Here is a 144,179-nt window from a genome sequence, read left to right on the forward strand (position 1 = left end):
TTTAGACCTACTTTGCCGTCAACTGTCTTCAAAGGATCACCTTGCACATCAAGGTTACAAATTTTCTTGCCCATTATCCTCCTATTTAGGGGTTTCCTCAATACGTTTTATATTATCTCTATCTCCCTCTTTAGCCTTTTGACCTCTTGTAATTACTCCTAAATGTCCATTAATACACACTGCTTCTATTAAATTTATAACACTGCCACTAAATAGTTCTTCTGCTACATCCTTTCCTCTCTATAAAATTTGCTTCAATCCCTCATCTTGCCAAAGATTGTTTTCTCTACTTCCTTGCTAAAGGGAACTGATCTTGCTCCAACAAGTGCTAGCTAAGTGGCCAAACTTCTCTAATATGTCGTATTTAACATTGGGATAGTTTTGAGGGAAGTGTTGACCACCACACCATTTACAACTAAACCTCAACGAACCACTCTCTTCGGGGCGTCAACTTCCCATTAAGTTTTGTTGCTTTTTCAAGAAGTTTACATATACAGCTCTTTGTCTATATTGTTCAAATGTCATGTTAGTGTAATGCTTCATCGTGTCCTTGAATTCCCCAATAACATTTGATGAACTAGACTCATAACTATAATCATCCACCCGGCATCCCAATGGCTTAACCACCTAGTTAGGTATTGGTGGCTAATTAGTTGGCATTACATTGGGATTTGTCATTTGGCTTTTGTTATTTAACGGGCCCATTTGGCTAGCCATTGGCATAGTAGCATTAGGAGGAGCTAGCAGCATAGGTATATTTTGCATGATGCATCCTCTTGCATTAGGGTTTGTTATGGGTGGGCTTATCGCACCTTGACCTCCACTAGCTGTAGTTAATGCCTAATTATTGTTAGGACCTAGACTTGAATAGAGATTTTCTCTAGATGCATAGGCCGCTTTAATCGCGACTCTCTCTCCTCCACTCTTGCAATGGCAATATCTATATTAGCAACAAGAACACTACTCAACTACACTTGGATGTTGAAATCCAATCCATGTAGGAAGTACTACATTTGGCCAGCAAAGGTGGAATGGAAATAGAGACTTACAATTTGCAAAACACCTCCTTTAATTTCTTGGTATAAGCTCAAGCATTCTCATGAGGCTCTTGATGTGTTACATTCAAAACACATAGCCAATATTGACCACCTCTCTCAGGGGCAAACTCTCTTCAAAAGGCTACATAAAATAGATTTATCATAGTTATGATTCCAGCTTCTAAGCCATGATACCACACTATAGCTCTTCCTTTCAAAGTCATATTAAAGAATATCATATGTCCTTCATCCTAAATCTAACAATTAATCATTAACTTTTGAAACTTACTAATATAAATTTTAACATCCTCTTCTACTAACCCACTAAAAATAGGTAGGGAAAACCAAGCGCTAGCAAATCTGCCATTCTTACAAGTATCACAATTGGTTGTGTCTTAATAACAACTGAGTTTGCTTTAAGGGTTTGTGTTTTTGGGGGGGGGGGGGGGGGGGCGGGGGGGGTGTTGTTACACTCCCACTTGAACTAGACTAACTTTTTGGGGAAAGGGGGATGCTAGAGCTTCCTCCTCCCCCTAATGGACCAACTAGGATATCTAGGCCAATAAGACCTCTCACTCTTAGCAATATTAAACTGCTACACTCAGGAAAATACCTCCTATGGATCTCTACTCTTCTTCTATTCCTTTTGACTCTTTCTTTACACTGAATCTCGACTTGGCGATTTCTATCATGATATTTTGGATCTATCTCAACACTCTTTCACACACACTAACTAACTAGGTCCCTACTAGCCAAGTTTGTAAAATGTCACTTATTAGCAACTCCTAGAAAATGCACCGCCTATGGGGACAAAAAATTGGCTCAACACTAGCTTTATCAGCTCTAGCCAAGCTCTTATATCTTCACGACCTCACAAGCCAAGAGCCTCTAGATAATACAAAACGCTTTATCTAATAAATGCATTTGTAGATATAAGTTCCAAACTATAGTCCAACGGTTTACCCATCTTGACTCCAAGCACAGGAAGCTTCCCATACATAGGTAATTACTTCACCTCAATTTACACATATAAAGAGCACCCCCAGCTGAATGATGTGGCCTCTACGGTCGTCCTACACCCAGGGATTGGATGCCATCTTAACATATAAAGAATAATGCAACATAGTCCTCTTTGTTTATTTTTTCGATCTAGGATGTTTACTATTTCCTCACATAAACTTTTGCCAAAAATAGCCGCTCTAACCTACGACAAAGGAACCTCTTTCGCTCAACATAGGTCAATAATTTGGCAGACAAGTGCTATGCATCTAGGAGTTCTTCTTTGATACCATGCTTCATGCATATGTAATGTGCCATGCCCTAGTGTGCTCAAATAGTCTTAACTAAAAACTAGCCATTTGATGTGCAAAGACATTCTTTCCATGCTTTTCCCTAATGTAGTGTGGCATTGAGAAGACAGAACTGGGCTAATCCATGGATCTGTTCCTTTAGATATTCAACGAAACTTAAATACTACACTTCAGTGCACAATCCTTCATTTTTTCATGAAAGAAAACTTGGCATTTCAGTGTTTGTTCATTGCATATTGACTCATTATATGGACCATTCTTTACGTTATATGATATTTTTTCATTGAAATAACCCCTAAATAGGCACTTTAATATGCAAATGGATGTAGATTGAGGCTAAACCTCGTGCCCTATAGCCCACCATACATTTGAATATGTTCTATTATTTTCTCCTTTTTAAATCTAAACTTTATTTTTTCTAATTTTCTACTATTTACAGTAGCAAAGACCAACCATAGCAACCAACATACATTATTTCATCCATATACAATATTACTTTTACCCATTTTACCAATTATCATCATATTTCTCAATTTTATATATTTTGTGTGTGCTAGATAATTACTTTCTACATTATGACAACTACACATTCTGAAATTCCCGGATTATAGCCTTAAACACAACACATATCACTTACATATTGAATTTCAGCCCATATGTATCTCAAATTCATGACAAAAACAATAATAGAATTGAATTTTCTTTAAAATGGTGACTTACTGTAAGAAAACCGATTAATTTTTCATGATTTCAGTGATGCGTAGACTCCCTGTTTGACACTCCGCATAGCTGCTACCAACTATCTTCACGCTCCCTCGCTCCATTTCTTTCATCCTATCGCGATGCGATACCCCTTACCCCTCATCTCTTAGCCCACATGAACAACAATTATGGCGAGAAGAGAGAGAGGAGAGAGAAATACTGATTTTTTAACTTTCAGCATAGCACATCATTTCTTGCGCTTGTTGTGCCGATTTGAGGTAACAAATTGTTGCATCTCATGCCCAAGGGTGCTCCTTCTAATTCAATCAGTTGCAAAATCCATTTTTTAGGCCATGAGGGGGTGCACCAAAAAATGTTCCCCCCCCCCCCCCCCCCCAACCCCCCATGAAGATTTGTGGCATTTTAATCCCCTTAAGCTTAATTGAGAATATAGGGCAGCTTAGAGGCTATGAGGAAGAAGAGAGATGCTTTTCCTAGGACTTGGGATTCTTGCACCTTTTTCCTCTTCTAGACCCACATCATTGGGAATTATAAACATCCCAACTAGCTATTCACTCAAACTTTGTAATAGACTTCCCCTTGATATATAATTCTTGATATGGGAGTCCCTTATAGGGCTACTTTGTACTAGTTCTTAGCCTTGAGACACTTTGTTTTGAGGTGTGTTCATAGAAATTTTGACTTTTCTCTGAAAAAAGATAGTAGTGAAGCTTGACCCATTAAAAAAATTCATGTCACATTAAATGCATGTTTGGCTGATGACAAGGAAGAACCATAAGGTGTCTCGAATAAGTAGAATAAGATGAACGAGGTGGTAGAGATGGAGGAGGCGGGTAGGCAAAAATAGGCTAAAAATGTCCAATGGGTATCAACTAATGTGGAGGCACTGGAACATGAATGTTTCCATAAAGTTCCAATGGAGGTGGAGGCACCAAGACATGTAAGCTATGTCCAACCATTGATTGGGGCACATCAAAATGACTAGAAGGCCACTAGGTAATGCCATATTAGGAAAACATCGGAACCAACAAAAAATGATCCACACTTGGTAATTGCTAGGTGGAATTCCCAAGCCATGAAAATCTTGAAAGTGTGTGAATGAAAGGATGAGAATCCATCATGGAGACACCACCCAGCTAAGGAAAAGAAGAGGTCCTAAAGGCAGTTCCTAAGGGTGAAGGACCCCCCAATGTGATATGTGATGACATTTAAGGTACACTTAATGGAGGTTGAAAGGAAGGTGCTTCAAAACTAGTGGATGGGATGGGTGGGAGATTAAATGGATTTGTTATTGGTGTAGTAGTGGGCAATGACTTAGGTTCCTTTTTTCCATTAAATGCAAATGATGATTAATCGAAATCAAATTAACCATGAGACATAAGAGCTAAGGAAAAGATGGAGTACTCATCAATGAATCTTGCAAGTTTTTCTTACCTTTTTTTTGAGTTCAAATGGAAAAATATATCTTCATTAGGCGCTAATGAATCAATACTTGGTATGAAGAGTTCCTTCATCCTAAGAATCACCAATATCTTGCAAAAAAGAGGAAGTAAAGAAAAAAGATTGAGAAGTATTGATTTGCATACATGACATAGGAGTGAATGAAGGTGTATGGAAAATATGAAAGAGTCAGAGATGGAGATGATGGTGGAAGAGGGAAATGTTTGTACTCCATGCCAATTTCCACATCAAAATGGCCAGTTCTTTGTGGATCTTTTGTCCTTCCTACAAAATCATTAGACTAGTGCACCAAATCTAAAGTGAAAAACTCAAATTTACCTTCAGTTTATTATTGAGCTCAATACATGAGGATGAGATTGTATCCAGCTTGTGAGATCTCATATGGTTTGTCACGAGGACATGAAATTTTTGAGATGCTTTGCTCTTGTGATTTAATAATCAAATAAATGTGCAAGGTTGTAAGGCACGTGTGATGCACATGGTAGTTATTTTCATGGTAACAGGCCAAGGACCTTGAGAAAGTAGTGCATGTCAAAGGCAAAAGTTATGACATGTTATGCCAACTGGGTTTTTGGATATCAGTTGGTGTCAATTTGACCCTAGGACAAATATTTGGCCAATAAGTGTCAATGGGTGATATTATGGACTAGACACTAATTAATTTGTGCATGTCCAAGGGTCAATTAAGCTTGGGGACCACTTGGGGTTGCAAATGGCCTAGTCAATTAAATTGTGGATGGGCATACATAATTTTGGGCAGGATCAAAAGGGATAAATTTGTTTTTTAGAACTAATTAATTCTAAAAAGTAATTAATTGGTTAAAAAATTACTAGAAAATGGGATTAGAAGGTTTCCAATTTGGGAAAAATACCCATGTAATGGGGGATAAGGATAGTTGGAGGGATGTAGAGGTCCATTCAATTGGTTCCAGCCTGTGCAAGAGAGAGAGAGAGAGAAGTTGTTGTTGAGAGCAAAAGACGGCCATTTGCTATAGGAGGTAAAAGCAACGAGGAGCTATCAGCAATAAAGCAATAGTAGATGGAGGCTCATCTCAATACAGGGTTTGTAGGCAAGTGACAACATCTTCAAGGCTTCAAGCAACAATGATAGTATTTAATGTTGATCATAGCAGGCAATAGGTAGATCTACAAAATTTCCTACTTGGAAACTCTGAAATTTCTCTCTTCTTAGCATTCTCTCACCTTCTCTAGTCCATTCTCTCAGTATCTCAACATTTCCCAGCCATTTAAAGAGTTTCTTAGCCATGTTTGGTAGACGTCAATGACATTTCCCCTAACTCTTAGTAGAAATTAGGGTTTAATACCCACCTTAGGACCCATGCGAGTAATTAGAGGCATCTACACTAATATGAGCAATTAGAATTCAAGGAGTTGCCAAGAATTTCAACCCACCTCATCTGATTTGGGGTAGCATATGGTCGGGGGCCAATTTGTACAAGTCCTAGGTGAAGATCAAGGGAAAAATTGCCGGAAAGATTTGCTGATCAATTGTGACAACAAGGGGCTTTTGGACTAGTGGAGGAGATTAAAAAACTCAATCATACTCCATCCAATAGCAATACAAGTCAAAGAAATACTGCAAGGGGCACCAATTTTGGGGCCGATAGGGTGTCAAATGTTGAACGTTATGGTAAAGCATGCATTTCAATTTATGTTCATTTTTAAATTATTTTAATTAAGTGCTCGATCAGGTTGGACCACCCTAGCCAAGAAGAAATGCTAGTTTCACAGTTAAATTGCCAAGATATCACTCAATCGTTTGATTTCGTAGGCCTAAGGCACCTGATTACAAGCCAAAGCTTTGTACTAGTGCTAATTTTGTGCTTAGCTAGGTAATTATAGCAAGAGATCATCATACAAGAAGATGGAATCAAACAATGATAATTCCCTTCAATATGGACACTCCATGGGGAAGAAGGAAATGCAATGCGTGATCTTAGACAAGGCTCACATGATGGACAACAAGCTAAAAATGTTGCTATTGGTCATGATAGAGGGCCTTCAAGGCAAAATAAGGCTGATTTTCTAGCAAGGAAAGAGGAATTCAATTGACCAGTTCAAGAATCGGATGAGAACAACAACAAATCTCTTTTCTAAAATGGCAAAGGATCCTAATTTTGTGGAGGAAAATCGGAGAACATAAGACTAAAATGAGAAAATCAAATGGACCAAAAGCCTATGCTCTAATACCACTTATCAAGGAGAGAATCAAGAGGTGAGAAAAAGAAGAGGATAGGAGAGAGAAAGAAGTGATGATGAGATAGAAATACTAGAAATGGAGAGAGAAAGACAGAATAGAAGAGAGAGAAGCCATTGAAGCTGTGAACAAGAAGGTAAGGTAACAGACAATAATATATTAATATTCCAAAAGATATGAAAAATTACATGTCCCTCCCTTTTATACATATGTCTGTGGGACAAGGTATTATTATTAATTCTACACTAAGCACATCTTCTTCCCAGCTTCTTATATTGGTGGAGGAGGAAGGAGTGATGCATTCGACCTCTCTCCCCCTACTTGGGGTGATCCCCCTCCATCCTACCCATTCGAGCATGCCGCCGCCTTGATAAACCTTTTTCCCCTCCCCACACATAGGGGTGGCACAAGGAACTTAAGAGGCCGTCTTTGAGAAGGTTGTGTGGTTTCAGAAGACTTGAAAAAGTATATGGCTAAGCCTAAAGGAAACTAGCCTAAGGTTTCTAAGAATCACCTAGGACTCCTAAGAGACTAACCTAGGGGAAGGTAATGATCAAACCAATCACAGATTCTATTTGGCACTGACTAAGGGGAATCCACCACACCAATGGCTAGCCTCTGGTGACCATAGATATACTAGGGGGTGGAGAAATTGCACTACCTTTCTAGGAAAGGCCCCCTCTCAATCTCCTTGGTGTGGCACTCATTCACTACTACTGAAAAGAGCTAAGATTGATTAAGAAATGGGAATCCTAGTGGTTGCAGCTTTGAGGTTAACATTGTCTTGAAGAGAGGTGTGTCACTTGGCTAGACTAGCCATGCTTGCTCATAGTCCATCACACCTAAGTGATCTAGCCAAGTGCAATTGCATTTAGTTCTGAAGATTCCTCTTTCGATTCTAAATGCATTGGCTCTCTATGGCTTGGAGTCAACTTTTATTTGTTCGATCACTCATCCGTCAATGTCGTACTCTATCGTCTCATTCGATCTCTTCTTCACTACTTCCATTCGAGGGATAGCAGTCCTCCCAGTCATTGTTTGAATTGCTATCTTTGACTGCTCATTGTCATCTAGATCTTTGTCCATCACCTTCAACACTAGGAAATGCATATGAAGATATGGTGCTACTTTTTAGTCTAGCTTTGGATTTGCTACCAGATGATGTCCTTGGTCCATTACGAATGCACAATTCCTACTTTCTTTGTTTACACGTGACTATCATTATCATCATCGTCGTCTAATGTATCACCACTACATACATATCTATAACTCATCTCATAAAAAGAGATGTCTCTACTCACTTTAACTCACTAATGATAGAGTTATAACATTGATATCCTTTTGAACCAGTAGAGGAGCTGATGAAGATGCATTTTTTAGCCTTTTGATCAAGTTTCTTTCTTAGCTCATCATGCACATGAATGTAGGCAATACAACCAAAGACTTCAAATTTGATATATCAAGCTTTTTGCTATAAAGCATTTCTCAATGTGATATCATGAACTACAACTATGGAGCTTTATTCATAGTTTATGTAGTAGTATGGATAACCTCCAACTAGAAATATTTTGGCATATTCTTTTAAGCCATCAAGGCTGATGCAGTTATTGCAACACTCATATTTTTTCTTTTTGCAACCCCATTTTGTTGTGGGATATAGCTACAAGTACAATAACGTTTTATGCCATGAAACCTCCAAAAGTCACTAAACTCATTAGAGAGATGTTCTCCCCCTCCATTTGACCTCAAGTGTTTTATTTTTAGACTTGCTTTTTGTTTCGATAGTAGCCTTAAAAGTTTTGAAGTGCTCGAATACTTTATTCTTTTCTTTCATGAAATACACCCACATATTTCTAAAATGATCATCAATAAATCTAACAATGTACTGATATCACTAAGAAATTAATTTTTGCATAATTCTCCAAATATCTATATGAATAACATTAAGCATTCTCTTATGTATAGTTTGGTCATATAGAAAAGGATGTATTTAATTGCTTTCCAAAATGACATGCTTCACAAGCTTTCTACAATTTTGTAACATTAAATTCATGAAAATCAAAAACCGACCCTTTTGATCGGGTTTATTTTAGTCTTTGCACAGTTTCATGATCAATACATTTGTGTTGAATTTTCAATATCTATAACTACACCTTAAACTTTAGTACATACTAGCATTAATGATAGGAATACTAGTGTCAAGGAGAGGACTGAGAGGTGAGAGAAAGAAAAGAAAAAGAGAGAGAAAGAGTGATGAGGAGAGAGAAAGACTAGAAAGATAGAAAAGAAGAGAGAGAAACCATGAAAGCTATGAACAAGGAGGTGAGATGAGAGATGGTAATTGTATTATGATCAAAGATGCCAAAAATTACATGTCTCACATCTTTTATACCTATGTCAGTGTGATAAGGTATTATTAATAACTCTCTCTCACTTACACATATATTCCGAGCTTCTTACAATCCATCCCTACCCAAAGGTTTTTTCCCACAAAAACAAAGTTAGAATGGCAAAGAAAGATGGATGAAACATAGTACTACTCTAATTTTAGCTATACAAAAGATGTGATGGGAATCAAATAGTGTAGAGTTAGTTATTGAAATGAAGGCATTAAAGGAAATCCTTTGCCATATACATAATTTGGATGTCTTCAAAAGAAAAATGGAGCCTTTAAATCTTCAAGAAATAATCTCTGTAAAGAGTAGATAGCTTGTTGTATAAAACAAGACATGCAGAAGAAAACTGCCATAACTTCTGATAAAAGTATCCAAATAGAGCATGCCACATATCAAAACATAGCTACTAAAGAGTACGTTGACTCTATGTAGGTAGCTAAATTTGTAAAATTAGGAAAAATAAAATATGTTCCAAAATAGATTGCTATCCATATCTTGTTTAGAGAGCAACCGGCTCCCATATGACTATGTCTCAATCACCACCACCAACGCGTCCCGTAGGTAGGAAAACTCATCCAAGATTGAGTCTAGCCTCTAAGAAGCTTCCTCAAGTGGTAAACCCTTCCACTTAATCAAATACTTGATGATGGAGCGAGAATGAAGCTTTTTTTCACACTAACTTATGACCTCCTCAAGATTGTATTGAATAAGTCCTTCTTCATCCATAAGAGGCAACTCATAAACTATTTCCACCAAAGTTCCATAAAAGGGTTTGAGATGACTAACATGGAAGACATTATGAATCTTAGTGGAAGAGGGAAGTTCCAATCGATATGCCAAGTCTCCAATACACTTCAAGTTCTCATAGGGCCCATAGAACCTATGAGCAAGTTTATTGCTAGAGTCGTCCTTTAGAGTAGAATATTGAGACTTGGGTACTTTCAAAAGAACTAACTCCCCCTCCTGGAACTCCAAAGGTGGCCTCTTCTCATCAACATACACCTTCATCTGATCTTGATATTTTCTAAGATTCATCTTACATTATTGAAGAAGAGCTTGCATTCTTTCCAATTTATCCTTTCCATGACGATTAATCTTCTAGTACCTTGTAACCATACATAGCCTCAAAGGATGAAACTCCAATGCTAGCATGAGTGGAGTTATTATAGAAAAACTTAGTCAAATATAACCATAAATCCCATGCATATTGTACATCATGAAAAAAATGGCGAAGGTAAGTCTCCAACTGCTTATTAACCTTTTTTGCCTGACCATCAGTCTGCAAATGATACGCTGTAGAAGGAGGCAATTTAGTTCCCATGGAGCTAAATACCACCTACCAAAAGTTACTCATGAACTTGGTATCCCTAAATGTTCAATCACATGTGGTAATCTATGTAATCTAAAGATATGCTCCATGATGGAACTGACTAGCCACTTGTGAAGCAGTGAATTGAGTCTTAGTAGGAATGAAATGGGCTACCTTAGTGAGTCTATCCACTGCCACATAAATGCTATTCCAACCCTTTTTGGTAAAAGGTAGACCACTAATGAAGTCTATGGAAATATATGTCCACTTGCCTTCTAGAATAGGCAATGGTTGGCTGTAACAAACCACCTAGCTTACAAGTACTATCGTTATTCTACTAACAAGGCATACATTTCATAACATAATCCTTAACATCTTTCCACAATCCTTTCTAGTCAAAATTCTTGCTGATTTTATCATAGGTCTTAAACACTCCAAAGTGTCTAGCTGTGGGTGAAGAATGTTACTCCTCAATAATTTTCAGCCTAAAAGAAGAAGCAGAGGGAATAAAAATCTTGCCATTCAACCAATAAGACCATTTTTAAACTCATAATGGGAGTTTTCCCCCATAAGACCTTGCTGTAATTTCTAAAGTACATGGCTGAGCTCATCATCTAAAAGATAGGCATCCCATAAAGCATCAATCCAGTCACACCATGTAATTCAATCATAGCTGAAACCATACATGCCCACATTCTAGAGAGAGAATTAGCTACCACATTGTCTTTTCCCCTTCTATGAGAGCGTTGTCAAAATCATAATTTTGTAATGTAGGTACCCACCTATACTGCTTAGGGGTAAGATTTGATTGAGTAAGGAAGTAGTCTAGGACCATGTGATCACTTTGAACTCTAAATCGGCTGCCATACAAATAATGGTGCCATTTAGTTATTGCATGTAGAATAGCCAACATCTCTTGGTCATAGACATTCATGGCCATTTCTTTATCTATAAGCTTACGACTTTCAAAGAAAATAACTCCATGCTCCTATAGCAAAACAGCCCCTATGCCACAGCCACTGGTATCACACTATATGGTAAACTCTCTATAGAAATCCGAGTATACTAGAATAGGATAAAAATTAAGTAATTATTTTAACTGGTTGAAGCTACTATCTATAAGTGCATCCCAAAAGAAAGCTTTCTTCTTCAACCTGTCAGTCACATCAAAGGAGCTTTTATAGCCATATATAATGCTTAACAGTAGAATGACGATAGACCAAGAAATCCTCAAAGAGAGGTAGTGGTGGTAGGTATTGGTCAATCTCTAACACACTACATCTTCATAGGATCATCCCATATCCCTAGTTCAGTGACAATATGATCCAAGTACTCCACTTGAGTTTGCATGAAAGAGCATTTCTTCTTCTTAGCGAAGAGTTTATGATGTCTCAACACATCAAAAACCTTCCTCATATGGGATAAATCGTCCTATAGATTCTTTCTATAAATCAATATGTCATTAAAGAAGGCTAAGACAAAACGAAAGAGGAAAGGCTACAAAATCTTATTCATCAAACTTTGGAACATAGCAAGTGTTAGATATGATCAATGCCCCACCCTCATAAGGTGCTACCAATGATCCATGGTGCTCAAAGTTGTAAGGCCCCCATTATGAGAAGAAGCCAAGTGTGAGCCCAGACATTGGTGGAGTCCTAACTTGTATATCAGATGAGGTCTATGTGACCGGATGGCAAAAAGGTGACCATTCTGGGTCTAATATTTGGGTTAGATGGGAGGTTAAGTTGGTAGCAACTCAAGGCACATTGCATTGAGTTGTGTGGTAAGGGAGTTAAAAGGGGCCCCTATTGTGGAAGTTCAAAATTACAACTATCCTTGATTCTTATGAGCTTCTGGAGACTGTGCTGGGGACCGACGCAGAACCACAGCCTACCCCCGACACATCAAATCCTAGTGTGATGATTCCTCCGAATGCAGATCTTCTACGAGCTTGGAAACGAAGGAATGCAGATGCATTGTGTGCCTTGGTTACAAGCTGTTCTGACAGTGTTTTGACTCTGATTCAGCATACAACCAAAGCGTCAGAGGCTTGGAATGTACTAAGGAGTCAGTATAAAACACGAAACCAAACAAGGATTCAAAACTTGGAGAACCAACTAGCAGCGAAGAAGTTTGATGAAGGAGAGACAGTTGAAGCATTCATCACTCGGATTAAGAATCTGCACGACCAAATGGCTGGCGCTGGGATACAAAAGACTAGCAAAGAGCTAGCTCGGAGGTGTCTTCGGATTTGTCCACAAAAGTTTGATGGACTAGTAACTGCCCTTAATACTCAGGTGAGACCTCAAGCTTTGACTTTTGAGGAGTTTTGTGCATTATTAATGGAGGAGGAGTTGAGGCTGAAAGCCCGAGAAGGAAGCAACAATGGAGATGCTGCGTTCTCTGCCAATGCAAAAGGCAAAGGTGTTTCCTCCACCAAAAATGATGGTGACAAAAAGAAAAAGGGCGGCAAGAAGAAGTTTCAAGGAGAGTGCTTCTACTGCAAGAAGAAAGGACATGCAATTGCGGATTGTCGTGTCAAGAAGGCAGATGAAAAGAATGGTACCCTTAAAAGTAAAGGGAAAGAGACAGCCAATACGGCTGAAGCGGAGTTGGAATTATTCATGGTGACCATTGAGGAAGTGTGCTCCTCGGTGCAAGAAGAATCTACCACTGACTCATGGGTGTTGGATAGTGGGGCCTCCCGTCACATGACCAACAAGAAAGGTCTATACAGTTCTATGCAGCCTCTACAAGAATCCATCAGTGTGACGGTTGGAAATGATGCTAAATGCCCTGCTGCAGGCACAGGTACTATTTCTTTTGTTGCTGCAAATGGTGAAGTCAAAAAGCTTTCAAATGTGTTGTATGTTCCCGAAATCAGGAGAAATCTCTTATCAGTCTGCCATAACTGATCTTGGTCATGAAGTGAGATTCAAGAAGACAGGTGCAGAAATTATTGATAGTGCTGGCACAATTGTTGGCAAAGGAGAAAGAAGGAACAACCTGTATGAGCTAAGTGCTCTTATAGCCACCGCTGGAGTGGGCACAAGTAAGCTTTGGCATGAAAGGTTTGGACACATCGGATTTGCAGTATTGAAGGAGATGCAAAAGCAAGGTATGGTTAACCGCTCACCTACCTACAATAATTGAATTGAAGGAACCATGTGAAGCTTGTATGATGGGCAAGCAACAGAGAAAGGCATTTCCACAAGAAAGCACGAATAGAGCACAGGCTCCTCTAGAGTTGGTGCATGCTGACTTGTGTGGTAAGATGCCTACACAGGCCTTGGGGGGATCTTCTTATTTTATGTTGATTGTCGACGACTACAGTAGGAAGATGTGGGTGTACTTCCTTCGTGATAAGGCTCAAGCTTTTGGTAAGTTTAAAGAATGGCTAATACTTGTTGAGAATGAAACAGGGGAAAGTGTGAAGAAATTTAGAACATATGGTGGTGGTGAGTTCAACTCAAAGGAGTTTGAAGGCTTTTGCAAGAGCAAAGGGATCAAGCATCAATTGACGACGCCTCACACACCTCAGCAGAACGGTGTTGTGGAATGCAGGAATCGCACCATTGTGGAGATGGCAAGATGCATCCTAAAGGGCAAGGGATTGCCTAACCATTTTTGGGCTGAAGCTGTTAATACTGCAGTCTACATTCTAAATCGGAGCTATACAAAGGCTCTCAAGGGAAAAACACCTCATGAGGCTTACACTGGTAAGAAACCATCTGTCTCACATTTCAGAATTTTTGGATGTGAATGTTATGCACATGTTCCAGATGAGAAGAGAAACAAGTTACAACCAAAAAGCAGAAAATGTATCTTCTTGGGTTATAGTAATGAGCAGAAGGCTTACAAATTATATGACCAAGAGGCAAAGAAGATCATCGCGAGCCATGATGTGGTGTTCAAGGAGGAGCCGCATAGAGTGGAGGAGGAGAAGGCAAGTTCTTTCACTTTATCATCAAGCAAAGAAGTAGTCCACTATGAACTTGTCCCGAGAGCTATCCCTATCCTTAAGGAGGAGGAAGCATCATCTTCAGATGATGAGGAAAAAGTTCACCAACCTGACATCACCCCATCGGAAAAGCCATTGCCGCGCTGGGTGAAGCAGCTCTATGACCACAATAATCCTATGCCTACACCTGTTGAGGAGAAGGCAGACGGACCAAGGAGGTCTCAGAGAATAGAGGAGCAAAGGAGGGCTTCTGCTCACATAGTCAATATGGCCTTGATGGTTGAGATTATGAGAGAAGTAAAGGAGCCAACTCACTTAGAAGAAGCACTTGCAGATCCATCATGGAAGGCTGCTATGCAGGCGGAGTATGACAGCATAATGAAGAATGACACTTGGGAGCTAGTGGATCGACCAGCAAAGCGGAAGGTTATTGGCACCAAATGGATCTGGAAGGTAAAGTACAAGGCTGATGGTACCTTAGAAAAGTACAAAGCTAGACTAGTTTCCGAAGGATTTTCACAAGTTGAAGGGTTTGATTTTCAAGAGTCATTTTTCCCAACTGCCAAAATGACCACTATTCGCACGGTACTTGCAGTGGCTGCCACACGAAGTGGTCAGTGTACCAAATGGATGTTAAGTCAGCGTTCTTAAATGGTGACCTCAAGGAGGAGGTGTACGTGGCTCAGCCACCAGGGTTTGAGGCCCCCCATTCTGAGAACAAAGTATGTAAGCTGAAGAAGGCATTGTATGGGTTGAAACAAGCCCCCAGAGCATGGTACCAGCGGATAGATAGGTTCTTTTTAAACCTAAACTTCAAAAGATGTGCCTCAGATGCTAACTTATATGTTTACAGGGATTGTAAAAAGTCTGTAGTGATTGTCCTATATGTGGACGACCTTCTTATTACAGGTAGTTGAAGATATGATCAAGCAAACTCGAAAGGCTTTGAGTTCTGAGTTTGAAATGACAGACTTGGGCTTGCTGCACTATTTTTGGGGATTGAAGTCTGGCAAGAGCCAGGAAATATCTTCATCCTCAAAAGAAGTATGCATGGGAGATCTTGAAGGCATTTGGCATGACCGAGTGCAAGGAGATAGCTACACCTATGGAGGTGAATGCAAAGTTATCCGTCGAGGATACATCAGCACTAGCAGACATTGGGAGATATAGGAGGTTGGTCGGCAGTCTGATCTACTTGTGTAACACCAGATCATATATCAGTTTTGATGTTGGTGTTTTGAGCAGGTTCTCAAACAAACCTCATGAGAGTCATTGGAAGGCTGGGATGCGGGTGCTCAGATACTTGAAGAAAAATCTTGACTATGGTATCACATACAATTTCGGAACTTCTCTTGTGGGGAACTGTGACTCAGACTGGGCAGGAGACATTGATTCCAGGAAGTCAGTTTCTGGTTATTGTTTCTCTTTGGGTTCAGGAATTTTCTCTTGGATTAGTAAGAAGCAACCAACAGTGGCATTGTCTTCTACCGAAGCAAAGTACAAGGCAGCTTGTTTTGCTGCATGTGAGGCCGTATGGTTGAGAAGGATTCTATGGCATATGGGAGTGCAGGATGAAGAACCAACTATGCTGAGATGTGACAATCAGAGTTGCATCGCCATTGCCAAAAATCCAGTGTTTCATGCACGCACCAAACATATAGAGATCGAGTATCACTATGTGCGTGATTTGATGGAGGATGGGATAGTGGAATTGGTCTACTATCCAACAGAGGAGAATGGAGCAGATATCTTCACCAAAGCACTTATGAAGGATCTGCTTCAAGTTCATCTTCAGAGACTCAGCATTGGGCCGAGGAGATAGTTCACCTATGGGTGGACATTGAGGGGGGGTGTTAGATATGATCAATGCCCCACCCTCATAAGGTGCTACCAATGATCCATGGTGCTCAAAGTTGTAAGGCCCCCATTATGAGGAGAAGCCAAGTGTGAGCCCGGACATTGGTGGAGTCCTGACTTGTATATCAAATGAGGTCTATGTGACCGAATGGCAAAAAGGTGACCATTGTGGGTCTAATCTTTGGGTTAGATGGAGAGGTTAAGTTGGTAGCAACTCGAGACACATTGCATTGAGTTGTGTGGTAAGGGAGTTAAAAGGGGCCCCTATTGTGGGGTCCGGGGACCGCGGAAGCGGCCCCTGGCTGGGGGGGTCCCAGGGGGGCCAGCGGCCCCCCTGGCAGGGATCCGGGGGCAGCGTCCCCGACCCAATGGTAAAGGGAATATTCCCTGGCCGACTAGTGGAGGCTCATATGGTAGGTCGGGATCAGCAGGCCGACCTAACGACCTTCGCGGTCTATAAAAGCTAAACCCCTTCGTAGCCATCTCTTACTCATCTCTCACCTAGTCAGAGTTGTTGTTCTAGCTAGCCTTAAGCTCTTCACCTATCTTCTGTCTAGATCGCCATCTAAGCTTCACACAATGGAAGCGCACGGGTGGACAGAGCCATCTTTGTATCAGTTGTTTGAACTTAAAGAATTTACTGATTCTCCTCTTATATGTTGTGTACTCTCTATCTCTTTCTCAGATTCTGTTCGCTGCGCCGTGTAATATTTTACAGCAAGAGCCTTAGTAAGCCCAAATGGCATCACTAGGAAATGGTATAGGCCACAATCAGTCATAAAAATAATCTTCATGTCATCACCCTCTCGCATACGAATATGATGATATCCAGACCTCAAATCAATCCTGGTAAAGAATCTAGCCCCCTTGAGCTCATCAAGCAAATCATCAACTCTAGGTATTGGATACATGTTCTTCACTATGATCTTGTTTAGATCCATGTAGTCAATACACGTCCTAAAAGATCCATCTTTCTTCTTTGCTAACAAGATCAAACATGCATAAGGTGAAGAACTAGCCTCAATAAATCCCATTTGTAAAAGCTCCTTGATTTTCTTGGCTAATTCCTCATGCTCACATTTTGATAACCTATAGATGGCTTATTGATTGTCTTTGAATAAGGCTCTAAATCAATAGGGTGATCCATTGCTCTCTTAAAAGGTAATGAAGTAACTACTTCAAATAATTCATTGTACTCCTCAAGTATAGCTTTTAAAGTCGGATGCTCTACTGAATTCTTGGACTTATCCTCTACTTCTTTATTCAGGAGCAATACAAAAATCTATAAGTGCTTCTTGTACTCCTTAATTTACTCCATGTACAACTACAATAAATCCATAGTAATCTAATTTTCTAAAGTCATCAACCAATCACAACCAAGTACAAGTACTACCACTTTCTATCAAGATAAACACATCCTTTCCATGAATGGTACCCTTCATACAAAGTGTAGTAGGGCTCTTTGAACATGTCCAAGCATCCATGGAAAGCAAACAAAGAATAGTGGCAATAAGTGGTAAATATATCCCACCAGGGTCAAAAGGAATATGCACACCTGGGTCAAATGGAAATCATTCCACAATCTCATAAGACTTTTTGGGATCAGGATCCTCATCATGCTCTTCAAATTCAGCTTGCACACTCACTATTGGTTCATCAATAACCTCATCATCCCCATCCTCAAGTACTATCATGTTATAATTCTAAGTGCATACACTCCCTTTTTCTTGGGAAGAATCGGAATTTATATTCATTAAGTCTTTCGAAGCAACTGAGGAGCTAATTGCCACTAAGATCCCCAAGAACAAGCATGAAATTGAGGCCTCATCACGTCCTATCACAATAGCATTGTCCTTGCCACACAGACAAAGAAATCGAGGAGTTAAAATAGCTCGCTACCACCGACTCCTCTTTCTTGAGGAAATGGTATGCTTTTCGACTTCAATGGGAGCTAAAGGGCTACCAAATCATGACTAACGTTGAGCAACAATGTGCCATCAAAACCCCTCTTATGTAGCTCCAATCTCCTATGGGGTGTTGACCACCATCCAAAATTGACCCCTAGAAGAGCACCTCCTGACCCACCTATATCTAGATCAAATTTTGGCCGAGGAGTTACACATTGTCAGCTATCGAGTGAACACTAGTGAATTCCTCACACAGATGTTCTCACCTACATCACTCAATCAGGCATCCTTCCTTTTGACATGGACCACTATGCTCATTTAGAATACAATCCAAAATTCTATACTTGGCTCATGCAGAAGTAAAGCCCCAAGAACACGCATTGAAGGCCCTTGACCTCTCAACCTCTAATCCTAGGAAGGATTCTTCTCATTCCCAAGGGGGGAGGGGGTAAGGTGAAGTAAGGTGAAATCAATTGGTGGAATCAATAGGTGAAGTCAAACATGTAAGGGGTAATGAAAACACAAGGAAAAAATAAAGTCTCAATCAACATCCAAAATAGATGAAAATCAACTTGTGATTAAGGAAAAGTGTTGTAAAATTTTGAAAATGAATAGAACTGCTTGAAGGAAAATTCTCTTCTTTATGCTTAAGCATGTTCTTCTTTCCATAAAAGCATGATCAACTCTTATTTATCTTCCAGCAAAAAAGTTTCTTAAAAATGCTAATGGTGAACCATGGTTTTATGACAAGAGCTGAAGATGGTAGCACAATAGGATCGTGCCCATCATCTTCCATTCACGGACGAGGAAAGAGTAAAGTATGTCCTCTTTCTCGAAAATCACGACTACAACCAGCTAAAATTCCAAAGCATCCATAACATTGCAGAGGTGATGGCTAAGAGGAGGCTGCAAAAAGGGTCATGGAGCAGTGCAACCTAGCCAAGTACCTTGAGAAGTTTGGCCACACGAAGTGTGTGGAATTTTTGAGGACCTACAACCCTGACAGGGAATGTGGGACGGTGACTGTGGGGAGGGGAGAAAGAGCTAAGCAAGTTCAAATTCAGCTCAGTAAGGCCTTGGTGGAGAAGGAACTGGGTCTGGAATCCAAGGTGGAAAGGAGACAGAAGCGGGATGTATATGCCGTCCTGAACATGAGGAGGGAGCAAGTCCTGACAAATGACGACATAAGCATTCAGGACATCCCTAATCCAAAAATCAAAATGTAGGTGAAAGTCGTATATTCCATCTTCTCCAACCAACAATACAACTCCCTCATGCACAGAATCAGTGTGCCCATGCTAGAGAGCTTGGCAACTCATGCATTGGATGAAATAGACTAGAACGGCTATGTGTGGAAAACCATTAATCAATCTACTAGGGCACTAGACCTGGGAAGCAAGCTGTGTGGCTAGTCGAGAATCCCCAGTGTCAAAGGGCACTAAGAGGAAGAAACCATCATTGAAAGCCTCATTCATTGGGTATGGGGGAATCTTGATTGCTCTCATCCATGAAACTGTAAAGGAGGTGCAAGGAAGGAGCTGATGAAACACTTGGAAGGTCACCTCCCCATCATAAAATCAATCAAGTGAGAGAACGGTTAGCAAGGAGGGGGAGCCAAAAGCCCGATCTAGCAAAAGGAAACCAAAACAACCCAAGAAAAAGATGATGCAAGAGAAGGCAAAACTGCAAAAGGCGAAGAAGGAGTCAAAGAAAAAGGAAGAGCAAAGGAAGAGGAAAGAGAAAGAAGAGTCTAAGAGACTTGAAGAAGAATCAAGGAAACCCGAAGAGGAGAGAAAATGAAAGGCTGCTGAAAAGGAGGAGGAATTGAAGAGGAAGGAAGAGGAGGACATCGCGCTTTGTCCATCAAACAGCAAGGCAGCAAATACAAGCTGAGTGCCTTGAGCCCGCAAAGAAATGAAGGCCCAAACTCAAATGCGCATGTGCCAAAAATGACGCCACCAATAGTGGTTGAAGGCAAGGGCAAAGCCCCTATCGACCCCTTCCCACCCCACTTGATACCCACCACCACAGTAGCAACGCCTACTCAAGGCACCCCAACCACAATAGATGCCAGCAATCTCATGGCTTGGGTGCAATACTTCATCAATAATAAACTCACATAGGGGAGGAGTGTGGAAACCACAACCATTGGGTAGAAGAGACCGGCAACAATAGCAGCACACACCGAATCAAGACAGGACTCGAAATGACCAAGAATGGAAACCTCCACGACTCAAAGAATGGAAACCTCCACGACTCCCATCTCTATAAAAATGATGCCAACTGTTGACTACGATGAATATGTCAAAGAGCTACTCTTGTAGTTAAAAAAAAGTTGCGGAGAAGAGAATAGCAGTGGCTGAGTTGAAAGCTAAGAAGGAGTCGGTGGCTGTCTACCAGCTAGAAAAGACTAGACAGGTGGCCATGTGCCAAAAAGAAATATACGAGTTGAAGGAAGTGCTCAAAACAAAGGAAGGAGAAGATGGACGGTGGGAGGCAAGGTTGACCAAAGAAAAGCAAAGCTTCATGAGGATGCAGCAAAATGCTGCAGATCTGGGAGAGCTATGCAAAGAACTACAAATAGAAATGGAAAATCTCAGGGATGCTACTGCAACATTGGAAGCATAAAGACAAAATCAGACTCTCAGATTGCACAAAGAAATAGAAATTTTGAAATAGGAAAGGCAACCTTGGAACAAGAGGAACAACAGAGACTCAAAAGAAAAATTGAAGTTCAAGAGCAGAGGCTTATGGTATTGGCTCGAAGGTAAGGGGAAGGCCGTGAAGAATTGAAGAAGTGAGATGAGGGCTGGGCAAAACTCAATAAGACGAGAGTTAAAACCTTGGCGCGCCGTCTGGCTCAGGCGATAGAGAGCAATAAAGTGCTAGATGAGAGCAAAGCAGAGGCTACCCAAATGGCCTTTAAAACGTAGCAACACGCCTTCGTCAACTCCTTGTTGACGTCACTCGGATAGAGGAAGGAGAGGCTATGGATGCCATTAAAAAGAAGCTAGGAATTGCACGTAGAGCCATATGAGCAGGCCTGTTACAGGTACCACCGCAACCTGTGGGAGTCAACCTAACCCTTCAAGAGAAACGAATATATCTATTGCAAGAAAGCTTGACACCACAAGAAATAAATGCAATAGGCTTCACAGAGGAAGCAACCCAGGGAGACCATCAAGGAGAAGGGGCTCTTGGGTTGGGTCCTCAAGAAGAAGAATTAGTCCCACATCCTCCTTCCCCTCCAAGGCCAAAAGATCAACAACAATCAGATGCCTCCGTAGAAAGAAAAGCTACAATCAAATAAAAGAGGAAGCAGATGGTGGAGGATGCACAAAGAAGAATAGGTGTTAAATCGGCTATGGGGCCATTTGCAAAAGAAATTTAGAAAAAATGGTGATGGTGAGTTCAACTCAAAGGAGTTTGAAGACTTTTGCAAGAGAAAAGGAATCAAGCATCAATTGACAATGCCTCACACACCTCAGCAGAATGGTGTTCTGGAATGCAAGAATTGCACCATTGTGGAGATGGCAAGATGCATGCTAAAGGGCAAGGGATTGCCTAACCATTTTTGGGCTGAAGTTGTTAATACTGCAGTCTACATTTTAAATCGGAGCTACACAAAGGCTCTCAAGGGAAAAACACTTCATGAGGCTTACACTGGTAAGAAACCATCTATCTCACAGTTCTGAATTTTTGGATGTGAATGTTATGCACATATTCCAGATGAGAAGAGAAACAAGTTACAACCAAAAAGTTAAAAAATGTATCTTCTTGGGTTATAGTGATGAGAAGAAGGCTTACAGTTTATATAACCAAGAGGCAAAGAAGATCATTGTGGGAGCTTTCACTCGACCGCCAAGACCCACTAACCGCTTATTGTTTCAAGCGTTCCAAGCCGAGCACTAATGGCTACCTCTCACATAGCCGACGCGCCATCCATATCTATGGGTGTAGTGAGCTTACCTCCATGCCGATCGAGTTACCTCCTCTCCTGCGCACTCCGGTAGCTCCACGATCCAAGTGCAAGCTTCAAGCAAGCTCCATCCTCAAGCTCCACGCTCCAAGCTCCACTGTCGCGAGCAAGACAAGAGAAAAGAAGAGAAGAGAAGAAGAGGAGAAGATGGAGAGCTTCTCCTCCTCGGTCCCTCACCCTCACACACTCACTCCCTCACACTCTCACACTCCCTCTCTCAAGCACAAGCTCAAGCAAGCAAGAACAAGAAGAAGAAGAAGAAGAAGAGGAGAGCTACTTTTGGCCGCACACACAAATGAGCTTTTCATTCACTTTTCAACTTTATATACAAAACCCTAAATTTCTTTTGGGCGGTCATCCCCTTTTTTACATGGTCGGCCGTAGCCTAGGCCCCTTTTTCTCATTGTCCTTCTATCTTCCTAGCTTCTTTTCCACCGCCTATCTACATTTACAAATTGCACGGGTGAGAGCCCGGTGCTCCTTGAATTAAACCATGATGCGCCTGTGCTCTTTTACAAAAGTTTTGACTTTTCGCTTTTCCTTGTGCACCTTTCTCCCTTATTTAGGACTCTTCTCCTTGTGCGTCTTTTCTTCCGTTTCTCTTTGCCTTGGCCTTTGTCTTTGTCTTCTGCTTTAGCTTTTCCGGATTTTCCACCTTCGTTCGTTTGAGGGTTAACATTACCCCCTCCTAGACGAGTGCCAGTCCCATGGCACTCACCATCGTAGGGAGTAAGCATTTAGCATGCACCGAAGACGTGGGTGGCAATGACGTCTGTGGTTGCCATGGCGGAGTGTTGATAGTGGTATGGAGAAAGGTCATTGGGGGCACATTGGTGGGTTGAGTGGTAGGTGGTAGGGTAATGGGAGTTGGTGGTAGGGTTGTTCTTTGGGGGGGTTGCACTGATGGAGTACAAGTGGCGGTTTGTTGGGGATTCTGTACATGCTGATTCTTGGCAGGCTTACAGGGTGATAAGGATAGGAATTCAGAGTTGATTGTTGATGAAGAGTGAACGATACCTTCGTTGGAGTCTTCAATACCTGCAATTGAAAACCTCTCATGTGGTCTCTCCCTAATGGGTAGTACTAGTCTTTTTATCGTGCACAAGACATATTTTGATTAGTTTGGGAGACAGGTCGAACTCTAAGCAAGCTGAGAGTATTGTCCTACACTTGAGGACCCAAATTGTGTTTAAACTTCGGTGCAAATATTATGTAAGTGCTCGTACATACTTAGATATTGCGTAGTTAGAAGACCGTGTGCTAGTTTCTCGTAACAATGTGTTGATGAAGCAAAGTTGTCCATGTTGAGAAGAAGTACACGTGAAGGTATATGAGACATCCTTTGCATTGTGACTGCACGACGTAGCATAATTGAATACAAGGACACCGCACTTTCGGTAGAGCTAGAAGCTATTTGACTTGCTTGATGAGGACGGTATACATTTCATGGCCAATCGTGCAGTGCTTACCACAATTGATTGCAATGGTATTAAGGCAGAGTGCAAGAGGGAATTGTGCGAGTGGGTCAGAGTGACAGGTCTAACCACTTGTTTTCGTGTGTGTGTGTGTGTGTGTGTGTGTGTGTGTGTGTGTGTGTGTGTGTGTGTGTGTGTGTGTGTGTGATTTGACTTGATTTGCCTCTTGTACCTAGAAAGATAGAGTAGATGAATAAATATAACAAGGAAAAAGTTTGTTGCATGCATGAAAAGACCATCACCAATGTAATGTTAAAGAAAGTCGGAGTGTCGAAAATAGGCATAGATCCAGAGATAGGGCACCGGCGATTAAAAGAAGTGTTGCCTTGCCTCTGGACGATCTAGAAAGAGAGTTATTTCAGAATATTCCGATCCTACTTTTGTTAGAAATAATACTAGTATCCAGTAATTGAAGATTGAAAGTTATGGGGGATAACTCATCGAAATTTGTCCGTCCCAATTTTTTTTGAAACTTTGCAAATCAGTCGCGGGAGTTCTTGGCGCCGCTCTTCTATGTGCAATTCACGGTGCTACGGTCTCTCCGAGAACCTCTTTTCTTAAAAATAGAGTTTTCTTTGTATCCAAGTTTTGATCCCTACTTACAGAATCAATTTTTACTAGCTTTTACAAGAGAAAGTATTGAAAAGATAAACCATATGATGGTATGCAAAAGAACATAACTTGATGAGAGTAATTATTAATAAACAAAATGAGAGAGGGAGATAATAGTTTTAACGTGGTAGGAGTAATCCCAAGGTGTACACATATCCAAGACTTGAAACACTGATGGTTAAGGTTGAAAATTCAACAACTATTCCACAAACTATTATATCCCCAAAGAGAGTGTGAGAGAAAGAGAGATAATATATATATAAGCATAAAAATCAAAAATAATAAAAAATAGACAACTAATATACAACAAAATTGATAAAAACTAAACCTAAAAGTGTTTTATTATTGAGATTAAAGAGAGGTGAAGACTTTTAAAAATGTCGATAAATAAATATTTGAAAATTATTAAGATATAATCAATTTATGTTAAACATAGATATGAGTATTGCAACAAATGTATTTGAAAAGCTAAGCATATAGCTATGTTTCGTTAGAGAGTAAATATTAGAAAATAATAATATAACTAAATTACTATATATCTTAATATGTTATACATAAATATAGCTATGTTTCTAAACATATATAAAGCAAACCATCAAAAAATAAATATTTTATGTTAGAGAGTAAATATTAGAAAATAATAATATAACTAAACAACTACATATCTTGATATATTATATATAAATATAGCTATGTTTCAAAAATATTATTAAATTCTTTTAAAGTCATCACCAATTTAATTTTAAAGAAAGTATTGAAAAGATTAAATATCAAATATTAAGAAAGTATTTAAAAAGTAGAATAAAATTAGAGATATAACATAAAAGTGAAAAATATATGCAAAAAACATAACTTAATGAGGGTAACTATTAATAAACACACACACACACACACACACACACACACACACATAGATAGATAGATAGAGAGAGAGAGAGAGAGAGAGAGAGAGAGAGAGAGAGAGAGAGAGAGAGAGAGAGAGAGAGAGAGAGAGAGAGAGAGAGAGAGAGAGAGAGAGAGAGAGCTAATATGAATATGAGAGAGAAAACATTGACATAAAAATCAAGATTGTTTCAAAACAAAAAAAAACTATATTATACAATAAATTGATAAAATCCTAACCTAAAAATATTTTTTATTGTATTAAAGAGAGAATTTCAAAAACCAAAAAATAAGTGCTTAAAAACTATTAACAAATAATTAGTTTTATGTTATACATAGATATAAGAATTGCATGAATTTATTTTAAAAACTAAGTATATATTTAAAAACATTGACAAATAAACATGTTACATTAGATAACAATATTAGAAAATAATAATACAGCTAAAACAAAGACATTGATATGTTATACACAAATGTAGGTATAATTCAAAGAAACTATTATTAAATTCAAATAAAACCATTATCAATGTAATGTTAAAGAAAGTATTGAAAAGATAAAATATCAAATGCAAAAAATCATTCGAAAAGTAAAATGAAATTAAAAATAGAATAAAACTAAGTAAAAGTTATTTAAAAGAAAACTATTATTAGACATGGAGAGAGAGAGAGAGAGAGAGAGAGAGAGAGAGAGCGTGTGTGTGTGTGTGCGTGTGTGTGTGTGTGTGTGTGTGTGTGTGTGTGTGTGTGTGTGTGTGTGTGTGTGTGTGTGTGTGTGTGTGTGTGTGTGTGTGTGTGTGTGTGTGTGTGTGAATGAGTGAGCTATGAAAATAAACTATAAGACACAAAATTAAGAATAATATGAAACTATAAGAATCAATTTTTCAAAAAAAAAAGAAATGAGAATCTAATGTGTGAGTGAACGAGCTATGAAAATAAACTATAAGACACAAAATTAAGAATAATATGAAACAATAAGAATCAATTTTTCAAAAGAAAAGAAAACAAGTAACACACAAACCAAAAGTATGAAACCAAATTATTTAAATACAAAAATTTATTGCATAAGATAATTGATAAAAACTAACTTTAAATTAATTATTATTTATTAATGACATTAAAGAGAGACCAACATTTATCAAAAAATATTTAAAAATCAACAATTCATCATCAAAAGAAAAGAAATATAAGTAAAACCCATTTTACAACATATATATGGAAAGATAAGAGTCAATAGGCAAAAGTGCACTAAATGCATGAAAAAACCATCTCCAAAACCAATGCTATATTAAAGAAAGTATTGAAAAGATAAAACAAAATATTAAAATTTATTTTAAAAGCTATTAAATAATTCTTAAATGAGAGAATATTTCTATTCTAATAAGGTATATAAAACAAAACATAAAACATAGTAGATAATAAATATTAAGTACTTATTAAGCATAAAACATAAGATACATTAAACAATAGACATAATAAGGATTTTATAATGGAGAGATGTGGTTTTTTTTTTTTTTTTGGCACAAGGGGGTGAGTAGATTGGGATGGGGAGGGAGGTTTCTTTAAAGAATCCCTTTTGCAAGCAAGCCATCTAAGATAGTTTTAGTAATGAAACTACCTCAAATTAACAAACTCAAAAGTGCAATAACCTTCTTATCCAATGTCCAAATATAGTCATTTGACCACTTTAATCATGCAGTCACCATTTGACCACTCAAAAGTGCAATAACCTAAGATTGCCGATGCTTTATCAATCTTCCAAGGGATGTTTAGTTTTACTAATGGTGAGCATATGGAAAGGCTTTAAACATGGTAGGTGTCCAACTACATTGGATGCAATGTTAAACCTTCTCTCTTTCATCCATGCATAAGACTAATTTTTACAATTTAAATTAGGTATATTCAACTTCTACATTGTAATTTGATTAATCATGGTTGACTTTTACCAAATAGCTCAAATGTATGTTTTGATCAAATTATTGATTTTATGGAAAGTAAAATAGAATGTAATGATTTTATTGTGGCCACATCTTTACAAGACGTGACTATTTGTGGAACAATTTAACGCAATAAAAAATGTAATACTTCAAGATGCATTGTTGAGTACTTGTGTAGATGCTATATTATTCCAAATTATGACAAAATGCACCTTGACACTTACCTCTAGTATTAAAAGAATTTCATTCCAATGTATGATTACACTTGAATTATATATTGATGGCTCAACTTTAAAAATGCATCTCATCAAAGTAATAGATCCTTTAAGAGTCTATGCTTGCAAAAGCTTTAGACATACCACTCGAAACAAATTTCTTTCAAGTGTTCTATCATATCTAGTACATGAATTTCCTTACAAAAGACACCTCCATTGAGACTCCAACTTCTTCCATTGCTAATCAAAACAACATTCTACTAGAGAAGAATCAATGAATGATTTTAATTCCAAAATGACTTGTTAACTATGCATTTAAAGGAAAGAACAAAACCAAAAATGCAAATATTTACGTAAATTATTTAGTTCATTGCTAATCAAAACAACATTGTACTATGGTTTTAAATCCAAAGTGCATTTTTAACTATGCATTTAAAGGAAAGAACAAAACCAAAAATGCAAAGATTTAGGTAAATTATTTAGTTCATCAATCACATTTTCTTTTATGCTTGTGTTATGTACTAATATCTTTCTTGTTTTACATTTAACAAGATGCAAATTAGCCATACTTGCCTATATGCAAGGCAAGATTACATGTAGACATGCACATATACAAAGCAATTCAAGTTTAGGCATGCATCCAACTCTATAGCCATGTGATTTGTTTAAGAATTCTGGTTGGCTTCAAAATGAGCCATTCTTCAATAGTTGTGTGTTCGGATTTTATCAGTACATTACTAAAGCTATGCATATTAAGCTATATGTACAACCATTGATGTCATTATTGCTTTGGTATGTACATCATTATTACATTGTATGCACATAGCTAAGTACAAGTTGTTATTGTGACAGGCCCATAGTAACTAGAGATAGCCCCTGCCTTGTCATCACCCTCTTCAAAAAGAACCTAAATAGTCCACACATTACCCATTAGCCCGATAACTCTCTTATGAGATACCTTGGCCTTAATCATGATGACAAGGTGGAATGACTTTAGGTCTATTGATAGTAATCCTACAAAGTGTGAGAATACACAAAGTAGAAGTAAGACCCAAGCATGGACAAGGATCAGAATGAACAAGATACAGACAAGATATTGCAAGAAAAAGATACATCGCCCCATAACTCTCTTATGAGATACCTTGGTTTTAATCATGGTGACAATGTGGAATGACTTTACGTCTATTGATAGTAATCCTACAAAGTGTGAGAATACACAAAGTAGAAGTAAGACCCAAGTATGAACAAGGATCAGAATGAACAAGATACAGACAAGATATCGCAAGGAAAAGATGCATCATAAGAATAGGCACACAGCATACCAGTATGATACCAAAGGTTGTCATAACCCTCCAAGGCCAGAAAATGTTATAAGTTACATGTATGAATTGGGTAAATTGTAGGAGCATTTCCCTCATGCATTGTAAAGCATCTCATGTTAACATCTTTGAAACCAAGCAGCTCTGTTGAACGAAACAAGCAACCTGGAAATCAGGGGAGAATGGAAAGACGTGGGTCTCCAACAAACAAGTCACTTCCACAGGAACATAATTAAGGTTTAATTTTTCCTGTTAATATTTAAAAAACTAGATGCTGCTCAATTTTTGTCCTTTGGCAAAATATCAGGGCTGTCTTTAATGGTTCACAGATTTATTTTATTTCATAATTACAAAGAAATTTCAATGGTTCAAAGATGCAAGCTTCTCGACAGGCATCATGGCAACAAAAATGACGATCTTGTCAAATACAACAGGTCTTCATACATTCCCAAGCCTCCAAATGCATTCTCCAATTCATTCTAGCTAGAGTATATACTACAATATCTGAAAATCAGCTCTGTATGGAGAGATTATGAGAGGGATTAGACAGGTTGGAAAAACCTGTTATCTAGGCAGTTGCATGTGACAATCTTGCTGTGATATCATTTTACAAGTCCGGAGTTCGTGTAATTTGTTTTAGATAATCAATGCCAAGTGTGGCAAAACCAAAGATGAACCAACATGCTTCTGGGAGCTCATGCTCAGGGAGGCCAGGCCAGTGACCGAAAATTTGCAACTAATAGAGGTATAACGTTGCTCAAGTGTCACAACTTCACTCAATTTTCTTCTTTTCTGACCTATTTTGACTAGAAAGGGTAGGTTGGACACGGATTTCCGGTGACTTCTATGGCACAATGGGATAAAAGAATGTGGCCAACGTTCCCTTGTCTGCTATCAGACATCATCAGAGCCCATATATCCGAGCACTGAAATGTAAGTTATCCTGTTAAGATCCAGCAGACTATTGATCAACCATCTAGTTCCCGTTTTGAAAACTTGTCCTCTGAGTAGTACACAGCACAAACAGTATTGGTGTCAAACTTCCTCCCATTCAAGGAAGCCCTGGCCTTACTGGAACCTTCCAAAGTACTGAACTCAACAAAGGCCTGAATTTTTTTGAAACAAAAAAGCACATAAGGAAATTAAAATCACAGTAACAGAAGCAAGCCCCATGTTAGCTGAATGAACTGCAGAACAACTGTGGCAAACCCAAGCCATGGAACTGCACGTACTAATGCATAGAGAATAAGCAATCATGCACAGATCTGCCTGCAGTCATCTGACTCTTTAGAAAACACTATCAATAACGAGCTCTCATTTAGCAACCACTAACGCACACATCTCTACAGATATTGATTGTGTTTAATATCACAAATATATAATATCTCACCTTGCCAAGCCCAGGAACCTCTTCTGTTGGTTCAGGACGTGGAATAATAAGGCTTGTGACAGTTCCTGCAGAGTAAAACCATTGAAAATTTAATGCAAAGAGGCAAACATGCAACATTAAGAGACTGTTGAGTCTGCTTACCATATTTCTCACATTCACATTTTACATCATCATAGATGTCTTCATATACTCTATCATCTTTCAGTTCATCCACAGACACTAGCTGATGCAAAGTCAGAAGTAAGTTAAGGAGCTCATGAAGAAGTAATAGCAGATATTTCAAACCCATAGCAAGAAATCTAGCTGAGGCCCCACATACTTGTGTCAAGCATAGGACTTTTGTTGGAACTTCAATAGCTGGGAACCCATTGCCCACCAACCCTGACATCAATCCAGTTGAATCACCAAAAGCCATGGCATTTGCACTTGATTGCAAGACGAGTTTCTGAGGTCCAGATGGATATATAAATCAGTGAGCATTAGCCAACTCTTAATGTTAAAGTCTCTCAAAGAAGAGGAAGCAGAAGGCTACATCAACCTGCATCGTTATTTGCTGCTGTGCAGCTTGTAATAAGATGCTTGCTTGTTCTGGTTGTGACTGGCCACTGCATCCATGTTAATGACTTTGTTAGTGCAAGATTTGCAAGCTCAACCTATAATGGCAGACCAAGCAAGAGGATGTACCTGGCTGTGGCACGTCTTACTGTTAGAGTCTTCTCTCCCATTTTCAAACCATTCAAGGCAGCACAAGCAACATCTGTCACCATAGGGTCCTGCCATTACTGATTGTTTAGAAATGAAAGATTAAATCTAAGCCCTTATCCCCTCCTACCAAAGAATTGCCTGTGAAAAACTCCATAAAGAGAACAAGAACAACCTGATAAACACAAAACGCATAGCCTTTTGAGTTTCCAGTTTCTCGGTCTTTCACAAGGTCAAAGCCTCGCAGAGGTCTGCACATGACACCAGCAAGACAGAGTTACATAATATTGACTGAACAATTCTAAGATAGGACCCTTCAGGCCTGTAAAATGTCGAACTCTTCTGAGAGAGATTAATTACACAAACAATCACACACATAAGAGGCCTCTGTTCATACCCAAACGATTCTAACAACTCTTTGATTTGCACTTCAGTTAAGTAATAAGGTAAACCTCCCACAAAAATCTTGTCAGGTCCCTCCACACCACCAGCAGCACTGCCAAAACATGCATGGGGCATTAAAATAGAAACCAATGACCATTCCAAAAGACATTTTTGCAACTGAGCAAGCAAACCACACACCCTGGAGTTAGGCCAACTGCAGCAAGATTTAGATGAGCACTTGGCTGACTTGGACCCAGGGCAGCAGCCAAAGAAGGATTATAATCACTGGGCCTTCGAACTCTTACTGGCATACCCTGTTTAAAACAATAGTATTAAGCAGGACATGCAAGCCATTGAGTTGTTACTGAGAACTCAATTTCCCCGAGTGCACTTTAAGTTGATCAATAGAAACAAAGCCAGTACAGCACCTCAAAATGTATGCCATCTAGAGCCATAGCATTACTTGCTTCTTCAACTGTCCTCATCTCCACAAATGCAAATTTCTTCTCATGATTAATGTAGACATTTACTACAGCATCTCCTGAAACAAAATATTAATTTCACACCGTGATGTCTTCCAATGGATGGTTCTATTGCAAAAAAGAGCAACTACACCCCACCTGGACCAGCAGTGTTCCCACCAATAGCTGCCATGACTTGGCTGAAAAAAGCTGCTATAACCTAGACAGACCAATAAACATTTTCATCACAAGAAGAAAAAGATGTGAAGTCATATCTTTAGCAAGTAAAACCACTTATATTTGCATCAAATAATGAACACAATCCCAAATAAGCTTTCGTGCCTAATCATCCTATCAAACTGCTGTTTGAATCCCGAAAACCTGTCCTTTACAGACCTCACATTGCCAAAAGTGAAACTAAGCAACCACCAATCTTGCCTTAACATACCAAGCTAGACACTCTAGTAAGACCATAAACTCCCCTCCTATCACCGGCATGTGAATGCCTCTTAAAATTTTGGCAAGTGGACCATGCATAGGTAGTGTCAAATGAAAGCCATGCCAATAGACTGGCCACGGAATGATTATTTTCCTTAAATCTATTCAAAGGTGAAATGTGAGCCTTTTAAATGCACATTGAAACATTTATGTTTCAAAAGGGTGTACAGATATTACATGCACATTAAACATTTAATGTTTCAAAGAACTTAAGACATTTTAAATGCCACATTAAATGTTGGGCAGCATTTGATATTATTTTAGTGTAGGGAGGGCCAAAAGGCTATTCAGCTCGGATTTGCATGTGGAGGCCCTGGTGAAAATGGAAATTTGCCAAGCATCAGGTTTTGGTTGCCTCTATGCTGCATGCATGTGTATCTTCCATTCTGGAACCTCTCCATAGTGACATGGGACAGGTTCTGGGACTAGAATTGCCATTCCCTGTCACCATAAGAGGGGGCTCTAGCAAGGGGGACAGGATTGGGATGGTTCGCAAATAGGCTGGAACTTGAACGGGAAGCTAGAAAAAGGCCATTCCACGTCACTATGGCCCTCTCTCCCCCTTCCTAGTGTGTTTTGAGCACTGCCACAACAAGAAGAGATGCATGCTTGCTTGTTTTCAGCAGTGAATGACAAAGGAGAGTGTTTTGCAGCCATCACAAGCTGTTGGACAGCAAGGAAACAATCTCTATCATCATCATCATCATCATCTTCTTCTTCTTCTTCTTCTTCTCTCTCTCTCTCTCTCTCTCTCTCTCTCTCTCTCTCTCTCTCTGTAGCTGTGCAAACTCTACTTTACAGCAGATCAGAATTAGGGTTTGCTGTTTACAACATATCAATGGTTAGGGTTTGCAGTCACTGTAGATGTGGAATTGCTTGTTGAAGGCAATCCAACCAAAACACCAATATGCTCCTTGTTTTGGGTTGACAAAACTTTGAAGATGCCATGCAAACATTAGGGCAAATGTTTATAGGCATGTAGATCTGATTCTAGCCATTGAAACCATTGAATGCAGCATTCACTCTCAACACACATGCATGTCACAGGTTAGGGTTTATGGACAGCAGGTTTATAGGTCTAAATTACTTCAATTTGACAATGAATTGAAGGTGCCTTGGTTAGGGAAAAAATCCAAGATTGTTGGACAATCAAGGCTAAGGCCTCATTCAACAAATTGGATCGGTCTAAAGATTGAGACTGAGATTAGGACAATTTCCTCATTCATTGCAATGTCGCAGCAATGAGAGACCATGGATGCATTTTTCAATGTCATGTTATGTGAAGAAAAATACCCTAATACAGAAACATAAACAAAAACCGTACGACAAAGCACAGACTGATAAAAAGAGCATACTTAGGGTTAGGGTTAGAGTAACTCAGAGACAATGAACACAGTGAATAAATGAAATGATATGACTACTAACAATACGATGCTCATGCAGCAAAAACACTATGCAATGAATGAATATTGAACCTCGAACTCCTGTATCTCTAGGATCAGGGCAAGGGTAATGAGCTGGAGAGTGTGTCATACTCCGAACGGATCCCGAATCGCAACAACGCAGCCTCCGGATGTCGAACACCAACAAACGTAACAGTGAGAAACTGGATCTAATACAGACAGCAATGAGGAGAGAGAAAAACTAAAAACGGAGCCTGTAAGACAGAGAAAGACTGAAAACGTAGGTAGGACAGCTTGCAGGAGAGAGAGAAACTAAAAAATGGAGCCTATAGGAGAGAGAAAGACTGAAAACGCAGGCAGGACAACTTGCAAGAGAGAGAAAGACTACAGCAACTACAAACAGGAGAGAGAAAATTGTCAGGGCGACAACTGGAGCCTGCAAACGCAGCAATTTGCTGGCATGGCAGGCTATACGACAGCAGTGCAGATGAACAGCAATCAGTCGCCAGGCAGAAACAGCAGCAATCAGCGTGTGGAGGGCTGGAAACAAGCGCCAGGCTGTAGGGAACAGTGATGGACAACAAGGGCTGAGATGTCCTCCATGACCGCGGTGTGGGCAGCAAGCTGGTAACACCTGAAACCAGCAAAAACGAGATTGTAAAAGAGTATAGAAAATTAAGGTTCTAGATCCTCTCCCACTTAACTTTCTCAATCCGCTCCCCCTTTTAGGGTTTTGGCTAAGATAAGCCTAAAATAAGTATGTTTTGGGGCTGTTTAAGTGGCTAAGTGCATTTCTTAGCACAACACCCCCTCTCAGGCCCAAAATAGGGCGAGAAAAGTAGACCAGCCTAAATTTTGATTTACCCCAAGGCGTCCCACCCCAAAGCAGCCAGGGCATCAGACAAAAGGTGCATGTCGACTGCCCAGTGGCCTACCAAGACTACGAGGCAATGGATATCTTGCCAAGGGAGCCCAAGTGATCACCCTAGAGAGATCAAGGCATCGGACCAAGGGTGCTCGTCGGCTACCCAAGGGCCTACCAGGGCCTACAAAGGCGGATGAAATCAACAATGGACTTGTTTGTTTTGTATTTTCTTTTTCTTTTTTTTTAAGTGTTTTGAAAATACATAAGTAATATAGGGACAGCGGCCGATTAAGTGACAGATAAGAAAAGAGAAAGGGAGTTTTAAACCCAAGTTATTCACAAAACTAACAAGCCAATCCCTCGCATTGACGAGGATAAGTGCCTAAGAATGATAAAAGTGAGTGTATGTGCCAATTATGTGTTGAATAAGTGAGAGGCAAAAAAAATGGTGGGCTTAGTAAGACAAGCAAAGCAAGCAAGGGTAGAAAAACTACCTTTAGGAGAACTGCCATGTGTTATGCTACGAATATGGTGGATCCTAGAGTCGACCACTCCAAAAGACTAAAAAGGGATAAATGCGCACAAATGCATGTTGACATGAACAAAATGCCAATGCATAGAGTAATGCAAAGAGAGATGGAAGATGTCATGCTCATGCAATATGCTATGCAACAGTGCCACTAGGACAGTGCCCTCGCAGGGGAAGTATTCACTTGTCGAAGTGTCCTTTTACAATCAGGTCATCCTAATAGTACGGATGAAGTTACAAATGCCCATAATACAATACAAAAGAATAAGTGAATGTAATGTCTAAAAAACTATAAGCATCATCATTGTCATGATCAAGAGTAGGAGCCACCCTTTCTCAAACTAGAAGGAAAAGCAAGAGGGAAGCACCCTCTCCCCATCGAGCTGAAGAAGTAGGAGAGAGTGTACCCAAGCCGATCTTGGGTAGCAGATACTGAAGAACCGGCCAGTCGACCGCTTTCATCAAGATATCTGCAAAATTATCTGATGGAGGCACAAACTCTAGGCGAATAGTGCCTAGCACAACTTGCTTTCTGGAAAAGTGGAAGTGGACTCCCACATGCCGTGTCCGTGGTGTGATGATTGGATTGCCCGCAAGGGCAATGGCACTCTAGTTGTCGCAGTACACAACTGTGGGAGAGTCACATGGAAAATGAAGCGCCGCAAGTAAACTCCTCAGATAGATGGCCTCGATGGTGTCATTGAAGAGAGCCCGGTACTCAATCTCGGTTGTGAAAGCCACCACCGTCTCTTGCTTACGGGTGGACCAAGAAATGGAAGCCGTACCCAAGGTAAAGAGATAGCTGCCATGGGAATGCCGGGTGTCAGGATCTCCTGCCCAATTAGAATCAATGTACCCCTGCAAACGTAAACCAGAAACATATGTCAAGCCATAAGAAAAAGTACACCGCAAATAACGCAACACACGAAGACATACAATCCAATGTGACATCCTAGGTGCTGTGAAATACTGACTGAGTATGCTAACTGAGTAAGCTAAATCTGGCCTAGTGTGAATTAACCAAAGAATTTTTCCTACAACAGAACAATAGGCTTTCGCTTCAAAGAAATATCCCAAAAAAATAAGGAGATCAGTTCAAGGAGTAAGCTTTAATATCTTGTCATCAAGCGTGTGTGTGTAAGCACAACACCCAAAGACTCTAAAATGGGAAATAACAGGCCGCGACCCAAAAAATGCCTCATACGGGGTCTTCTAAGGAAAAGCCGCAATCGGGCACCAGTTGAGGATGTATACTAAACTGTTAACAGCCTCGATCCAAAGGCGCTCAGGAAGCTCTCTTGCGAATCGCATAGAGCGTGTCATTTCCATAACTGTGTGGTTCCTATGCTCTATGGCTTCATTCTGAGAGGGAGAGTTGGTAGAGGTGAGCTAGTGAGAAATGCCATGCTTATGTAGAAACTCGGAAAACTCGTGGGAGATAAAACTCACCATCATAATCACTCCTCGTGCACCCAACACGATGACCAGTCTGGTTATGAATCAGCACCGCCCAAGCAAAAAAATATGTGAAAGCATCTAACTTATGTTTGAGGAAGTACACCCACATGTATCGCGAATGATCATCCACTATCAAAAAGAAGTACAGCGTGCCATTCAAAGCAGAAGTGGATGTTAGCCCACAAAGACCAACGTGAATCAATCGAAGAGGCTCCTTAACTCTATGTGTAGCTACTGAGAAAATGGGATACCGTGCTACTTCCGGAGCTAACAGGCTTTACAAACATCTCAAGCTAGCTTCAGGTTTGGAAGGCCCTCAACCAGCTCACGGCGTGACAACTCATAAAGTGAGTCATAACCAAGATGCTCGAATCGAAAAAGCCAAAGACACTCATTTTGCGTAGGCTCCCAAGATGTGGCTAAAGTCTGGAAGCTATGAAACATGGAGCCTTCGGCGGTCGGCTTGGTCAGAAAGCGTCATGTAATATAGGCCATTAGGCTGTGCCTCACCGCGAACAATCACTAAACCAGTCAGAGAGCCAAGGACATCAACTGTGGTCGCTGTAAAGAAAACTGCTCGCCCCAACCAGCAGAGTTGTTGAACAGATAACAAGTTCACCCCAAGTTGAGGGACATGATATACATTGTCCAACGAAGCCAGATTCGGACCCTTGTCAATGGCAAAACTGATGCAACCTTAAGTCTAAATCTTGACCGAGGAGTTATTTCCTACACGGACCCGCCCAGCTTGCAGGGACTCGGGTACGAAAAATATCCTCTATAGGAGTCATGTGATGTGTAGCTCCACTGTCCATAATCCAGACTAGAGCTAAAGTGCTCGGCTATGACGAGTGGGCCTCTGCAGTAACCTCGTCGGGAAGCAACTCACAGATGTGGACGAGACTCGCATCTGATGTCTCTATGGAAACGATATGGGCCTCTGCACACCAATCAAACAAGCTCTCTAGAGTTGAGAACGTTGTCGACTGAGATGACTATGCGGTGGCAGTGTGAGTCTGACCTTTAAACTACCCCTTGCCATCACCCCGCCTCCCCTACTGGGGGTTGCCCGACTAAGGGCGGAAGTCTGAGACTTAGGTTTTGGTGTTGTGCCTCGTGCCTTTGATCAACACTCGTCGTCAAAATGGCCAGCCTTTTGACAATGTTGACAATACCTATTCTTTTTAGGTACATTCTGCCACCCAGGTTTGAGTTGTGACTGGGAGTTTCCTTGAGAATCCCCAAATTGATTTAGCTTTTGAGTTTGATTTTCATTTTGAGTGGAGGTTTGGTTTAGTTTGCCCTTCCCTTATTGCCCTTTCTAAGAATGAGCAAGAAAAGCCCCCTCTGAAAAGAAATTCATATGAAACTGATCGAACAACCATACGTAATGCAATAGCTGACACTCAAATTCATAGAATCTAGGCATGGTAGGCTTTGAAACTATTCCTTTCACAAAATTGAAGTATTTCTTGGGGAGTTTATTTAAGAACAATATGACCTGATCGCCAGAGGACTTGGGAGTCCCCGTAGTGAAGAATTTAGCGAGACGCCAATACTTAACCAACTTGACTTTCAAGTCATCCCAGTCAGTGATTTTGAAAAGCGGATCTCATGGTCAAGATTAATACGACGGGTCCTATCTCGAGCCGCATAGCAGTCAATCAAGTATGCCCATCGCTCTGACGCTAAGTCAAAATGCTGAAGCTGAGAATGAAACTCTGGCAATAAGCCCTGCATCAGCTCGACAATAGCGGAGACATTCCTAGCCTTCCATGAGCAAACGACCTCGTATGGAACAAATGCGGGATCAGGTTGGGGTTCCAACCCTTACACTAGATTCCATAGATTCTGTGAATCAAGAACATGTCTGATCAAATTCGACCAAGTAGTAAAGTTTGACCCGCTAAAACGAGTCTTGTCATTAAATGCATTCTTGGCAGAAGATGAGCTAGAACCATGAGGTGTCGGGTGGATGAAGTAAGATGATGGTGCGAAAGATGGTGGAGGTAAGAGTGTTTGATAAGAGTAAGGAGGGGAAGAGATGGGTAGGCAAAAGTAGGCTGTGAGTGTCCAATGAGTGCCGATTAATGCGGAGGCACTGAAACATGAATGTTTCCATAAGGTCTCAGTTTAGGTGGAGGCACTAGGACGCAGTAGCCTTGTCCAAAGTAAGGCTGGGACACAGCATTATGACCAAAAGATCCACTAGGCAATGCCATGGAGACAAACTGTGGAGGCGACTGATCCACACTCGGGAGAGACAGAGTGGGATACCCAGGCTGCAATGATCCCGAAAGTGTGTATGAGATAGGTGAAGCGCCACCCGGCTGAGAGAAGGATGAGGTCCTAAAGAATGTACCTATGTTTTCAATAACCCCCGAAGTGATATGCGGTGCGATATGAGATATCTGAAATGGAAATGTAAATGGTGTAAATGGAAGTGGTGAGACAGCGGAAGAATGTGGTGGGATGGATAGATTTTGAAAGTGAGATATATGAGGTGCAGATTCTTTTTTTTCATTTTTATCATTTAAAGCCGGAAAATGAAACTGTAAAGATGATGATACACCATGTAATGAAGCAAAAGGAAAACCAAATTCATTCTAATTATGTGAAGTAGAAGACCGAAAAGAAGGAAGCACAGAAGAAGAGTTACCTGGCTTTTTCTTATAATCTCCGCAACGTATGTTAACATACAAGAATTGGTCTTGTAGAGGACTTTTTCCGTAGTCAACAAACTGGACTCTTTCTTCCACATGATCTCTACCACTATATTACAAAACAAAAGATGTAAAAGAACAAGACACAAAAGACGAATCAAAAGTATCTTGCACCAGAGAGGACGGAAGAGTCTGAAAAAATGAAACATTCTCCGGATCTTGCTCTCCAAGAGGGGGGCCTATCCTTGATGAAGGTCTCGATAGCCTTGCAACATCATCAGACTTACGCACAACATCTGAAGAGTAAAATCCATGCATACCTTCATTTAGAAGCTTTTCTTGAATGACAATCTTTCGGTCGAGCTCCTCAATCTTCTTTTGTCGATAGGCTATGATTAGTTTATATTCCTTAGAGGTCAGCTTGCCTATCTTTTCTTCCATGTACTCAGATGTTTCTCCCACCATGTCGGAACTTTCTGGAGCAAGCTGATCGACCCACTCTCGCTCGGTTCTCGGCATAGGCTGATATGGAGACTGAATCAGTGTTGATGTGTCTGAAGTCATTTGAACCTACTGTTATTTTTGCTTCTTACAAAGAGCTTTCAGATCAAAGACCTAGGTTTCTCAGAGAGTACTAGGCTCTGATACCATGTGAAGAAAAAATACCCTAACACAGAAACATAAACAGAAACCGTACGACAAAGCACAAACTAATAAAAAGAACACACTTAGGGTTAGGGTTAAAGTAACTCACAGACAATGAACACAGTGAATAAATGAAATGATATAACTACTAATAATACGATACTCATGCAGCAAACACACTATGCAATGAATGAATACTGAACCTCGAACTCCTGTATCTCTAGGATTAGGGCAAGTGTAATGAGCTGGAGAGTGTGTCGTACTTCGAACGGATTCCGAATCACAGCAAGGCAGCCTCCAGATGTCAAACACCAACAAACGCAGCAGTAAGAAGATGGATCAAATGCAGACGGCAGTGAGGAGAAAGAAAGACTAAAAACGGAGCCTGCAGGAGAAAGAAAGACTGAAAACGCAGACAGGACAGCCTGCAAGAGAGAGAAAGACTAAAAAACGAAGCTTTCAGGAGAGAGAAAGACTGAAAACGCAGATAGGACAGCCTGTAGTAGAAGAGAGAAAGACTAAAAATGCAAGCAAGACAGTCTACAAGAGAGAGAAAGACTGCAACGACTGTAGATAGGAGAGAGAAAACTGTCAGGTGACAGCTGGAGCCTGCATACGCAGCAGTTTGCTGGCGTGACGGGCTATACGACAGCAGTGCAGATGAATAGCAGTCAACCGCCAGGCAAAAACAGCAGCAATCAACGTGTGGAGGGCTGGAAACAAGTGCCAGACTGTAGGGAACAGTGATGGACAGCAAGGGCCGAGATGTCCTTCATGACCAGGGTGTGGGTAGCAAGTTGGTAACATCAGAAACCTGCAAAAACAAGATTGTAAAAGAGTGGAGGGTTGGCTGACAATTTATAGAAAATTAGGGTTCTAGATCCTCTCCCACTTAACTTTCTCGATCCACTCCCCGTTTTAGGGTTTTGGTTAAAATAAGCCTAAAATAAGCATGTTTTGGGGCTGTTTGAGTGGCTAAGTGCATTTCTTAGCACAACATGTTGGTCAACATAGGACTATTAGTTAGGACAAAACTCCACGATTGTTGGACAATTAAGGCTGAGGCCTCATTTGACAATTTGGATTGGTCTAAGATTGAGATTGGGGAAAATTCCTCATTGATTGCAGTATGGCAACAATGAGAGACCATGGATGCATTTTTCAATGTCATGTTGGTCAGCATACGAGTGATTGCAACTCTATATGGTTGAAGACACACTAGTTTGAGTATGTTATCAAGACAGATTTAAAGCTCATTAGGCAAGGTTGATGAGACCAACTAAGGACAAAGCAATTGGAGTGAATCTAGTCCATTCAAAAGCCGAGCACATGAGGAATCATTAGCAAAGAGAGTGCTGGTTTGTGACAGCCATGTCAATTGCACGAGTGGACGACAAATGATTCATGTAAAGGCTCAACTTAAATATTAAAGAAATACCTAAAGGGGCGCTCACGTTTGAGGGCCAATTTAGTGTCATCCACTGTGCAAGAGTACTCTAGCTCTCAGGTTCTTTGTCTCAATTATTTCCTTTGCTAAATTAAGTAGTGTCCTGTGCTGTAAGTTTACGTTCACTACCCTACAGACCAGATCTATAGGTCAGTTTCACCTCATGCCACCACCCCCCAAAATAACCTCGGGCTGCTCCCTCCCCCAACACCATATACAATGCTGCATGTGTTGCATATTCCACTGCATAAGAGATGCATATAAGCGTTGTTAATGCCACAAGAACATGTGAGAATAAAAGCGAGTGCCTCACAAAGAGCCGATAAATTGGAAGTGAAGTTTGACAATCCAATGGGATGCATGTAAGTGCTTTTAATGCCACGAGAATATGTGAGGACAAAAACAAGTGCCTCTCACAAAGAAACGGTAAATTAGAAGTAGCAATCCAATGTTTCTGAAGCATGTCTTCTGCTATAGAAAAACGAAGTATCTTGTGCTCACATAACATAGAAGAGATCAAGATCTAAAAATGCCCCCACTCAAAGAAACAAGTAGCAGCAATACTTGAACAGTTGCAGAGAATGAGAATTATCAAATCCCTTGCAATATGACAGTTGCACAATTTAAATAATGAAGATTATACGAGGGTTAAAACACCTGTTCATTTGCTAAAGGAGGTAGGCCACCCACATAAACCCGTCGTGCATGCCTTGTTGCCTGCAGGTAACAAGCAATCGAGAAATCTAGAATCATTAAAATACATCACAAAGAAGAAGACTGTTAACTAGAAGGGCACATTAACATATTTGACCGTACTTGTTAGTTGATGTGGCAGCTTGGCAATCATTATGAAAGCATGGAAATGCACAAAAGCATACTTGTGAAAATGGATCATTATGAAGATAGCACCTACAACCTGGATTCAACACCATACAGGCACCAGCATGCTTATCAAACCCAAACAAAAACAAACAAACATTAAAAAGGTATGCAAGCACACTTAGTTATATCAGAAAGGTATACAAGCAAATATCAAGAAGGTATGCAAGCACACTGTAGTCATAGTCATATAAAAAGAGTTTAAACTACGGTTTCTTTCTGAATGAAAACACACACACACACACACACCCACCATTAGATTTGGCATCAAGCACCCATGTTATATTTGCAAAGGACAAACATGCACAACCAGGCTTATCGCAGATAGTGGCAAAATTAAAGTCAGACTAGGCAATGCACTTAAACTAAGATAAAATTTTGCATCGAGGCCTATTTTTTGAAAATAAAAGCCATGAACATATTAGATCAACAGAAATAGAGAGAGCATTGAAATTTGTCTTACCCGCCCTCATTATGGGAGATGAGGCAAGAACAAAAGAGAGAAGGAAGGGAGAGTTTTGGTCTTTTGGGGGTTTGTTTGGGCAGGTGTGGGGCACAACGCACGATGATATTCAATCACAAAGGAAAGCCAATGTACTAAGAATCAATGAATGAATGAACAAAAAATGTTCAAAAGACCACAGTAAATAATGCCACATTTAATGTACTAGGGTTGCACAAAATGTCTTTTCATAGATAAACCCAACCCTAAATAGCTTAAACGTCAGCAAACCCAAACTTAGAGACCACAGCAAATAATGCCACATTTAATGTACTAGGGTTGCACAAAATGTCTCTTCACAGATAAACCCAACCCCAAACAGCTTAAACATCATCAAACCCAAACTTAGTGACACGTGAGTCCTAGACAACTAGGGGTAACAAATGTTGTAAGTGACAAATTAGACACTAATGAGGCCGAAACATGGAATAACCGGCATCAAGTGAAGCCAATGAGATGGCCTACAAAATCCCCCTCATGGTATTGGCAAACCAACCCAAGAAAGATGTCAAAATTCTAGACTAATAGAAAATACATAAGGGCATGGATGCACAAATTCATCCAAGTAGACATAACAACCTATAACAGTACAAAGTATGGAAGATCATGGAACAAATGGTATCAAATCCATAGCTTGTCGAAAAGGCTAGAGCTTTGGTCAAGGAAGACCTTTGTGAAGAGATTTACCAACTTGTCTTCAGTGAGTATGTAAGACAACGGTATATCCCCAACTCATATTTGCTCACAAATATAATGGTAATGAGCTTCCATATGCTTTATGTGAGCATGGAACACTCGGTTCCGCACACTGGTCAAAGCATTGTGGCTATCAAAGTAGCGGTGTGTCTAAGCCATTTCGTGCAATGGAGACGAAAAATAGCTTTGTGGAGCCAAACACACTCTAGTGTGGCTGTGAATGTTGCTCTGTACTCACCCTCACAATTGGAAGTAGCAACAATAGTTTGTTTCTTGTTGAACCAAGAAACAAGAGATGTACCCAAGAAGAAGCATATGCCACTATGAAAGACACAAGAGTATCTAGACATCCATCCCAATTATTATATCTGAATATATGTGCAAGAAAGTGAAGAATCAACCTTGTAGAAAAGGCCTAGATCCTAGATGTCTTTCAGATATAGAAAGACACACTTCATTGGCTGCCAATGAAGTATTTAAGGTTTGTGCATGAACATGCTCAAGTGGGAGATAACAGATAGAAGATCTCGCCTAGTGTGACATAAACAAATCATGCATTCAACAGCCTATTGATATAAAGTAATATCAAAGGATCCACTACCATCATTAGAACAAAATCTCAAACCAAGCTCCCAAATAGAGAATCGTTGATCGTATGTAGAGAGTAACCTTTGTAAGGGCAATTCTAGAAGTCAACATGCAATAGGTAAGAAGGGATAAAAGCATACCAAGCCCAGTTTTTCACTCAAAGCAATGAAATTATGTAATTTGAGGCAAAAGCCCCAATTCTTTGACTAATTGAAGATGAAATTGCAAAAATTATGAAGGATTTTTAACTAGAGTGTTGCCTAAGGTCATAGCAAATGTCAAATTGTGACTTAAATATGATGAATTCAAGAGAGAGAAGCAAAAGCCCCAAGTGCAAGGAAATTGAAGAGAAATTTGAAGATGTTTTGTGAAAATTTTTCCCAAACTATGCTCTATGTCGCACACCTCAATTCAGATAAATTTGGCAAAATTGACAAAGCCCCAAATTTTCCGACAAAATTGGAGAGAAATCAAAGGCCTACAACAAAAGCCCCAAATTTGACAATAATCGATGGTGAACTTCCACAATTTGATTATGATTTTCTTGAAATTGATTAAAAGCACCAATTTTTTTATGACTTGGGTCCAAAATTGAGAGATTTTGAAAAACCCCATTCTTGTCCCAAATTGTGCTTGGGTGGGGCAAGCATGAGAATAGGGGCTTATAGAAGCCAAAGGATGGAATTGTGACAAGTTTGCAGGCAGTGATCCATGCAACAAGTAACGCTTTCAAGTAGCAACACATTGATTCACCTACAACCAAGCAATAATGCGGTTATTGGTAAAGCAATTGGTAAGTCAACGAGTCCAAGCCTCCAAGATAGCAAGACTCATGACAAGGCGGAACCGGTTCCTAGCAAATCTCCTCACAAGAAGCAAGTGGGGGGTGGCATAGAGGGGCCTCATAGGAGGCAATCAACGAAGTAAACACTTGTTGTGAGGGTGATGCTTAGGACTACAAGTCAGCATTGTAGTAGCAACAAACCAACTCAATGAAGGCAGCACTTGAGATGGCAATGGCTGAATGGCTCTTTATTGAGGTGGTTGAAGCTTGAAAAGTGAGGGTGATCCCAACTTCTCCCTAGAGTTGAAGTCTTCTGAGCAGTGCACTCAACAATAACAATGGCGAAGCTTGTTGCCCGAGATGGGAGCCAGAGGTGAAGGACTAGATGCCGAGGTGTGAAAGAATAGACTGAGTGGCAGTGACAATGCAACATGATGACGTGCAACCATCGAGAACCACTAGTCAAAGCCACGAAAGCCAATAGCGATGGCAATGTTTTCAAGGAAGACAGTTGTTTGAGATGTGGCATTCAATGGTGATGGTGCATTGGAGATGGTCGTGAGTGATGGCTATGGTGGAAGCCACTATGATACCATTGTAGGACCAGGTATGAAGTAAGTGTGTGATAATCGAGAGAGAGAGAGAGAGAGAGAATCAATGCACGATGATACTTGATCATGAATGAAAGACAATGTACTAATCAAGGAAATAAAAGTACAATGCTCAAAAGATCACAATGAATCATTCACTTAATGTGCTAGGGTTGCAAATGACAATTCAAACACATTGCTAAGCATGAAACCTGAAATAAAGGATATCAAAGTGAAGCCAATGAGATGGGCTACGCAAAATAGCCTATGAGACAAAGGTACTAATACATCCAAAACTCAAGGAAAACTACATGTCCCAAGTAGGAAATGAAAACTATGAACTAGAAGAGAAAACTAACTACATCTTGGGATCAAAGCAAAACAATGGCCCCATGCAAAGGCTAGGATGGAAATCATACAAGTGTGAGACTAGAGCACTATCATTAAGAAAGCATCTAAGCTGCATCCCCATATCTCTTAGATGGGTATGTCCAATATAGATAGATCAAAGTGTCAAGATGGTGTTGCATGGTGTTTGAGCTTCATTTGATTATGTCTCGCATGGACAAGTCCAACATAGACACACTCGAGTCCATGGTAACTTACAGTCGGTTCTTGCATAACTCAAGGAGCAATATAGATAAAATTAGAGTCTCACAAAAATGGATTGTATGAGCCTACCACTAGGCTTGATTATAAAGAGTTTGAACTTTCGGCTATGTCTCGAGTAGATAGTCTTTCCTCAACTAAGAGGTGATTAGTCTCATCAACAAAGTGCTCCAAATGAGATGCACCTTGTGAAGGAGTATGAGACCAGGCCTTGGGGAGTGATCCCTACAAGAAAGGTTAGTAGAAGGAGCTTTGTCCTCCAAATCAATACCATAATGCCTCCTTAAGGCCTCCATTAAAGAGTAGCTGGAGAAAGCATCACAAAATCCGAAGATGGAGTCATTTGAGCCCATGTGAATCAAATACATGTCGTTCATGTATCTTGAGAGAGCCTTGCTAAAATATTCGATGCTTTCCCACATTCTTTCTGAGCACCTTGCTGGAATATTTGGTGCTCTCCTTCATCCTTGAGAGCACCTTGCTAGAATCTTTGATGCTTTCCCTCATCGTTGAGAGCACCTTGCTAGAATATTCAGTGGTCTCCCATGGCTAGAATCAGTAAGTGCAGCAATGTAACCACCTGAATGATGGCAACTTATCACCAGTAGCAATGGGACACTAGACAATAGTTGTAAACCACATAGCAAGAATCGTTGGGGGCTGAACAGCTAGTGGAAGAGGGCTGATAGCTAAAACCTTTAAAACAAGGATGAGTTGAATGGTGGGCAGCAGCCTTTTTATTTATAGATCTTGGAGGTACTTTGTTTGCATGCTACAAGGCTGATTTCATTTTAAAAGAAATCTAAAAATGGAATTGTATCGGCTGTGGCAACAAAAAAAGGAGTCATTTGATGACTACACAAAGAGGTTTTGGTTTCTACTTTCAAAGGTCCAACACCTTAAGAAAATTAGGAGTCACATTCCCAACATTTTCGTATTCACTCTTATCCTTAGTGAAAACCAAGTAAGCTAAAATATGGTTTTCATTACTTTGGAAATAGCAGAAGCAAATATGACATGGACAAATCCCCCCTTAAACTTTACATCCAAAGTAGAAACTTTGCCTCCATGAAAGAGGATCACAATCTTATCATGAGCATCAATCATTGCATGCACATGATGGTACCAAGGCATACCAAACAAGACATCACATCCTTCCAAAAGAGAAATAAAGAACTCTTCGTTGTCCACATAACTCTCAATGTGCAAACAAAGCTTTCCAATGATAGGAGTGAGTGAACAATCAGAAGGCTCCCGACACTCTGTATCTGTATGCTTCTCTGATTATGAGAAGATACAAAGATACAAGGAGCTGGAAGTTGATCCAAAAATTCAAGCTTTGATGGAGAGAAGGGCTAAAGCACGAGCTAAAACAAAGGTCTTTGAAGATTTCATTACCAATAAGGCTCTTGAGACAAATGGTATTACGACTGCGAAGGCCTACCTCAACATGAAAGGTATCAATGTTATTAATGCAGCTAAGTCTACAAAAGGTAACATATCACCTATCATTCAAGGATCCACCCAAGTGGTGACTTCAAAGTCTCATCATACACAAGCTGCCTTCTCGTCCCAAGAATCCCTCCATGGAGAAGCACACGGAGAAAGTCAAAGAACCAGCTATTTCCATGGTAGTTGAATCTCCAAATATGCTTTCAGCAAAGGACAACAATGCTAAAAGAGACTTCAAGCCTGTAGAGAAGAGTGTCAAGTTTGACATTTTCTATGGTAAGAGAGATTCTCAAAAAGCTGTGTCTTTTACTAGACAATTTGATGCTGCTTTTGGTGGTGAAGATTATACAGAAAAATCAAAAATTAAAATGGTTAAAATGCATCTAAAGAATGCCGCTTTGAATTGGTGGCTCAAAGTTGTTCAAAAGAAAAAAGAACCCAAGTCTTAGAAAGAGTTCAAGGAGATGTTCAACAAGAAGTTTTTGCCTTCATCCTTTGAATCTAATGTGCAACAAGAATGGGATGAGCTAAAGCAAAGCCATGGAGACTATGTTGAAATATATATCAACAGGTTTCCAGTCGTTTCTCTTAAGTTTACATCTCTTAATGAAATTTCTTTCAATATGGAGATGAGAAAGTTTATCTGTCATGAGGACATGCATGTTTATCTGTCATGGGGCATGTATTTTTGAAACCTCACTTAACATGTGGATTAATTTTTAATCACATGGTTAAGTAAATGTTTCACATGTGAGGTGTAACTAGATTAGAGTAAATTTATGAGCCTAGGACCTGAGGAAATCATGTGATATCAAAGGCAAAAGTTGCTATAAGTTATGTTGCACAAGTACTTGGTGGTATCTGGTGCCAGTTGTTGACCTAGGTCATTGATTCAGCCATAAGTGTCAGTTGATGACACTAGAGAAGTAGTGTTTAATGATACCTAATGCCAATATGATGGTCGAAGATGGCACAGAGACACTTAGTAATGAAAATTACCTAGCCAATTTAATTATTAGCCAGTCATACTATTTTTTTGGGCATCGAAATAATTATTATATTTATTTTTAATATTTAAAGACTAAAAATTAATATTTAATTATGGATAATATTGAAACAAACATTTAAAAAGCCTCCACTTGTAAAAAATGCCCGTGCAAGATTGAAAAACGTCTTTAGAGGTTGAAGAGACAAAGACATTTTAGTGCATTCAGCTTACAAGAGAAAGGGAGGAAATGTTGTTGGTCTGATTTGCAGCCATTGGAGGATCTTCTGAGAGGCAACCAGGGGTAGAAAAAGACCAATCAACAGTAAGTGACAACATCTATAGGCTATTGAGACAGGGCAGTAATAGTAAATGAGTGATTTTATTTGGGGCATTTTCCATCTCTATCAAAGCAGATGAAGGCCAATTGACTGCATGAATCAAGGACCGAATCAGATTGAAGACTTGCTAGTCATTTTGAACAACAAGGGGAGTTGAAATACCGAACGGGATTGAAATAGTCCCATTGTATATCAATTATTTCTTTAATTAAGTTAAAGAAATATCGAAAGGGGCGCCATTTTTGGGACCAACAGAGTATCTATTGTCCAAGATTGTAAGTTAATTTGCATTGCTCAATTTTGTAATAAATATTAATGTTGTCACTAAGTTGTAATCAAGGAATTACCACCCATCCACAAAAGGAAGGCTCGTTTCATTATCCATGGATTACATTCGACGGGATGGCAAGCTGTCAAGATGACGAAGCCTAATACTTTGGAAACAACCCAAGATGCAGCCTTAGAAACGGAAGGACTGCATATGCCATGGATGCTTGGTAAAGCCTCAAAAGAAGAACCACAAAGGAAGAAGATCAAGATGTTTAGCCAAAAGAAAACAGATATACAAGAACTAAACCAAAACTAAACTAGTGGGACCTAGGGAAACTCCTAATTATCTCTAAAACTCGGGTGACAGAATGTTTTGAAGAAAAATCGGTATTGTTAACGTTGTAAAAAGGCTAGTCATTTTAACAATGAGTATAGATCAATGGCAAGAGACACATCACTAAAAGCTAAGACTCAAACCCCTGCCCCTCACTTTACCTGACGAGTTACCACTAGAGAGGCCAGAAGATCATTACATTGATCTCATTCCTAGAAGCTCACCTCCAAATAAGTCACCCTATTCTGTGAGTCCAACACAACTAGAGGAGATCATGAAGCAAGTGAATAAGCTCTTGGAGAATAATCTAATAAGACCCAGTTCCTCACCTTTTTGCTCTCCAATCCTCTTAGTACAAAAAAAAGATAAATCTTAGTATATGTGTGTGGACTACATGGCCCTTAACAAAATTAACAAAATTACAATTTGAAATAGATTTTCTCTTCCAAGAATTGATGATATCTTGGATAGATTGGATGGATCCAAAGTATTCAGTCAAATTAACTTGAAGAGTCGCCACCATCAAATAAGGATTGCTCCTTAAGATATTCATAAAATAGCATTCATGACAACTTTTGGTTTGTGTCAGTTTCTTGTGCTACCATTTGGTCTCACCAATGCTCGTGCAACCTTTAATAGAATGATGGAAAGAATCTTTAGTGCACATCGGAAGTTTACTGGCACTTTCTTTGATGATATATTGGTTTATTCAAAAGATGAAGAAGAGCATGAGCAACACTTGAAAATAATATTTTAAGAACTCCGCAAACACAAACTTTATGTCAATGGTAAAAAGAGTGAATTTTTCCTAGAAGAGATTCACTATTTGGGTCATATTGTATACAAAGATGGAATTTAGATAGATCCAAAAAAAATCAAGGCTATTGTAGAATGACTAGAATTGAGTAGAGTTCATAAAGTTCGAAGTTTCTTGAGATTATGCTCTTATTACAGGAGATTCATTAAATGGTTTGTAGTGGTTGTTGGACCATTACATGATTTAACCAAGAAAGCAATGACATTCCGATTGACCAAACTAGAAAAGGAAGCTTTTGAAGCTCTAAAGTTATATATCAACAAAAAAGTTGTTTTGATTATATCAAATTTGTCGAAACATTTCTTTTTAAAGTATACCAAATTTATCGAAACCTTCTTTTTGGAATGTGATGCTTCAAGAGACTGCATTGGTACAATCTTAAACCAGGAAGGACATGCAGTTGCTTATACAAGTAGAAGGTTGCAAAATGCAAAAACAAATACTACTACCTATAAAAATGAGTTAATGGCCATCATTCAAGCTTTAAAAGATTGGAAACACTATCTTTTAAGTAGAGAATTTCTCATCGAGACAAACCATGACAGTCTGAAACATTTTCTCAACCAACCAAAGATTTCTAAAAAGCATATTGGATGGGCCAATTATTTAGCTTAATTTAACTTTCAAATATTGCATATTCCTAAGAAACAAAACAAGGTAGTTGATACCCTATCAAGAAGACCTTAGATTCATGCAGTATCCATGATTCATCATACAAATTTCACTAGTATGAGAGATATGTATGTTTCTAATGAAGATTTTAAAATCATATGGGAAAATTTACAACTTGGTAAAAGAGTAAACTCTTATATTATTAAAGATGGGTTTCTTATGATGGATAATAAGTTATGTGTTACTAAAGATTTCAAGCCTAAAGTAATGAAAGAATACCATGTGGCACCTTACATGGCTCATCATGGTATTTTGGCCACAAACAAGGCACTTGAAATGTATTTCTTTTCGCAAAGTCTTCGACGAAACATTGAGTAACTTATCAAAGAATGTCTTGTATACCAAAAGATTTAAGTTTGATCACCAAAATCCTACAGGGCTTTTGCAATCGTTACCAATTCTGAGTCAGCCTTGGGAAAGCATTAGTATGGATTTTATTTTTGACTTACCAAAATCAGCAAATGGCAATGGTGGCATATAGACTATTATTGATAGGTCTAATAAACATGCTTATTTTATTTTAATCAATAAGACTATTAAGTCTCAACATATAGCTAGAATATTTATAATTTATTCAACAAATCTTTAAGTATCAAGGGTTACCACAATCTATTGTGGGTGATAGAGATCCGCAAACCACTAGTCTCTTTTGGTGACCTCTTTTTGAAAATTTGGCTACAAAGCTTACCTTTTCTTTTTCTTATTATCCTCAAACAGATGGTCAAAGTGAGATATCCAATCTCACAATATTAGATATGCTAAAGTGCTATTACCATGAAGCCAACTAATAATGGAAAAAGTATTTGCCTTTGGTAAAATATGCCTATAGCAACACATTTCATACTTCTACAAGTAAAGAACCATTTGAGATCATATATGGGAAACTACTCTTATTACCTATTCTCAACACCAAGGAGAAGATATTTCATGCTGATGAGTTTGTATATGATATGGATACAGCTTTCGCTCAAGTTAACAAGCTATCTAAAGATCTCAAGAAAAACAAAAAAAAGCAATAGATAAGCATCGAAGGCAATTGATTTTACAGGAAGGAGATTAGATATGGCTGAAATTTGACAAAGCTCATCTAAGAAGCTCTAACAAGCCTTCATCCCAAGTCACTAAGCTTGCAGTTAGAAATTATGAACCATTTCAAGTCACTAAAAAGATTAATGATGTTTATTACAAATTATAACTTCCACAGCATTGAAGAATTCAAGATTCTTTTCATATCCATTTTTTAAAGTCTTATGAAGATCCTCCACCAATGAAACCTATAATAGAGGATCCATCTAAAGTAGATAGACAGGAGGAGATAGTTCAACCAAAGCAAATAGTCTTTCATATGATAAAAAAACAAGCAAGAAACATTTTTAGAAAAATTATTTTTTAAATTTAAAATTTACTCTTATTTAGATTCTAAATGAAAATCAAAAGAGTATTTTATAGACTATCTAGAAATACTTGCGTTGTTATGAAAAAGCTGTAAAATCAAAAATACTTCAAGCAACGCCTTGAGGACAAGACGGATTTCAAGAGGAAGAGATATAACCAACCTTTTATATATCAATTATTACCAAGACATATTGGCTCAATAATTTCAAATTAATTTGATCCTTATATACTTTGAAAGGCGATTTGTATTATTTAAGTGTTTCAAAATATGATTAAATATTCATCTTTCTATTTAAGGGTGGCTCCATTATTCATCTTTCTATTTAAGGGTGGCCCCATGGCTAAAGCGCCCTATAATTATACTTAGGTTGTCATTGACAAGATGTCCAAGAGAAAAAACTTTAGTCAAGTAGTAAGATTAACCAAAAAGCTCAAATGACTAAGACTTTTACACTCAAATAGTCACATTGACTAAAAGTCTATATAATGAGTGGTTTCAAAAAGTAAAACCAAATGCTCATGATCGAATAAACAAACCATCAACTGGTGAACCTAAATAATTAAACTCTCCAAAAGTTAAATTTAGCAACAACTAAAATTTAAGAGGTTACTATTTTTGAAAGTTACTTATATTCATGTCAAAGGCTTCGAAATATCGCAAGGAATAATTTTATTTTCAACAGCTATCTCAAATTCTTAACCATTTGAGAAATTTTTAGAGTAGAAGGTTTGAAAGCTTTATTCTGTGACATGTGGCATCTAGAAGAGGAGATGTGTCATTTTGAAGAGACAAGGCTTATCATTTTCAACAAAGACTTATCGTTTACAGTCTCTACTTTCCACTTTTGAACACCCAAGCCCCACACCTATATATTGTAGGTCTCTCTCTTCACTTTGGACCCACCAACTCAAAGGATGGTATCCCAGTAATAAAAACCATGAAACCAAGATTCCTTCAGTGGATAGATGGTAATTCCTTGATTACAACCTAATTATAGTACTAAGTACTTATTCCAAAACTAAAAATATGAATTTAGCTACTAATCTTTGGGCAATGCACACCCGCTTGGCCCCAAAAGTGGCAACCCTTTCAATATTTCTTTAGCTTTATTGAAGTAGAAGTTGATTTATAATAGGATTCTCCCAACCCCCTTTACAATCCAAGCACCCCTTGCTGTCCAAAGTGACTAGCAAGTCCTCAATCAGATTTATCCCTTGATTCGGGCAATCAATTGGCCTTCACCCACTATGAGAAGAGTGAAAATGCCCCAAATTTTATGGTTGGCTAGTCCTCCATCTGATTTCAGCTAAAATTCAACTTCAACCCTGAATAATTCAAATCTTGGAGTCTTCAATGTTTGGCACACTTCTCGAGACAGTTGCTAAACCCTAATTTTTTATATAAATTAGGGTTACAGCAGAGATTCACTCAAAATATCCATCTCCAATGGCTGGATTATTGTAAAACATGGAGCAAAGCTCGAAAATGACTTGAAAAAGAGAGAGAATGCTATAGAGAGAGAAAATTCAAAGATTTGTCACAAGATTTTATTGAAATTGAGCTATTGACCCAATTTTCCAGCCCCAAATGGATTCGTCAACAACACAAGGGACATCAGAGGCTGTAATCTTCAAGAGAAAGTACATTAACTATGATCACCAACTTTCTCTAGTCAAGAATCTGCACCTATCTTCACTAAAATGATCTCCAATGGCTCAAAATGGCCCCAAAGGCAAGTAGCAATAACTCAACCTCTCTTGCCAACAGCTCCAAAATGCAAAAACAAGATTTCCTTCTCCCTTCAGCCCCAATTCAGCTTTTCCGAACTTGCATAGGTAAGTTTTGCTAACTGACAACCTTCTAAGCTGAATTTCCTGCGTCATGCAACTTGTTTAATTAATTTTCAGAATAAAAATTTTAAAAATTAATTTAATAATTATTTTTGTGCCCAAAAAAATAATCTAACCGACCAGTAATTAAATTGGCTGGGCCATTAACTCATAAGTATCCTTGTGCCATTTTTTACCATCAATTCAGTGTTAAGTACCATTAAATGACACATCTCTAGTGTCATCAACTGACACTTATGGCCAAATAAATGATTTAGGCCAATAACTGGCACTAGATACCACCTAGTATCTACGAGACATAACTAACTGCAATGTTTGCCTTTGACATGCATTGGTTCTCTCACGTCCTAGCTCATTTATTTGCACTAACCTCAATTGCACCTTGCATGTGCAACATTCACTTAAACATGCCATTAAAAATTAATCCACGTGTTACGCAAGGCTTGCAAAAATACATTTCCTCATAACAGTCTTCACTCAATCACCCTCTATCATGTGCTCCATTTCAAGCTATTTGCACAAATAGGGTACACAAGCATCATTGCATACTTAATACAACAAAGCAAGCTTATACCAAGTATCCTTGGGGGTTGTGCAAGACCGAATATGAGGTATAACATGTCCTTTACACGAGACTGCAATCAAAGCATAAGCTTGGGCATCATGCCCATCCCATCTCAACTGATCTACAATGGGAGATGCAACAAAGGCTAAAATGGAAAATCCACAAGTGACGATGGATGAGCTTGATAAACTTGTAGCATTTTGTCTAGCTGCGTCTGCAAGCCTAACCTCTGAACCACATACATAATCCCAAAGTTGCTTAGCAACTAAAACATGCTTCATCATGTATACCCACATGAGATAATTGGTGCCATTCAATTTATCGATGTGCCCAAACATATTGAGCAAATCATTCGGCCTATCATTTCTTGCTATAAATTGCTAGTATTTATGACCAGCTGCTGGGACAGCACAAAATAAAGCAAAGTCCCAAAAACTCACAATTTTTTGTGAAATTGATGATAGCAAAGAAGAATTTGCAACTAAAAAGGCTCCAACCTCTACAAATGTCAATGTAGAAGGTGTAATTGGGCTCAAGGTCGATAAATTTGGACAAATTTCACAAAAGCCAAAATTTCGTTTGCTGAAATTTTGTGAAATTTGGGCTCAAATGTAAAAAGCCCCAATTTTTTTGCATAAAATTGGGCAATTTTAGGTACACAACACAAAATTTTCAAAATTTTAGTAAATTTTGGGATTTCTAAGCAAAAGTCTCAATCTTTTTAGAGAAATTGAGGTTTGTTGCACAAAATCCCAAATTTTGTGCCTCTAAAGGGGCTGCACATAAACAGTGATTTGTGTTATGAGATTGAACCTGATTAAGGTTGTAGGCTAGAAATATTTTAATAATGTTATGTTGAGCACATATTCGCACAATGAAAGGGATCGGACATTAGACTCACCTCCCAACCATAGAGCCAAATAAACTCACCGCCGAGCTTGGAGCTAGTAGCACTCTGATTCACGACCACATCCCAAGGGTTACGTCCCATTACACCAATCCACACCATCCCAATGTACGGGTAAGGCCAACAGGCCATGAGTCCAAGAGTGGTGATCACACAATCAATGTGCACAATAGGGCCTTGAGTGGTTTTACTAAAGCCGACGTACCATTAGTACATTCATACTAAGTCACTTCATGACCACTATGACCAATGGTACTAGCATCCATCCGAATGTCCAAGGGGATAACACTCCCTTTATAAATGATTGTTGTCCTCAACAATATTCTCTAGGACGAAGTGAGGAAAATGACTTCAATGAATGTCCTAACTCCTAAGTAGCCTTGGCCTCCTAGGGGTTTTTCCACTTGACCAAACACTCGGGATAAACAATCCAACAAGATCATTTAGTCCTAAGATCAAGAACCAATTCAAGTTCCAATGGATCATAACGAGCAGTATCCTCAAGCCGCAAGACTTCCTCAATCAAAAATATCAATTCATCTTGTCCCAATCATTTTTTCAAATGACTAATTTGGAACACAAGGTTAACTCCAAAGGTAAATCCAACTCATAGGAAACGCTACTAATTTTTTTGGTAATCTGAAAAGAACCACAATACCTTAAAGACAATTTATAGCACTTATCAGTAGTCATTGAATCGGTCCTTTGAGACTTTAAGATAAACCCACATGCCCTCCTGGAGCTCCGGAGTAGTGCGGTATTGGTTAGTATAAAACGTGGCACAATCTTGGGCCATTTTAATGCTTTTCCTAGCTATCATCAACATCTCTTGTATATCATGCGGAAAGTCAAATATGGACTGAATTTTCACACCCCCCCCCCCCCCCCCCCCCCCCGAGCTTTGTGACAACAATTGGTGGTTTCTGCTTATAACCATACATAAGCATAAGCAAGCTATAACCAATAGCAAAATGCTTAGCAAACTCGATTTGAGAAAGATAATGCTTCAAATCAGATTGTGTACACATACATATGCACACAGTATATTCTCCATGGTTTGATTTGTTTATTCGGTCTATCCATCCATTTCAAGATGTCTCAAGGATGACATGGACAATCAAGTTTCTAAGTTTTGGAAAACCATTTGCCAAAAATGGCCAGTGAACTTAGAATCTCGATCACTAACTATTTCATCGGGCAAACCATAAAGCCTACAAAGATGTTCAACAAGAAGACCAGCCAACTCGTGGCTTTTGACAGTCATCTTTGTGGGAATGAATCAAGTCACTTTTGCCAATTGGTCAACCACAACCCAAGGGTAAGTATCTCATACCACCAACCCATATCATCCCTATATACAGATGAGTCGGCCAACGGGCCACGAGTCCAAAAGTGGTGACTACACAATTAATGTGCACAATAGGGCCTTGAGTCCTATAAATAGATCTTAGTGGCCCTAAACCCGAAGTGCCCTTAGTGCCTTTGCACTAAGTCACTTCATGACCACCATGACCAATGCTACTAGCACCCATCTGGATGTCCAGGGATAAACAAGCATGATGGCAGTCTAGAATAGCAAATGTAGAACAAATGCACAACAAGATAACACAATGAGCTAGGACCTAGCGGGGAGGGGCTGATTGGTGAGACAACACAAGACGATGGTGGGATGAGGCTAAAGGGTGGCAAAACAAAGGGGGAGAGAGAGAGAGAGAGATGTATATCTAGAGTTGTCATGTGTCCCAAATAGAATAATAAAACCATAACCTAGAAGGCTAGGAAACAACAAATAACTGAAACTATTAAACAAAACACTAGAGATCTAATACAATATGAAACTCATATGGAGATCAATATCATCCCAAGACATCTCTCATAGATCTATCCAAGATGGGTAGGCTGAATCATCGAGGTAGGGCTGCTTGATGACATGCCAATATCATTTGGATCTTGTGGTGATGCCTCAAGCAGGAACATGGACCAATGGGCCATGGGCAAAGTGCTTGAAACCGACCTTCCTTCTTGGATAGGGTAGTAAATAACCTAATTAAGCACTTAATTCATAGAAACAGGGAACGCCCGTTCCGGCGCATAGGAACGGATTAACGCGTTCCGGGAGGTACGAGCCCAGGAAACGTTGGCGAAACGTTCCAGCCTGTTCCTTGGCCGTTCCTTGTTTGGAACGGCGGTTCCAGCCCAACCATGTAATTTTTTAATTTTTTAAAAAAAGTCATGTTGACGTTTCGCTCCCGCCTGTCGCCTGTCGCCTGCGTCTGTCCCCTGCGCCTGTCACGTGCGCCTGTCGCGTGCGCTTGTCGCCTGCGTCTATCCCCTACTTCTGTCGCCTGCGTCTGTCCCCTGCTCCTGTCGCGTGCGCTTGGGCCCTATCCCCTGTTCCCTGCACCTGCGCCTGTCCCTTGCGCCTATCCCCTACGCCTGCGCCTGTCCCCTGCGCCTGCCCCACCTGCCCCGCCTGCTCGTGCTCCTCCGCCTGCCCCGTGCACCTGCCCCACCTGCTCCTGCTCCGTGCACCTGCCCCGCCTGCTCCTGCTCCTCCGCCTGCAGGCTGCTCAGCTTTGACTCTCCCACCTACCTCTGAGTCTCCCGCCTACGTCGCGTGCGGCACACGGTACACTTTGGACCTTGGTTGAAATTTTTGCAATTTCATTGAACTTTGACGCATGGATGTTGAAATGTTGGCTGCAAATTTTTGTAATTACTAATTTCATTGAAGTTTACAGTTTACTGATTATTTGTCACTTCTATATAGATGGCAGCATTGACATCTATGGGATCTTCATCATCCTCAGCAGGTACTTCGTCAACAACTGGACGAAGTCGAAGCACTACTTGGTCATGGTGGGATGAGGTAGATGCAGGGGTGCCATTGAGAGGTGGAGGGGCTCGCCCTTGGAAATGCAAACTTTGCCCTTATGCTCGCACTAGTGGGGCTGATAAAGTGAGAGCCCATCTTCTACATGAGGAGGGGAAAGAGGTGCGTTTTTGCACCAATGTATCAATTGAGAAAAGGCAGGAGTTACTTGACCGCATAGCCACTTCTATGGGGAATTCACATGCCAGGAGGATGCCAAATATAGCAGTGGATCCAACAACATGGACTCCAAGGCCAGCAGGGCATGGTGCTTCATGCAGAAGACCACCAGGATTAGTGGCTACGCAGCCTTCTCATGGGCCATCAATGGCAACAGGTCGTCGTGTTAAACAGAGTTCATTGCACACTTCATGGGAACCAAAGAAAAAAGAGGAAACAGATGCAGCAGTGGCACGCTTTTTTTACCATGACCATATTGCATTCAAATCAGCCAGGTCACCTTATTTTTTAAATATGGTGACAAAGATTGCAGAGTATGGACCCACATATAAGCCCCCTTCATCAGAAACTATCAGGACTGCATTGCTTCAAAAGGAGAAAGTGGCCATAGAGATTGCAACAGCAAATATTCGCAATCAATGGGCAAGAAATGGAGTGACATTGATAGCAGATGGATGGAGTGACACACGCCATAGGTCCGTACATGGTGTTGTTGCATATTCTCGTGGAGATGTATACTTCATTGGTAGTCATGATGCTTCAGAGACTGGAAAGAGTGCAGATGTATTGGCATCCGAGTGGTGCGAGGCAATGCAGGCTGTTGGGGCAGAAAATGTATATGCATGGCGCATTGCTTGAATAACTTGTTGAAGGATATTGGAGACTTGCCATGGATTGCATCTCTTGTTGCGAAAGGCAACAAGATTATCACTTTTATATGTAATCATCAGTACTTGCATGCTGAGTTTCGCAAGAGAAGTGACAAAGAACTTCTTAAATACTCGGATACACGATTTGCATATAACTTTCTTATGCTTGGTCGATTGCACTATTGCAAAGGTGCAATTCGGAAGCTATTTGCTAGCGATGAGTATGAAAATTGGACTGGGGCTGCCACTGCTACTGCTGTGTTATGTAATGCATATGTTTCTGATAGAGATTTTTGGGATGAGGTTAATCGCACCAACCAAATGGTTGATCCTATTATGCACATGTTGAGGCTTGCAGATGGCATGGATCCATGCATTGGGAAGATCTATGAAGGTATGGATCGCATGATTGAGAGGTTGGAGAGTTTGGAACCAAATGCAGATAGGTATGAGCAGATCAAGGAGTTATGCATCAGTAGATGGAATGAGTATGACTCTCCTATGCATGCTGCAGCATATGTGCTTGATCCTGAGTTTCAAGGAAAGATACAAGAAAGAGACCTTGAGGTGGTCAAGGCTTGGAACACATTGCTTGCAAGGCTTTATCCCAGCCGTGAAATGCAACGCAAAATTAAAAATCAGCTCTCTGTATATCGGCAAACATTAGGGATGTTTGGTACAGAGGATGCACTAGAGGACAGGATAAATATTGGGGCTGCTTTATGGTGGGAGGACTACGGGGCAGAAGCTCCAGAGCTGCAGAGTTTGGCTATTCGTATTCTTAGCCAAACAATTAGCTCTTCTTGTTTAGAGCAACTATGGAGCTCATTCAATCACATTCACTCAAAGAAGAGAAATCGTCTTGGTACAATGAAGACGAATGACCTAGTTTATGTAAGCTCCAATCTTTGCTTGCTAGCTCGTACATCAGTTGCAAAGGCTGATTCTTTTATATGTTGGGAAAAAGATGACGATGATGATGATGGTGATGATGACGGACAGGATGTTGTTCAACAGGATGAGCATTCAGGCACAGTGGAGCCATCTTCCATGAATCAGAGCACTTAGTAGCTAGCCTTTTGGAACTTTAGAGTATTGACTTGGAAATTGGAGCTCTTGTAACTTGGATCTTTACTATTTAGGCTTTAAAGTTTAGTGCATATTTTGTGTTTTTGCAATGCAAACTTGTTGCCAGTTGGACTTATGCAACATTGTTGATTAGAATGTTGAATTATGAATGCGACAATCCATTGCTAGTTACAATGTTTTGAATCTTTATTATTGTTGAAACTTGATTATTATGTCTCTAGAGTTTAATTTCATGAATTATGGTTGATATGATCTCTCTCTCTCTCTCTCTCTCTCTCTCTCTCTCTCTCTCTCTCTCTCTCTCTCTCTCTCTATATATATATATATATATATATATATATATATCGTTCCCTCCGTTCCCGTTCCCTCACTTTGGACGTTCCCCCCGTTCCTGGTAACTATGACTTAATTACTGCAATTAACAAATTCACGAAGTTGAAATGCACACTATACCATACAACTTGAACATTGGACAACCTATTGGCCCGAAAACTAGTGTCCCTTGCAGTATTTCTTTAACTTTTATTGCAAATGGATAGAGTACAACTGAGATCCTCCGATCTCCTCTGCTAATCCAAGTACCTCTTACTATCAAAACTAACCAACAAGCCTCCAAACCAATTTGCCCCTTGGTTTACTTGGGGATTGGTCTTAACCCTGCTCCTTGAATGAAAAATTCAGCCCCAAATATAATATTGGCTAGTTGGCCCGCCCTTTGAATCTCCTTGAAATTCCTGAATATTAGCTACTGGAATTCAAATACTAGGCCCTCAATTGTGAGCACGCATCCCGAGGCAATTGTCAAAAGCCTGATTTCTCATGTAAATTAGAGTTTACAGTAAAGATTGACTGAAATCTCTTCCTTTGATGGCTCAAATTGCTGAAAAAATCTACGATAACTTGAGAGATGCCTAGGGGATGAGAGAAAATGTCGTAGAGAAAAAAATTCAGAGTTTCATCATGAGAAATACTCAAAAGCTGCTATTTCCCTGCTCAAACAACCATGGAAGCTATCATTTGCAACCTAGGACCACCAAAAAGAGTGCTGCCCCTCCTATATGATGGCATATGAACCAAAAGGACCTTGCGCTATTGTCACCTACTCATGAAGAGCTTCAAATTGTTGTCACATGATGTAAGACTAATCTCTGGTGGATGCAAATCACATCAGCAGTCTTTCCTTGCTCTCTAACAACCTCCTCCTCTCTCACAATGGCTAGAATAGACTCCACCAACCCCTAAAAACGTTTTTTCCACTTGCATGGTCAAATTTTGTAAGTGGCAACCTTCAAATCCCATTTTCCAACATTATCCAACTTATTAAATTAATTTTCAAAATATCAATTCTGAAAATTAATTTGATAATTATTCTAGTGCTCAAAAAAATAATTTCGCTAACCAGTAATTAAATTGGCTAGGCCAATTTGTCTTTCAAATATCTATGAGCAATTATTGGCCCTTAGACGACATTATTTAATAAATTAATACCTAGTCTCTAATGTCACCACTAATATTAGTGGCTAATAAATTGATCTAGGCCAAAATCTCACACCGAGTACCACCTAGTACTTGTCAAACACAACTTATCATAACTTTTACCTTTGACACCCACTAATTCCTTAAGGCCCTTGGCATGTTACCATGAAATAACTACCATGTACATCACATGTGCTAAACAACTTTGTACATTTGAATAATATCTTAATCAAATGTTATCGGCAAGATTAGAGCATCTCGAAATTTCATGTCTCCATGATAGTGCTTTACATCTCTTAGTGGCTCTATCTAGGGTGACTCCCTACAATGGAACCAAGGGCCGGTCTAGGATATGCTCTGAGGTATCACGGCATAGCTGCAACTCTAAAGAAGTCAGTAAAAGTAGGCTATCATTGATCCCCAAGGTACCTCCCTCAAGACTATAAGAGATAATCTTTGTGGCGACATAGCTCCAAAAGGAAGAGTCCAAGGTAGCGCTAACCTAGGAAGTCCATTACCTTTTCTAAGTCCCTCTCAGAACAGATAGTAAAAGCGCCTATCTCAAGCTAGCAAAGCTAGCAAATCCATTGCTAAAGGGAAAGCGGATCTACTCCATAGCAACCGGACTCTATTGTTAAACTAGTATTAAGATGTGCAGAGCTGACCAATAGCACATCATACTCCATGGGACAAGTGTGTATCCATATATCTCAGCTAGATCACAAAACCATTAGGGGATACATATAGAGGATGCTTTCAATAGAAAGCCAACTTCTTCCCCAAGTCCTTGGTAAGCACTAACCAAGTCCTAGTTGTATATAGTTGAATAATGCCCATTCTAATAATCTTGTTGAGCTCCTCTCAACTAAGCTCTAAGAAAGGGAGATCCAAGTTGTACTGTGGAAGTAGTTGTAACCACTCATCTATCTGGGCATACCAACACTCAGTGTTACCCTACAAAGATAGTTGTTTAGATGACTCTAACGCAAGTCTAAAGTATCTATGCCTCAAGAGGCTCCAAAGTCTATGCCTAAAAATCATTGTCTAGAAAAGAGCCTCAACCACAATAAATGGTGCTTCCATCTCTACTCTAACTATCTCATGTGGCACTAAGGATGTACTCCCGATCATCCAAGAGATCATCATCACTAGAGATCTCTCCATTTGCTCCCATCCAGCATACACCTCCCCTCTGTTAGAGTGCAACGATGCGGAAGCATAGGACAAAGACTAAGAGAGAGTGAACACAGAGAGAAGAAAGAGAGAGAAAAGGAGACAGTGTAAACGTAGAAAATCTGCGGTGTAGTATGCTGTATAAGAGTGCAGAAATACACAGGGGGCAGAGGAAATATCTATGTATGTCTCCGACTTGATGACCTCGATCTCCATCAACCCAAGCACAATCTATCTCAGCCAACAGATCTCAAGATCAGAATATGATCACAATGTGCTAAGGGATTGCTATATAAAGCAGAAAAGAAAAGGTCAAAAAAGACCAAGTCGGCTTCATTAAATGCAACCGATTGACATAAATTTGTCCGACTGCTGCAAACTGTGCCACTTGGCACCCTGTCTGACCTGCTGACGTGGCATCCTTTGCGACTGCACTCTGGCCGTACTGCTCTGCCCACGACTGTACAGGGAATGACTCTCTAACACCCCCTCTCGGATCCTGGACAGGGCAAAAGACTGAGGGATCTCGAATGTTGCCGAAGAAGAGCCTGGGGAAGCGCCTTCAAAAACAAATCTGCAAGATTATCCTTCGTCTTGCAGTACTCCACATCAATGGTCCCATCCAGAAGCTTCTCCCGAATGAAATAATACTAGATCTCAATGTGCTTTGTCCGAGCATGGAATACAGAATTCCGCACCAAGGCAATGCAACTCTCGTTGTCACACCGCCTCATGTGCACCATCTTCAAAGACATGCTTAGGCGAGAATCGGAGGTATTTGTTGATGATCTATGTGTCCACTCCAGTTGTAGGGAACACTTAGATAAAATTTACACTGTCTTTGAGTGGTGTAGGCTGTATAATCTCTCCTTGAACCCCTTGAAGTACCACTTATGGGTACAACATGGATGTATCCTAGGGCACACAATATCTAAGAATGGCATTGCCACTGACTTCTTCAAAGTCAAGGTCATTATTAATAGATCTCCTCCTGCAAGTCACCATTAAGGCCGACTTCACATCCAGCTAATAGACAGGCCATCTCCTATGACCAGCCAAGGCAAGAACAGCTCGAATAGTCGCCATACCAGAAGTGGGAGCAAAAGTATCAAGGAAATCAATGCCTGGGCGCTGAGCAAAACCTTTAGAAACAAGGCGAGCCTTGTGCTTGTCCAAAAAACCATCGCTAAGATACTTGGTCTTGAAGACCCACTAGACACCAATTATCTTCTTGTGAGAGGGAAAAGGCACAAGAGACCAAGTGCCATTCCTCTCAATAGCCTCCAACTTGGCTTTCATGGCCTTCCGCCAATGATTAGACTGCAAAGACTCCTTCACTGAAGTGGGCTCACGATCCTGCATAACACGGATCAGCAAACAATAGTTGGAGCAAACAAGCTTCAAAGAATGTGCCAAGGTCCTCTGTGACCTCCGCGGTCCATCCTGCGGTTCCCACTCCTCACAGACCCCCTCGATCCCTGAATCTCGGAGTGCGTCACGAGCCCAACAAGGAGGAGGACAACCCTCTCCCCGTCGCTCTCCATCTGTTGAAGACTCGGATACATCCACCGGTGGAAGCTCCTCAAGGATTGCAAGTGGAAGAGAAGACTCTAAATCAGAAGAAGAATCTCCATCAAGAGGCTCTAGCTCCAAAGGAACTGTCTCGGAAGCCCAACTCTCTCCCCTGGATCTCCAAGGACGGGATGCTCCTCACCCCCCTCTGTGGTCGGAACTTCCACGAACCGCACATCTCGGCTCGTGTAGACATCCCACTTGACAGGATCAAATAAACGATAACCTTGGGATTGGGAGCTATAGCCAACAAAAACCTGTCGTCGGGAAGCCACCTCGAACTTATCACGTTGCGTCTTCAGAATGTGCACATAAGCGTCACACCCAAAGATCCTAAAATAAACGACACCAAGCTTAGTCCCAAAGTAAGCCTCAAAAGGTGACATCCTGTCAACGGCTGAAGTGGGAGATCGATTGAGGATATGAACTGCGGTAGCCACTACCTCGGCCCACAAAAACTGAGGTGTCTGTCGGTGCTCCATCATGGTGCGTGCCATCTCAATCACACTTCGGTTCTTCCGCTCCAAAATGCAATTCTCTTGGGAAATATTGGTATTAGCAAACTCCAGGGGAATGCCCCTATCTGTACAAAAACGAGCAAACTCATTAGACATAAATTCACCTCCCTTGTCTAAACGCAAGGTTTTCAGTCATCGACCAGAACGGTTCTCCTCAAAGAGAAGCCAATCTTTGAAGTGAGAGAAAGCCTCTAACTTCAAAGTCAAGAAATAGGCCCAAGTCATCCTGCTGTAGTCATCTACGATCAACATGAAGTACAAGCTCGCCTTCAAGGACTCAGTCCTCATCAGGCCACAAAGATCCGTAGCTCCATGGGTGAAGTAGACCGCCTAGAAGCTTTGTTGAAAATCGCATCCTGATGCAGTTTCCAACGAATGCAGGAGATACATGGCTGATGGCTCACCACTATGTCTGACAAACGACCCTCGCAATGCCTTCCGAAGGTACTCATAGTTCAAATGGCCAAACCGAGCATGCCATAGCTCGAACTGTGTCTGAGAAGTAAGAATAAGAGAAGCAAGAGCTGAAGAAGACTTCAATTTGTAGACGCCATTCTTCTCATACCCTACAGAGAGAACCTTCCTCGATTCACGATCAAGGACTCGAATAGTATCACTGTCAAACTCCACTAAGAGACCAAGAGCACAAATCTTATGGACCAAAAGTAAATGATACCCCAAACCGGGCACATGCAACACCTCAGAAGTGTGGGTACCACCACGTCTATCTGGAATAAGCTGCAACTCACCCTGCGCAGCAATAGACACAGAAGAGCTGTCTCCAATGAGAATCTGCCTAGGCGAAGGTCGCAAATGGGCAATACCAACAGAAGGAGTTATGTGCCGTAAGGTACCACTATCCACAATCCACTCTCGAGCCTGGGGAGTTGTCATTGCAGCATCAGAAGTCCTCAGTGTAGAGTCCTCAATGATTGCTAAGTGTAGAAAAGTAGCTGATGAAGGTGCAACCACCGCTCCAAAATCCTTTGTGTCCTTCTTGGTGTCCTCCTTGTCTTTGTCGGGGCAATCCTTCTTCCAATGACCGGTCTTTCCACAAATATGGCAAGTCAATTCCTTCTCCTTGTCCTTCTTGGATTTGTTGTCCTCCTTCTTCTTTTGATCCTTCCCCTTCTTCTGAGAGGCTTGACCAACCAATGCCTCCGATTTGGAGGCATTATGTCCCTTCAATTGTTTCTCCTAGTCCAAGACCATAGAAACCAACTCTTCCCATCGAAGAGTCAACTCCCGTCCTGATGCAATAAGAGCAGAATAAAAGGTATCGAATCGTGGCGGTAACTGCGACAATAAAGTGATCGCCGTGTCTTTGGAGAAAATAGACTTTCCCGCATTTTAAACCTACATCTGAAGCTGTCGAGACTTGTTGATATGTTCCCGAAGCGAAGAAGACTTATTCACGAACAAGATCCGCATCTACACCTCCAAAGAAACCCTCTTCATGAGGGTTATCCCGTTGTACATCTAATCGAGCTTCAGCCATATCTCTCGAGCCATTGTCAAGTACTCGATGTGAGCTATCACGGTTATAGTGCAAGACAGAAATAGAAAAGATCGAATCCTGGCATTCAATTTGTCCTAATGAGACTGGGCCTTGGTCAACTCCGCATGAGCATTGGAAGAGAGTTTGGACTCATCCCTCACCGAGGGCCTGTTAATCTCCTCCATCACCAATTCCGCCAAATCATAAGACTCCAAAATGGCCAACATCATCACCCACCAGATGCGGTAATTGTCACCATCAAGCTTTTGATCCTATGGAAGAGCTGGTAGGACACGCACCTTCCTGTCCATGATCGCTTGAAACTCCAAATCAGTCTCTGTAGACATGTTAACCTGCAATACCTGCACAAACGCAAAATTGGCCCCCTTTGACTGTGAAAATGTAGCCTTCTAGGGCTGGTTCCTTTGTTGCCCAAACCTTCTTTACCCGCCGGAGATGATGAAAAGGTAAAATCTGCAATGAAAGGCCTCAAAAGCAGCCTTCCTCCCCTTCGAACAACAATAACCTACAACAAATTCACCGATTAGACTCCTTTCCCGCACGCCCACGCTCACTTCAGCCTTGATCCGATGTGCAGCCCTCCCGCTCGCCCTCGAATCGTGCAAACGCAACCTTGTGTCACGCTGAAATCTCCTCTTCAGATACGTTCAACCCTCAGTCACTCCATCTTCACCGCTCTGTACCATGTCAGAGTGCAGTGATACGGAAGCGTAGGACAAAGATTGAGAGAGAGTGAATACAGAGAGAAGAGAGAGAGAGAAAGAGAGAGAGAGAGAGAGAAAAGGAGACAATGTAAACGCAAAAAATCTACAGTGTAGTACGCTGTATAAGAGTGCAGAAATACACAAGGGGACAGAGGAAATATCAACCCAAGCACAATCTGTCTCAGCCAACAGATCTCAAGATCAAAATATGATCACAATGTGCTAAGGGACTGCTATATAAAGCAGAAAAGAAAAGAAGGTCAAAAAAGACCGGGTCGGCTGCATTAAATGCAGCCGACTGACATAAATCTGTCCGACTGCTGCAAACTATGCCACGTGGCACCCTGTCTGACCTGCTGACGTGGCATCCTCTCTGAGACTGCACTCTGACTGTACTACTCTGTCCACGGCTCTACAAGGAATGACTCTCTAACACCCTCCATCTCGTAGTGACTGCTATATTGTGGCTCTTCTCCTACCGTAGAGGCTCAATCCACAACGACCAAATGGTCCTGAGTATTCCTAGATCCGCACAGTCATTTAGTATACAAAATAAGGAGATTTGAATTTGGGTCAACAAGATAAAACAAGTGGCTTACTACTAGAGTAGCCACTTGCTTGCCAAGAGAGAGAGGGAGAGAGAATGTGTGTGTGTGTGTGTGTGAACCTGCATGCGCATTACTATAATCGCCATACATTCAAGGAAGGTGCCAAAGGAAAAGGAGTCGTCCAGACACAAAGAGAGAGAGCCAAACAAATAGACAAAGACACAAAGGTATCAAAATAGATTACTAAGCAAAGAGAGATTAGGGTTTGTGACGAGGAGAAACACGGAGTGCGTATGTCAAATACTAAGAGCCAAGCAAAATTTAGAAAACACAAAAGAAGAAGATGAAGAAGCACTAGATCATACTATGTGAAGAAAAGCCGATACAATGGAGCCAAAGCTCAAAAGATGACTGTATTGTCCTGTTTGAATCAGGCGGCAACACCTATGGGGAATCTGCATAGTAAAGGGAGTGAAATGCAATCCTCCGAGCAATGGACTATCGAAGTAATCACTAGAAGGTAAAGAACATTTGTTGAGAGAGCGACACACAATCCTCTAATGTCGTCAAGCATAAAGAAGATGATCAAAAAATTGTCGAGGGAGTGAAGCACAATCCTTTGATGCCAAGAAGTGGGCCAAGCTGCAAAAGGCAAATACTTGGGGTGTGTAAGCTACCAAACACAAGGAAAGATCAGCCCACATGCTGACAACTAATGCAAAGGGTGGTCGCCAAGGTGGAAGCAGCCTCGCAAACAATCAAATGCAAGAAAGTAATGATGCCTGGAGGAAGAGGGGTTGACGCCAAGGTGTGGATGTTGACGCCATATAGGAGTGAAGGCAGGCTGCAAATGCAAGCACCATAACAATCTGTGTGATGACGCCAGTAGCAGAGGAACCTCTGAATCTACCAAACACAAAAGCCAAGATGACGCCAAGTGTGGGAGAGGTGATGCTTGATGGTAGAGATCCTCCTACAATGCAAACGCAAGCCTATATCATGACTCCAAATGTTGGGAAATGACACCAAGTGGAGTTGGTGAAAGGTAACCATGAACTGCAATGTCCTTCGATAGAGGTATGAGCAGCAGTGGCAAGTAGAGAGAAGAGTGTCGGAATGACAGAGAGAAAGTGTGGAATGATACAAGACAGAGTGCGAGAATGAGGCAAGAGGTGGCCTATAAATAGGCCCCAGCCAGTCTAGGGTGGCGCCCCACTATGTGGGCACCCACTGATAAAGTGCCCAGAATGAGGGTGCCAACCCTTTTTGGGGCTGTCAACGTGAAACCCTAACTAAAGTGACTATACTGAAGAAGTGGTTTCCCAACAAAGGACAGAAAGGGGGGAGAGGGATGGTGGGAAGAAAAGCATTTCTATTGGTGTAAGATCCCACCATCTCTTTAAATTATGGAATATTTTGTGTTTTTTCTTTCAAAGAAGAGTAAAAAATGTTCTGGCCAAAGCTGTGTATAGGAGGCCAATATCACTATATCAAAGCAGGGCAGAAAAGGACACCAGCACATCTGCAAATGCAAGAGGCGCACACACCCTCCAGCAAGAACACAGAAAAACACCAAGAAGAACACCAAGCAAAACATCAAGGCCATGTTCATTCAAATTTCAACAAAAGGATACTCGTACATAATGCTATTATTTAGAAAGCATCCCATACTCATTACAAATACCCATGTGCCATGCTCCCAAAAGGGCATGATGTCATAGCCCAAGACATAAGACAAAGGAGCACTATCACTTGTGTCAACATAGGTCTTAAACATTGATGCAGACATCTCAAGCATGTAATAACTGGAACCAAAACACAACTAAAAAAACTTCATCTAAGATTGTATCTAAGAGCAGTCTAAAAATCAGAAGACGCTGATGAAAAAGAGATTGGAAACTTTAGTGGTGCTTGCAGTTTCTGGTGCGCATCAATATGGTTCTTTTTAATAATCAATGGGGGATTTCAGACAAAGCAAATGCATCAGCATTTTTGTTGGGATTGAGTAAAGTTTGCATTTTTCTGTTCATGAAGCTTATACATGTGCATAATTTAGGAGGGTGTCACATTCTACCAATCAAAGGCCTGTTAGTCCACTGATCAATTAACCACTAAAACTCTAGAATCAAAAACAGAAGGTAAGGCTCAAAAAACCTGCTGTGTCATGGCCTGAATCGGCATGTTTGGAATGGTTCCAAGCTGCACCAGTGCAGACGCATTAATAGCAATGTTATAATTCTACTCAATCGCCTTATTACATCTTTGCAACAGCTAAAGATACCTGGGCGCCAGGAAAAGGAAATCCACCAGGCAGGAGCATAGGCATAGCTTGAGATACCCCTGCTAACTGGCCTACAATTTCATCAACTCAGTAATTAGACACATGGGTGATGAATTAAAAGAATCCACTGGTCACAAAGATTTAGACAAAGCAAATTTCAAAAATATACTGTAACAATCGAAAGATGCACGAAGGTTTTTTTCCACATGAAAGAATGACACTCACAAATTGCGAGATTAATAATGTCATAACTACCAAAGGAACAGAGTTGTTGAATTATGATGCCTGACATAGTGCATCAAATCCTCCTTGTACATAAGACCCATGGTGGCAAACCCGTGTGAGGCAGAAAGGGCCACGTGGCTCAGGATGCCTTCCGTACTTTACAACACAAATAACAACAGCAACACAAAACGACAAACAACCAGAAACACCCAAAAAAGAGGAACTTCCTCAGTGCGAATCAAATGACTGAAAAACAAAACGAATATACAAACATCTGCACAGTCCAAATTAACAACTTAAAATTTCAATGATGCCCAGCCATAAAGACCGTAACAGCAGCACACCTGGTAATGTAGCTCCAGGGAGAAGTGCTGCACCTGGAGGAGCCATATCAAACCCACTAGTTCGCCTGCCAGACTTAACCATCAGCATTAAGATACACCAAGATAATCAAATACCATGAGACAAGCACAAAAATTGATTGTTTAAAATGTCAAAAACAGTTTGGCAATGCAAAGCTGGTGCAATTCCTCCCTCTCTTCATCAAACTGATTGCTAAAAATGTCAAAAAATAACTTGTCAATGCAAGGGAGATAAGAACCTCTCTCTCGATTCTCGCAATAACTTCTCTCTCTCTCTCTCTCTCTCTCTCTCTCTCTCTCTCTCTCTCTCTCGTTTCAGCATTTTGGCTCTAGCTTAGACAATTTTTTCTTTCTTTTTGAAACCAGCCTTCCTCCTCGGATAGGGTTCTAACCTGATTTAACACTAATTACAACAAGTATAAAATTCACATAAACTGAAAATGCAAATGTTACCATTTAATCTTGGACAATGGACAACCTGTTGGCCCCAAAACTTGACAACCCTTGCAGTATTTCTTTAACTTATATTGCAAATGAATCGAGTACAACTGAGATTCTTCAACTCCACTAATCCAAGTGCCTCTTGCTATCATAAATAAGCAGCAAGCCTTCAAATCCATTTGCCCCTTGATTTGCTAGGGAATTGACCTTCACCCGTGCTCCTTAAGAAATGAATTAGCCCCAAATTCAACGCTTGTGGGCTAGCCTCTTGAATCCTCCTGAAATACACTGATTTCAACTTTGAAAATTCACGTCTGAAGCCTTCAAATTTGGGCATGCTTCCTAAGGTGACTATCAAATCCTAATTTTGCTATAAATCAAGGCTTACACCAAAGATTCACCCAAAATCTCCACCTCCAATGGCTAGATTGCTGTAAAACTTGGAGCAAAGCTGGGAAATGGCTAAACAAAGAGAGACAATGTTATAGAGAGAAAATTCAGAGATGTCATGAGAATTGGGTAAAGTTGAACTGCTGACCCATTTTTCCAACCCCAAATGGATTCACAACAGCATAGGGAGCATCGAAGGCTATAATCTTTAGGAGAAACTGCATCAACATGATCATCAGCTTTCTTTATTAAAAGTATTCAACCGCCTTCACCAAAATGATCTCCAATTGCTGAGAAATGGCCCCAAAAGCAAAGCGCAGCCCAACCTCTCTTCCCAACGGCTCCAAACTGCAAAAGCAAGATCTCCTTCTCCCCTCAACTCCATTTCAACTTTCCCAAACTTGCATGGGCAAGTTTGGCCAAGTGGCAACCTTCCAAACTGAATTTCCAGCATTATTCGGCCCATTAAATTAATTCTCAGAGTGTAATTTTAAAAAATTAACTTAATAATTATTTTTGTGTCCAAAAAATAATCTAACCAACCAACAATTAAATTGGCTGGGCCGATTTATCACCCAATAGATCTTGAGCACTGGTTAATAGTAGTAAGGCTAATTAAATGTTCTAAACCAAGTTCTAAAACCCAATACCACCTAGTATCTATGAGGCATAACTTATTACAATTTTTGTATTGGGCACCAAATCATATCTCCAAGTCTTGGGTCCCATATTGTGAAATAATTGACGTGCGCCTTGCATACGCAAGTCACACTTGCACATTTGATTAACTTTTAATCAAATGCTAAGCAAAGCAATAAAATCTCACGTCCTCATGACACTTTTATCCAGATGTCCCCCCTCCCTCCAAGTCCCTCTCTCCCCCTCCCCTCTCTCTCTCTCTCTCTCTCAACATTTTAGCTCTAGCTTAGACTTTTTTTTTCCTTTTTTTTTAATCCAAGTGTTACACATATTCCAATCATCATAATATGTCTGTTGGACCTCATAACAAATGTTAATACATTCTACCTCTCCTTTTTCTAAAAGTAATAGCAACCTCGATCACCCAATCAACGACCAAGAAACCCATATTGTAATCAAATCAAAGCCATCATTGCAAGACATAGAAAACTAACCCCTAGTCACATTAACAAAGCGGCCCTAGACCACATCTTAGCTGGTATCATATGCTGACCTTGAGATTTAGAGAGAAGCTGCTATAGCCAGATATCTTGTACATACAGTTTTTAGACATAGAGATCTTTAGATGTTAGCCTTATACGAGCATGCATTTTTCTTTCACTTTCTTGATGAGATGACATTGGACACAAAGGTACTTTGATTTTGTCTCATAGGCCACATTGGCCTTTTGCAAATATTGCTAATAATACATTTGTGGCAGCAATGGAAACATCCATTATGAAAAGCATGGCACTATCTTCTTGATGAGTTAATGGCATTGCAAATTAGGGGTTTTTTTAAGCTTTTCCAAATGAAATGAAAGAAATTGTGTGTCTATGTGTGTATGTAGTACTTATAAATGCCCTTGGACAAAGAATAAAGGTCGTATTGTCTATGGTAGTACAGCAATGGACCTTTGGATAATAATGAATCCCTCCATTAAGCCCCAAATGAGGACTTTGGAGGGCTTAGCAGTGGCCATTATTAAAAACCTGTACACACTCTCAAAAAGAAAGTAGAGACTCAAGAGGACATCACAATCAAAATAGGGGTATAACTCTTTGCTTTGAATGTGAATTATGTAAATCATAAGCAAGGATGATGTGAGGAATCAATAAATTATTTTTCCTTCTAATTGATTGAAGTTTGAGAAAGCATTTGAAAAGTAACATTGCACATTTGATCGATTAAATTAATCAAAATGTTACTAGCAAAAGCTTAGCATCAAAAATTTTACGTCCCCACCACAACCTCCCCCTTGAAATCCTTGCTTACCAAGAAGATAGTGCCATATAGTATCATACTTTTCACAATTGCTTCTAATAACAACTAGAAGTATATATTTATTCATCTTCTAGCTATTTGTGACTTTTTCTTCTAAGAAACTTTAAAAATGCATTAATGTTTCCGTGAGAATGCACAAATGGAAGAGAAACACAAACCCAAAGAGAAAAAAAGAAGAGAAAGATAATAGGAATGGGAGAGAAATCTACAAAGAATACTGAATACAATGATGGATTGATTAATCCCTGTACACAGCTCCAAGCATCAATAAGGACACCGAATCAAGCTGAAGATAATGGCAACACCAAAGAGAAAGATGGAGACACAGATGGAGTGTATCACTTGCAAACAACAGAACGCGATGATATACTTTCTGCCAAGTATGGGCTATGTATAGCCCTCTACCAAAAGCTAGCCAACTGCATTAATGGCCCAATAGTATATAGTCCGCCCTCTCCAAAATTGGCTCGCCAGACAATGTTTGGTAGTACAAAATGCTGATGTGGCACTCCAACAGGGCCAACACAAGCTACATGATCACTTGCAAACAACAGAACGCGATGATATACTTTCTGCCAAGTATGGGCTATGTATAGCCCTCTACCAAAAGCTAGCCAACTGCATTAATGGCCCAATAGTATATAGTCTGCCCTCTCCAAAATTGGCTCGCCAGACAATGTTTGGTAGTACAAAATGCTGATGTGGCACTCCAACAGGGCCAACACAAGCTACATGGCCTTTGGTAGGACATATGTAACAGCTGCAAATACTATACATACACACCTAACATAGACTAACGAAAAGAAGACAACCAAGAGATGACAAACTAACAAAACAAAATTTCAAGCTAACACCCCCGCTTCGATCCCAGAAGTCTCTAAAGACCCAGTAACATCATGAAATATAGCATAGAAGCATATGGAAAAGGCTTCATGAAGAGATCCGTTGCATTGTCCTCCATGGAACAACAGGCTTCCACTAACTCAAAATCCACAATATACTTTTGAATAAAGTGGCACTGAACTTCTATGTACTTCATGTAAGCATGAAACACAAGATTCTTCGCCACAGCTATGGCATTCTGCTTATCCATGCACAACAATGAGTGTCCTATCTTTGCAAAGCCAATCTCAGCCAACAAGCAAGGGAGCTTGAGCTATAGAACAAAGAGCATGGTACTCAATGTAAATACCCCGAACAACATAGTATACTCAACAATTATAATATTTGTTTGTTTTTCAAGACTTAACATTTGTTAATTGGAGAAAATAAATACTAAAAGCTAACTCCAATAATTTAAAACCATGGAAATGTAAAAGAAATGGAGACAAGATTGAGGATTGAAGATGGGCAACCCCTCTCCTTGAATGAATTTATTTCTACTCAATCCAAGTCCTTTAGAAAAGAGCTCAATTACAATCAACCAAAGAGTAAGGAGGAGAAATTCTTCCTCTTAGAAAATCATGAATATATATATATACATGCATGCATCACTTACTATGCAATAAAGACGAGATTTCTTTACAAGATGTGATAGAAAGAGGAAAAATCAGCCTTTCTTCATTACTAATCAACAATATATTGTGACTTGATTCTTATTCTTGAAATAAAAGAAAAGCTCAAGGAGGAAAGACTGAAATGAATTTATATGTTTGCTGTCATATAAAAGAACAGGAACATAAAAGAGAATAAGAGGGCATTTGATGGTGGAGTAGAGAATAATGATGATACACATGGATGGGGCCAACTTTAGGTTGACTTCAACTATTGTACAAGAGTTTACAACCAAAAAAACTATCTTAGAATAAAGAAAAAGAAGTTTTGTTTATAAGAGAGAGGGAAGAGCTAGCAAAGAAAAAGTAAAGTAGCATAAATGTTCGGCCACATGTCATGAGCAGTAACAAGTGGAAGGACACTTCGAAGCTTGTGTGGTAAGTGTCCTAACACTTATTTCTTCTTTATGGCCTTCCTTTTTGGACTAAGTACTATCTAGAATAGAAACAACCAAATTTACTAAGCACTACCAAAATATAAAATTTATTATTTTTAATATATCATCCCTATTTTTAAGGACTAGCATTTTTAGACCAATCTGAGGCTCCTAAAATTTAGGAACCTAATTATTTTCAAGCATACGTTGATATATAAACGTAACATAATATGTTTTTTAAATGTAAATTTAGGATCTAGCTCTTGAAGGTCTCAAATGTTATTGTTACAAATCGCATCCACATTGGTTTATGTAACAAGCATGAGGTTTAAAACATGTAATAGAGAATTTTAGTTTAATGCATTGATGTATAAGCACAAGTTTTTCTATATAAACTTACGATATATTTAATGGATGCCTCAAACATTACAATAAAAAGCTTCACCTACTTTGATTTGTGTAGTAAGTATGAGCTAAAAAACATGATACAAAAATTTAGATTGACCTTAGTTGACCACACATAAACTTGTTTTTACCCTTTTTATTTTTGTCTGCTTCCACGGAAGAGAGAGAGAGAGAGAGACAAAGAGAGCACCATCTCCATTTTCATTTGCTTCTAAGTTCCATGAGAACGATATATATATATATATATATAGAGAGAGAGAGAGAGAGAGAGAGAGAGAGAGAGAGAGAGAGCTAGCTTAGGGTTGTTGGCGAAGGCATCCATTCCCCTCTCCCTGTGCCCTATGGCTAGCTTGACCCGCCTCTCCAACTCTTTCTCAGTAGAGAAGCTTGGTACGCTCCTCCCCTCGCCAAAAAGTGAGCTTGGTATGCCTACAATAGTTAATCATAATTTCAAAGATATATCCAATGGCTTGAGTGTTGTTGATTTCATTTGGCTAATCTAGTTTTTCTAAATTATCATAGGTAATTGAAGCTCAAATGGCTCAATAGTTGCATAGCCCCATCAAAAGGCCTAAAGTCAATTGAGAATCATGCTCTTAGAAATAAGCTCCAAGTTCTTAACACTACAACCATTGCTAAAATCCCGAAGCATGTATGAAATTCCATCTCCTAAAATACTTTGCATTGGACCTTTTGTTCTACCAATGTACACAAATTTTGCAATCAAATATAGTCTAATACATTGAGGATCTAATTTTGAAACTTCTAATTCATATCCATGCTTAGACGAAAGGGCTTTCTTATTCCTTATGCCTTTTATTTACAATTTCAAGGCTAACATTTATTGTTTACATCAAGTTTTTCTATGTAAATCTCTAAGTGTTACCACTGTGGCAAGAAGCGCCATTTACGAAAGGATTGCAAAGAGTTAGCGGCTTCCAAGAAGAAAAAGGAGTAGAAGGCGAAGCGTGATGTGGACTCCTCCCACGAGTCATCATCTACCTCAGATCCTCTGGCCAAGGTGAAGTCCAAGGCACGGAAGGGATCCTTCTCTTCCGATCGTGGGAAGGGCTTAGTAGCATCTTCCTCAGCTGCTCTCTAGTGGTGGTGATGAGGTCATCCCTCACGACTCTCCAGTGCCAGAGAGGAAGTGCGAGAGGGTGGTGAGATGGGTCAGCCGTGCCTCATCTATATTTCTATACTGATGCACAGGATCCAGAGAGGGATGTCCCTGACGCATCCTGACAGGTTCAAATCTTTGAGCAAAGATTGACATCCAGGTTCATGATGGGCTGGTTACTTGACAGAGAGCGGGTGGCTTTCATATGGAGCTCACATGAGGGGACACTTTGGCAGTTTGACCAAAGGAGGGGGATCCATGGTCATTTATACACTACGGCATTGGTGACAGGATGGTCACGTGTGCTACATCACAGGTATTGTTGACAAACATTGACAATTGCTATAATATTCTCTATTTTCAAAAGCTCGTACGATCATTGACATCGATCTCACGTTCTCTCCGAGGCACCTTGGTGGTGGCTTGATCACCCATTTTTGCCTGAGTATCCATGGTTCTACTTGGTGGTTCTCTATTGTATGGACTATGATGAGTCCTTTATCATTGTCTCATCATATTGTATTAGATCACCCATAATCTGAGAGAGGGTGTTAGCAGAGTATGTCAGCTCATTTGTGAGTTTGAGCATGTATTGGGCTAGACACATTATGTAGATATTTTAGGCATTTTTATTGTGTAGCATTTTATGGTTTATGGCACTTATTGTTCACCGACCAGCATTAAATGCTAGCCAATCTGACATATTTTATGGCAACATTCATGCCTATATATTCTGGGCTCCTTCTCCTTAGTCAATCAGTTCACCACCTAGAGGTCACGTGGAGAGAGAAGTAGGTGCCAGTGCCCAGGCAACCAATGACTCACTATTGTATGCAACAGTCTCGTGTCTGATATATGGATTCCATTTTCCGAGCATACATCTAAGTTCTCATCTGTATTGTGTTGTCTTGTGTTTCAACAGTTTATTACAGCATATGTTTACACTTTCATTGTTGCTCCACTTTTGACAGGAAGTGACTCCTTGCTGTCCCCTGCCTACTGAGACCTCCCGATGGTTGTCTTCTATAGCAAATTGTTGTTCTCTGATCAAAAAATCGACCATAACTCTCTCTCTCTCTCTCTCTCTCTCTCTCTCTCTCTCTCTCTCTAAGCTGTAAACTAATTGAATGGTTGAGACCTAGCCCCCAAAAACGTTTTCTCAATTTGTATGGGTATTTTTGCTGAGTGGCAACATTCTAAACCCATTTTTCAGCATTATTCAGACATTTATTTAATTTTCAGAATTAAATAATCCTGAAAATTAATTTCAATCCTTCTAACACTGCCCAAAATTAAATGTGCCCATCCATAATTAAATTAGCTAGGCCATTTGCAACCTAGAGTGGTCCTCAACCTCTGTTGACCCTTAGACTAGCATTAATTAATTAATTAATGCTAGTCCCTAGTGTCGCCACCAATACTTATTGGCCAAATAACTGTCCCAAGGTCAAAACAGGCACCAACCGATCCCCAAAGCCAAGCTCGCATAACTTATCATGCTTTTGCCTTTGTCACCCACTACATCCTTGGGATCCTTGGCTTGTTACCATGAAATAACTGCCATGTACATCACATGTGCTAAACAACCTTACATATTTGATTAATAACTTAATCAAATGTTATCAAAAAGATTAAGGCATCTTAAAATTTCACGTCCCTATGACACAATTTTAGAAGATTCAAGTGGCCATTCAGCCAATCAACATTTAGGGTTAAATTTGTCACCCAAAAAGCACAATTAAAAGCCAATCCCTAACCAAACCAAGGGGCAAATTGTTTTGGAGACTTGCTGCTTATTTATGACAACAAGAGGCACTTGGAGAGCAGAGGAGATTAAAGAATCTCAACGTATTCCACCCATTCAAGGGGCACCAATTTTTAGAACCAACAGGCTATCCATTGTCCAAGATTAATGATAGCATTTGTATTTTCAATTTATATGAGTTTTATGCTTGTTGTAATTGTTAATTAATCAAATCATTACCACCCTCCCCGAGAAGAAAGATTGGTTTTGTAGAAATCACACGGCACAGCTACTAACAGAATCTGAGCAAGGAGTAGAGAATACACAGCAAATATGAGAAAAATAGAGACTACTTTAATTTCAACAAACTGATACAAAGATGGCTCTATCCACCAATGCACTTCCACTGTGAAGCTTAGATGGCGATTCAAACAGATGATAGGCAAAGAGCTTAAGGGTAGCTAGAAAAACTCTTACTGAGTGAAAGATGGATTGACGATGGCTTTAGAGGTCTTCCTTTCATAGCACAAGAAGGTAGTCTAGTCAACATGTCCGATCATATTATGAAGCTTCCCTGGTCGGCCAAGGAATATTGCCTTTACCGTCACGTAGGGGCTGTTGGCCCCCTAAGACCCCCCAGCCAAGGGCAGATTTTGCGGCCCCCGAACCCTAAAATAGGGATCCCTGATAACTCCCACAGCCCGCAACTCGATACATTGTGCCTTGAGTTGCTTCCAACATAACTACTCTATCTAACCCAAAGGCTAAATCCACAAAAGTCGGTTTTTTGCCATACAATCACATAGACCTCATCTGACATGCAAGTCAAGACCCACCCAATGTCCATGCTCACACATGGCTTCTCCTCATAATGGGAGCCTTACAACTTAGAGCACCATGGATCATTGGTGGCACCTTAGGAGGGTAGGGCTTTGAGCATATCTAACATCCCCCCCCCCAAGTGAATTACATTCTAGGCCCAATATCGAGTCTCTAAAGATTAATTCGAAGGAGATTCTTCGTAAGAGCTTTGATGAAGATATCTACTCCATTCTCCTCCATTGGACAGTAAACCGACTCTACTATCCTATCCTCCATTAAGTCACGCACATAGTGATACTTGATCTCAACGTATTTGGTATCCCATCCTCCATCAAGTCACGCACATAGTGATACTTGATCTCAACGTATTTGGTGCGTGCATGAAAAAATGGATTTTTGGCAATGGCAATGCAACTCTGATTGTCACATCTTAGCACTATTGGATCTTCATCATATACTCATACATACCATAGGATCCTCCTTAATCATACTACTTCACATGCAACAAAGCAAGCTATCTTGTACTCTGCTTCGGTAGAAGACAATAACACAGTTGGTTGCTTATTACTAATCCAAGAGCACAGTTTCCCATAAGAGCACTTCCGAAACTGAATGTGATACCATAGTCAAGAGTTTTCTTCAAGTATCTGAGCACCTGTATCCTAGCTTTCCAATGACTTTCTTAAGATTGAGAACTTGCTCAAAACACCAATAACAAAATTGATATCTGACCTAGTGTTACACAAGCAAATGAAGCTGCCAATCAACCTCCTATACCTCCCAATGTCTGCTAGTATTAATGTATCCTCAATGGATAACTTCACATGACCTCCATAGGTGTAGCTATCTCCTTACACTCGATCATGCCAAATGCTTTTAGGATCTCTCATGCATACCTCTTTTGAGAGATGAAGATTTTGCCAGGACTTCAATCCCCAAACAATAGTACAACAAGCCAAAATCCATCATTTCAAACTCAGAGCTCACAACCTTTTGAGTCTAATGGATCGTATCTTCATAGTCACATGTAATAAGAAGGTCATCCACATATAAGGCGATCACTACAGGCTTTTCACTATCCCTATAAGCATACAAGTTGGCATCTGAGGCACCTCTTTTGAAATTCAAATCTAGAAAGAATTTATCTATCCATTGGTAGCATACTCTAAGGTTTTGTTTCAGCCCATACAGTACCTTTTTTAGCTTACAACCTTTATTCTCAAAATGGAGTCCTCAAACCCTAGTGGCTGAGCCACATACACCTCCTCCGTAAGGTCACCATTCAAGAATGTTGATTTGACATCCATTTGATAAATTGGCCACTTCTTATGAGCAGCCACAGCAAGTACTGTGCGAATAGTGATCATTCTAGCAATCAGAGCATAGCAACCAAAAACGTCAAAAACATTTAGAAACGAAACAACAGAAACGTATTTCGTAAGTTTCTTTCAAGAGGAGGTAAAATAAGAAACACGGGTTTTTTTATATAGGGATTTTTAATAGTTTTGATTGGGGAAAGAGGTTCTAAACAAAGAATGGCTAATTGAGCTCGAGTGATAATAGAGTCAATTCTAAATAATACATTATACGTTACATATCCATGATCCATTATTGACTTGTCACTTATGTCAAAGTTAGTCTTTGGACTTATGGTTTAGAACTCAAACATTATGATTCATACATATCATACAAAGAAAATTGAAATTAATATGTAAATAGCCTATCTATAATATGGACTGAGTCAAGTTGCAACATCATGATTCTCATTTCAAAACAAACTGACAAATGTCAAAATCAAGAATGAATCGTAACATATCATAAATAACTCATAAATGAGACTAAAATCCTATAATGTTCAAATCTCAAGACAATAATAGATACTCGATTGGCAAAGTCCAATAGCTAAACAAAATCACAAAAAATCAGTCTCTCATCCAAAATCTTGAGTCCTCACGAGTCATTACACATCATCATCATCATCATGTTTAACATTGCCCATTAGTTTTTGTCAAAAAAACCATGTTTTGGATTCCAACTCACCAAAAAAATAAAAAATTTTAAAAATGCCCACGTTTTTTACTCTCAAAATCGTTTCATAAGTTTCAAATTCAAAGAAACGTGTTTCTTAGCTACTATGAATCGGAGCAAATGATTCTTAAAAATCAAAACCTTCAACCTATGAAAATCCTTGTGCAACTAATCTCGCTTTGTACTTTTCTAAGCTGCCATCAGTCTTGTACTTTACCTTCTCCATGTTGGATCGGCAAGTGCTTCTTCCAAGTCTATTGGCTCTTTTACTTCTATATATAATCTTAGCCATTTGTACAATTTCAGCGTTCAACAACGCCATTCTGTTGAGGTGTATGAAGCATCATCAATTGACGCTTAATCCCTTTTCTCTTGTAAAAGTCTTCAAACTCCTTTAAGTTGAAGTCATTACCACCATCTGTTCTAAACTTCTTTACACTTTACCATGTTTCATTCTCAATAAGTTTAAGCCATTCTTTAAACTTACCAAAAGCTTGAACCTTATCACAAAGGAAATACACCTACATCTTCCTACTATAGTCATCGACAATCAACATAAAATAAGAAGATCCTCCCAAGGCTTTTGTAAGCATTTTACCGGACAAGTCAATATGCACCAACTCTAGAGGAGCCTTTGCTCTATTCTTGCTTTCTTGTGAAAATTCCTTTCTCTAGTGCTTACCCATCATACAAGCTTCACATGGTTCCTTCATTTCAATACAAGTAGGTGAGCAACCATACCTTGCTTATACATCTCCTTCAACACTACAAAGCCAATGTGACCAAATCTTTCATGCCAAAGTTTACTTCTGCCCACACCAGCGGTGGCTGTAAAAGCACTTAGCTCATATAAGTTATTCCTCCTTTCTCCTTTTGCGACAACTTTGCCAGCACTGTCAATAATTTCTACACCTTTCTTAGTGAACCTCACCTCATGGCTAAGATCAGTCATAGAAGCAACTGATAGCAAATTTCTCTAAATCTCTGGAACATATAACACATTTGAAAGATTCTTAAGTTTACCATTTGCAGTAACAAAAAAAATAGTATATGTGCCCTCAACAGGGCATTTTGTATCATTCCCAACCGTCACAGTGATGGATTCTTGCAGAGGCTGTCAGAAGTGAAGCAGCAATGAAAGCGTAAACATAAGTTATAATAAATTGCTAAAACACAAGATGAGAGAAAAGGGAAAGAAATAACACAATACAGATGAGAACTCAAATGTATGCTCCGGAAATGGAATCTGAAACGAGCCTTCCTTCTTGGAATGGGTGGTGATAACCTGATTTAAGAGTTAATTACAGCAATAAATAAATGCACATAAAATAAAATACACACTTTACCATAACATTCTTGGACAACAGACACCCTATTGACCCCAAAATTGGCGCCCCTTGCGGTATTTATTTAGCTTTCATTCAATTGGAAGGAGTACAACTTGAGATTCTTCAATCTCCTCCTGCTAACCAATTGCTCATACTGTCATAAATGACCAGCAAGCCTTTTGGGTCATTTGCCCCTTGATTCACCCAAGACTTCTTCTCCAATTTAACCCTTTGCTGGCCAAAAGCTGCCCCAGATCAATTTGGGATGAGCTGGCTCCTGAAATCCCTTGATAATCTTCAATTATCAGCTGCTGATTTCAATCCCTTGAGCCTTCAATATCTGGCACGAATCCCAAGGTGGCTGCTAAACCCTAATTTCTGCTGTAAATTAGGGTTTACTACAGAAATTACAGATCAGCCCACCAAAAATGGCTGAAATCTCCTCCCAATGGCTGAGAATTGCTGAGAATGGCTGAGCATTGGCTGAAGGAGATGAGAGAATGCTACAGAGAGAGAAAATTCTGAGATATGTCGCGAAGAACTGATCAAAATCAGCTGTTGCCCTGCTGTACCAGCCCCAAACGGATACACCAACAACAATAGGAGCATCAGAGACTGTGATCTTCAAGAGAAAGTGCACCAGCAGCAATTGCCAGCTTCCCAAGGTCAAGAATATGCAATCTCCATCACCAAAACGGTCTCCAATGGTTGGGAAATGGCCCCAGAAGCTGGCAGCAACAATCCAACACCTCTTTCCAACAGCTCCAAAATGAAAAACCGAGATTTCCCTCTCCCTTCAGCCCTATTTAGCCTTTTCCCCACTTGCATGGGAAAGTTTTGCCAAGTGGCAGCTTTCTTAATCCATTTTCAGCAATTTTTGACCATTTAATTAATTTTCAGAATTAATTAATTCTGAAAATTAATTCAACCCTTAATCCATGCCCAGAAAATTGACCTTGCCCATCCAAAAATTAATTGGCTAGGCCATTTGCAACCCAAAGTGGTCCCATGCATTAATTGACCCTTGGGCAAGCATTAATCCATTAATTAATGCCTAGTCCCTAGTGTCACCACAGACACTTAATGGCCAATTGATGGTCCTAGGGGCAAACTGACACCAAAGTTCACCTAGAATCTAACAAGTGTAACTTGTTACAACTTTTGCCTTTAACACCCATCTTTTTCACAGGGTCCTTCGGCCTTCACCTGTGAAAAAGTAGCTTACACCCCACACATGCAACACATGTGCATCTTTTAATTGCACATTGGATTAATCCTTTAATCAAATGTCAATTAAGCATAAGCAAAGCATCAAATTTTCACGTCCTCGTGGCAGAATCCATATATCAAACACAAGACTATCGCATACAACGATGACTCACTGGCTGCATGGGCACCGGCACCGGCTCCTCTCTCCACGCGACCTCGAGGTGGTGAACTAACCAACTAAGGAGAAGGAACCCAAAATAAATAGGCACAAATAATGCCATAAAATATATCAGGTCGGCTAGCAATAAATGCGCAATATGACCATAAAACAACACAATAAAAAATACCTAAATAACCTAAATAACGTGTCCAAGCCTCTGCAGCTCAGACTCACACATGAGCTGACATATCTGCTAACACTCTTCTTCAAATAATGGGCGATCTAATACAATATAATGAGACAATGATAAAGGACTCATCATAGTCCATACAACAGAGAACCACCAAGTAGAACCATGGATATCTAGGCAATGGGTAATCAAGCCACCACCAAGGTGCCTCGGAGAGAACATGAGATCGATGTCAATCGTACCAGCTCTTGAAAATAGAGAAGATCGTAGCAACTCTCAATGTTTATCAACAATGCCTCTAATGTAGCCACGTAACTATCCTATCACCAATGCCGTAGTGCATAAATGACCATGGATCCCCCTCCTTTGGCCGAACTGCCAAAGTGTCCCCTCATGTGAGCTCAATGCGAAATCCATCCGCTCTTTGTCAAGTAACTAACCCATCATGAACCTGGATGTCAATCCTAGCTTGAGAATTTGAACCTGCCAGACTTCGATCGATGCATCAGGGACGTCTCTCTGAAACCTACGCATCAATATAAAAATATAGACGAGGCACGGCTGCCCCATCTCACCACCCTCTCACACTTTCTCTCTGGCACTGGAGAGTGGTGAGGGATGACCTCATCACCACCACTAGAGAGCAGCTGAGGAAGGGGCCACTAAGCCCTTCCCACAATCGAAAGAGGAGGATCCCTTTTGTGCCTTGGACTTCACCTTGGCCGGAAAATCTGAGGCAGATGATGACTCATGGGAGGAGTCCACATCCCACTTCGTCTTCTACTCCTTTTTCTTCCTGAAAGCCGCTAACTCTTTGCAATCCTTCCGTAAATGGCCCTTCTTGCCACAATGGTAACACTAGGTCTTCGACTTCTTCATCTTTAAACCTCTCTCTGAAGCTGTAAGAGCCTCATGTAAACCTCCATAATATGACGCAAGCCGCCCTTGTAGTCGCAAAGTCGCCTCATGCTCAAGTAGCATCGAGGAGATATGAAGAACACTGACAAGAGTCATAGATGTTTGCGCCCGTAAAGCATTCGCTACTCCATCAAACTCCCGAGGAAGCTTGTAGAGTACCGTACCAACAAGATGTGCCTCTAATAGGACAAACTGCATAGTCCGAAGCTAGTCCTAGATTTGGGTAACTCGAAGAAGGAATGATTGGATCGTATCTTTGGTTTCAAACTTCAAGTCCTAGAGCTCGCCATAGAGAGTAAGAGCCCTCATAGTGAAAAGAGCCTTGTACACCAACTGCAACTTCATCCATACATCTGAAGCTATCCTATAAGAGGTGACCACCAGTAGGACTTCTTAGGAAATACACCAAAGTAAGGCCGAATAAGCACAGGCATTGTCTGAATCCCATGTAAGCATTGCTTTCTCATGGTTGTCCTCATCAAAATCAACTGGAACAAGAGAAGGCTGTTAAGAACGTGCAATAGCTCCACCAACCACGTACCATAACCGCTTCTGCATAAATGAGGCTTTCATCGCCGCACTCCACGTGTAATAATTAGGTCCATGCAACTTGTCATCAGTGGATGTGTATGGAGGAGCCATCTATAGAGGATTTAGAAGAGAAGTAGAGAAGAGAAGGTATTTGGAGAGGAAACACAGCCAAAATACGAGCACAGACTGCAAAAAACAAGAGTTCACATATCGTATAACCCAAAATTTGACCAAAAGAAGACAAAAAACTTCTGCAAAAACTCAAAAAATCAATCAAAAACTGCCCAAAATTGCAAAAAAGGCCTAAAGGTACAATCGCCTAGCCAGGAAGGAGTCAAGAACACCAAAATGCAGGCTGAGTACTGCCACAAATCGGCTGAAAAACTATCGCAACAGTCTAAAAACTGATAACGCAAGCAACAGAGGAGTTATAGACAACAAGCAATGGCAAATCTACTAAAAGCGCAGGCAAAACAGGTCGCTCGGTTGGAGCAACAGTCATAGAATCAAGAAGGATGAGAACAGTCTTGAAATCAGCAAGAAAACACAACAGGAGCACAAATCCCAAAATTTTATACCATGTCAGAAGTGGAGCAACAATGGAAGCATAAACATATGCTATAATAAACTGCTGAAACACAAGACAAAAGAGAAAGGGAAAGAGAGAACACAATACAGATGAGAACTCAAATATATGCTCGGGAAATGGAATCCATATATCAGACATGAGACTATCGCATACAACAGTGAGTCATTGGCTGCGTGGGCAGTGACACATGCTCCTCTCTCCACGTGACCTCCAGGTGGTAAATTGACTAACTAAGGAGGAGAAGCCTAGAATATATAGGCATGAATAATGCCATAAAATATGTTAAGTCGGTCAGCATTTAATACTCATCGGCCAACATTTAATGCTGGTCGGCCAGCAATAAATGCCCAATATGACCATAAAATGACACAATAAAAATGCCTAAATAACCTAAATAATATGCCCAAGCCTCTGCAACTCAAACTCATACATGACCTGACATATGTGCTAACAAAGGCTTCGTAGAACTATATAGAACTTTCTTATTAGTCATGTGACGGAAGGCGCCACTATCCAATACCTAAGAGTCAATGTTAGATATTTCTTGTGCCGAGGAACACAGTTCCTTAACAGTTGCCATAAATAACTCCAACTCTACTTCAATTGTATTAGTTGTCGCCTTCCCTTTAGTCTTCACGGTGCCATTCTTTTCATCTATCTTCTTGACACGACAGTTTGCAATTGCATGTTCTTTCTTCTTGCAATAGAAATACTTTCCTTGAAAGTTTTTCTTACCACCCTTTTTTTTTTGTCCCAATTGGTAGAGAAATCACCTTTGCCTTTCGCATTGGCAGATAATGTAGCATCTCAACTACTGCTACCCCCAACAACATAGTATACTCCACAATTATAATATTTAAACCCATGGTGAGAGCATGAAGGCATCAAACTTTTTATACCAATGCCTAGGAGCATGTTTCAAACCATACAAGCTTCTCTGAAGCTTACACACCAAATGCTCCTTTCCTTGTATAACAAAGCCTTCAAACTCCTTCATGTATAGCTCTTCTTCCAAATCACCATGCACGAATGCAGTTCTAACATCCATCTGATCAAGTTCAAGATCCATAACTACTATAATAGCAAATAATATCCGAAGAGTAATCATTTTGACAACATGTGAAAAGACTTCTTGAAAGTCAATCCCCTCTTTCTGTGTATAGCCCTTAGCCACAAGCCTGGCTTTGTATTTTGGTTTACCATCCGCACACTTGATTTTATAGATTTGTTAAAAATAGCTTTCCTGTCTTTGGATAAAGAAACCAAATCCCAAGTATCGTTTTAATACAATGACTTCATTTCTTCCTGCATACCTAGCTTCCACATTTTCTTTAACTCACATGATAATGCCTCTTTATATGTAAGAGGCTCACCTTCGTCTGTGAGTAGAATACAGTCCAAAGAGGGATGAAACCTTTTTATAGGTCTCCTAACACAAGTAGACCTTCTTACCCGATGATCTGTGTTATCAGGTAATGGATCCACATCCAAAGGAATGTCAATGACCTCATTATTTGGTTGCTGAACTCCATGTTCAGGTTGCTATAATATATTTTCAGGCTGTTGTAATTCATTTTCAGCATGCTAATTTTGTTGCCCAAGCTGGTTTTCAGCATCTCTTTGCTGCCCATTCTCATCTGGCTCAATGATGATATGCTAGTTATCATAACCAACATCAAATGGAGCTGAATTTTCAATGGCTGATGACTGTTCAAGTAATTGATCATGCTGAAATTTCACTTTCTTTTTGTCTAAGTAATTAGATGTGACATTTTTCAATAGCTTTGACTCATTAAATACCACATCCCGGCTGCATAGCACCTTTTTCATGCTTGGAATCCAAACTCTATATCCCATTTCACCTTCATCTCCATAACCCATGAAGATGCCTCTATGAGATTGCATGTCAAGTTTGATTCTACTATCAACACGTACATATACATAGCATTCACAGCCAAAGACCCTTAAGTGATCATATGAAGCAAGTTTGCCAGACCAAATTCTTCAAGGATACCACTCTTAAGTGCACGATATGGAGATCAGTTGCAAATATACACCACGGTTTTAAGTGCCTCCACCCAAAACGATTGCGGGAGACTAGCTGCGGACAGCATGCACTGAATCTTCTCACATAATGTGCAATTCATTCGCTCAGTCACACCATTAGATGACAGATTATAAGGAGTTGTAAGCTCCCGTTTAATCCCATTGACATCACAAAACTTATTGAATTCTTTAGATACATAATCTCCCATGTTGTCTGTTCTTATGCATTTTAATTTTAAATCCTTTTGAGTACTCACAAATGCATAAAACTTTTTAAAGGCATCCAATGCCTCGCTTTTCTGTTTAAGCAAGTAAACCCATAGCTTTCTAGAAAGATCATCAATAAAAGACACAAAATAATGAAAATAACTGAGTTTTTATTGGCATGGTGCATACATTAGAATGGACTAAATCCAAGATATATGCATTCCTAGAGACTCCATGAGAATATGAACTCTTAACATGTTTTCCCAAAACGCAATCATCACAAAAGTTAAGCTTTGAGTTTTTCACATCACCTCTTCCAAGTAAAAAAAGTGCCTGCAAACCCTTTTGGCTCATGTGTCCAAGACACTTGTTCCATAACTCCATGTGTAACTGCACTTCAGCAACTGCAACAAACTATCCAGGAAGTGCCTTGTAGTAGAGATAATATAGAGTTTCCTAGTATAGACCCTTTCTGTATCTTTCACATTCCACCATCAAAAGTAGTGGAGTAACCCTTACTGTCTAGCTGCCCAACAAAAAGCAAACTCTTCTTAATACCAGGTACATACCTAACACCATGAAGAATCAATTCCTAACCATTTTCAAGAGCCAGATGTACGGTGCCCATTCCTTCAATATCACATGCACTATTGTCTAGATAGGCTTTCCCAAGATTACCTTCTGCAAAAGAAAAAAAACACTCCAAAGATGGAGTTACATGAAATGAAGCACCGCTATCAACAATCCACGACTGTGACAAACCATCATGAGCTGACAACAAAGCATCTATTACATCCCTTTTAGTGATATACACATCCTCCATTGTCATAGCATGTGGATCTGAAGATGCAACCAACAAATCAGCATCTTTATCTTCTTCCATCTCCTCAATAACAACATTAGATACCACATTTGCTTTTTCTATTTCTTCAGGGGTAGAGCTGCCATTCTTTTTGTTCTTTTTGCCTTTTGCATTAGCTTGCTTCTTGCGTTCTTGTTCCTTTTTAAAGTACTTGCAATCGGGCTTTTAATGTCCTTTACGTCCACACTAATCACAAGTGACATCTTGCTGTTTTTCCCTGCTTTTACTGCAATTTTTGTTCTTATTTGCAGCATTTGACCTTTTTTTAGTTCTTCCTCTTACATTGTAGGCTGATCCACTATTTTCCCTACTTGCCTTGTGTCTAATCTCTTCATTGAGAATAGAACCACGCACACCATCAAATGTCAAGTTGGGGTTGTTGCTCAATGACACAACCAATGCTTCCCATGAATCAAACAAAGTCATGAGTAAGAAGATAGTCCTCAATTTAGGATAAAAAGCTAGCAAGCCTACACCCTGTAATTGACTCAAAATACCAATAAAAGCATTCAAATGCTCTGAGGCAAGCTTAGACTCATTAAGCTTCAAGTTTACCAACTTTCGCATGAGATGTACGCTGTACCTGATTGACAGGAGTTATATTTTCATATGTAGCCTTGAGTTTCTCCCAAACTGCATAGGCAATAACAAGTCCCTTGATGTCAACCAAGATATCATCTGTGAAAGACAGTCATTTTAATGTAAGTAATGACCTTTTTATTCATTTTAGTCCAATTCTCATCTAACAAGGCAATAGGCTTATGTTCTGCCAAGGCATCATCACAATCCTTCAAAAAGAGTATAACTTGCATACAATCTTTCCAAAGATCAAAGCCATTGCCATCAAATTTACGAATCTCAAAGAGATTCTTTGTGTTAGATGCAGATGCACTACCAGCCATCTCCAACAATAAAGTACTACAATAAAATGCTGAATACTTTCAACCAATAGTAAGGTTGCTGAATGTAACAGCAAGTACACACACTCGTGCTTCCAAGATGTCCAAGAAGCAGAAGTTTTGCTGCAATTTCAGTCTCAAGTACTAATTACAGCATGTATGCGAATCAAATCTAATACATTTGCATTAATGATAACTCCCATTTTGGTAATACATTGCAAAAATACCCCGATGCAATAACCCAAGCTATGTATACCACTGTTTCACTGCATATGAGTATTCAGCAATACATACACCAAGAGAAGATGCCCCTTTACAACATTTGAAACATCCCAAGTTTAAATTTCTCCCACTCAACAGTGAATCTGCTGTAAATTTCACTATCAAAGCTCAAATCGGCTCAAAATGCATCACCAACGCAAAAAGCCCCAAAATTTGGCAATGAATCTGCCCCAATTGCATCAATACATTCTCCCAAGCATCAAATACAAGCAAAAGTTGCAGAAATTTCACAAATTCTGCAAAACCCCCAAATTTCAAGGTCTAATTGTGCACAAATTTCAATGAAATCGGCTCAACTCAACAAAATTTTACTTTTACATGAAAAGTCCCAAAATTTCTGAGGCATGTGCACCCAATGTCTACATTTTCTAGGTCAACAATCACTATTATACATGTCCAACACCAAATCTAGGAAAAGCCCCAAATTTTCAGGTGTAAATTCGCACAGATCTGCGTTCCGTGCTTGCGTCCATAAACACCTGATAGAGAAAGAGAAGAAAATTTACAAATAAATAAAAAATGGCTTGACCCCGTCTACTAGGTCAGCCACTGGCCAGTCGCCTGCAATCTGCCTAGCCTGTCAGCCATCACGCGCAGTCTGGTAGCCCATCAACTGCCTAGTTTGATCAACTGTCGTCGACTTGACCTATCTTGCTGCACAAGACCTGCCCCGTCGTCAAACTCGCCAACCTGTCACGATACCACCTGCTCAAACTCTCCCACCTACTTATCGCGACTGCCTGACTGCTGGTCACGACTACCTGCACCAATTCTCGTGCTCTGATACCAATTTGATGAGTGCGAGTAGAAGCAATTAGAATATGCGTGTCAATCGAGGTGCAATAGTAGTTGAGTAAACAATGAGTGAGAGTGAGAGTCGACGGATAGGTGTGTACCAGTGTGGTACACAAAGAATAAAAGAATGTATTTATACTTGGGATACAATACACTTACACCCACAAGGGTATGTTCACATGTGTAAAGTAATATATATACACAGGAGTAGCGTGAGGGCCTTTAAACCCAATAGTCATGAAGTGTGACAAGTGAAAGGACACTTAGAAACTTGTGTAATAAGTGTCATGGCACTTGTGTCTTCTCTATGGTGTTTCTTTTTTAGCTAAGTATTGTCAAGAATAGATAAAACCAAATTTAGTAAGCCTTGCCAAAATATAAAACTTACTATTTTTAGAATGCCATCCCTACTTTTCAGGACTAGCATTTTGAGACCAATCCAAGGCTCCTAAAATTTAGGAACTTCTTAAAATTTAGTGATCCCCTAAAGTTTAGGAAACCCTCCTCCCCCCCGATATAGGTGTCATATAAAAGCTCTTTACAAGTACATTACAAAAACAATATTGAAATCTTCACACGAGTTTTCCATACGAAGATATTCTAGCAGATCTAGCCTACATGCCACTGTTTAAGATATTAATCATTTCTATGTACGAGCCTAACCCTAATATGCCTTGAGTTCTAGTTACAAGTGCCCAATTGGGCTATATAGGTGGAAATTTTTACTATCTTTTGTTTAACCCATTGCGTAGTTTCACCGTACCCTATGACCACTATTGAATAGCCAGCTCTAATGCACCTTCATTTATACCTAGTAAGTGCAAAAGAAACAAATTTAATAAACAATTCAATATACAAAATAATAGGCATTTTGTTCATCAATTTTTCTTATTCAAAAAGAGGATAACACATTCAAGATTTGCATTGATTATCGAGCTCTCAATAGAATCATTGTAAATCAAAGTAATACCACAATATGTGGACAAAACCACCTTTCGAACTTCGTTTGGTCTTTATGAATTCTTGTGGTTCTTTTTGAATTAACTAATATATCAATCACCTTCAATTGAATGATGAACATAGTTTTGGAGATTATCAACAAAATATCAATACTTTATTTGATGATATTATTGTGTTTAGCAAGAATGAAGAGAAGCACCCTCAATACCTAGAGATTGTTCTGTAACTGTTGCAACAAAATAAACTCTTGATAAATAAAAAAGTAAATCTTTCATGCATAAATAAATTACCTTGGGCATGTCATCTCTTCTAAAGGGATTCAAATGGAACTTGAAAAGATCAAGATAATTCAAGAATGGCTTAATCTTCGAGATGTACATGAGGTGTGATCTCGTCTTCGTTTGTGCTCCTATTACCGCCACTTCTTAGAGCATTATGCACATATGGCTTCTCCTCTTCATGACCTTACCAAGAAGAACAACTCCTTTCAATGGAGGAAGAAAGAGAAAATAGCCTTCACAAGGCTGAAAACAACCCTCAATGTTGTCTCCGTTTCTTTTCATTTTCCTAGTTATAAATTGTTATATTCAGCTTTAGTATTTGTTTTCTCCATTTTTTGAAATATTAATCTTGAAAAACAAACAAATATTACAATTACAAACCACGGAAAAAGTGAAGGATCCAAAGGTCTATCTTGATCTCCTATCAAAAGATCTCTCAAGTTCAATCAACATTCTATGAGTCACTCCTTGTGATAATCAAGTCATCCACATACAAGATGACCAAGATACACATCTTATCCACAACCTTATAATAAAGATTGGGGTTATGATTTGATTGATGAAGGTTACTCTATAAGAAGAATCGATCGATCCTCTAGTACCAAGCCCTAGGAGCTTGCTTTAGGTCATAGAGGGCCTTCTACAATCTGTAGACATAATCCTCCTTCCCCTACACAAGAAAACGAGGAGGGTCTGAAACATAAATCTCCTTCTCTCGTGTGCCCTCCAAGAAGACAAACTTCATATCCACTTGAAAGACAAGTCACCGGTGATGGACTGCTAGAGCCAATATAGCCCGAATAGTAGACATACGAGTTGTACGTGTAGAAGTCTTCGAATAATCCAAACCCTTCTATTGAGATAATCCTTGGCAACAAGTCTAGTTTTATGATTATCCAAGAAGCCATCATCCAAATACTTGGTCTTAAAGACCTACTTCGTACCAATCACCTTCCACTATCGTGGACAAGGAACCAACTCCCAAGTCCAGTTTCACTCGATCGCATTGAGCTCCTCCTACATAGCACGGTGCCATACATCCTATGCAAAAGCCTCATCAACTATAGTAGAGTCATGCTCCTTAAGAATCCATAGCATAAAAACATAGTTTATGCAAAGTCAAATATTCCGCTAGGCTTGTATCCTGGTTGATCTACATGGACACTAGGCTTGAAGAGGTCACAAGGAAATGAGTCACTCATGTATCCTCTGTGAGCCGCCAATACCACCATGAATATACTTGCAGTGCACCTATCTGGGATAGGGACTTCATCTCATTAGATAAAGGTGCATCCCTCATCAAAAGAAGAGGGCTCCTCCTCAGGTGGCTCGAGACCCCCACAAGATACCTAAGGGGATGGGAAAGGAGTAGAAACACTCAATGAAAAAGGAAGAGAAGGAGCCATCAAGGGTGAAAGAGAAGCTAAAAGAGGGGGAGGAGGGAACAGAGGAGGAGAAGTCAAAGACAAAGAAGAGGTGCCAATAGGTAATCTAAAAGGAAGGGAATGGGTTGATGGGATTGGGGGTTTTGGGGGGCGGGGGGGGCGGTGGGTAGGGGGGAGGATCAGTCGATGGACGAAGAACCACCTGCACAAAAAAGCACTATCAATCGAATCGTCAAAGGCTACAACCTCATGAAAGATCACATCCTTGCTCACAGCGATCTTTCATGTCTTTGAGTCATAGAGCCTATAGCCCTTTATGGTCCTACTGTAACCCACAAAGATAAGCTTCTTTGACTCTGAGTGATGTTTGCTAATACATTTCTTCCTATCCACATGGACATAAGCATTGAGCATCACACCCAAAGATGCAAAAGTGGGACACAAAAGGCTTCTTCCCAAAGAAAGCCTCATAAGGAGTCATATCATACAGTGATGAAGTCAGAGACTAATTGTTGATGTGTACTACTATAGCAACCGCCTCACCCCAAAAAAAGTGAGGTATACACCTATGCTCCAACATCGATTGAGCCATCTCAAGCATGGTCGATTGACACACTCCAACACACCATTCTCAAATGGTGTGTTCAAATAGAAATATTCCATCTGAGTGTCGTAATACTTGCAAAACCTAGAAAAAACATTAGAACAAGGTAGCCGCATAACATTTCATCCCCAAAATGTTTCACCCTTGAAACGTTGCGTTTCACCCCAAAACGTTCCACCTTTCGACAAGTCCCACGTGAAACACCGAGTAGAACAATTCAACAATATACACGATACAGTTTTCTTTATAAATAATAAGATACAACTCACACATTTATACCATGCAAACCCTTTCATGTCAATAAATGATGTCTATCATATATGCAGAGTGTTTAAAAACTCTCAAAAAAGTGCCAAAAAATAATTGTTTTTTATTTAAAAATCTTGTTTCAGTTGGTTGTTTCACTTTGGGCTTTACATGTTTCAATGAAACGTTTCAACTGTTTCGCATTTCATTGCCAATGAAACAGGTTTCACATTTACCATGCATTAGAATAAGACTCGCCACCGAGATCAACTTGAACACCTCAAACATTGAAAGTCATTTGCGTTTTCACAAACACCTTCCAATCGCAAAGTTGGAGTACGCCTCACTCTTGTACTCCAAGAGGTACAACCACACGTATTTGCTGAAATTGTCAACAATCAGCCTAAAATACTTTTGGCCTTCCCAAACAGTTGGGTCTCATACAAGTTGATAAGTAAAGAAGAGCACGATTAAGCTCGAAAAGGGACAAAAGGAAAAAATGTAGAAGACAACATAACATGCAACAAGATCTCTCATACTTGCTAAAACTAGCAAGAGTTGCATGAAAACTTTTTTCACAATTAACAATACACAAAACTAAAAGGCAAAGATCTAGACAATAGAGACAAAGAAAAAAAACGGTAAGGTGGGAAGGACCTGTATTCTCTCCCCTCTCCCCTATCCAACAAAAAAAAGAAAGAAATAACAGACATCTATCTTCACCTCGAGTCCCCAATTATGATGTCAAGCAGTTATTTACCAAAATCTTTGCAATGCCAAACAAAGAAAACAAAAGTAAAGTGAAGAATATTATCCTCTAATGGGCTTCACCTCAATAAAATCAAATCCTCATTAGAAGAATGAGAGTTCTAGATCCCTAGACAAATCACTCAAATATTTACAATCCTAGAGGAGTCAATTGCTAGCTATAGTAGGCAATAATCTTGTCTCTCAACCATATTGTTGATGAACCTAAATCCCCATGAATTGTACTAGTGCTTCTAAGAAAATCAAGGAAAATGACACACATTACCTCCAATTAACCAATGATATAATACAACTTTTTTGCAAATGATAAAGCAATGTTTTTCATCTATATCTTGAAAGATGGATAGCATAATTCTTAGATTGAAATGCTTCATTTCTTCATTCTACTTTCATGTGAAAAGTATCAATAGATGAATTGCTATCTTGATCAACTCATTCTAGCAATCTGAGAAATGGAAATGAACCAAACTGTTCACATCCATTATAATACGTAAGTACGATTAAGTTAATCTGCAAATGGGAAAAGAGCAAATTGTCAATCGTATCACTTATGCATACATGAGCACAATTTGATGAGTGCCATTTAGTATCTAAAGCTAATCTCTTGGCAAACCTCTTCTTCTATTTTAGATTGTTTGACATGATCCTATTAGTCTATCAAATATTCGTGAAACATACAAGTGTGGATTTGTCCCTTGTTCACACTACAGTGATAATCAAGGTAACTCAAAAGTTTTGATAAGTTCTTGTAGCTTAGATCGTAAGCTTATTGAAGGAATACAATCAATGATAGAGCAGCACATGATTGATCAAGTAAAAAAGCACGGCCATGTAGGTTGATCAATGCCCATACTAGAAAAAGCAACATACAAAAATGAGGGAGTGCCTACTTGGTATTCCTTCAACGCCCCTCATTCCTCAACCTAGGATGGTAACCCATTACTAGACTACTCAAATTCCATCATCATTAAGGATCTGTAAATGCACACGCGAGGAGATATGTCACAACGTACTAGGCTGTAATGTTTGGCAAGCATACCTTTTCCTTTCTTGTGATTTTGAACGTGATCGTGATCTAGAGCGACCCCTGGATCCCCTTGTTCGAGAGCGTGATCTTCGTCTCTGCCTTCTCTCACTATCATAATCACGATGCCGTCTGCACATAGGTAAATAAGTACAAGAAGTTAGAGAAGAATGGTGCATACTCCATTAACAGTCAGTTTCAAGATCAGATTCAATTACCTCTCACGATCTCTACTTCTATCTCGACTCCTATGCTCTCTGTCACGTCTGTATTCTCTGTCACGGCTGCGTTCACTATCGTGGCTTTGGCGGCGACGATTGTCATGTTCGGGCTCATACCTGTCATTTTCAGGGTCCCTGTTCCTATGTCTGCTTCTTTCTGTATCTCGGGGGTAGTCCTGGAACAACTTTGCATGTTAGAGGTGCAAGAACCAGTTTGAAAATCTCATTGTTGATGAAGCCAAAGACAAATGAATACATCGAAGGTAAAGCGGAAAAAGTGATGCAGACGGCAGGTTACAGAAAATGTATTCCAATTCTCAATCTCGAATCTCCCACCCTTGCCCCCTCCTGTTAGACTAGGGTTTCGGTTCAAGCCCTGACACTGAATTAGGTCAAAAAATATGATGAACTTCAGAGCTGGAGCAAGTGTAAAGGTCTCCATGGCAAAGTTAAGTAATGCAGAGATTATCTAATTTTCGGCAGGAGAACAGTCTCGGAACATGAAGGGACAACAGGACTCTGAATATTGCGTATGCTCACCATGAGCTGCTCCTGAGGAACCGACGGCGCCCCGTAGTGATCGAAGTCTGCCATGATGAAAAGGTCTGTTCAGTAGCGGGAGAGCTTTGTTTAAAAGGCTTGCAAGTAACAGGCATTCAGTCTCAGCCGTTTATGTGTTGCTCCCACATTGTTACAGTTCATAGTATAGGCCGGGTCATTTTAACTCGTTCAGTTTGGGGCATTGTCAACCGGGGAACAACGCTAAGGGCCCTATTAAATGACCCATCGCGCACCCCATCTTGGGACACCCATTGTAGCCATCGCTGCCCTCAAACGGTGACGCTTCAATATGTATAATCACATTATATATACTAGCGTTCCATACGTGCAAATTTTTCTCTCTCTCTCTCTTTTTTTGCTTTCTATTTTAGTTTATTTTTTCTTTTCTCATGGTTCTCTTTCTCTTTCTTTTCTTTCTTTGTTTTTCTTTTTTCTCTCTCCTTTTATTCTCCCCCTTCTCCTCTCTTTTCCTCATACGATAACTTTTCAATATGTATAATCGCATTATATATACTAACATTTCACGCGTGCGAATTTTTCTCTCTCTCTCTCTCTCTTTTTCTTTGCCTTTTATTTTAGTTTTTTTTCTCCTGGTTCTTTCTTTCTCTCTCTCTCTCTCTCTCTCTCTCTCTCTCCCTCCTTTTATTCTCCCCTCTCTCCTCTCTTTTCTTTCTCTCCCTCTCTTCTTTTTTCCTTTTTTTCTCTCTTTTTTTAATTTCTTTTCTCTCTCTTTCTCTCCTTTTCCTCTTTGTACTTTTCTTCTCTCTCTCTCTTTCTCTCTCCTCTCTTTTCCTTCTCTTTTTCTCCTCTATTTTTTATTCTCTCTCTTTTTAAATTTTATATTTTCTCTCTCTATAATTCTCTCTACATGTTCTCTCTCTCTTCTTCTTCTTCTTCTTTCACTTTCTTTCCCCTTCCCCTCAGTCTCTCTTAAAGTATGTAAATTTTATATTTTCCCTATATATAATTCTCTTTGTGTTTATATTCTCTCTCTCTCTCTCTCTCTCTCTCTCTCTCTCTCTCTCTCTCTCTTTGTGCCCCCTTTTCTTATTCTCCCATTTCTCCTAATTTTCCTTTTTTTCTTCTCTTCCTCTCTCCCTTTTAAATTTTATCTTTTTCTTCTCTCCTTCTCTCTTTTAAATTTTATATTCTCTCTCTCTCTCTTTCCCTCTCTCTCAAAAAACATTTAAATTTTAAAAAGAATTTTCTCTTTTCTCTTTTTTCCCATCTCTCTTCCTCTTTCTTCTTCTTATTCTTCTTCTCTCTCCCCCCCCCCTTCTCCTCTCATTTCTTTCTCTCTCCTCTTTTTTCCTTTTTTTCTTCTCTTTTTAAATTTTTTTCTTTTCTCTTTCTTTTAAATTTTATATTTCCTGTCTTTATAATTCTCTCTATGTTCAAATTCACTCTCTTCTTCTTCTTATTTTCTCTCTCTCATTTTCTTCTCTGTGTCTCTATCCCCCCTCTCTCCTCTCTTTTTCTTTTTTCTTTTTCTCTCTCTCAAATTTTATATTTCCTCTCTTTATAATTCTCTCTCTCCGTTCCCCCTCTCTCTCTCTCCCTCTCCTTTTCTTTCTTTTTGCTCTCTCTCTCTCTCTCTCTCTCTCTCTCTCTCTCTCCTTATTTTAATTAAAAAAAAGTTTCTATTTTTTTCTTTTCTCTTTTTTTTAAATTTTATCTTTCGTTTCTCTATAATTCTCTCTCTATGTTCAAATTCTTTCTCTATAATTTTTCTTCTTATTTTCTCTCCCTCATTTTCTTCTCTCTGTCTCTCTCCCCCTCTCTCCTCTCTTTTCCTTTTTTCTTTTCTTCTCTCTCTCTCTTAAATTTTATATTTTCTCTCTATAATTCTCTTTTTTTCTTTTAAAATTTATATTTCCTCTCTCTATAATTTTCTCACTATGTTCAAATTCTTTCTCTTCTTCTTATTTTCTCTCTCATTTTCATTTTTTCTTTCCCTCTCTTAAATTTTATATTTCCTCTCTATAATTCTCTTTCTCTCTAGTCCCCCTCTCTCTCCCTCCCTCCCTCCCCTCTTCTTTTTTTTTGCTCTCTCTGTCTCTCTCTCCTTATTTTAATTAAACAAAATGTTTACATTAAAAAGTTTAAGAGAAAAGGTAGGCCTTACGCATGAGAGAGAGGGGGGAGGGGGAGAATAAAAATGTTTAATTAAAAAAGACTATTCTCTTTCCTCTTTCTCCCCCTTCTCTCTCCGTCTTCTTCTTTTTATCTCTCTCTCTCTCTCTCTCTCTCTCTCTCTCTCTCTCAGTGTGTGAAAAACTATGTTCAAAAAACTTTAAATTAAAAAATATTTTGAAAATATTTAATTAAAATTTTTAAATTAAAAATTTTAATCTAACTGAGAGAGAGGGACTTTTGATTTTAAAAAAGTTTGATTTAATTAAAAGAGAGAGAGAGAGAGAGAGAGATAATGAGAAAACCTAGGCCCTACATATGAGAGAGACGGGGGGAAGGGGAAAGAATTTAATTAAAAAGATGATAGGGAAAAGAAATAGAGCTTTAATGAAAAAATGGAAGGGGAAGAGAAAATGAGATATTGCACATGAGAAAGAGAGGAGGGGAGGGGGTTTTGATTGAAAAATGGAGGTTTGGAAAAGGGGGTAGGTTCAAGAAGCCCTCTAGAGGTTCAAGGCTTTTCGAACCTTTTGCTAAAATAATATAGTAGTAAAATTTCATTGCATTGATAACCTGTTACATTAAAGATCGCTTATTTTTTAGATTTTGCCAAGCCTATTGTCAAAGCATGAAAATACTCAAAACAAACCTCTCACGAATTCTTGAAAAAAAGCACACATGTGCACGTGCACACACGCACACACACACACACACACACACTCTCTCTCTCTCTCTCTCTCTCTCTCTCTCTCTCTCTCTCTCTCTCTCTCTCTCTCTCTCTCAATTAATAAATCAATCAATCATGGCTCCTCTCTTATAGTAACCGCTTTTCAATGCTTCATTAATTTATTGCCTTGAAATGGGCTTAGATACATAACTTTAAGGGGCAGTTAGAGACCTCCAAGGGTTCACCCACAATCACATTCTCACCCCTAAATAGATGGATGCACCATTTGATTCTCTCCACCTCTCAATAGATTCTTAGGGTCGTGTTTACATAGATATTGCACCATTTCTTATGTCATTGGTCTAGCATTCAACCATGCTCTAAGGTTTAATTGACCCATAATGTGATGAACTCTAACCACCCTTGATTGTTCTCAAACAACCCCCCATAAGGGTACGTTGTGCTAATCAATTACATTGTATGAAGAAATAGTCCCCTTCTTCATCCTAACCAAAGTCTACAATAGTGAAATGATTGACTTAGTTGCTTCCATAGAGATCAATGAATGGTGGACAAACTAAGCCCCCCTTTTGAGGTGGTTGGCCTCTTGCAATAATTGAGATGAGTTACCATACTTTGTGAAAATGTATTTTGATCTCTATGATTGATTTGTGTTTAGGTTAGTTACTTCTTTTAGCTTGGGACTTGCTCTCTTCGCTTTCAATCTTCATAGACTTCATTCTTGTTATTGGTGTTTGACTCTTTGTCTTTATGTTTTCTTTGGCCTTCTTATTGTTGATGCTCAACTGTTTAGTCTTCTTGTTTCCTTGACTTTGTTAGACTTTATCTTTGTTTTGTATTTTTTGCTTCTACCTCTAGCCCTTTATGTTATCTTTGGCTTTGACTCCGTATTTGATCATGCCTAGGCTTGTTTGATGAACTTTGTGTTGATCTTCTTAGTCTTCTTGGACTTCTTGATATGCATGTTATTCATCTTCATGTGGATTGGGCTTTGCACTTGGAGCTAGAAAGTAAACATCACATAGTCTTTTCTCGTTCATGCAATACATTTTGGAAACTTGATATTCACAAGGATTTATGGAGAGATAGTGCCTATGACTCAATGGCTTCTTGACACAAAACATTTTGGAGCATTACATTGGTCCTTTGTAGGCGCCATAGATTGCGCATACAAGATTGGACTAAGGGATTCATGATGTATCTTAGATTATCATTAATGGCTCTTGGGCTCATTGCAATGCTTCATATTTGTTTTGGTACAAGGTTCAACAATTGGTCTTTCATGGCATTGTACTTGCATACATAGTTGGCATGACATGATGTGCTTAGTGCTTTTGATTGGTATGCTTCAATGGCTTGATGTGCTCATAGGATTATAAACAAAACCCTAAATATTAAAACATTCAAAACCTTAAATGTAACAAGGTTTCCATACATTTGCCTTTTGGACCAATAGCCATTGAGGGAATAAATGTTGTTTTTTTAATTGAAATCCAACCTTCCACTATTGGAGAATTATCACCCTACTCCTTGTGCAACTGTAGCTTTGAGGATAACTATGAATTCAATGTCGTGCTACTATTTAAATCCCTATGACCATGAATTTTGATACAAAACACTTGACTAGAAGCACACAAGCAGATCCACGAACAAAGCAAGAGTTATAGCAAATGGAGCAAGAGAGCAAGAGAGAGAGAGAGACACGGTATGTGGAAACTCCAATGGTCACAATGTGTGATCGACTTTCCCTTATTCAAATGCCATTGAAAGAATAAAGAATGAAGTGATATTGATCGGTGCTTGCCACCTGTAGTGTACAAGTGTGCGAGTATTGTTAATGTAATGAATACATGAGTGGTTCGACATAAGCGCCTTTATCCCCAACAGCCTCCCACTTAAAGGTGAATGTGTCCCTAGTAAGAAGATAACAAGAAAAAAGTGACAAAGTATAAATATATATATATAAAGTACAACAAGATGAGGAAATGTGTATCTTATCCAATGCCCATCAACTTTCTAAGGAAGGTAAAATGCTTCGTTGAGAGACTTTTATTGAGCAGATATGCAAGATCTTGGTCACTTGAGATCTTAACAAGCTCAATGGACTTGTCCTCAACAACGTCTCTAATAAAGTGGTAATGCACATCAATGTGCTTTGTCTTTGCATGAATGACCAAATTATTGGCCAACTGAATAACACTCATAGAATCTAAATGCAGTATAGTGACCACATCAGTAATACCAAGGTTAGCCACTAGATGGCCTAATCAAAGAGCCTCCTTGCAAATCTTAGAAGATACAATATACTTTACCTTTGTAGTGAAAATAGCTATGCATTTTTGCACCCTAGACATTCAAGAAACAACACCTTCAACAAAAGGTAAAGACATAGCTAGAGGTAGACTTCCTACTATTTGCATGCCCTACGATTAGAATCAATGTATCCCACAACAGTTGTATCATGGCCACCATAACATATGCACATATCTGCAATGTGCTTAAGATACCTCATGATACCATTCACATCATCCCAATGCTGCCTACCAGGTTTAGCCATATAGCGCACCGCAACTCCCACTACAAATGCTATGTCATGAGATGAGTGGCTATCATGGCATACATAAAATTTCCCACTACGGATGCATAAGGGTCTTGGTCATCTCAGCCTTTTGCTCATCAAAGTGTGGATAATCAGCTTGACTAACCTTCACATGAGAAGGTAAAGGACAACCAATAGACTTAACATCCTCCATATGAAACTACTCAAGGACATGAATCTGTATGTACTCCTTTTTCGACGAGTAAACGAGTCCCTTATAGCAATCATGTGTGATGCACATCCCAAGAATATGTGAGCCCTATCCCATGTCCTTCATCTCAAATCTCTTCTTAAGTTAATAATTCAAGGTATCTAGCTCATCACATGAGCACTTCCAACAATCAACATATCATCCACATAGAGTATCAAAATCATAAGGCTACAATCACAAGCCTGCTTCATGTATAAACACGGATCTATATCATTGTGGATATATCCCAGTGAGTGCATGAAAGCATAAAACTTATGGTACCATTCCCTAGGTGCCTCCTTAGGCCATAAAGGCTCTTTCTCAACTTACACACTAGTTGTTCCCTACCTTTTTTCTCAATGCCCTTGGGCTATTGTATATAAAACGTATCATACAAGTCCCCATGTAAAAAAGCTGTCTTGACATCCATTTGATAGAGATCCAAATCAGGCTATGCAACCAAAGTCAAAACTAAGCATAGGGTAGTCATCTTAATGACAAGTGAGAATATGTCATCAAAGTCAACACCGTGCTTCTACTTAAAACCCTTAGCAACCAATTTAGCCTTATATGCTAGCTTGGGGCATCAAGGGGTACTCCAATTTGTACACACACTTGCATGGCAAAGTATGCTTTCCACTAGGCAAAGAAACTAAATTCCATGTATGATTTTTCTGTAGTGAGGCATATTGTCACTGCATGGCCCTCTCCCAAGAGTGACTATTATCTTTATACTAAAGGAAGCAAGGTTGGACTGGAAGCACACAAGCAAAAGCAAGAGCTATGGTGAAAGAGTAAGAGCTAGAGAGAGAGACACACAAGATGTGGGAACTCTAACAATCACAATGTGTGACTAGCTTTCCCTTTATTCAAATGTCACTAAAAGAAAAAATAACAAAGTGATAGTGATATGTGCCCACTACCTACAATATGGAGATACATGGGTACTATTAATGTAGTAATACATGGGTAGCTAGGCACATGTGCCTTTATCCCCAACAACCTCCCACTTAAAGGCAAATGTATCCCTGAAGAGAAGAGAACAATAAAAAAAGAGTGACAAAGTACAAATGTACTTTAGTACAACAAGATGAGGAAAGACGTCATCTCATCCAACACCCATCAACTTCCCAAGGAATGCAAAACGCTTCGCTAAGAGACTTTTCATTGATTAGACTTGTAAGATTTTAGTCATTTGAGATCTTGACAAGGTTAATAGACATGTCCTCAACGACCTCTTTGATGAAGTGGTAAGGCACCTAAATGTGTTTTGTCTTTGCATGTAAGACTAAATTCTTGGCTAATTGGATAGCACTCAAAGATTTTGAATACAGTGTAGGGACAACATCAATAATACCAAGGTCTGCCACACTAAATGGCCTACCTAGAGAGCCTCCTTGCAAGCCCTAATGGCTACAGTATACTCGGCCTCAGTAGTAGAGAGTTCTGTGCATTTTTGCACCCTTGACATCTAAGAAACATGACCTCCAGCAAAGGTGAAGACATAGCCTAAGGTGGACTTTCTAATGTCTGCATGTCTTTCATAATCAGATTCAATGTACCCCACCACTCTTGTATCATGGCCACCATAACATATGCACATAGATGTTATGCCCTTCAGGTACCTCATGATAACCTTGACGACATCCCAACGCCGTCTACTAGGTATAGCCATATAGTATGTCACAACTCCCATTGCAAATACTATGTCAGGACAAGTAGCTATCGTGGCATATATGAAATTGCCCATGGCCAAGGCATAAGGAATCTTGGCCATCTCAGCCTTTTGCTTATCAAAGCATGGACAGTCGGCCTAACTAATATTCACATGAGAAGGTAGAGGACATCCAATAGGCTTACCATTTTGCATATGAAACCACTCAAGGACTTTTTCGATATATTCCTTTTGCGATAGATACAGGAGCCTCTTAGAATGATCGCATGTGATGCGTATCCCAAGAATATGCGAGGCGTTGTCCCATGTCCTACATCTCAAATCTCTTCTTAAGCTAAGTTTTCAAGGCATTTAGGTCATTATGAGCTCTCCCAACAATAAATATATTATTTACATAGAGTACCAAGATCATAAGGTTGCTATCACGAGCTTTCTTTGTGTATAAACATGGATTCATAGCACTATGACTATATCCCTCTGAGTGCATAAAAGCATCAAACTTGTGGTACAATTCCTTAGGTGCCTGCTTAAGGCCATAAAGGTTATTTCTCAACTTGCACCCTAGGTGTTTCATACCTTTTTCTTCAAAGCCTTTAGGTTGCTACATATAGATCTCATTATGCAAGTCCCCATGTAAAAAAGTTGTCTTGACATCCATCTAATAAAGGTCCATATCTAGATGAGCAACCAATGCTAGCACCAAGCGTAGGGCCATCATTTTGACTATAGGAGAAAAGACATCATCAAAGTCAACACCATATTCATGCTACCCTTAGCTACCATATCTGGTCTTCTAAGCAAGCTTGGGGCATCTAGGGATACTTTTCAACTTGTATACCCACTTGCATGGCAATGCCTTCTTGGCACTAGGCAAAGGGACCAAATCCCACATATGGTTAGCTTGTAAGGAGAAACTCCAACTACGTAGCTTTGTCCCATGAGTGCCTATCATCTTTGTGCATGGCCTCATCATAAGAGAGATGCTTACCTACATTTGTTACCATAACATAATCCATGGAGGGCGTAAACCGCTCACGCTGACGTCTAGCTCGAGTAGAGCATCTTGAAATAGGCCAATTCATCACAATAGATGGAGCTAGGGCCATTGGAGCATCAATTGCTGACTTTTTCAAGTTGTCTAGCTGGTTTTATGGGAGCATAAGGCTCCTTTCTTGAAAGATCACCCTATGTACCTCAACCACCCGCTCAGGCTACTTATGCATATTTTCCTCATGGAAAACCACATTATGGCTATGGATAACCTTGTGAGCCTATGGATCCAATAGGCGATAGCCCATTTTACCTACATCCCCATAACTAAGAAATATGCATTTCACAGACTTAGGATCTAGCTTATTGCACTTGTCCTTGGGAACATGGCAGAATGCCTCATTACCAAAGACATGCAAATGAGCATAGGATGGAGGTTTCCTAGTCCAGACCTCCTTTGCAAGTTGGCAATCAATAGTAGCGCAAGGGGAGCAGTTGATCAAGTGTATAGCAGTAATAACAGCCTCAGCCCAAAAGTGCTCGAGTAAGCCTTCCTAGCTAACCATGCTGCAGACTCTCTCTTGAATTGTCATGTTCATATGTTCAGCTAACGTGTAATACCCTACTCATCACAACATTGCTCAAAAGATTTTGAGACATACTCACCCCCATTATCTAACCTTAAGTATTTTAGCCTATACTTAAACTAGTTCTCAACAAGCACAAGCCAATGCTGAAAGGTAGATAAGACATTTGATTTTTGTTTAATAGTTTAAGCCCAGACCTTATGTGAGTAATTATCAACGAATGTGACAAAGTACTTTGCACCACCAGGGCATGGGGCCACATACATTTGAATGAACAAGAGGCAATGGCTCACCCATGCACTTCATGCTAAAGTTCTTATGCGTACTATGTGTCTACCAACCATATAAACAATGATCACAAGACTCAAAACGCTTATAGTCCAGAGACGGAAGATACTACAAACTGGTAAGCATTTTTATTCATTTCAAATACATGTGCCCAAGAGGTGACAATGTCAAAGTGATACATATGGAACTGTTGTCATAGCCAAAACATGGTCAACTAACCTAGATATAAGCAAAGGATAGAGGGTACTAGACTTAGTACTGTGTGCAATAACAAGATTTCCATGAGTAATCTTCCATGAGGAATCACTGAAAGAGACAACATAACCTACATCATCCAAGGTGCTAGTAGCAGGTAAGGCTCTTCGTGAGAGCTAGTACATGATGTACATCATGAAGAGTGAACATGATGCTTGAACCAAAATGCAGCTAGACATCACCAATACCAACTATCTCCAATGCCAAGTCATTACTCAAATGGACAGATCCAATCATACTATGATAGGAGTGAAACCACTCTCAATGAGGGGTCACATGAAAGGAAGCCCCTGAATCTATCAACCAACATTGAGTATATCTTGACAAAGCATCAATCAGCTATGAAGCATCCAAAGAAGAAGCTACCAAGATAAGTTCATCAAATATATCAGGCTGCACCACATTAATCTCCTCAAATTTGACACTAGACTTGCTAACTCCAATCATTATTCTTATCCTACACTTTAACCTTTCCCTTTTCCTTGCACTTGTCTTTGCGCATTTTATGGTATTGTGGCTGAATATGACTTCCTTTCCCATGATAATGACAAGTAAGACCGGACTTACAACCACGAGACTTACTGCGAGATTGTCCATGTGTCCTAGAATGAGACCTATTAGAGTTTCCACCTTGCCAGTCTCTTACAATCAATGCATGTGATGTACGGGAAGCATCCACATTCTTTTTATTCACCTCTTCTATCAAGAGGACACTTTCAACATCCTACAATTTTAGCACATCTTTAGCATAGAGCAATGTCTGAAAAGTGTCCCATGACTTAAGTAGGGTACCAAGCATAAATAAAGGATGCAAAGTATCCTTGAACTCAATCTCTTGCAAAGCTAAATGGCTAATGATGGAGTGAAACTCATTCAAGTGTGTAGATATAGAAGTCCCTTCCTTCATGAGAAGGTCCATCAACTATTTCAACAAATACATTTAAGATGCAAGACTCTACTTGTCATAGAGATTCTTAATCTATGTCCAAAGCTCATATGTAGTGTGATTTTCAATTACGATATTGTAGTAAACCGATTTTGAGAGTGATAAAATGATAGTGGACTTGCATAGCTCATCCAATTCATCCCAATCCTGAGCCACAATGTTTTTGGGTTTGGCACCCCCATTTTTGAGTGGTCTAGCTTGCAATTTCTACACTAAAACCTCCTATATTTGGGTCGTTCAATAGTTGTAATTGGTCCCATCTAGTTTCTTAATATTGAAGACAATACTATCATTAGAATTGCTATCCATAATGAGAACAAGCAAGTACACAGAAGGGCAAGATGGGCTACTATAATACCTTGCAAATCAACCCTAAAATCACTACTAAATCAAGTAGGAAACATGAGATACTGCCAAAGTTATGAGCTATCCACAACTTGTAAGCAAAAGATTGTTAAGTCCAGATGATTGCCCTCAAATAAAATGCATAAAACTAAAATGATTGGTTGTTGTAATAAATTATAACAATATGCCAACAACCAACTATGAGCAACCAAGAGGGAAGAAGCCAAAATTGCTAGATGTAGAACCCACTAAGAAAAGCTCAATACATAACCCAATAGCATATAAATACCATTGATAGCACCTTGATTGACATAAGTACTAGGTCTAAGCCAAGAGACCCACGATAGAGAAACTACATCCAATAAATATCAAGAGAGTATGTATAGGTCACAATGAGTCTCACTATCTCACTGTGATAAGCTCAAGCTCCACTATATAAACCAAATGCTTTGTAGTACATCCAAGTGCCAATGTGGCTCAATACACAAAGCCCAGTAGCTCCCACTGAAGCAAAAGTCAAATGCCAAATGAGCAAGCAAAGCTCAAAACATCATGTGAATGACATCCAGACATCCAAGGTAGAGCATACATCTGGAAGCATAAAACCCAATATCTATTCTTTAAGCCTATAATGGCAAGGAAGAAAATAACAAAAGCATAAAGCCAAGGTGCCAAAGCATCCAATGTGGCTCAAAATGGAGCCTCAAATGTCAATGTAGACATGTCCAAGCCCATGCATCGAGGCCAAGTATGTACATTAGACCCGAAAAGCATATAAGCCTTCAATGCATAAAGCTTTCAAGTGAAATACTTGGTGTGCACTATATATATAGTAGGTAACCTTGCTTCAAATTGAGTAAGAAAATCTCAAACCTATCTAAGAAGCATCTAAAGACATGTACCAATCATCCCCAAGTGTGAAGCTAACATGTAGGCATCAATAGTCCCAGAAGCATAAAATGACAAGAGGCATATGCTTTTTCCAAATAAATGACATTCAACCCTAATATTATAGCAATGAAATCTATGAGAAAACTAAGCCAAAAGTGTGCTTAAATGAGTCCAATAGGATCTCACATGAATGCCATATCATCCCCCAAGTATCCCACATCAATACACGTACATATGAGCATCCCCAAAAGCATGTACAAGCTCCAATGCCTAGGAAAGCTTTACTCATACCTATATAACAACAGGTCTACTATATATTTTAGCAACAAGAAATGGATGTTGGGAGCTCCAATATGCAAGTGACCAATGCTAGGAAGAGTCCAAGAGGTTGCCCGTGTGCTAGGGGATGTCAATGCCACACGAGAGGTAGGAGGGACACCGAAGTGATTAGGGAGGTGGGCCGGATAGCTAGGCACAAATCATGCTAGTTGGTTTGATGTGATTACTACTATGGATGAGTTAAATGCTCACTAAAGTGGGCTCAAGGTAGGCCCAATGATGCTCCAAAGAAGCCTTAATAGACCCTAACAAAGGTGATGGAGTAATGGGAGATCAAGGCATACCTTGAAGGTTGAAGTTGTGGGCTACCCGTGACTATGAATTGCTATACGTATTCGAATGGAAGCTGATGGGTTGGGCTTGAGCTCTTGAGAAAGATGGTTCTAATACCAATTAAAGGGAGTGAGCTCGAAGTAGAAGCATACGAACGAAAGCAAGATCTATGGTGGAGAGAGAGAGAGAGAGAGAGAGAGAGAGAGAGAGAGAGAGAGAGAGAGAGAGAGAGAGAGAGAGAGAGAGAGAGAGAGAGAGAGAGAGAGATAAAAGATGTGGGAACTCCAACAATTACAATGTGTGTTTGGCCTTTCCTTTATTATTTAAATGTCAGTAAATAAGGAATGAAGTGAGAGTGATGGGCACTCACCACCTGCAGTGTGTACTAGTGTGTACATGTATGCGAGTACTGTTACTGTAGTAATACACAGGTGACTAGGCATAGGCACCTTTATCCCAAACAACATATGGCCTCATCATAGGTAAGAGACTCACCAACATCTATCACCATAATATAGTCCATAGAGAGTGCAAATCAATCAGTCCATCTTTAGTAGACTGCCACAAAATAGACTGTGGGGCTTGTATCTCCTATGTAACATCATGGTCTTGGACCACTGGAGCATCAAATGCTATAGGTTGTCTAGCTGGCGATATAGTAATAGAAGGCTCCTCCTAAAATATCACCCTACGTATCTCAATGACCTGTTAAGGCTACTTATGCATTTTCTTCTTATGGAAAACAACATTATGGTTGTGGATGACCATTTGAGCTTGTGGATCCCATAGGAGATGACCCATCTCACTTGTATTCCCATAACCAAGAAATATGCATTTCATAAACTTAGGATTCAGCTTATTACACTTATCCTTAGGAACATGGCAGAAAGCCTCACAACCAAATTTACATAAATGAGGATATAATGGAGGTTTTCCAGACCACACATTCTCTACAACCTGATTGTCAAGAGCAATGTATGGGAATTGATTAATTAAATATATGACAATAGTAATTGTCTTAGTCTAAAAGTGTTGTGGTAATATTGTCTAGCTAAGCATACTATAAACTCATTCTAGAATCACCCTATTCATGTGCCTAGGTATACCTTTCTAGAGTGGAGTGTATAGGGCGATCAACTAATGCTTAATACCCCTCTCATCACAAAGATGCTCAAAGGATTTAAATATATACTCTCCCTCATTATCAAATCATAGGCATTTTAGACTATACCCAGACTAGTTCTCAACAAAAGCAAGCCAATGCTAAAACATAGCCAATACTTTTAATTTTTGCTTTATAGGGTATGCCCAAACCTTGTGTAAGTAATGGTCAATGAAAACAACAAAATACTTCACACCATCTAATGACTTGTAGAGCATAGGTCCACAAACATCATAATGAACAAGAGCCAGAGGCTCACCCATGGGCGTAATGCCAGGCTTCTTATGCAAGCTACGTATTTACTTGCCATAAAGGCAATGATTACAAGAATCAAAACACTTATAGTCAAGGGGTAGAAGATACTACAAACGAGTAAGCATTTTCATTTCCTTTAATGACATATGCCCAAGGCGGCAATACCATAACGATATATGCGGTACTATGAGAGCGGATTTTAAAGACCATTTTTGAAGCGGAAAAGAGCCCGAGAGGCCATAAAAGACCAAATTTTCATGCAAAATTAAATGGTTACAGATCAATGAGATGGAGTTTTTCTAGATGGATTTGATGTTAGGAAGCCAACACAAGTCTCGGTTTGTCAATTGAGTTCGTTTGATCCCTGCAAGAATTCGTGTTATAAAGCAACTACATGATCCGAAAGCTAAAAAGTGCATGGTGACTGCTAGATTTATAGATTTCGACGCCATGAAGCTAGCCGTCTAGATGAATGTCAATTCCGAGCAAGTTTGCCCCCCTCAAAAGCGAAAAAACAACTTCCCCCGTAGTGTGAAATTCCGAAAGTGAACCACTTTTTGGGGTTTTAACTTTAATCTTGGTTTAAGCTTGTAGAATGAAAGAGTATGAAGAAAAAACCTTTTTTTTTGGGGGGGAACACCATTTTTTTCGGCACCGTCTCCAATCATTAAAAAATGATTTTCTAAGCCTGCAAAACCATCAAAGAAACCCTCTTGGCTGTGAGATACTCCATTTTTTCACCGGTCATCGCTCTAGAAATAATTGAATTTGATGCACTATTCAGCAAGATCTCATTCTAGTCTTTCTCTCTCCCCTCTCCTCTCTCCTCTTGTGGATTGTTCTTATGGATCAATGTAAAAGAGATGGGAATGGGCTGAAATTGACGTTTTTTATCAGATGATGAAGTGGGAGTGGAGAGACACGTGAATCGGAGTTGGAATGATCGTCAATGTCCATAGAAGAGCATCACTAGGTCTCCAATGTCAAAAAAATGTGCATCATAATGAGGATTTTATGAGAAAAATGTAGATTTTATGGTTTTATAATGAATTCTTGTTTGAAATGGTTAGTAATACTTGGATTTGATTTTCAATCCTCTCTTTGATTAGTCATGTTGAAATAATCATTCAAAATCAGCCATATAATAGTTGTATGCAAAACATGCAAAACTCGAGACTAGGCAGTTTTTAGGGAAAATATGCAGTTTTTGGATTTTTTATATAGCAATTACTCTTATGGAATGAAATATGCTAAGAAAATCATTTTCTATAAAAGTAATTGGTATATATCTGAAAATCAATAATTATCTATAGTATTCTACAAATAAATAAGGAAAACTAAAGCAAAATAGAGAAATTTAGGTTTTTCATGTTATAAAAATATAGAAAAATATTATTAATGTATGTGATTATATGATGGAGGTGAAGCATGAGGTTTAGCCTTAGTTTAGCCTCATTTCTTTGTTAGTGTGTTTTTACTGCTTTTAATAAAGAAAAACACATGGAAAATATGCCCTACACCTATCAATGTAAGCAAAATCTTAAACGGTAGGGGGTAAGGGGTTTGTTGAGCAGTTGAAGTACGTTAAATATTGATGTCTGATGTTGCATATCATATAGAGTTTGTAGCTATTTAAAATTTAAAGAGACTAGTAGCATGAGGAAACTCGGTGCTAGCTCTTAGCAAACGAAGCACTCGTGTAGAAAAGAAAATCATGAAAAGAATTGTCTTTGCACTTTCATGTTGTTGATTTTCAATGAATATTTGTTTGAGCACAATGGTGATATTCACTTGCATTGATGCACCTCATAGTATCGTATCCTGGATGCATAGCACTTGCTTGTATGAGTGATGACCAAACGCTGAGAGTGTGACGTATCCCAAGTTGTAAGGCTAGATATTCGGTTCCTTGGAAGTTATTTGGTGAGGTTTATATGCCATCTCCCAGATCGATTTAGCAAAAGAGTGGACTTTGTTTTGAAGGTGTTTTATGTTCATGGCACATCTTAGGGCCAATCCCCGAGGTGTAGGAGAGCCATAGTGGAGTCACGGTGATTAATTGAGAAGTGCTTCCTGTGTGTGTGCTATGTAGTGTATAGCACAGCATGTTTAGAGACTCCTTCTGAGGAGTGGGGAAAGAATTATTCATTGCATTATGAAAAACACTACAAATGCAAAGTTCTTAGATGCTCCTGGCCATGAGTCCATGTGGGGTGGTTTTAGGCGAGTGGTAGAGCCCCCGGCTAGTGCCTTAGAGCTAATGTCGACGAGCCTGTTTTAGGTCTCGACATAATGCAACCACTACCAAGACATAGTTGATAGACCTATATACAAGTAAGGGTAAAAAGTGTCAAATTTCATACCTCGTGTCAAGATAAGATTCCCACGGGCAAGCTTCCATAAGTAATCACCAAAAGAGACTATAACCTGCATTATCCAAGTACTAAGCTAAAAGTAGGCTTTTAGTCAAAGTTGAAACATGGCGTATATCATGCAAAATAAACATGCTACCTAAAAAAAACTACACCTGGACATCTCCAATACCAACAATATCCAAAGCTAGGTCATTATCCAATCTGATAGATTCTATCATACTACAATAGGAGTGGAACCACTCTCAATGAGAGGTGACATGAAATGAAGCCCCTAAATCAAGTAACCAACATTGAGCATAGGTAGATGAGACATCTTCAATTGCAAAGCAGCAGGAGAGGAAGTTGCAAGTATGTAGTCATCATCAAAATCAATTTGCACAACATTAATCTCTTCAATCTTGATACTAGACTTGTTAGGAACAATATTGAGATCATCATTATTTTCCCACACTTTATCATTTCCCTTTTCTTTACACTTGTCATCATGCATTTTATGGCATTGTGGTTGAGTATGACCTTGCTTCTCACAATAGTGACAAGTCAACTTACGGCCATGGGACAACGAGATTGTCCACGTGACAGAGAACGAGACTTTTGAGAGTCCCTCCCACAATGGTCATCACCACTCCTACCATTATTATCTCTGAGTATCAAAGCATGAGAGGTGTAGGAAGCATCAAAATTCTTTCTATTAGCCTCTTCATTTAGGAGCACACCCTCTACATCCTACAATTTCTACCCATCAGTAAGCATATTGACATAGATAGCAGTATGGAATGTGTCCCATGACTCAGGTAATGTAACAAACAAAAACAAGGGATGAAGATCAACCTTAAATTTAATTCCCTATGAAAACAAGTGGTTGAAAATAGAATAAAACTCATTCATATGGGTAGACATGGAGGTCCCCTCCTTCATATGAAGGTCCATGAGTTGCTTCAGCCAATATATTTGAGAGACAAGGGTCTACTTATCATAGACATTGTGAATTTTCTCCCATAACTCCCATGCAGTTTGCTCGTAAGAGATAATATTATAATAGACTTGCTTAGAGAGTGACAAAAGGATTGCAAATTTACATAGCTAATCCAATTCAACCCAATCCTTTGCATCAAATCGTTGGGGCTTTACACCGTGCCACCTACAGTAGTGTACATGCATGTAGGTACTATCAATGTGATGAATATATGGGTAGTTAGGCATATGTGCCTTTACCCCCAATAACCTCCTACTTAAATGCAAATGTGCCCCTAGTGAGAAGAGAATAATAAAAATTTTACAAAGTATAAATGTACATGAAGTATAACATGATGAGGAAATATGTATCTCATCCAATTCCCATCAACTTTCTAAGGAAGGCAAGACACTTTGTTGAGAGATTTTTAGTGAGCATGAATGCATGATTATGGTCAGTTGAGATCTTGAAAAGCTTAATCGACTTATTCTTAATCACCTCTCTGATAAAGTGGCAATGTATCTCAATGTGCTTTGTCTTCACATGAAAGACCGCATTCTCTTGCTTAATTGAATAGCACTCATAAAATTCAAATGCAATATACAGACCACATCAATAATACCAAGATTTGCCACCAAATGGCCTTTAACCAGAGAGCCTCCTTGCAAGCCTCAGTGGAATGCAACAACTCTATCTCTGTAATGGAAAGAGTTGTGCATTTTTGTACCCTAGACATCCAAGAAATAGCACCTCTTAGTAAAGGTGAAGACATAACTAGAGGTCGATTTTCTACTATCTGCATGTTCAAGGCATAATCAGAGTCATTGTACCCCACGACTCTTCTATCCTAGCCACCATAATGTATGCACATATCTATACCTCAGGACTCTTCTATCTTAGCCAACATAACATATGTATATATCTGTATCCAATGACTCTTCTATCCTAGTCACATATAATGTGTTACAACTCCCATTGCCAATGTTATGTCAGGATGAGTGGCTATCACGTCATACATCAAATAGCCCATTGTGGTGAATGCATAAGAAAACTTGGCCATCTCAGTCTTTCGCTCATCAAATTGTGGACAATTGGCCTAACCAACCTTCACATGAGACAATAAAGGACAACCAATAGTTTTAAAATCATGCATATTAAATAGCTCAAGGACATTCTAGATGTACTCTATCTCTTTGCGGCAAGTAAAGGAGTCCCCTTAGAGTGATCGTATGTGATGCAAATCCCGAGAATATGTAAGGTCTATCCTCTGTCATATCATCTCAAAGCTCTACTTGAGTTGACCTTTCAAGGAATCCAACTCATCATGATTGAGCACTCTAGTAATTAGTATATCATCCACATAGAGTACCAAAATCATAAGGCTACCATCACAGGCCTTCTTCATGTATAGACACGGATCCATACCAGTGTAGGTATATCCCTATGTGAGTGCATGAAAGCATCAAACATGTGGTACCATTTCCTTGGTGCTTACTTAAGGTCATAAAGGCTCTTTCTCAACTTGCACACTAGGTGTTGCTTGCCTTTTTTCTCAATGCCCTTATGTTGCTACATATAAATCTCATCATGCAAGTCCCATGTAAAAAAGTTGTATTGACATCCATCTGAAAGAGGTCCAGATTGAGCTGTATAACCAATGCCAAAACTAAGCATAGGGTGGTCATCTTGGTGGTAGGCGAGAAGACCTCATCGAAGTAAATACCATTCTTCTACTTAAAATCCTTAGCAACCAATCTGGCCTTATAGGTTGGCTTGGGGCATCAAGGAGTACTCTTCAACTTGTATACCCATTTGCATGGCAAAGCATGCTTTTCACTAGGCAAAGGAACCAATCCCACATATGATTTTTATGTAGTGAGCTATACTCAGATTGCATGGCCCTCTCCCAAGAGTGACTATCACTTTTATGCATAGCCTCACTATAGGTAATAGACTCACTAGCATTTGTCACCATAATATAATTTATAGAGGGACCAAACCGATTAGGTTCATGTCTATCTCTAGTAGATTGAAGCAAAATAGGCTTTGGGGCCTATATCTCATATGTAACATCATGGTCTTGGGCCACTGGAGCATTAGCTGCTACAAGTTGTCTAGCTGGCTATACAATAATAGGAGGCTCCTCCTGAAATATCAACTTGCATATCTCAACGACTTGCTCAGGTTGCTTATGTCTTTTCTCCTCATGGAAAACAACATCATGGCTGTGGATGACGTTCCGAGCCTGTGGATCCCATAGGTCATAGCCCATCTCATGTGTATCCCCATAACCCAAAAATATGCATTTCATTGACTTAGAATTGAGCTTACTGTGGTTGTCCTTACAAAACATGATAGAAAGCCTCACGACCAAAGATATGCAAATGAGCTTATGATGGAGGTTTTCCAAACCATACCTCTTGTGTTGTATGATAGTCAAGAGCAGTGCATGGGAATTGATTAATCAAAAGTACATCAGTAGTAATTGCCTCAGCTCAAAAGTGTTGTGGTAAGCCTACCTAGCTAATCATACTATGAACACACTCATGAATCGTCATATTCATGCTATGGAAGCTTTCGCTTGATCGCTAAGACCCAAGACTGTCAAGCGTTTCAAGCCGAATGCTAATGGCTATCTCTCACATAGTGGATGAGCACTCAAGCCTACAATTGGAGTGAGCTTACCTCAATGCCTCTGATCGACTATCCTCCTCTTTCAAGCACACTAGTAGCTCAACGATTCTAGATGCAAGCTCAAGCAATCTCAATTCTCCACCTTCAAACTCCATGCTCCATAGTTGTGTGCGAGAGAAGAGAATAGAATAGAAGAGAAGAGAAGAGAAGAAAAGAAAAGAAGTGAGGAGAAGATGGAGAGCTTCTCCACCACATAGTCTCTCACCCTCACACACTCACTCCCTCACTCCCTCACACTCTCACACTCCCTCTATCAAACGACAAGTACAAGCACAAGCACAAGGAAGCTAGAAGAAGAAGAAGAAGAAGAAGAAGAAGAAGAAGAAGAAGAAGAAGAAGAAGAGAACCACTTTTGCCACACACCAAGAATGAGCTTCTATATTCACTTTTGGCTTTTATACATGCCCTCATCCCTTTGGGTACCCATCCTCTTTTTTACACGATCGGCCATCTTGCCAAGGTCATCTTTTCCCATTCCCCTCTATTTACATTATGCCTTCACCTATGCTCATATGCTCTTTACAACTTGCATAGGAGGGAGCCCAAATCTCTTTTACAAAAATTTGGTGGTGCCTTTACATTTTAAAATGCATCTTTGATTTTGCCTCGACTTTTAAGGTTGTTCATGCTCTTTTGGCATTTTCTCCTCTTACCCTTCTATCACACTGCCTTTTTTCACTTTGCTCCACATTTTGAATTTTCTGAGTTTTCTCGAATTTTCTTCGCTTCCTCTTTCTCTGACTTGCACTGGGGTTAATATTACCCCCCTCCTAGTCGAGTGCTAGTCCAATGGTACTTGTGGAACTTTGTTGATGAGGTCTGGGATGATTGAAGGGTGGTTATGTGAGTTGATGATAGGGCCTTTATGGGGATTGGACATGGGAGAGAAGCATGTTGAAATGATTGAGGTTGTGGAGGCTGAGGGTATATTGAGGGGGTGGTTGGGGCCTCTGAAGTAGGTGGTTAGGCATGGGTTGTTGGATTCACCTAAAAAAGAACAAAGAGTACATTACCTAGGGGTGTGCCTACCTCATCATGCCGTGCATAGTGTCCATGCCATTGGAACTGGGAGCTAGGTCAAACCACATGCATAGGCAAGCTTAGGGTCAAACCATTGGCAAGCTAGGTCAACCAAAGGCAAGTTGGGTCAACCATAGGTAAGCTGGGTCAAACCACATGCAAGCTTAGGGTATTGTCCCACACTTGAGGACCTAGTGCATGTATAGGGATAGTGCGATGGGTGTAGCTTACGAAGACAGGTTTGAGAGTGACCTCCCTATGTGTGACTTACCCTTAATGTGCCCTAATTGTGAAGTGGGGGCAAAAGGGTTAGGGGGTTAGGAACGAAGCTTGTTGACCAAGGCCACTGGATGAGCTTAACTTGAGGACCCCTAAGTGTAGTGATTATGGCACTCATCAAGTCAAGTGTGTTTTCCCACTTTCTATTTGATTTTCTTTTCTTTTCTTGCTCTTGTCTTTCCTTTTTCTATTTTCTTCATCTTTTTCATTTTCTTGTTTCCTTTTTTTTTCTTTTTTTTCTTTTTCTCTTTTTAAAAAAAATGTGCACGAGGAACTAGTCCTTGTGTTCATGGTCATGAGAGGAGGAGGCTAGGGGCTTAAGCAATTTACTAAGGAAGTTTCTACCCTGCATATAGTTCTCTAGATTCATACAGACATTTAGAGGGGTTGTTGGCAAAAATGGATGACTACACCTAATAGATCAGTTGTCGTTCATGTTCTCTAGTAGGGCCATGTAAAAGGATGGGAGGAGGATGGCTCTCATCATGAGCTGGACATAGCGTAGCTATCTATGTTGGCATTTAAATAAAAAAATAGGGGCGGTAGGTGATATTCTTGAGAGGTAGGCTGTTGCTTAAGAAAAACTCTAAGTAGCCTAAGGTAGTTACATGTTGTGATAAAAACAGGATCGGGGTAGGAAGAGAATTTGCTAAAAAGGAAATGGGAGATGGAGGGACCTAGGTCATTTTCAAAGAATATAAGGCTTCCTCCGGCCTAGTAGCATTTACATGATAGATTTTAGGGAAATCGCAATGACCATGGATGTGAGAGTTAAAGTCCATCCCTACCCTTCTTGGTTATGGCATGTAGGTTGGGTCATTTCTCTCATAGGGTAGGGTGCTGCAAAATGACATCCATGCATCCATATTCCCATCCCAAATTCTCCACCTGCACTTTGGTTGTGACTCCTACCCCTTGACAGACTTGGGCACCTCCATGATTTTGTATTCCTCATAGTCCTATGCCTTTGTCCCCTATAGTGTTGGATTCTTCTCTCTTTTTGCACTCCACTGATTCCCAAGTTTTCTGCCCATGCTTATCACTTCCTCTACCACTTTAGGGGATAATACTCGGCTCAATGTGGGTGGGTATTGGAAGGTAAATTCGAAGGGCTTTCACTTGTTTTCCCACTATTCCCATACTACGAGTTCCACGTTCCAGATGGCCGAATAGCATTCTTCTTTTTGCGAAATGGGGGACTTCCAGAATTGCTAGGGGTCGCGCCCTTAGTCTTCTTCGTGCTTGTTCCAACATCTTCTTCCTTCTTTCCTTGACATTCTCTTTTCTTCTTGTAGTTGCATCCTTTGGTGTCACTCCCCATTGAGCTTTTGGTCTTGGAGAGGGTGGCTGGGGGACTTGTTCCTCATCTTGTTGCCTCCCCTTAAAATCCTGCCCCACTTCAAGGAGTGGCATATTGTGCTCTTTTTCTCTCACTAGATCTTCTGGTCCTTGCTCCTCCTCATACCCCAACCATTCCATCTCTTGAACTATTAGTCTTGCCCTTAGCATGTACTCCCTTTGCTCTCATTGGCTTAGGTTCATTTTTTCTTCATGCACCTAGACACACATGCCATGCCTTATGGCCATGCGGGTAATCTCTAGCTTCTTCTATAGGGTTTCAATGGCCTCCTCCTCTTTTGGATGTGTGACATCTAAAATATTGTTGAGGAAGGCACATTGTTGGGCTTCCATACTCATATGTACGGTCTCTACCTTGCTCTTTACCAACGCTTTGTTGCCTTCAGCATGGGCTAGATGGCTTGCTAGTTCTCTCACTCTTCTCTCACTTTTGGTGACCCATTCCTCTACTTTTTACTTCATTTCCTCTAGGCTTTCATTCTACCTTTGTGCTAAGGCTGCCATCCTCGGCTCCAGCTCTTTCCACCTCTAGATTGCTTCTTCTTTCTCCTTCTCCATGTGCTCAATTTTCCTCTTTAGCCTTCCCTTGTCTTCCAGCTTTGTTAGTAACCTATACTCCATTTTCTCCATGTCTCTCCGATGCTCTTCCTCTCTCTGAGCTTTTTATGTGTCCACTACCTCAAGTTCATTCATTGCCTCTTCTATCCTCTTCAACTACTCTCTTAGTTCTTCATGTTGCACGAGGATGAGCTTGTACTCCCTTTGTAACCCTATCAATTCTTGTTGTTCTTCTTCGAGCCTTCCTTGCCAATTATCTACTCCTTTCTCATTAGCATTGAGTTCTTCCTTGAGCTTGTAGATTTCTTTTTGGTATTGTGCTTCTTGGCGAGTCCTTTCTAATTGGAAGATTGCCAATAATTCTCTTTTAGCTTCCAATTGAGCCACCACAGTTTTCTTCTCCGTCTTTGCCTTGTCTAGTTGTGCAAGAAGCTCTTTGACGTACTCATTGTAGCCTATGGATGGTGGCAGTGCTATGGGTATAGTCATTGTAGATGCCTTGATCCTGTGCTTCTTGCGGTCTAGCCTAGATTCAACATTTTCATCTATTGCTAGTTTCTTTGTTTCGGTCGTCAAAGCTCCCTCACTCTCAAATCCAAGGCTATTTCTTGCACCTTATTCACTAGGTATTGCAACGAGGCCATGAGGTTGCTTGCATCGACTGCTGTGCTAGTGATGCCTTGGGTGGTTGTGGGAGTTATAGGTTGGGGCACTAGAGTAGGCGGGATTGGATACAACAAGCCCTTGCCTTTTCCTTCTACCATTGGTGGTGGTTCCATTTTTGGCACTTTGGTGCTAGTGCTTGGGCCTTCTTCCCTTTGTGGGCTCATAGTAGCTAGCTCCTCCTCCCTGGAAGGCTACTCCATTGACAGACGGATGGCTTGAGCTAAATCTTCCTCTTCCTTGTTGTGCAGCTCTTCTGCCTCTGCTTCTACTTTCCTCCTTCTCTCTTCTTTAGACCTCCTTGACTCCGCTTGCACTTTGTAATTCAACCTTTTCTTCCTTTGTCATTCTTTCATTGGTCTCTTGCCCACTACTTTTGAGGGGTCGTCTTCCTTGGCCTCCTAGGCCCTCCTTAGCTAGATAGTAACTTCGATTCTCTGCCCTCACTCATTGTCCTTTCACTCGATTGCTTTAGCTCTTGGGGTGGTGATCTTTCAGGTGTCTCCCCCACTTCCTCTTCACCTTTCACCTCTCCCACAGCTTCTTGGATTATGGTAGTTAGCACCCGGCTAAACCCTATAATGGATACTTTTGATGATGATGACTTCTTTCTTACCATCCATGTTGTGGAAGCCAGAGACTCACTGCCCATCGGTCTTGTCCCTTTTTTCAAAGCTTCAATGGTTTTTCACATATAGCCATTTTAATTCACTTCATCTAGGGACTTGGTTGCAAGGCTCTCTAATAGGGGCACTCCAATTCTGCTCATCAAGGCATTGTATCTTTGGCTAGAGAACAACACGTGGATTGCCTTTGCTTACAACCTAACTTCTGGATCTAGAATATCAACTAGGCTGATGCCATCACATTGGTGTGGACTAGGGCCTTGTCCATCCCTAACATACCATAGATGTCCCTCTTAGCTCACCTCTCGACCTTATTGACCATGCCCAATGCTCGTTCCACCACTTTTGGGCTCAATTCCACTTTGAACCCTGCGGGTTTCTTCTCCTTGTGGCGCTATTATAGTGATGTGGTTCCTATTAGTATTGAAGGCTTGTAGGAACTCCATGCACATGCTATAGTCTACAGCTTATTTGACCTTCTCCATGTACTTTCTCAAGTTGCACTGGTCGATGAGTCGCTTCATGGGCGGGTTCTTCTATGACCATGTTGTCCAAGTTCATGATGTTCCTGAACTTGAACTAGTTGAAGGCTTTGATTTTTGCCGTTAGGTCGTACTTCACTTGTTCTTTTTCTTTGAATGAAAGCTTGCCTTTGTCATGGCCTGGCATCATAGGTTATTGTCACAATGCTACAACTTACCATCAATTTTATTGAGATAACTCTTGCGAGATGATAATCAGATAGTGAATGTAAGTTATGGAAAGGCGAAGCGCTTAAGTATAAAATAAAGACTTTTTGTTTTAAGTAGTCCACACAATTGAAAAGAGATTATGATAATTTTCCTCAATCACAAGTTGGTTTTTGTTCCTTTAAACATTGGTTGAGGTTTGAGACATGTTTTCTTGACCCCCTCCCCCATGGGAATGATGTGAATCCTTCCTAGGTTAAGGACATTAAGTGCAGAGTGCCGAGGCTTCACTTTGCATTAGGCTAGTGTAGAAGCATGGGTTATACTCCAAGTGGGCACGGTAGTCCATGTTGTGAGGTCTAATACCTATGTGCCTAATGTAGGTTAGGACATCAATGAGGAAGTCACACGAGTTGATCCTACTAGCAATGTGTAGCTCTTCCTCGGTAAGGACTTGATCTAAATAGGGGTGGGCCATGTTATGATCTTCTAGGGGTTGATTGCAAGTGATGGCCAATATTCTAAAGGAGGTAGGAGCTACATATACATAAGTACGGTCATACTGAGAGGTTTTGATGGCATGTCTTTGCTTGACATTGGTCATGATTGGGTAGCCCTCTTGTTTCCATTGAAGATAGAGAGCGTACCATATATGTAGAAAGGAGGAGTCAGTAACAACCAACTTTTTAAGTTTTTCTAGCTCTTGGCTGGTGGCAGAGACTTTGCTCTTGCTATAGGAGGTGATTAGCCTTTGTTTACAAGCTTGTTCCTGAGAAATGTTAGGCGATCAATTCCTCGGCTACCATGGGAACTTTAATGAACATGAGCTTGGGTTCTTCCCAAGTACATGGCATCGTGCATACATGAATTTTGCTAAAGGCTCATCTACGAGGCCTAGTTCCAATAGTTTGTAGCTTTTAGCAAGCATTATGAAGGTAGCATCCAAGCGTCTAATGCATGTGACCAAGTTATCCCCTGTGTTTGTTGCAGCTAGATTAGAGGCCAATGTGAGAATAGATCTCTGCTCATAAGAGGGTTTAAGGCTTGTAAGAGGTTGGGTTGGATAGCTCAACAAAAGTGGTGTTTACTGCTTCGACTGATCCTTGGGGTATGGGCTGGCCACTTGTGTGGTGGGCGTGGTTTGGGGCTTAGATGTTGTGCTTCTTGCTAGTTGTGAAGGTGAGGCACTAGGAGTGTTATGTTGAGTTGATTTAGGGATAGGTGGTTGCGATTTTGGTCGGTAGACATGTTGAGGTTTGACGGATTTGGTATTTGACTCAAGTGGTTTAGTAGGTTTAGGTGGCTCACCCATCTTTGGAGATGGACTAATAACAGCTGGCTAAGGGGTACGTTGTCGGAGAGGTTTTTGTTGAAAGGTCGTATCCACTGAGGATCAGAGATAGAAGGAAGTAGAGGATAGGAGATGGAAGAGAAGAAAAATAATAAACAAGATGTAAACACAATAAAGACAAAGCACAATGAATCAAATCCCTATGTATTGATAGAACCTGAAATCCCTTGTTTGGCACTACTCAGAAGCAATCTCCAAGCATTAGATCTCCCGAAGCTCTCTCATGGACCAAAAACGTGCATCAAAATAATAGCTTCTTCTCTACTGCTCGGAACCTGAATTTAATGGTTCCGTTGACTTTGAAAGGGGGGGGGGGGGGGTAAAACCCTAGGACACATGGCCAGGAATCTCGCAGATCACTTCTTCTTCTTCTCCTAGTTCAGAGTGTTGTTTACTACCTGTTAACTGCGAAGATCGTGATGCGTTCGATTTCGCCATCTTTCTTTTTCATGAAGAATCCAAAAATGGTGAAAAAAGCAACTTGCTTTTTGCATGCCACCCTAATCTAGAAGTTTCCATAGCTTTTTAGGATATTTACAATCAACAATATCTGAAATATAAAAAATAGGCTAATATTATCCAAAAATCTAGTATTTTTGGACCATCCATGCCATAAACACAAACACTAATGACTCAGATGACATTGACTCTCTACATCAATAAGAAAGCTGGATGATGATGCATTCTATATTTTTTCACAATGTGTCCACATAGCGACATGACATCCACCCTCTTTGAATCAGATCATCCTCCAGTATGTGCCAAAATACTAGTTGTCACTAGATTCTGAGTCCTCCTCATCCTCTACAACCATATCCTTTGCTTCTTCATCTTCCATATCTTCCTAGCTAGCCCTTGTATCATGGCCACTATTTTCTTCCAATTCTGGCAACTCGTAGGCAGTAGATTCCTGCCTCTTGAATAATTTAATTCTTTTTCCTGCTATTGAAAGTTTTATGGCTATCCCATCCAGCTCATTTAATGCATAAGTAGCATTATCAAACACCTGTCTTACCACATAAGGTCCAAACCATCTTTTGGAAACTTTACGTATGGCACTATGCTGGTTGTCTAAACTGCTATCATAAACCAATACCCAATCCCCATCTTGTATGGTTCTTGGCCTCAATCTATGTCTTTTGTCAAAACGTTTCTTGTTTTGTATTCTTGCTACCCTTAACTTTACAATTGCTGCCTTTATGTCTTCTGACTTTCTTTCCAACTGTCTAATACGTAAGGCCAACAACTCGTCTCTATTCAAATCCTCTTCCCAAAGGTAGCGCACTCCATGTGGCTGTCATCTCTTCTATCAGCATGATAGATTTTTGACCATATATTAATTCAACATGCATATACACTATGAGTTGTTCTGTCAGTCCATAAAGTATAAGGGAGTAATCGTGGCCACTCTTTTACATTCTCTCCGCATGCTTCTGCCAATGCCTTCACAATAGGTGGATGACCTCTTTCACTTTTGCCATTTCCTTCAGGGTTATAAGCTGAAGTTAAATTCCCAACTGTGCAAAGAAATCATGAGCTTCATCTACATCTAACTTACTCCTATCTGTTGTATTTTTTCCCACACAACCATACTGATAAAAGATCTCTTCTAAGAGAAAAGTAACACTGCATTTGTTGTCTTAGTATGTAGAGCTCTCCCTTCCACTTGATCAGTCAAGTCTTCATGGGCAAGTACAAGATATCTTATTTGCCAAAGACCTGTAGGCATCATGACTAAATCCACCACCCACTTAAAATGAAGAGATAAGGGATATGTGGGTTGCAATCCATGTTGATGTCTCACAAATGAATACATTTGACTTGTCCTACATGTTTCCACAAAGTGAGCAACATCCTTATACATACCCTGCCATCAATATCTTTCTTTGATCTTTGAAAAAGTACGCCAAATACCTCTATGTCTAGCCCACAACCTTTCATGAAATTCTCTTGCATAACATTTACTTGTGAAGCTTTGTCACCCAAAACTCACAATGGCATACCCTTTTTCTTTTTAGCATGTTTCCATAAGTATCTATCTTTTAAGAAAAACCCATAGGCTTTCCTCTTAATCTTCTTAAACTCCTCATTTGACCATTCATCTCTCTTTGTTAATGTACGGATGTATTGACCAATTCTTAGCTACTCTCCTGCATATTTGTCTTCCAGAAATACTTCTACACAAGATACATAACATCTAAAGTGTCTTCTCTTTGCTGTCCAAGCTTTTGTTAATAGTGTTGTAGCAAATCCTTGCATTGCTAAATTCACTCTTACAACATCATTTTTAATTGCAAGAAAGTCATCTTCTTCCTCCTCATCCATCATCCCATCTTCATTCTCATAGTATGCTTGAGATAACATGTCTACCACTGGGTTATCTCTTCCAATATGTTGAAATTCAGGGTTCAAAGATTTGATGTATGCAATCCATCCAATATCGGCAAACAATCAATCTCAATGACTACATGAGCACCTATAAAATACTTCTTATCACATTCAAGGGCTATCAAAATTTCTCATAATTCTGTTTTTACATGTGGATAACTTCTTTGTCGTTTAGTCAATACTTTAGCACCAAAGCAAATTGCATATCTTTGCCCTTCCTCATCATCTTGCCAATTGCCCATCCAACGGCTTGTATCAACAATAATAATGATAGGCTTTCCATGTGAATAATCAACCTTTCTCAATGTAGGAGCAGATTTCAAGAGTTGCTTCAATTTCTTCATTACTTTTTGATGCTTCCTTTCTAAGTGAAACCTTTGACATTTTCTCAAGAATTGATATAGAGCATCAACTACATGTGCAAAGTGAGAGATCCAAATCAAATAGAACACACATGCTCTCAAGAATCTATGCACCTTTGACACATTCGTGCATACATTTTGTATTCTATTAATCCCATCTATTTTTGCTAGTGATGGCCTTCACCCATTGGGAGCACACATATGTCCAATAATCAAAACCTCTTCAACTCCAAAGATTGAATTTTGTCCAAAAAGAGTTAAATGCACCTCTTCTAGACGTGTCAAAATCCTTTCACAATCCACAGTATGGTCTGCAACAAACTGTCTGCACCCATGAGCATCCAACTCTTCATCCTTTATATCCACTGCACACCCTTTGATTGAAACATCATCCAAGAAGGGCATTGTCAATTGTGGTATAAAATCCATGAGTATCCTATTCATAGCATTTGTCATGTGTGCCATTGAGTTTGTTGCACCCTGTGGGAGAGTACACATTCATACTAACCCCAAGGGAGTTTTCATGGTTGTGATATCCTTGCTTTCAACTGCAAGCTAAAACTGATCATACCCCAAGTAAAGATCACCCAAAGAATAGATTGCTCTACTTGCAAAAGCCTTTGCAAATTCATCAATCACAGGACCTGCACCCACATTTCTTATGGCCACTTTATTGACATGTTGCATGTCTTGAATAAATCTCAAAGCCCCATTCTTTTTGGACACAGTAAACCAATGATTTGAGTACGGGGCTGAAGAGAGCTCCAAGATCTTCATGTAAATCTTTTCATCTAGCAAATCCATTAGCTTTGGCAAGTAAGCTTTAGGCACTAGAATATGTCTTAAGTTCCATGGTACATGTGGCACAATAAATATTACCATAGGAGAGACAACATTTGAATCCACACAACCTATTTTAGTTGGCTGAAATGCAAATGCTTTTCCATGCCTAGCCAACATCTACATAAAACAGTATCTTTCAGCATGCAAAAGAAACCCTTCTACACCAACTTTCAATTCTTGTAATGTGTCAGATGTAAACTGGTGACCTATATATTTAAGATCTCGTAAACTTGGCTGCCTTGACACTTTTTCATATAGACCCTCACTTTCTAGTGGAAGTGGCAAAGTAATTGGTTTTACCTTTTTGTCAACTGTCTTATACTTTGTCTCGACAAGTGCTTCATCCCATTGTAATCCATCCTGTTGAGCAAATAATGCTATAACATCATACATGTCCAAAGAACATACTAAAAAAACTATGTTTTCAGTCTCATTTTTTGTATGTACAATTGTTGAAATTTCAGCCATTTTTTTGGGTGCATTTGCTGAGAGACAAGTGCATTTGATAGGAGGTAAAGTTCCCTCCTAGGTACACATGTTTTGAATTAACGAGTGAATACCAAGTCTCTTTTCTAAGAGACTCTTGGTCTCCGCCTTAGTCGTAAGCCTTAGAGTGACGGTTGCGCCACACGTCGCTCGCCCATGTACTCGTAAATTTTTATCTTCACGCTACAAAAATGGAGCTTCCTCTTTGACCTCATCAATGATGTCATCAGAAGCGTTAAAAGAAAACGTATCTCTTTGTCATCGAAAAAAATGCTAAAAAGCATGCATCCTCTCTTTTACCCCCCCTGGATGCAAAATTATAAATTGAGAGCTTGGGGATGACCAAGAAGGAGGACAAGAGCAATGTTGACAAGGAGGAGATGCCAATTGGGAAGGAGAAAACTCTATTTTGCGAGACGAAGAGGCATCATTCCCATTCAACCCAAGGAAGGGGATACACTAAAGGTCTCTCATCCTCTTCTACTCTAATCCAAGAAGAGACGACACTGAAGAACTTTGTCCTATTCTATCAATTCGGTTAGAAGTCATACCTCTACTCTCATTCCTATTTCGTCTACTAGAGATAGAGAGAAGTATTGCTCTTCACGAGGCAAGAAGAACCATCCGCAAGACCTACATCATTGAATCCCACAATAACCATCATCATCATCAAGAGTGTTATATCCTTGCTAACCAGTATTATTGCCATATTCTTCTTCTTCTACGAATCATATTTCCATCATGGCCCTAAAGAAAAAGAATTCAAAAATAGAAATCGTGAATGACCCTACTAACGTGGAAGCAACAATTGGAATTGTGAGCATGGGAGTCACTAATGGAGTCACATGCGCGGATAACAACCCTTTACCAATTTTGATACCACACGTTTTCTCCGAATTCAATAGAAATAAGATAAGTCTCTTAAGAAATACTGCGATCTTAGAGTATTTACTTGGTAAATTATTAGAACATCTTATAGGCTAGAAACTATTAGGGAAACTACGAAATTCTAAAACTCAAGAGAAATCATGAGGAAATTTTCAAGACGGATTTAGTTTAATCTAGAAGCTTGAAGAAATTAATCAAGGATATAGTTTATTCTAGAATCTTTGATAGAAGATTTTAAGCTAAGTTAAAGAAATTGACTCAAGGCCAAGAAACTTGGTTACAAGAATAAACCTTAAATTGGGAAGTTAGAGACCCCAATATCTAGATACCCTTAGTTAAATTCCAAGGGGAAGAGCTCATTATGTGAAATTCAAGTATCAATTGCCACTAGATTAATCATCACTTGAAAGTTGCATGATTGATTGAAGTCATAACTGCTTGAAGACATCAATCTTCTTTGTGATTTTCTAGATTAGATCTTGATTGAATTAAGTATTGGAATATATATAAATTGAGGAGCCCTATACCTCCCCCAAGGATACGTGCTGAATCCCCATACCAAGAGGGGATGTTTTTACTGCCGTGGAAGCATGGACCGACTCCAATGGCGAGAGGTTTCCCAATAGGGATTGTATTAAGTAGGAGGTGGTTAAGGTGCTAGGGGAGGCTCTGGCTAGTAAACCCTTTACACACCTAGGAACTACTTGGTTCCTTGTATGGCCCAAGTTTTACATGCGGGATCTAAAAATGCTAGTTATAGGTGGATTTGATCTTGGTGACATGCATATGCACCAGATGAGGCAGCACGTGAAATTTTAATTTTTCGCTTGTATGAGTGGGAGAACACACATTATGGAACATAATCAATGAATTTGTTTTATTCTGATTGTATGTCTATGAGTAAATTACGCAAACAAACAACTGTGCATAAAAGGATTCTTTCTAATTAATGAAGTTGTTTTTATATGTTTCACGTAATTTGGTAGGTAATTAGATACCTAAGAACTTCCATAAAGGAAAGCGGGTGGATGGATTCCCGATGAATCCAGTCCTATGGTAGGGTGGTCTCAGTTAGCCGAGAGGTTTCCCCAAAAACAAATGCTAGGAAAAAACTCTAGGAAGAACCAATTCGCTGACTTACATAGGGTTTGGTCTTAGAACCTAAACTGTAAATTATCTTAGGGGAAAATTATGGGGGCTTTGCCAGAGCACTGTGTGGGATTTCATAAATCCTTAGTTTGCTATTGGAAAAAAGCATTGTACTCCATGAACTAAGGGTAATGGCAGTCGCTCATTCCGGACAAGAAGCCTCTTGAAGGACACCTTTGGATGTGAGGTAGTTGTTGATCTTAGGTGACTGTTAGGTCAATTAGGAACCTTCAAGTTGGTCCTTCATGGGTAATGGTAGGACGCTTCCCCTGTGGGGTAGAGCTAGGGTTATAGAGCTAGTTGATCGAACAAAATCCGATCATTCTGGTTAGAGTACGGATGGCGATGACTGGAAGGTAAACTCTGGGCGACTACTAAAACGTTACTAGTCACGTAATAAAGGTGGGTACACTACAATATAAGAAATATAAAAATCAATTTTTGTGAATAAATTTTTATACTTTAAAGTATTTCTTTCTATGAATGTATATATGTAAGCTAAAATATTTTCTTCTATGAATGTATATATCTAAGCTTACTTCTTTCTATATTCTCTTTTTTAAAACTCATGTGATATACTTTTTTTTAAATAGATAGTGACCCCCTTGACATGCAATGTCATGCTTGAAACTATCCTAATCTTAACATTTGGTATGATCTTCTCTTAAAATGTTAGAATAATTCTATTATCAATCAATATCTATATAATAATTAAGAATAGGACAATGTGGCAAATATTTCTATATATACCCCAAAACTTATAAACATTGGGGTGAATTTAACTTATTCTTTTGAATTTTTCTTTCACATGAATGGTGAAAGAGTCTCCATAACCTCAATATACCTTAGAAATACGGGTGAATAAAAAAACTCAAAGTTAAAATTCAACCTACTCAACTTTTTAAAAAACACAGATTTATAAAATTTTAGCCGATTGGTGAACATTAGCTACTAAAGAGAACTCTGCTTGCTAACAACTCCCACTATATATGCAATGTCTAGATGTGTAGTGACCATGGCATACATTAAGCTACCAATTGTAGATGCAGAAGGAATCTTGGCCATTGCAATCTTTTGATCATTTGACTTGGTGTTGTCCTCATAGCTAATTTTCAAATATGGAGGCAATGGACTTCTAGTAGCCTTCCCTCACTCTCTATATTGACATTCTCCAATACCTTCCCAACGTATTCCTTTTGAGACCAATAGAGTACCTTTTTATCTTGAGGTTGAATAATGTGCACATCAAGAATATGAGCAACATTTCCCAAGTCATTTATATTAAAGTATTAAGTGCAAGGAGAAAAAGATCCACAATTTTTTGAGAAGAAAATAAATTTTGTTAAAACTATTAGATGTTTCGTTGAGAGTTGGGTTCCCTCCCATGCAAATTGTATCGATCAAATGGCAGCTTGAGGCTATGACTTATATTAGCCAATTTTTTGAACAAGACTAAGGTCTAGATGCATAGAATAGGAGGTATATTCAGTCAAAAGGCCACAAAAGAGGTAGGATACCCAAGGGGTATAGGAGAGCTCTAATCCTAGAATTTATGTACAAAAAGGATGAAAACTAATGGAATAAGCTATTCATGTGCATGCAAATTTTTCTCTCTTGACTTTTTGCAAATCTTGTTCCTTGAGAGAGAGAGAGAGAGAGAGAGAGAGAGAGAGAGAGAGAGAGAGAGAGAGAGAGAGAGAGAGAGAGAGAGAGAGAGAGAGAGAGAGAGAGAGAGAGAGAGAGAGAGAGAGAGAGAGAGAGAGAGAGAGAGAGAGAGAGAGAGAGAGAGAGAGAGAGAGGTGTGACACTATGTGTGCAGTGGAACATGACTATGCAAAGCTCCTTGCATTCTATCTTCTTCTTCTTCCCTATCCCATCTTGAGCCCATTGTTGGTGTCTCCTCTCCATCGTGGCAACAAGGACACACACCTTGTGTACTAAATCCACCATAGTGAACTGCTCATGCACATGCACAAGCATTATGTACTAAATTAGTATATTAGTGCACCTTAGCAAAAAACTACAACAATCCACCCTAGTGCACTATACCTAAGGCACTATACATAGTTCATTGCAAGTAGAACACTACATTCCCTTGTACATAACCTAGTAGATGAGTCACTATGGGGTTACACCTAATCATTCACCTAGATGCACTACATCATGCACTAGTGCACATATCGGTGCACACTACACATACATTAGGGCACATGTTCTAGTACACATGTGCACTAGCACACCACACACAAGTAACCATCACTACACTTGCCTACCTCCACCCTAGCTCACTTAGGAGGCAACACATCCACACTCTATCTTGCTAGAATATTAACTTACTTGCATAACAACCTTATGCACTAACCCCTGCCTCAATGCACAATGAACATTGCATATTGCGCATTGCTTAGTGCACAATGCACACATGCACGATGCATACGCAAACAATGTAAGAACACCCATTCTTACATTAGGTTAAGTCGTTAGTCCAACTTGCATAGCCTATTGCACATAGCCTACATCCATGACTAAGCATCCACTAATAGGATAAGCTCATATGCATTGTGCACTAGCACACACTACCCTAGTGCATAGAAAAGGGATGCATGCTTGCACACATACTACCCTAGTGCACTAGCACACGCTACCCTAGTGCACAGAAAAGGGATGCATGCTTGCACACATACTAGTTGTCTCATTTCTCTCCCTCGTTTAGTTGTGACGATGATGGCCACCCTATTCACAAGGGAGGGACTAGGGGATTGGGGAAGAAAGAAATGAACACCTTGCATTGCATGGTGTATGCTTCCACATATACATGATCCACTCCATTAGTACTTGCATTTGTTGTAGAACACTCACCACCACTATTCACCTACATCCCATTCTTGCACTACCTTAGCCTCTCACCAGTGCACTACATAGTGCATTATTGCATGAACTAGTGTACACGTCATGTGCATAGTGCTCAATGCATGGTGCACAGAACACATGTGCATAGTGCTCAATGCATGGTGCACAGAACACATGTGCATAATGGATTAGCACTTATCCATATAGTAGCCTCATTAACTCACTTGCCTTGCATCCAGCCTAATACACACCACTCATAGGACATCTCATGCTTGCACCATTGCATTGGTCAATGCATAGTGCATGGTGCATGATGTATATCACATGATGCACACATGCACATGAGTGCACACACACACCTTACACCCCATCCACATAGTGCATGTTCACACTTTATTGCCCATACACAACTACTTCACCCTTGTGCACTAACACATCACATTAGTGCATAATGCATAGTGCATAATGTAGGTGCACACCTGCACACAAAGTGAAAGTGCATGGTGCATGATGCACACACATAGTGCACCATGCTTAGTTATATGCACTCAACACACTCCAACTTAGACCATGCTAGGGAAATTTCTTCATAGTTGCATGTAGATCATGCATGTATGATTCCTTGGTCACCCCAGTGCACAATGCATGCATGCACCAACTTTTCACACCCTCTTTGCACACCACCTTGGATGGATCCTTGAGAAAATTTATTGCACATGAGTGTTCTTAACCATCACATGTTGTGCCCTAAATGTAGGATTACTAGACCATTTGTAATTCACATTTGACTTAGACCACTTTTTTTCCTAGTTGTGCACATTGTCCGTTACAATTAGGCTAATGTACATATACTTATTCACACATCTATGCACGTCATAATAGGCATGCAATTTATATAAAAGATGCACATCCCACACTATGTGTATATGTACATTTAGCCAAGGAAATGAGACAAACCAAGCAATTAAACAACACAAATTGAAAGGGAAACTACACTAAACATAAAGCAACTAAGGAGGACATAAAAAACAAAACAACGGAACTTATCTAGAAGATCAATTGAAACTTGAAAACTCAAATTGAAGAGTGAGAAAATTAATGAATGGATCAAAGTGATGGTTTTATGAACTAAAGTACTAAGCACTTGCTACATTTTGATTGGAAAGCCTATTTGCGCATAGTGTGCCCTCAAAGAAGGAATCAATGCTTTTGAATATTTGAATATCATTAGGACAAATTCTCAAAAATAGGTAGGGAAACACAAACATAGATAATTATCAATAGTAGGGAACCTAGAACTTGAAACCACAATGTAGGTTCATATGCTTGCAAAGTGGACATGAGCTCCCAACTCTCACTACTAGTCAAGAACCTAATCCTAGCCAATCCCTTGATATATAGAACACACCTCCATGACTTGATCAACGATGCAATATAGTTAGTCAAGCAAGAGACCATATGGACCATACCAAATGCAATGGAGAGAGTTGAAACATTTGGTGGAGCCTTGGACAACTTCTAGGCCACCATCAATAGCTTTCAACATGTTTTCAATCCATGGAGCCATGGGATGAAAACTTGTGGAGATGTAGGGGAGGGATAGACACTCTCAACCAATTGTTGGACATCAATGATAATACCAAAAAAATCTTGTGATCATGCATGCTTGATTGCACCAATATGCCACAAGGAGGCACACATATAACTCAAATACTCTTGATAGGAATGGGGAATACCCCAAGAAACTAGGATCAAGAAAAAATCCCACTAATTTCCAAACAATTGGACAAGTACTATATAGGAGATGACCCTTATAATTTTGTGAAACAACTTGAACAAGTTTTAAGGCAAACAACCTTACGAGTGATGCCATGCAAGCACAAGCATTTGGACTATGACTTGAAGTGAAGGGATGAACTTGGTTCACTGCACTTGATACCATTGAGCAAGCCTCATTCATATTGCTCAAGGATCTTTTTATCAAATGTTTTATAAAGGCTAACTACTATAAGCTCATCATTTGGTTGATGAACATTTTGCAACTAGATTGAAGTAGTTAATAATGCTTGTTACTTGATGAACCGGTCACCTATTGAAGTATTAACATGTATTACACCATATGAAGCCTCCTATGGATCCAAGCCTTAGGAATCTCATATCAAAGTGTTTGGATGCTTAGTCTTTGCTCATATTCTTGATGTGAGAAAAGGGAGAAACTTGATGAAAAGTGTTGTTGGATATTCTAGTGCTAGTAAACCTTATAAGATTTATGATCCAATCGTGAAGGAAACTATTGTGTCAAGGGATGTCATATTTGATGAAAACGCAAGCTAAAAATCAGCTTAGTCCTAAAATTTGGACACATGCTCTTCCACACTTGTATGGGTATAGAAGAAGCCACTATTGAAGAGTTGAACAACTATAGAAGAAGCCACTATTGAAGTGTTGAAGGGAGAAGATAAAGAGCATCAAGTAACCTTGAGGAGGTCTACAGGATATTCCAAAGACTAGCTTATCAAAGAGATAATAATTTATATTTTAAACAATGTAATCTTGCCCTTTGGCCTTACAACATAATGAACCTACAATAAGCAAGGGTGCATGTGGTAAAAATGAATGGAAGGATGCTAGGAAAAGGGAATGTCTACATTGCATGGGAATGATACTTGGGATTGGTGCCAACTCCCACTCAAGGAAAAAGCCATAGGCTGCAAATGGATCTATAAGTTAAAATTTAACATGAAAAGACATATTGATAAACATAAAGCTAGGCTAGTTAATAAGGGATTTTCTCAAGAATATGGCATTGATAGTGAGAGACTTATACTCGTACGTGCAAGATAAACCCCATCAAGTTGTTGCTTTCTTTAGTTGCTATTCACGAATGGAAGTTATAGTAGATTATGCAAACAATGTCTTTCTCAATTGGCAACTTGAAGAAGATGTCTACATGCAACAATCAAAGGGCTATGTTGCAGTAAGTGAAGAGCATTTGGTATGCAAGATGAAAAATAGCTTATATGGAGCAAAGCAACCACCAAAAGCTTGGTATGGAAGAATGGATGACCATCTCAAATATCAAGGTTTTTCAAAAAGTAATGCTAAGCATGATGTATCTTAGATGATTAAAGAGAATGATATTGTAGTGGTTTTACTTTATATGGATGATCTAGTTTTAGTAGCAAGAAATGATGCTTTGGTGGAGGATTTCAAGTCCAAACTCTCATATGAATTTGAAATGAAAGACCTTGGATACTTGCATTATATCCCATGCATTGAACTTTATAGGATGAAGTTAGGTGACATATTCATTTCTCAACAAAAATATCTTGAAAGATTTGGTATGGCTCTAAAGCTATTTCTATATCCATGGAATCAATTGTCACTCTAACTAAGGATGATAATAATTACTACAATATATAGGCAACTCATTGGTTCTCTTAATTATTTGACTATCACAAGGCATGATACTTGCTATGCAGTCAATTCAATTACTCAATCTATAGAAGGTTCAAGAATGTCTCATTAGTAGGTGGTAGCCAAAAGAAATCTCAAAGGTACCCGTGTTTCCCATATGCAAGTGATAAGTTGAATCTACATGGATTTATACAATTGATTTGGTAGATAGAAAAAAGAATTAGTGATAATGCTATCTTTCTTGAAAGTGGATCAATCTCTTGGTACTGCAAGAAACAAAATACTATTAGTCTCTCATCTACATAGACTAAATATAAAGCCTTAACTACAACATCTTGTGAAGCTATATGGTTAAAGAGATGATTGCAATAACTTGGTTTCTATAGATCCTACGATTTCACTCCTATCTTTTGTGATAACATCGTAGTTGAATCTCTAGCACACAATCCTATCAAGCATCAAAGGACCAAGCGTATTGATGTCAAAGAGCATTTTATCGGGGAAAAGTACATAATTGTGATATAGTGTTGCATCACTACAATACTAAAAAGAATGTTGCTAATATATTTATCAAACATCTAAGAAAATAGCTATTCTTTAAACATAGATAAAGACTTGATATGATGGAGCTTCCCTTAAGGAAAGATGTTTGAAGAGTAATGGAAGGCTCTAAAGTCTTCCTATAGTTACTCACTAAGGTGTGAACAATGCTTTTGGTTTAGCAAAAGCCAATGCGAATATTATAAAAGGATCATGAGGTAAAAATCTGTGCATGAGGTCACACATTTGACTTATTGATGCACTTTTGATAGTACACAATACATCTCCTTGAATGGTGGAAAAGTCTCACTCAATCAATGAAAAAATTAATGGTTTTGTGCAACTAGCAAGTTAGCTGGTTACCTATTGACAGAAAATATGGACTACACTTTCCTACCTACCTATTAAGAAGCTAAATAACTAAAGCTACAACCATTATCTTGAGAAGGAATGTGAAGAAGAGTTGGTCTTCACATTATGAAGCATCTATCTACTGAAGGGCTCCTTGAGATTCACTTAGTCTATTGAGATACATAAACTATTCTATATCACCAGATTGCAGTCCTAGATTGTGGGAGAGACAATAAATAGTGAAACTTTATCAAGTTGTACCATTGAGAGTATATAGTAGCATTGAGTATAGCCTACACTCTCAACATTGTAGGTATTGCTATATTAGAGTTGGTTGAGCTTCTAAATATTAGTTTTGGATTTGGGATTTAGCCCATAATTTACACATGTAGTCATAACTATCCTTGTCTATGAATAAAGACTACTATTATTTTCTCTACATTGTCACTATATTGCTAATTATTATTGTGTTTCATTTGCTCTTCCTCACCAAATTTTCTCAACAAAAAAAGCACAAAAAAGGGTAAAAGGAAGATCACAATATAGGATTGGGTATAATTTGAAGCTATAGTCATTATCTCGAGATGGAATGTGAAGTAGAGTTATTCTCCACATCATTGAAAAGAAGGCCTACTCTAACTAAACTAAACTAACATTTAATCCCTATAAAGCATGAAATGAATAAGAAAATGTGATAGGAAATTGACGATTTTCCATTATCTAGATGCTCCATGAATCCATGGCTATTGAAGTACAAAGAAGAAGGTACAAAATGTAACAACTAATGCTAACTAGGAGTTCTTTTGGGATTTCTGAAAAAATGAGCAAAAAAGTATTTACATTGGCACTAAGGCCCCCTCTTATACTCCTAAAATAACACTCTCTATTTACACTCCCCTCTCCAATTATTGTCTTGTTTCCAAATTGATAAGGAGCTTCTACATCCTTTGATGTTATTCATTATAGACCATTCCTACAAAGCTTGAATCATGGAAATGATGGAATTAAAGGAATCCCATAAAGAACTGAAGCACAAATAAGTCTATTGGATGGAAGCATAAGATGGCGAAGTATCTCCCGTGAGAAAGAAGGTTTACAAATATGGTAAAAAATCAAAGGGCTTCCTAGAACAGGGTTGCAAGAGAAAAATGGCCATAACTTTGTATGGAGATTTGAGGCATATGAGGTATAGAAATAAAGTAGATATCATAGGATATCTATCCATGTCATGAAAGTTAGACTTTGATGAAGATAGGCCAATAATTTTTATGACAAAAAATTATTATAGCAAGTTATACCCTGTTCTGTGACATCATGAATCATCCAAAAGATCCACCCGAATTGAAAGGAATCCCATCATAAAAGTCATCACACATCCAACAATGTTCATCCACATTCAGATTGAAATGTATCCCAACATAATGGTTGTCCAGGATAGGGAAACTACCATCAGTCATATACTCACAGCCACCTGGATCAAATGGATATAAGAAATGATCCTCATAATCCACAATATTGATATCATAAACATCCAAGTCAAACAAAGATTCATGATCACTTGCATCAAGCGTAACATGAAACTCTTCCGTAGGTATATGCATACCTTCACTAAGAAAGGACTGATGTGTATCATCATTAAGCTTTTCATTAGCCATTTCATCTTTCTCTACTTCCTCCTCTTCATCTGCCTCTTCTTTATCCTTTAACTCTATAACAAGTACCAATTTAGCATTCCTTTTCTTGCATATGCCTTTGTGATTAGATGATATTAGTTTAGCACATCTATAACATAAACCTTGAGCATGCACTCCTCTTATATCATCATTGGTTAGGAGTTTTCCTCGAATCGCACCATGTTGCCCACTATGATGCTCATGCTACTCATAATGGAGTGGCTATCCATAGTCATAATGCCCAGTATAATGCTCATGTTGCTCATAATGAAGTGGCTATCCATAGTCAAAACCATGTCCATACCCACTAGCATAAAGTTGTTGTCCATGTCCATGACCATGATCATATACATGTTGTTGCTCATTGCATACGTGCTGCTCCCCATGAGAATAAGCATCACCAACATAATATTGACCATGGAATGGTTGACCACCATAAGAAAAATGCCCATCATAAGAAGAATATTGCTCATAATATTGTCGATCATGAGGTTGATGTCCATGCCATGCATGTGCTTCATAATCTTCTCATAATAAGCATGTTGCATGTCTACGTGGTATACTTGTTGTTCTTGCATAGCTACTCCAAATGCATAGAAAGAAGGTGGTATTTTCCTTAATAAACTAGTTATTCATCTGCAACCTTTGCCATCTTCTTTACCTCTCAATACTTCACATCAATATATTCCCATGTAAGTAACAATGCAATAATTGCCTATACAACATCAATATAAAATGTAGCAAGATCAAGTACTACAATCTGAACTGCTGGTATAGATCTTGCAGATGATTGACTTTCAAAAAATTTGGCCATTCGATGAGTACTCAAGGAAGAGGAAATTGGTACTGCAATTCGTTTTTTGGCCTGCATGATGCTCAACTTATCATAGGTTTCAAAGAATGAAGAATGCTCAAAAGAGGAGCCATGGGAGCTTATTCAAGTCCAATATTATCCCCATTTGTCTACTCTTTTATATAGCCACAAAGTAAGTAATTGATCTCCTTGTTGTAAAGTAGCATGGGGTGTTGAAACTTCAGCTTGAACAGTGTCTCTTTTGACTTTCGAAGGTTAGGGCTTTAAGGCTAATCATGGTCACTTGGAAGATGACATATAAAGGCCTAATCGATTCAGAGTTACAAGCATTGCAACAAACATGTTACTCTCCAGCAATCCTCTTATGGTACTGTTTGCATGTATTTACCTACCATTGTCAATCGTTCCTGCACTACCACAAGATTTCAAAATGCAAACCAAAGGTGACAGCAGCTAGAAAATGCCTTGACATTTCATCTATCCAAAGTACTTAAGTGGTTCCTCAGCATGATCCCATAAAGCATACCCAATGCTTTGACTTTGTCATCACCCCACCCAATTGATCCTCAATACAGACCTATTAGGGGCATGTTCAAACAATGGAACTACCTTAGAAACAAGAGTTGGGTTGGGCAACACCTCTTTCTTGCAGGCATGTATATTACCAACACCTAGACCTCTAATTGCAGAAATTAGGGCTGAGCTAACTGGCCTTAATCAAATTGGTAAGGACGAGGGACAATCTTCTTGGCTAATACGACTTTATCTTGCACCACCAACATGTCAAGGAATCTGTAGCATTCCTGAGTTTGGAGCTCATGAGCCAGCAACCAGCCAATGAGCTATGGATGATGCTAGAAGAGAATGGCCAAGATTCAATGGGTTCTGAGCCTAATTGTCCTCACATCAGTTGCTGCTACTGGCTCTGTATCCACTCTATCTTTGCGAAGAATCAGAACGACCTCTTCTACAGGTGGTACTATGCCTCCATTCACCTCCAAATAAGTCGAGCCAAGCTTGGGGTGGATCGACAGGGTCTCTGGTGCGACGCAGATGCTTTAGCACATCCTTTACTGTTGATCCAACGCTCTTACCAAAATGAGAAGGTCTGCTAGTGATACGCTTCTAAACTTGACAATATTTGAAGGGAACAAGAGAATAAGAAATGATTCTGCCTTGGTCCTTCATGCATGGCATCAAGGAGACCATCAGCTCTGGAAGACATTTCCACTGTAGTCGCACATTTCTGTACCTCTGCTATCTGAAGAATACTAAAACAATGCTGGATATGGTGGAACTGGACTGATAAACAACGCAGAATGCGCAGGCTACTAATTGCTGCTGCCACGTTTGCATCAAACGATCCTCCCTATGGATCGTTACTAGGCTCACATGGTTGCCATGGTTAGGGATTGAGTAGCTTTTGATCAAGGAGGCAAAGCTTGAAGCTTATAAGTCCCCCACAGTCCTGCATAACAACGTTGTGTTCGCTGGATGATCCACCCTGCCTTCCTCTTTGTGAAGTCTTATGCAGAGAGCTGCTAGAAACCTCAGGAATGAGCTTAGTATGAAAGATCAAGCTTCATAGCTCAAACATGGAGTTCCATGGAGATTGATGGTGCTGTCCGACCTTGTTTGTAGCACACTTCGCCCCTCAAGTTTGATGGAAATGGCTGAATGAAATCTCCACAAAATGGTGATGAGCATGCTCCAGAGAGACAAGTTGAATCAATCTTTAACAAGCTTTGAAGTCATTGATGCATAGGAGAAGAGATAAGCCACCATGAAAGCTTCAAGGGAAAGCTTAAGAAGAGAAAGAAGAAACCTTGTTTCAAAGAGTAGAGAGGTAGCTCTTCTTTATCCAAAAGATCTTCAAAATGACTCTAGTTTTGATGACGACTTGCCCAATCGGTGAAGCGACTACCATTCTTGCTAAGAAATGCTTTCAATGGCTCCAAATGTAACCATGGTTAAGTGTAGAGGTCTACCTTAGCAAGACTAGACACAACAACTAATAATGTAACTCAAGTTATCTACCCTAACCATTGACACTATATCTAAAGCTTGAAATTGACCTACTAGTTGAATCTGAACTACAACTTTGGTACCAATGAAAAGAAAGCCTACTCTAATTGAACTAAACTAGCATTTAATTCCTAGAAAGCATGAAATGAACAAGAAAATGTGACAAAAAATTTGATGATATTCCACTATCTAGATGTTCCATGAATCCATGGTTGTTGAAGTACAAAAAGAAGGCACAAAATGTAATAGCTACTACTAACTATAGGAGTTCTTCTTGGATTATTGATAAAAAGAGCAAAAAGTATTTACATTGGCACTAAGGGTCCCTTTTATACTCCTAAAATAATGCTCTCTATTTACACTCTTCTGTCCAATTATTGTATTCTTTCCAAATTAACAATGGAAGTGTACATCCTATGCTACCCTTCATTACAATTGTGGAGCATCTCCTATCAAAGGTTTCCTTAAGATTCACTCAACCTATTGAAATACACATAGTGAGACACTATAGAGGTGTACCATTGAGTATAGACTGGTATTGAGTGTAGCATTGAGTATAGACTAGACTTAGTGTGCTTCACACTCTCATTATCGTACGCATTGTTATATTATAACTTTTGGATTCAGGAATTAGCCCATTATTTGTACTTGGTAGCCATAGTTGCTCTTCTCTGTTGAATAAAGATCACTATTGTTTCATCCACATCCACATTGTCATTGTTTCATCTACATTGTCATTGTCATTGCTCTTCGCTGTTGAATAAAGACCACCACTATTGTTTCTTCTACATTGTCATTGTATATTAATTGCTATTGTGTTTCATTTCCTCTTCCTCACCAAATTTTCTCAACAAAAAGAAGATTAGAAAATAGGCTAGAAGGAAAGATTGCAACATAGAATTGGGTATAATCTTCTCCTATACTGAGAAGTGACTCTCCTCCTCTTAGTGTGAATTTGAGTGTACTCATTTGTTTATGGTGAAAGCCCTCTTTACATGCAGGGTGGACCGTTTTTTTAATTCTCACAAAGCGCAACTTGGAGTTATATGTTTCTAATATTATAAATGAACTTAATTTAGAGACATGTGCAAATGAATGAACCAATGGAAAAATTTTCCAATGTTTTTTTACTTCTCAAAAATAAATCAATGCACCTTGTTTATATAAATGGTTGAGTTACCATAAAACTTAAAAAGTAAAAAATACAAAAAAATCAATACTAAATTTCTAAGTATAAATTAAGGTGAATGCTCAACTCAGTGTGATAATAAAAAACTTCAAAGATCTACATAGCAACTAAATCTAACCACAAATAAATGCTAACACAAGAATCGATATTAGAATAAACTAAATTTTACATAGTTCATAGAATTGTGAACTAGAAATTCAATTAGTTACAAATGATTAGTCTATGGACACTCTATGGCACCTTAGCCATAGAAATATTGGTAAACTCCTTAACACACGAAAACAATTTGACTAGTTTCATGTGTTTTACAAAATCACTTGTTAGTGTTTTATCCACGTATAAACTAATGAGTGCCAATGCCCAAAATGAAGGGATGCAATGGCATTGGAAAAGGAGAAGAGGAAGATGCAGGAGAGAAGAGTACACACAATGTAGGTGCTATCAAGAATGACATGACAGCCTTATTGCACTATCATATATATGAATAAAGAATATGGGTGGTCATTGTACATAGGCAAGCCCAAGGGTCTTTTACCCCAACAACATCCCACTAAAAGGCCAATGGGTCAAGAAGTGAAAAAAAAAAGAGACAAGGTGAGGAATCACGACATCTCACCCAATGCCCAATCGGAAAGCAAGCTGTGCAATAAGTAGAAACATCTATGAAAGAAGAGTCAAGCATCCCCGAGTCCATGACAGCCAAGAGACAAGCAATCCTGCAGCTCCATACAGCGGAGCAATCCAAGAATGCTTATCATGAAGCAAGCACAACTCATGAGTGCAAGGCTGTAATGCATAAGCATCAGAGTAGCGCATAGCATCAGCGTGGCGCATAGGAGATAACTGAGAGCACATAGACTCTCCAAAGTCAATCATGGAAGAATGGCCAACATCCCTGACATAGACAGGGTCTTAAGAGAGTATGCGGCCTTAGTGAAAAGGAAGATTGACATATGGCTATAGCATCAACCATAAAGCGCACTGAACGTGCATCAATAGGCTTAAGAGATGTCTGTGTCTCATAAAAGATAGCATGATGGCTGCGTATAACCTGCTAGGTATCCAAATCCCATAACTTGTAAGCCTGAAAGTCAACATCTCCATAACCAAGGAGGATACATTTGCGTGACATAGGCATATCTGGTATATATACAAATGCATGGCAGCCAAACATCCTCAAGTAATTATAGGAGGGTCTCATGCCACTCCATGCCTCATGTGGTGTAATACCATCACAGTGTCCTATTAAGCAAGTAGACTGCCATCATAAGGGCCTTAGTCCAAAAGCCATAAGATAACCCAAATGTGGTAGGTATAGACGCAACCTTTGCCTGTAGAGTCAGGCACATGCCATGAGAAATCCTGTAATACCATGGGCATAGCAAATCAATGCCAGACTATTGACAATAGGACTGAAAGTTGGGAGAGATAGCATGATTCCCATAATCCATATGCAAGCACCTAGGCTTGCAACCAACAACATCCATAAACCTGTCAAGCATAATTACGGCATCGTCAATCCATACCGGGAAAAGCCCAAACACAGTGGGTAGCATGATCCACGAAGGTCATAAAGTACAACACTCCACCAAGTGACTGGGAAGGCATAGGTCCATATACTGCACAATGGACAAGATCTAGAGGATTATGCCTCTCACGATA

The 144,179-nt window shown here is 39.6% G+C and overlaps 1 protein-coding gene across 3 annotated transcripts; it reads right to left on the bottom strand.

The window, feature by feature from the left end:
• Positions 1-28,998: 28,998 nt before the first annotated feature.
• LOC148034632 (splicing factor U2af large subunit A-like) lies at positions 28,999-97,546 on the bottom strand. Of its 3 annotated transcripts, none has more exons than XM_087679558.1 (19): positions 97,337-97,542; positions 97,053-97,178; positions 96,794-96,972; positions 96,591-96,707; positions 70,432-70,496; positions 69,863-69,933; positions 69,736-69,780; positions 41,701-41,760; positions 31,695-31,755; positions 31,503-31,615; positions 31,273-31,388; positions 31,088-31,186; positions 30,866-30,941; positions 30,673-30,761; positions 30,527-30,593; positions 30,308-30,433; positions 30,130-30,211; positions 29,989-30,053; positions 28,999-29,704 (listed from the first exon to the last, which is right to left on the bottom strand). In XM_087679558.1, exons 1-19 carry the CDS (start codon positions 97,388-97,390, stop codon positions 29,567-29,569), a joined length of 1,749 nt encoding a protein of 582 aa, XP_087535684.1. In that variant the 5' UTR covers positions 97,391-97,542; the 3' UTR covers positions 28,999-29,566. The 3 variants fall into 3 exon arrangements, 2 of the variants coding, with proteins under 2 accessions (XP_087535684.1, XP_087535685.1); XR_015691097.1 differs by having other exon boundaries at positions 29,632-29,704; positions 30,130-30,207; positions 97,337-97,546; XM_087679559.1 differs by lacking the exon at positions 97,053-97,178 and having other exon boundaries at positions 97,337-97,538.
• Positions 97,547-144,179: the final 46,633 nt, after the last annotated feature.

Source organism: Lygodium microphyllum, chromosome 6 (genome assembly GCF_053477565.2).
Source record: "Lygodium microphyllum isolate KBCC chromosome 6, Lygodium_microphyllum_v1.1.10, whole genome shotgun sequence".
Taxonomy (NCBI): Eukaryota; Viridiplantae; Streptophyta; class Polypodiopsida; order Schizaeales; family Lygodiaceae; genus Lygodium; species Lygodium microphyllum.

What these genes read in the sequence shown, in the direction of transcription:
- LOC148034632 (XM_087679558.1), bottom strand. Translation starts at nt 97,390, where the DNA reads ATGGCAGACTTCGATCACTACGGGGCGCCGTCGGTTCCTCAGGAGCAG. An exon ending in TTCCTCAGGAGCAGCTCATG is followed by an intron (nt 97,179 to 97,336) that starts GTGAGCATACGC and finishes GACCTAATTCAG; the next exon opens with TGTCAGGGCTTGAACCGAAA. An exon ending in GAGTTGTTAGAATCGTTTGG is followed by an intron (nt 30,942 to 31,087) that starts GTATGAACAGAG and finishes TGTCATGTGCAG; the next exon opens with ACCTCTGCGAGGCTTTGACC.